At 36.2% G+C, this 110,284-nt stretch overlaps 2 protein-coding genes across 2 annotated transcripts; one reads left to right on the top strand and one right to left on the bottom strand.

The window, feature by feature from the left end:
* The first annotated feature begins 13,928 nt into the window (after nt 1-13,928).
* Nucleotides 13,929-22,852, top strand: LOC106136577 (uncharacterized). The gene is made up of 3 exons (XM_013337172.2): nt 13,929-14,082; nt 18,675-18,797; nt 22,083-22,852. Exons 1-3 carry the CDS (start codon nt 14,062-14,064, stop codon nt 22,227-22,229), a joined length of 291 nt encoding a protein of 96 aa, XP_013192626.1. The 5' UTR covers nt 13,929-14,061; the 3' UTR covers nt 22,230-22,852.
* A 10,767-nt stretch (nt 22,853-33,619) lies between these two features.
* Nucleotides 33,620-98,370, bottom strand: LOC106136576 (hemicentin-1). Its single transcript, XM_060951911.1, has 21 exons — nt 98,367-98,370; nt 95,460-95,627; nt 73,355-73,504; nt 67,041-67,198; nt 53,071-53,221; nt 51,779-51,890; nt 50,578-50,759; nt 49,445-49,627; nt 48,158-48,298; nt 47,774-47,882; nt 46,392-46,549; nt 45,363-45,421; nt 43,598-43,762; nt 42,597-42,726; nt 41,254-41,338; nt 40,314-40,519; nt 39,345-39,427; nt 37,974-38,059; nt 36,789-36,880; nt 34,769-34,903; nt 33,620-33,657 (listed from the first exon to the last, which is right to left on the bottom strand). Exons 1-21 carry the CDS (start codon nt 98,368-98,370, stop codon nt 33,620-33,622), a joined length of 2,595 nt encoding a protein of 864 aa, XP_060807894.1.
* Nucleotides 98,371-110,284: the final 11,914 nt, after the last annotated feature.

The raw sequence follows: 110,284 nt of genomic DNA, 5'->3' as shown, positions 1-110,284 counted from the left end.
TAAAGTCACTCGGTCATCATATACATGGTTTGTTATTCAACTACCGAAAAGCGTGATAGAACAAAGTGCGCAATGATTATAACTTTATTTACATTCCTTCATTATCCGAATTGACTCGACCAATGCAAGAGCTTTGCCTCCCCTGCGAACTCTATTGTTAGAGTAATGAGTATTAATGTAGAGCGCTAACATACATATAGTCACGTCTATATCCCTTACGGGGTGGACAGAGTCAATAGTCCCGAAAAGACTGAATGGCCACGTTCAGCTGCTCGGCTTAATGATGGAATTGAGATCCAAATAGTGACAGGTTGCTAGTCCATCGCCAAATAAAAAAGGATCGCAATTTCATAAGCCTATCCTTAGCCTTTTACGACATCCATGTGAAAGAGATGGAGTGGTCCTATTCTTTTTTGTATTGTTGCCGGGAACCACACGGCGCTATGTTGCAAATGAAGTAAGTTATAATCATAGAAGCAGAAGAAGCGGCGGACGGAGTGCGGCTAGGAAAAAAGTGAAGCATTGTAATGGCGGCGTTGACGCATGTGTGAGTTGACATGAAACTTGCCATTTCGTGAGATAATCTATGACTTAACTAGAGGCCGCCCGCGAATTCGTCCGCGTGGTAACCCTTTCATTACGTTACAATCAATCCCGCGGGAACTCCGGGATAAAAAGTAGCCTATGTGTTATTCTGGGTCTCCAGCTACCTACATACATTTCATCGCAATAGGTTCAGTAGTTTTTGCGTGAAAGAGTAACAAACATCCATTCTGTTATCCTGACATACTCGCAAACTTTCGCATTTATAAATATTAGTAGGATTTCCCCAAGTCGTTCTAGTTTCAAATCGCGGTTATACGGATTCCTCTTGAGTCGCGAGGGTATTTAATACCTATAAGCCTTTTCACTCATTTCGGTAATCGCTGCACCTATTTATTTATGTATATTGTTTATTTATTGTAGTTTTCATGCATATATTATGTTTATTACAATATATATAATAATACAATATATTTTGTGTACAATATACTTTGACCCCACATGAAGTTCTCTTTCATAATCAATACAACAATAAAGAATTTACAAACAAACAATAGTTGACTAGTAGATAATGCTTCTAGCATATCTATATATCATATCTAGCAAGTTAAAAATAAATAAATAATGGTAACCGACTGTCACACAATCGGTGAGTACCTACATATATATATGTAGGTACACGGCGGCCCGGCTTACTATTGTTGCTTCATTTTGCCGTACTACAGTGAATCTCCATCCGTTTTTTTTTCTACGTCTGATTATATCATACAAAAGATTGTAGTTGAACCGAAAGAAGTATGCAGGTATCGTGACAAGGGGAAAGATGTGGTCTCTGTCTACCCTTTCGGAAAAGACGCATGATTTTCTGCATGTATGTATGTAGGTACTAACTTTCACCCGTGGCTCCGCTTGCGTGAAAAGTACCTGTTTTCGGTTCGGGCTCGACCGCCTCAAAGATCTTCCGCCAGGCTAGGTGTGATGCCTGGGGAACCGCGCGACAGACGATGTTGTGTCGGAGGTTGTATGTATATAAGCTCCAATCCGTGAAATCTTTGCTTGCGCGATTTAGACTCTTCACTGATAGCGTCGCGTGACTCGTGGCGTAGAGATGTCGCCACACCATCCTGCCTGAACCCGCGTGCTCTATAAAAGTCTTACTCTATAATTCTAAAGATAACCTCTCAATTAATAAATTAATCTTCATAATTCTACCTTTGTTTACCAGAATACCAGACAGGCCATTATAAACGATTGATTATGCAGAGGTTATTGAATTAATTGTTGTTGAGAAAGGTGTCATGTCTTAAAATAAAATGTTTTTTTCAAAGGGATTGAGAATTGCCGTGTGGTTCCCGGCACCGATAGAAAAAAGAATAGGACCACTCCATCTCTTTCCCATGGGTGTCGTAAAAGGCGACCAAGGGATAGGCTTACAAACTTGGGATTCTTTTTTTAGGCGAAAGGCAAACCTGTCACTATTTGAATCTCAATTCTATCATTAAGCCAAATAGCTGAACGTGGCCTATCAGTCTCCTATAAGACTGTTGGCTCTGTCTACCCCACAAGGGATATAGACGTGACCATATGTATGTATATATGGAATATTATAATAAATACTATTGAATTAGGTACTTTTTATTACCTAAGTAAAATCTAGTAATACAAATTTAATGTTTCTTAAAAGTTATTAAATTATCAATGTGCAGAGCAGATTGTAAGAGTCAAAAAAGGGTAAGGCATGTCAACTTGAGATTCTTCTTTTGTACGAAGAAGCCTGAATAAAGAACTCTAATAAATTATGAATGTGGATAAAGCGAAAGAAGTATTCGATGATCGTTGCAAGTGAAAAGATGTAGTCTCTGCCTACCCCTCCGGGAAAGGGGCGTGATTTTATGTATGTATGTACATAACAAATTTATGTTATACGACTATATATATTACACGAGGCGCGTCCAGTTGTTAAAGCCAAAGTTGATCGCACAACAATCATGTGATCACGATAAAGCGAATTAATTATAAACCTCAGACAGATTACTCATCTTAATGAGTTTGTGAGGATTCCTCACGTCCACTTTTATCTCGAGTTATTATTATAAGCTGCATGATAAAGTATTAACAAAATGGCTTATAAACTTGGGATTCTTCTTTTAGGCGATGGGCTAGCAACCTGTCACTATTAGAATCTCAATTCTATCATAAATTCTATTCATCTATCTCTGATTGGCCTGGGTCTTGGATGTTTATCTATATACGTATTTATTTTAAAATATAGTATCGTTGAGTTAGTATCTCGTAACACAAGTTTCGAACTTACATCGAGGCTAACTCAATCTGTGTAATTTGTCCCGTATTTGTCCCGTATAAAGCCAAACAGCTAAACAGACCACGTTCAGCTGTTCTACTTCTACCCCGCAAGGGATATAGACGTGGTTATATGTATGTAGGTTTGTTAAACAAAATGTATTACCGTTTGTGGCATACTAGCTGCGCCCCGGAGTTTGCTAACATCGGAATTTTGAAACGAAAAAGTACTAGTTTATATTGTAATATACATACATAGAATCACGTCTATATCCCTTGCGGGATAGACAGAGCCAACAGTCTTGTAAAGACTGATAGGCTACGTATTATATTGTAACCCTTGTACTAAATAACATATTAATCCGTCCAGATCACCTCTCCATAGGTTATCTACTGAATAAATCTTCTTAAAATATAACATAAACATATAGGAGTCTGGAGAAGGACATAGGTATGTGTACTTTTCATCCCGGTAAAAACTATAGATCCCGTGGGATTTGCGAAAATCCTGTCTTCTTTTGAATGTGGCGCTTTATATAGGTGGCGTTTAATTCGTTGCTTTTTTAAAGATGCCGCTAAATTCACGCGGGCGAACTTGCGGATAAAGCTGGTAGATAATAAAATACAATAAGTCTTCTGGGTATTTCACGACAATAAATATAAATTTTTATCATTATCATGATAAGGATTTCGCGCTGCCAGACAGATACACTGAATATTTTGACCGAAGTACTCGTACAATCACCGTGCTGCCGTGTCGTGTGGTTCCCGGCACCAATACAAATAAGAATAGGACCACACCATCTCTTTCCCATGGATGTCGTGAAAGGCGACTAAGGGATAGGCTTACAAACTTGGGATTCTTTTTTCAGGCGATGGGCTAGCAACCTGTCACTATTTGAATCTCAATTCTATCATTAAGCCAAATAGCTGAACGTGGCCATTCAGTCTTTTCAATACTGTTGGCTCTGTCTACCCCGCAAGGGATATAGACGTGACCATATGTATGTAAGTACAATCACGGTTGTAGTTCGTGAAATTTTATCACTTATCAGTGGAAATTAAAGAGATGTGACTATAGCTATCAAGTGTTCAAATTTATTTATTACTCTATAATTTATATTTAGTGTTTGTTAGATATAAAAAAAAATTATTGACACGAAAAATATTTGTGTCAAAAAAATTCGAAATTAAAACTAAAAAAGTGTCAGGTCAAGAGCACTCTAAATCGACGATTGCATGAAGAGAGTTATGAATGTGGATGAAGCGAAAGAAGTACCTATGCAGGGATCGTGGCAAGTGGAAAGACGTAGTCTCTGCCTACCACTACGTAATTTTATGTATTTCAACGCTATATATCTATGTTTCTACAATTATATATCTATGTATATCTTTAACATACATACATAAAATCACGCCTCTTTCCCGGAGGGGTAGGCAGAGACTTCCACTTGCCACGATCTCTGCATACTTCCTTCGCTTCATCCACATTCATAAATCTCTTCATGCAAGCTCGGCGGTCGACGTCCTTAATTTAAATCTTAATGTAAATAATTAATTATTTAATTTTAATGTAAATCTTTAAACAGGTTTTAATCTATTGAAAGTTATCTACATTAGTTTGAATACTAACCGACGCTATTGCGGTGAGGTAAAACATCGTGAGGAAACTTGCACATTCAGGAGATTTAATGTGAAACCATGATCGATCCAATACGATTTAGATTCCAAAGGTTGCGGAGGTCAGATGGGAGTCGCTTCGTGTAAAAACCTGACTCACCCAATCCAGGGTCCATGGTCAAAGGCATACCCCGGGCTCCTCTCCAATGATGGGGATGCAACCGAAATTAAAAGCCCGGAGGAAGAAGTAAACTTTTAAACACGTGTATTCATTAACTGAAATTCATTTTAATGACTCACAGAGTCAATTAAACTTGGACATAGAACTTTAAATGTAGGTCAGACTATGACACTATAAATATGTTTGTTCCGCCTCACAGATTACAATATTCGTCTACACCTTGTTTTATCAAGATAATAATAATATATAATTTTTTTCATACAAGGAAAACTATAATTATCGTGGAATTTGCAAAAAGCCTGTAAGTATTTTACAGGTTTTTTGCAAATTCCACGATAAGTATTTTTATTTTATTATTTATACTTTTGTTTTTTGCCGTGTGGTTCCCGGCCCAATAGAAAAAAAAGAATAGGTCCACTTCCATCTCTTTCTCATGGATGTCGCAAAAATATAGGCTTATAAACTTGAGATTCTTTTAGGCGATGGGCTAGCAACCTGTCACTATTTAAATCTCAATTCTATCATTAAGCCAAATAGCTGAACGTGGCCATTCAGTCTTTTCAATACTGTTGGCTCTGTCTACCCCGCAAGGGATATAGACGTGATGATATGTATGTATGTATATAGTATTCTTTTGATGGTGGCGTTAAATAAGCGCGAGCGAATGTAAGGGTTAAAACCTAGTAATTAATAATCCAGATTGCTTTGCTAAATAGCAGTATAAGAAGTTCATGCAATGTCTTCTTCCTCCTGGCTTTAGTCCCGGTTGCATCCTCACCACTCTGGAGCGGAGCCCGGGGTACACCTTTGACCATGGATCCTGGATTGGGTGAGTCAGGTTTTTACACGAAGCGACTCCCGTCTGACCTCCGCAACCTTTGCAGGGGAACCTAACCCGTATTGGATCGATCATGGTTACACATCCAGTTGCCTGAATGTGCAGGTTTCCTCACGATGTTTTCCCTCACCGTAAGAGCAGTGCATGTTATGTATGTATGTAAGTACTAATAATTTCCAGTCACGCCAGACATAACTCATGTTATTTATACGTGACTCATAATTTCCTTATGCAATTTAATTAATATTCCAATTAAGTTTTACCTTCTTATTAATTAGTTAAAAAATGTCGCGCGATAATGAGGTTAGACTATGAATCCGGGTACAAACAAACAGATAACCACATGAGATTTTATGTAAATAAATTGAATTTCAAGCAGGTTGGTGTGATTAACTTAATCTGAATTACACTTAACAATCCTACTACTATTATAAAGGCGAAAGTTTGTATGGATGTATGGATGTTTGTTACTCTTTCACGCAAAAACTACTGAACCGATTACCATGAAATTTGGTATGTAGGTAGCTGAAGACCCAGAATAACACATAGGCTACTTTTTATCCCAGAGTTCCCGCGGGATTGATAGGGTTTCCATGCGGACGAAGTCGCGGGCGGCCTCTAGTATTACAATATGGAAGGAAATACATTTGTAATTGATTTTAACCAACTAGAGTCAATTTGTATTGAAGGTAAAAAATGCCATGTGGTTCCCGGCAATAATAGAAAAAAGAATAGAACCACTACATCTCTCTCCCATGGATGTCGTAAAAAGCGACTAAGGGGTAGGCTTATATACTTGGGATTCTTAGTTTAGGCGATGCTAGCAACCTGTCAATATTTGAATCTCAATTCTATCTTAAAGCAAAATAGCTGAACGTGGCCTATCAGTATTTTCAAGACTGTTGGCTCTGTCTATCTCGCAAGGGTTATAGACGTGTATGTATGTATGTATGTAAAAAATGGTAAACAATGTTAATTCTCTTAAATAAAAAAAAAATACATATATAAATTACTTTATAGCTTAAAAAAGACAAAACATATTAGTTTAATAGATAGATAATACTATAATAATGCTTTCGCGTTGCGTTACTTATAACATAATGCAACATTTTCTGTTTTTTTTAATCGACCACCGACGCTATTCTATAAAAAAATATGATGCATAATACATACATACATATGATCACGTCTATATCCCTTGCGGGTTGACAGAGCCCACATCAGCTGTAATGATGTTGCATATTTTTTTTTTACAGTTGCAAAAACATTTTTATTTGGTACCTACTTATTTAGTTATTGATTTGATGTGCCAAATAAACAGACTTTTTACATATTTCTTTTTTTACCGTCCCATTAGACTATTGACACAAAGTTACAACCAAGAATACATAAAAATTAGTTGTTTTTCCAGCTGTAATTATTACTTTATAAATTTCAGTATTTTGAAGTACAAATGTTAGCTCAGTCCACTCCGCAAAGGATATAGAGGTGATAATAATATATGTATGTATGTATGTAGTAGTGCCGTGTGGCTCCCGGCACCAATACAAAAAAGAATAGGAGCACTCTATCTCTTTCCCATGGATGTCGTAAAAGGTGACTAAGGGATAGGCTAACAATCTTGGGGTTCTTTTTTAGGCGATGGGCTAGCAACCTGTCACTATTTATATCTCAATTTATCATTAAGCCAAATAGTTGAACTTGGCCATTCAGTCTTTTCAAGACTGATGGCTCTGTCTGCCCCGCAAGGGATATAGACGTGACCATATGTAACATACATATGGTATCTTTCTTACTACATACATACATACATATGTATGTATGTAGTAAGAAAGAGGAGAATTAAATAAGGAAAATATTATGTGTCGTGCCGTGTGGTTCCCGGCATCAGTGGAAATAGGAATTGTACCACTCCATCTCTCTCCCATGGATGTCATTAAAAGGTGACTAAAGGAGGCTTTTAAACTTGGGTTTTTTAGCAGGCTAGCTACCTGTCACTATTTGAATCTCAATTCTATCATTAAGCCAAACAGCTGAACGTGGCCTATCAGTCTTTAAGACGGTTGTCTGTCTGTCTACCCCGCAAGGAATATAGACGTATGTGTGTATGTTAGATTTTGGCAGTACAAATATCAATATTATTGTCATTCACCTTTTACTACACGGAAGAAGATATTGCAGACTATAATTTGGACTTTGAATTAAGATTAACAATGATATAAATGTTTGTTTGTTTGTATGTATCCGCTAAAGTTTATATATCCGTGTTCATCAGGATGACTGGACAAAATGACCGATTATAGATCGAATGATTATTTTACCGATCATTTCATATCCATGAATTTCAATTCTATCATGAAGTCATCATCTTGTATGTGACCTTCTCATTGGAGATGATAAAGATCTCGCGAACTAATAAAACATACATATAGTCACGTCTTTGACCCTTGCGGGGTAGACAGAGCCAACAATCTTGAAAAGACTGATAGGCCACGTTAGGCTGTTTGGCTTGATGATAGAATTGAGATTCAAATAGTGACAGATCGTCAGCTCATCGCCTAAAAGAAGAATCCCAAGTTTAAAAGCCTAACCCTTAGTCGCAAAAAAAATTTTAGGACATCCATGGGAAAGAGATGGATGTCGTAAAAGGCGACTAAGGGATATTCTTATAAACTTGGGATTCTTCTTTTCGAATCTCAATTCTATCATTAAGCCAAATAAGAGCTGAACTTGGCCTATCAGTATTTTCAAGACTGTTGGCTCTGTGTACCCCGCAAGGGATATAAACGTGATGATACAATGTATGTATGTATCTATTTAAAACAAACTGCATCAGTATCCGTTATGTATTTTTAAACATCTAAGCATACTTATCAGCCATACGTTCAGACGCGGGAAGCGACTTTAATTTATACTATGTAGTGATAATTATACTTTCATACGATCACGTTCTCATCCTTTAAGGGGTAGACAGAGCCAACAGTCTTGAAAAGACTGAATGGCCACGTTCACCTGTCACTATTCAAATGCTGAACAGCTGAACGTGGCCTTTCATTTTGTTTCTGCGATTAATGAACCCTAAATTCAATTTAATATTCATATGTATATACTAATATTATAAAGCTGAAGAGTTTGTTTGTTTGAACGCGCTAATCTCAGGAACTACTGGTTCGAATTGAATTTGTGTTGAATAGATCATTCATCGAGGAAGACTTTAGGCTATATAACATTACGCTGCAACTATAAGGAGCGAAGAAATAATATAAAATGTGCAAAAAAAACGGGGAAACTTATTCAACCTTGAGGGCTTCAATAATGCCCAAAATAACAATTCCACGCGGACGAAGTCGCGGGCACAGCTAGTATTTGATAAAAAATTGACCAAGATCGTGACGGTAATTTTGTTATGACTAACTAACTAACTTAAATGTTAACGACCTGATAACGTTCAATGCAACCTTGCGACGCTTCCGGATGTTTGGGTCAAACATGCTAACTTCTAAATACGGATCAATGCTAATGTCATAAAATTGACTATTTATATACACTATTGAGAGACTAGTCACTGCCTGCGGTTTTGTCCGTGTGAAACTCGAGTACACAGCACGAAAGCAGAATCCTATCCTACTAATATTATAAATGCGAAAGTTTGTATGTCAGGATGTCAGTATGGATGTTTGTTACTCTTTCACGCAAAAACTACTGAACCGATTACGATGAAATTTGGTATGTAGGTAGCTGAAGACCCAGAATAACATAAGGTATATATACTTTTTATCCCGGAGTTGCCGCGGGATTGATTCCACGCGGACGAGGTCGCGGCGGCATCTAGTAATTAATAATAATAAATATATATGGAACAAATAACACAGATAGAGTTAGCCTCGAAGTAAGTTCGAAACTTGTGTTACTTGATACTAACTTAACGATACTATATTTACAATAAATACTTATTCGTTTCACATCATGCCCTGGCTTGGATTCGAACCCGGGACCTCCGGTGTCACAGACAAGCGCACTACCGCTGCGCCACAGAGGCCGTCATATTGACAGAAAAAGACGTCAAATTTTAAAATAAATTGATAATCAACTGATGATCCTAATTTGGATGAATAGAGATGCCGTGCAGTTTCCGCCATCTCTCCCATGGATGTCGTAAAAGACGCCTAAGGGATTTCTCTTGTAGGCGGTGAGCTAGCAACCTGTCACTATTTTAATTTCTAATCCCATCAAAAAGCCATATAAAGGATATGGCCTTTCAGTCTTTTCCAGACTGTTGGCTCTGTCTATCCCGCAAGGGACATAGACGTGGCTATATGTATGTGTGTAAAAAAAATAATTTGGATGTGTCATTTTGTCCCAATAGTCTAACAGGACAGTATAAAAAAAATACTAAAGAATTCAAAATATCTGTTAATTAATTTTTTCGCGCGTTAAGCGAAGCAGATGGTTCTCACTGATAAAGTTTTAAATTTCAATGCATTAATTACATATTTGCTATAAAATTAATTTTACGTGAAATTAATTATAAATCAACATTTATCTGAGAGTGATAAATTTTAATTTATTTGGGGCTGCGCTGGAGTTGGCCCGCCTATGATTACGTCGCTTATAGTATCTTAGCCAATCAGAGAAAGACTGATTCAACACTAGAGGCCGCCCGCGACTTCGTCCGCGTGGAATCATTCCCGCGGGGACTCCGGGATAAAAAGTAGCCTATATGTTATTCTGGGTCTTCAGCTACCTACATATCAAATTTCATCGTAATCGGTTCAGTTGTTTTTGCGTGAAAGAGTAACAAAGATCCATACTGACATACTCACAAACTTTCGCATTTATAATATTAGTAGGATTTTTACCCGTCATATTTAAGTATTTTTGTTTTTAGTTTCCTACTTTTTTTTACACAAAAGTAAATTAAGTCATTTTTGCATTGAGTCCTATGCGATAAACGTCAATACCCCTTGCGGGGTAGACAGAGCTAAAATTCTGATAGGCCACATTCAGCTGTATAGCGTTAAGATAAGATTGAAATTTAAAAAGTGATAGGTTGCTAGTCCATCGCCTAAATGAAGAATCCAAAGTTTATAAGCCCATACCTTAGTCACCTTTAACGACATCCATGGGAAAGAGACGGTGTGGCCGTACCTATTATTTTTTTCTTTCAGTGCCGGGAACCACACGGCAATAAATAAACAAAAAATCTCTTTAGTGTATCGGCGTACAAACATACAATTTATATATATTACTTAGTATATAATAATTAAATGATCAAGGATTGATAATCATTGCTTCGAGATCATTGTCGCTATTTTAGTACATATTTGCCCTTAATATTCAAAATGTATTATGATAAACACAAACATATTGATGGCCTTGCAATGATAAAAAAAAATTAAGATGGAATACATACATACATATATAGCTATACCTAATCACGTCTATATCCTTTACGGGGTAGACAGAGCCAACAGCCTTGAAAATACTGATAGGCCACATTCGGCTGTTTGGCTTAATGATAGAATTGAGTTTCATATAAAGTGACAGGTTGCAAGCCCGTCGTCTAAAAGAAAATCTCAAGTTTATTAGCCTATCCCTTAGTCGCCTTTACCACATCCATGGAAAATTAAATGGAGTGATCCTATTCTTTATTCTATTGGTGCCGGGAACCGCACGGCACGTCATTTTATTTTTGTGTTAACATATGTTATAAATGAAAAAAAAAAAATTATTAATAAAAAAAAAAGTTTTTTATTAATTAAAAAAAAAGTTTTTTATTAATTAAAAAAAAAGTTTTTTAATAATTAAAAAAAAGTTTTTTATTAATTAAAAAAAAAGTTTTTTAATTATTTAAATAAAAAATAAGTTTTTTATTCAGATGGATGTACGGTGTAGAGCATAGTAGGAATAGAAAGGGAGTGACCAGTGAGATGGCAAGTGACAGAAGTAATTGGAAAAAACTAACATACTGTGCCGACCCCGCGTAGAAAGTGGGAGAAGGTAACGACGAAGAGGAAGATTTATTTTTAACTGTAAATTTTGCTAAATAAACTTGTTAACTGAAAAAATAAATGTTATAAATGTGTGCATATGTTTGTGTCAGAGAGATGTCCTATTATTTTATATATCGGTGCCGGGAACCACACGGCACTCTATATGTATACATACATACATAAAATCACGCCTCTTTCCCGGAGGGGTAGGCAGAGACTACATCTTTCCACTTGCCACGATCTCTGCATACTTCCTTCGCTTCATGCACATTCATAACTCTCTTCATGCAAGCTCGGCGGTTTCGGGTACTTTTGACCAGTCCCTTTACCAGGACGTCCATAATTTGATCAAGATACGTTCGTCTAGGCCTTCCCACTCTGACCTTTCCCTCCACACTCTCCTTGTTATATCTGGTAAGTCAACTTGCTTTCATTCATTCAAATATTCAAATATGTATGGATGTATGTAATAAATGAAATGGGCGTGCCAATATCACGAGCACTCCATCGCGTCGCGAGTCGCAAACGGTATTTTAATTGGCGCAATCTGTATACATGGATGACCTTATACATATTTCTCACATTATGTACTGATAAAACTTATGAGTAAAGCATAATTAACTTCAGGTATTAAATTATGAGGAATTTTTGCAAATGTGCCGTGTGGTTCCCGGCACCAATAAAAAAAAGTATAGAACCAGTCAATCTAATTCTAATGAATGTCGTAAAAGGCGAGATCTAACAGTCTGGAAACTTATAAATAGTATGTAGTTATGTAAACTAACTTTAGATAACACATACATACATATAGTCACGTCTATATCCCTTGCGGGGTAGACAGAACCAACAGACTATAAAAGACTGAAAGACCACGTTCAGCTGTATGGCTTCATGATGGAATTGGGATTCAAATAGTAACAGGTTACTAGCCCATCGCTCTACAAAAGGAATCTAAGTTAATTAAAGTGCTGAAAACCATACGGCACTAACTAACTTTAGATAAATTTGATGAAAACATCATTTTGATGACAAACATGGACATTGCTTGACATCAGGTCATTTTCATGTGACAAAATAATTAATTCGCGTGTACTAATTAAAAATAATTAACGCTGTACTTTATCTCCAATCATTAGTTTAATCAATCCTCTCCTAAAATCCTCCAATCTAATGTATTTTTTAAATTAAACATCAGCAGAGGTTAAAATTATGTTGTCTTGAATTTAAAAAAAAAAATAAAAAAAAAAATTCCAAATTTTAATAAAATGATTCTATCGCTAATGAATAATAATAATGAATATATAATAATGAAATCTAATTTATTAATTTCAGAGGTAATGAAACTAATTGTATAGTAAAAAGATTTTAAATAAAAAAAAATATTTTAGTTTTATGAGGATTTCAATGTAAATTTAAATGTATCCGATGGGTAATTACTGTTACGAAATTTAGGACAATTAAAAGTGATAAAAATTATATAATAATTTATTAAATTAACGGTCCGCGTGATCGCTGTTATTTATATCATTATAATCTCCCTAAATTTATATTGCACACGTGAAAAAATTGCTAATTTCGACAATAAAGATTACAATAATCACATAATAAAGGATCTCTGATTGCCAATCAAGTAAGCCAAGGTATTACGTACAATAAATTGTACCTTGATAAAATCCGGTACGTTTTGGTCAAGGACTAAGAAGAGTACATACATACATACAATATGGTCACGTCTATATCCCTTGCGGGGTAGACAGAGCCAACAGTCTTGAAAAGACTGAATGGCCACGTTCAGCTGTTTGGCTGAATGATAGAATTGAGATTCAAATAGTGACAGGTTGCTAGCCCATTGCCTAAAAAAGAACCCCAAGTTTGAAAGCCTATCTCTTAGTCGCCCTTTGCGATATCAATGGGAAAGAGATGGAGTGGTCCTATCCTTTTTTGTATTGGTGCCGGGAACCACACGGTACTAAAGTAGACTAACAAACCAAAAATCTTTTTAAGTGAGAATTCCGCATGTTATGTGCGGCAAAACCAAAATTTTATCAAACTGATTTTCTCGTATATTTATATGTTATAGGTATTATGCTGTCGTACAATGATAAATGACTTAAAATTTTAATAGTTATTGTTAAAGTATATTATTTATAGTTTAATGTTAAGCGGGATAGGTCTGTAAGGATCGTAGCAAGTGGAAATCCATAGTCTCTGCCTATCCCAATGGGAGACAGGCGTATGTAAATAATAGCGAATCAAAGATTAGTATTACAAGATTAAGATGAGGTAAGGTAAGAGGTTAATTTTCGAAACTCTAATAAACTATAAGGAACCCCAATTAAATCACGTAAAATTTTTCAGCGTCAGACATCCTACATAATAATCACTACTTAAATTAGACATAATAATTATCACTTATGTATCATGCTACGTTAAGGTGTTCATGTGATAACATAATTATATGTTTCATTGTATATTATATATCAGTTGCCATACGGTTCATAAGACATACAGACGTCGCTATAGACGGACGGAAGGATTATTATTTAGATATATATATATTGTGTTTTTGAGGAAGTGTTGTGATAATGACATTGTTATTTTTGTCGGTGAGTTTAAATTTATTGTTTATTTTTTTTTTAAATTTATTTTTAGATTTATTTTTTTATTTTTAATGTACGTTATGTATAAGTTGTGTTATAAAGATAGTTTGTTTAGTGTGAAATGAAAACAAGAATCTAGATTATGCGCGTGTTTTGAAAACGTAATTATATTTTATGAACGACATACATAATATCCTTTCATCTCTATTTTTTTAAAATAATAACACTATCCTGTATAATATTAAATACTAATGTGAACAAAATTTCTTATTTTATTGGTAATTTAAATAAAGTTAAAATATATTGAAACCCTTTTTATAAAAAATAATAACCATTATTTAAACTTGTCAAATTGACGTTTTTTGGTTCGTTTGGTTTTCATATAATTAAAAGAGGTTTTGTTAAAAAATTAAAATATTATATAACCTTAGAAAAAAAAAACAATGAATTAGTTCATCATCGACGAAACAGTTGAAATGATTTTCGTTGAAATGTTAAACTTTACAATACCTGCTTTAAATTTCTATAATTATAATTATTAAAAATAAATCTTCTGCAACATTATAACCTAAACATGAATAATAATAAATATATTTCTTTAATTCTGCAATTATTCACATTTTCTTGTTTCCATTTCATTTTAATGAACTTTCTGAAATGGAAATAATATCTTTTATAATTTATAAAATATTTAATTTATTATTAACGTAACCATCGTTTGTTTTTATAATTATACTCGTATCTGCATTTAATCAAATATTTAAAAAAAAATCCTTAAAACTAAACTAAATAAACTGATTCAATTGTAGCTTTAACCATGTTCCAATATGGGTTAATTTCCCTTGAAAAAGTTGCAAACTGTTGGCTCTGTCTTCCCCGCAAGGGATATAGACGTGACCATATGTATATGTAAAAAAAGTTGCAATAGGTCGGTCCTTTTGATGTATGACTTCTACCACCCCGCCCACGTCTATGTGGGGGCACGCTCAGATCGAATAGAATAGAATAGAATACATTTATTTTCAAAATTGGATACAAGGCATCACTTATTGACGTCACATCACTTAAATCTAATTATAACTACTACGAAGTCCCACCGTGGATAAAATATGATGCCGAGACCTTTGATGTTTGGCATAACCCAGACCCTTCCACCAATATGGACGCATCAGCCGGAGGCCTCCAACTTCTTCCGTTGAAGGGTATTCTTGACCTTTTTTAACGAAAGGGGGAATCCATTTTCGAACCCCCCGGATTTTCACCCGTGTGGAGAGTGTGGAACTCCTGGCATTGAGTATGCCAGTCTACCGCACTAAATCCCCTCCGGCGCTGCCTTCCTGCCATTTCGAAGCATCGACTATGCATTCTACCATGATGTCTTCGGTCTTCCCGGAGCGACTATACCGAGGATCTTACTTTTATGGACGACTAGTAAGTTGCTTGCTAGTAAGGTTTACAAACTTGGGATTCTTTTTTTAGGCGATGGGTTAGCAACCTGTCGCTATTTGAATCTCTATTCTATCATTAAGCCAATAGCTGAACGTGGCCATTCAGTCTTTTCAAGACTGTTGGCTCTCTCTACCCCGCAAGGGTATAGACGTGACTTATAGGTATGTATAAGTAAGATTATGGGACACTTAATATCACTTAATAATTGTCATATCTTTTTGTTTCACAACATCGGTTTACGTCAAATAAATTACTTTAAACTGAGTTTACAGCCGCTTCCAAAGCGTCAGTGCAGAAGAAGCGGTAACAAACTGCACTGCAGCATTTTTCCCTCAACAACGTCAACTGCGTAATTACCCAAACTTAGAATAGAAACGTGGACGAGAGAATACATTGTACATACATACATATAATCACGTCTATATTCCTTGCGGGGTAGACAGAGCCAACAGTCTTGAAAAAACTAACAGGCCACATTGAGCTATTTGCCTACTATCCTGTACCTATAATATTATATTATCCTGTTTCTAACTGCAAATAATTCTCTCTTATCACTTTATTCTTGAAAGCTATTAAGTATTATTAGTCCTTTATCAACATTATAAGGTTCGATTGTTTATATTTGGCAGGCTTATCATATTGCCAAGCGACTCTTGGCCCGTGGTTGGCCTTTACGAAAAGGTAATAATCTAATTGGATCTAGAAACTGTGTTTATAAATGGCTCAGGATTGGGGCTTAACCTTTGGGTAATTAATTCATTTTACTGAGACATAGTCACGTCTATATACCCAGCGGGGCAGACAGAGCCAGTCAAACAGTCTCGAAAAGACTGAAAGGTCACGTTCAACTGTATGCCTTAATGATGGAATTGAGATTCAAATAATAACAGGCTAGCCCATTGGGTACAAAAGTAATCCTAAATTTTTAGTCTATCCCTAAGTCGTCTTTTACGACACCCATTGATAATATATCGAGTGTTTCTATTCTAAAGTTCCGGAATCCACACGGTAATAATAAAATCACGTCTTTATAACCTACCGGTTAGACAAGGTCTCAAAAAGACTGAATTCCGCCGAGCCGCGTTCAGCTTTATAGCTTTAAGAATGAAACTGAGATTCAAATAGTGACAGGTTGCAAGCCCATCGCTGAAAAAAGAAGAATCTTAAGTTTATTAACTTGTCCCTTTATTGACCTTTACAAACTGCACGGAAACTAAAGCAACCTGTAACTTTCTAAATCTCAATTCCATCATTGAGCCATACAACTGAATGTGGTTGTAGCGAAAGCGATGATTCGGCTCGACCGTCACAAAGGGAAGATCTTCCGCCAGGCTAGGTGTGATGCCTGGGGAACCGCGCGACAGACGATGTTGTGTCGGAGGTTGTATTTATGCTCCAATCCGTGAAATCTTCGTAATCGCGTTTTAGACTCTTCGCTGCTATTGGCTGAGCGCGTCAGTTTCTTCGCTGATGTGACGTGTGACGAAGAGATGTCGCCAGATGGTCTTTCAGTCTTTTCGAGCTTCTTTTTCAGCTTTTTATGACAGAATTGAGATTCAAATAGTGAGAGGTTGTTACCCCATCGCTTAACAAAAGAATCCCGAGTTTGTAAGCCTATACCTTAGTCGCCTTTACGACATCCATGGGAAAGAGATGGAGTGGTCCTATTCTCCTTTTTGAACTAGTGCCGGGAACCACACGGCACTTTTTGTCGATGACCGGTTATATAATTAAATATATTTATTAGGCAATCATAATAAGGTTACGATGTCATGTTGAGACGTTTAAAGTCATTGTACGAGTATGTTTACATTTTTCGTAACTATTACAAAATCTATTGTCTGACCCGCTGTTAAAAAAATAAACAATAACTGTTGGTAACTGTCCCAAATAAAAAGAAACACAGATAGTAATTAATTGTACGTACTTACATAGATAAATAATGCGTGATGCGTTTATCAGAAGCATCCTATTGAATTGTTTTAGTAATCTATTTTTGTTGAGATAACGAATGATTTTACTAAATCTTATCGATTTGGTAGCAAATACTGTAATTGTTTTAATCGTAAGATACTGTTGTGCCGTCTGGTTTCCGGCACTCATAGAAAGGACCACTTACCCATGGATGTTGTAAAAGACGATTAAGGGATAGGCTTGCAAACTTGGGATTCGTCTTTTGGGCGATGGGCTAGCAACCTGTCACTATTTGTACCTCAATTCCATCACTAAGCTATACTGCTGAACGTGGTCTTACAGTCCTTTCGAGACTGTTGGCTCTGTCTACTCCACAGGGGATATAGACGGGTCTATATGCACTACATAGTATAAAGAAAAGTATACATAGGGACAGACGCGGGAAACTACTTTTAAATATATTGTATATATTTTTTTAATACACTGATTGAGTTAGCGGGGTAGACAGAGCCACCAGTCTTGAAAAGGCTGAATGGCCACGTTCAGCCCTTCAGTATTTTCCAGACTGGTGGCTCTGTCTACCCCGCAAGGGATATAGACGTGACCATATGTATGTATGATTCAGTTAGCTTCGAAGTAAGTTCGAGACTTGTGTTACGCGATACTAACTCGACGATACTATATTTTAGAACAAATATTTCGTTTCTCATCATGCCCTGGCCGGGATTCGAACCCGGGACTAGGTGTCACAGACAAGCGTACTACCGCTGAGCCACAGAGGCCGTCGAATTATAATCACGAAATTATTTATTAGATTTTAACTGTTGTTAGTTTTCCTTTAAATACTGGGTAATAGAAAGCAATAACCTAACATAAAACAAAATCACGCCTTTTTCCCAGAGGGGTAGGCAGAGACTACATCTCTCCACTTGCCATGATCTCTGCATACTTCCTGCGTCTTCGTCCACATAACTCTCTCTTCATGCAAGCTCGGCGGTTTCGGGCACTCTTGACCTGACCCTTTGCCAGGACGTCCTTATTTGATCAAGATACGTTCGTCCAGCCATTCCCACTCCGACCTTTCCCTCCACACTCTCCTTGTATATCTGCTTAGTCAACCTGCTTTCATTCATCCTCTCCACATGACCGAACCATCTCAACATACCCTTTTCTATTGCTGTAACTACATCTTCTTTCACAAAATTATACCTGACCAATATATTTTTTTTTTTCAGAAACTGTCAATAGCATGCATAATCCTATGCGTGGTACTTCTCATCCGGGAATCGAATGCGCGACCCCCATGGTTGAAGCCGGGTAGCGGCGTCTTCACAGAATCAGCTGAATGTCATACAGATGTAAGTATACATATCTTAGAATTTAAAGAAGTATTTATTGATCTGTGTCGTGTGGTTCCCGGCACCAATACAAAAAGTATAGGATCACTCCGTCTCTTTCCCATGGATGTTGTAAAAAGCGAGTAAGGGATAGGCTTATAAACTTGGGATTCTTCTTTTAGGCTGTGGGCTAGCAATCTGTCGCTATTTGAAACTCAATTATATCATAAAGCCAACAGCTGAGCGTGGCAATCAGTCTTTTCCAGACTGTTGGCTCTGTCTACCCCGCAAGGGATATAGACGTGACTATATGTATGTATATATTAATTAAAAATATATATAAAAAGAAAACTATTATTTATAATTATACTTATCATTCGAAAAAAAAATATATAACAAACATCAAATAAATAAATAAAAAAACAGATTCATTACATAAAATTTAGCTAAGATTATTCCAAAATGGAGGAAAGAGATGGAGTGGTACTATTTTTTTTTCTATTGGTGCCGGGAACCACACGGCGCTTGGAATAAAGAGTTTAATTTATTATTTTTATTTAATTTTTTATTACATTCATAACTTTCTCCATGCAAACTCCTCAGTTTAATGTATTCAAACATAACACGACTCGAAGGTAAATAAAATATTTCGGATGGATATCAAAACTAAGATTATAAGTCGCTCAGGTCAACCAATTGTAAACAGCTATATTTTTATACTCAGCTTCAAAGTCCGTCACATATCATGTCCGTATCCTTGAAGGGGTAGACAGAGCCAACATTCTCGAAGTGACTGTGACTGGCCACGTTCGGCTATGCTTTGATGGAATTGAGATTAAAATAGTGACAGGTGAGGAATACCAAGTTTATAAGCCTATCCCTTAGTCGCCTTTTACAACATCCATGGGAACGAGATGGAGCGGTCTCTTTTTAATTGGTGCCGGGAACCACACTGCATACATTGTTGTGTTAAAAAAAACCCTTCAAAAAAAAAACTTCAACACAACTTTAAGTTAAAAAAAAACTCATTAACTAACCACGTTCTTCCGTAGATTATGCAGCGTCTTATCAATTCGTTATCATTAAAAAAAAATTAGAACATGATTAAATAAGTAGCCGGGATTACTGACCTCCCGACCTTTGTATTTGGTAATCAATTTTATGAGGAACTGCAAAAATCATGAACATGTCACGTCTTTGTCCCGTACGGGCTAGATACGAGCCAACAGACACGATAAGACTAAGAGGGCCACGTTCGGCTTAATGGCTCAATGATGGAATTGAGATTCAAATAGTGACAGGTTGCTAGCCCATCGCTTACAAGAAAAATTCAATTTTTATAAGCGTTTACCTTAGGCGATGGGCTAGCAACCTGTCACTATTTGAATCTCAATTCTATCTTAAACCCAAATAGCTGACTTATACGTCTTTTTCCACTGCGGACTAGACAGAGGCAAAAAGGCTTAAAAACCACGTTCAACCCGATTACGTCTTGAGGACGGGTTGCGCCTTTGACCATGATTTTTTGGATCATGGTTCAGCATTTAATTGTCTGAATGTGCAGGTTTCCTCACGATGTTTCCCCTCACCGTAAGAACACCATTCGGCAATAAAACTAGTCTTACTTAAAAAAGATTCATAAGTTATGAGCAGAGATCGGAATAGGTAGATTGAATTGGGGTCAATGAACAGAAACGTAATATATTAATATGGACATGCTTTCGGGATTGCGGGATTTGTAAATTATTAAGATTTTTTACAAGTGGGATAAAGAATATATTAGTGGTAGCTGTTTCCGCCCGACTTCGTTCACGTAAATTGTAGTCCTATGTTACCCGCGGACAATGTAGTTTACTGTAAGTGTAGGTATTGAAATGGAATCCCAGAAAAGAGGCTTATCCATGTTATGCTTTCTATGGTAATTCATGATGCAAGTACATAAAATCAATCTACCTATTCCGATCTCTGGTTATGAGTCATTATGACATGCATCAAAAGATGATGTCTTAAAAAATCAGTTATAATTTGTTTTTCTAAATCACAACTCATAAATGCGATTGGTACCGTGTGTTTTGCAGCCTTTTAGACCAGAAACAATCATTCCTATGGCTATCGTAAAGGCAGGCGAGCGACTAAGGGATAGGCTTATAAACTTAGGATTCCTCGCCTGTCACTATTTTAATCTCAATTCCATCAATCATCAAAGCATAGCCGAATGTGGCCTCACAGTCGCTTCGAGTATTTTGGCTCTGTCCACCGCTTCCAGGATAAGGACACGATATACATTTATACATACATTTAGTCACGTCTATATCTCTTGCGGGTAGACAGAGCCAACAGTCTTGAAAAGACTGATAGGCCAAGTTCAGCTGTTTGGGTTAATGATAGAATTCAAATAGTTTTAAATAAAAAATAAAATCAAATATTTTTGTGCCGTGTGGTTCCCCGCACTAATACAAAAAATAATAGGACCTTCCATCTCTTGCCCATAGCTGTCGTGAAAGGCGACTAAGGGATAGGTCAAACTTGGGATTCTTTTTTAGGCGTTGGGTAGGCAACCTGTCACTATTTGAATCTCAATGCTATCATTAAGTCAAATAGCTGAACGTGGCCTATCAGTATTTACAAGACTGTTGGCTCTGTCTACCCCGCAACGGATATAGACCTGACCATATGTATGTACGTAAGCAGTTTTACTTTAAATTTAAATGTCATTAAAAGAAATAAATCTTTCTGTCACTTTATTGTTGTTTCTTTATTATAATGTATAAATATCGTACATCCACAAACTAGTAATCTTTATGTATAACTTTTAAGGAAGTGGCAGGCCATTCCCAACACAAGTATCATTTGATTACTTACTGGGAATTACTTGCATAATTATTGTAACCAAGATTACTGCAATAAAGAATATTTTATTTTATTTATTTATTGCCGTGTGGTTCCCGGCACCAAATAGAAAAAAGAATAGGACCACTCACTCACTCTCCCATGGATGTCGTAAAAGGCGACTAAGGGATAGGCTTACAAACTTGGGATTCTGTTTTGGGCGATGGCCTAGCAACCTGTCACTATTTGAATCTCAACTCTATCATTAAGCCAAATAGCTGAACGTGGCTACTGTCATTTCAAGACTGTTGGCTCTGTCTACCCCGCAAGGGATATAGACGTGACCATATGTATGTATGTATGTATGTATGTATGTATGTATGTATGTATGTATGTATGTATGTATGTATGTATGTATGTATGTATGTATGTATGTATGTATGTTTGTATTTATTTATTTAAATCTCATCATTCCAGGACGAGCTTCTAGACCTCTGCCAGAGATGCGCCAAGCTGACCAAAGCCAAGCAAGCTCTCTCGGCATGCTGTTCCACCGACATGGAGGCCAGGAAATGGTGTTCAGACTACGTTTACTTCGGAAGAGGGCAGTTTGAAGTCTACTAAATGTTATGTCCCCGTGAAAGTACAATTACGTGTCGTTCCCGGCACGAATTGTTAAAAAAAAAGAATACGACCGCTCCTTCTGTTGCCCGTGGATGTCGTAAAAGTAGACTAAGTGATAGGTTTGTAAATTTGGGATTGTTATTATAGGCGATGGGCTAGCAACCTGTCAATGTTTGAATCTCAATTCTGTCATCAAGCCAAAAAGCTGAACGCGGTCTAAGTCTTTTCAAGACTGTTGGCTGTGTCTACCCCGCAATGAATATAGACGTGACTATATGTATGTATGTATGTAAGTACAATATGATAACGTAGAAGTATGTATAAAATCTTAGGTCACTCAGTGACAGACAACGCCTTTTCAAAACTTAAGAGCGTACGAAGCTTAGGATATCCACTTAATTATGTTGTAAGCTGAAATTAGACATGATTGTCTCACTCGGAAATCTTATGGAACGAAAATAAAACTGGATATTAGGTTTTCAACGGGCAGGCAGAAAGGCCTAATAAGGGGCTTATATTAAAATATTTTAAAAAATACGTATTGCATTAGTTGATATTTATAATGTTGCGCAATGTTGATTATACAATATATATATATATATACTGTCAATGCAATAAGCTATTAAGTTACAGCAAGTTAAATTTTGTCATTTTTTTACAAAGAAAATTAAATAGGCAGTACCTATGAAAAAATTTGTTCAAGTCGAATTTAAAGAAATAAAACTGATTTAATATCAAAAAAAAAAAAAAAAAACACGCAAACTTGAGAGAGAAGGAAGTAATTGAATTTATTGTGGAAATTTAATTAGGAAAATATTATTTATTTATTCAATTACTTATAAATGTTATTCAATGCATGTTTTACGAAGTGTTCATTGCTTGGATTGACTTGTCCAAAATAATAATTGTAATAATAAATAATGGACCAGAAAACAATATCTAATAAGTAGTAATATAATTAATTTGTAATCTCCTGTAAATTTAATTAAATGAACATCACTTAAATTATTTATATGAAGTGCCATTAATTTTAAGTAAAATAATTGTTAATGTTAAAAGTGTGGAAATATGTGATATAAATTTAACAGTATACTTTTAGACAGAGTGTGTTTTAGATTTAAGCGATTAATAGCAAATAATAATGTAAGATTAAATGCCACAAAATTAAATGATCAATTTGTAATTGTTGTATAAATGTAATTAAACTCATTGAAGTTTATGGGAATATAAAAAAAATGTGGTAAACTTAATTAAGTTATTAATGGCTGTGATAATTTAAACAATAAACGAAATTATAAATTGAACTGAAAATAAATGTAGATTTAATTAATTGATCTTGTTTTATTAAAAAGAATACCCTGAATTTTGTATTTTTTTTAATTGAAAATATTTGTTTCAAATGAAAATGCATTCTAAAAATCCATAAATTAATTTATTAACACTATTTGACAATATTATAACAAGAGGTAAGTATGTACAAAACGTTTTCTAATTTTTAACATTTTTTTTCTAAGAAATGTCAATGTTGGTATGATTTACAAAATTTGAACTAAAATAATGGCTATATTTAGGCTTAACAATTTGTTGGAAAAATTCTATTATTAAAAAAAATAATTAAAAATAACACGAATTTGCGAAATTTGCTAATACCTATTTTCTTAAATTCATTAGTGTGAAAAGGAAACTTAATTTAATAATAAATACAATAATTTGGTTTAAAATTCACATTTGTAAAATTAGTTATAATTAGGTATACACCGTCAAAATGTCAGTACGAAATGAAAACATTTTATATTGTTATGATTTTGATGTAATTAATATTCAACATTGAAAATATGGTCAAATCAATATAAATATGTTTCCATTACACATATTATGTCAGACTATTATCACATTTATAACATCAATGTTAACCAGCTAAAACAATGTTAAAAAATTAAAAAAAGGGTAAATTACATGCGATTAATTTGTTGCGGCTGTAAATTAAATAAAAATAATAAAATTAATGTCGAATTCATCGGGCATTCGAGTTTGTTTGAACACAAGAAATTTCATAGATGCAGTTAGTAATATGTAAATACTTTACTAACTTGTCTAGTCATTTGACTATAATTTACACAGGGTGTCATTTACATTAATTTACACACTGGGTTTCGCTAAAGACATTTATTTTATAGATTTTCCCGCTTGGACGGATCTTAATAAACTAGTGCTGTTGACCTACGAAGCGTTGCTGTGAATTTAAACGCGTTTTAAGACTCAAAAATCAAAATGTAAGTGATATTATAAATTATCCTTATTGCTTTAGTTCTGGTTGCATTTCATCTTTCTAGAGAATCTGAAAGTTTTTGTACGTAACGACTCCCAGTTAATGTCCAAAAATTAACCCAGTTTAAATCATAATAACACATCCAGTTGTCTTAAAGTGCAGGTTTTCAAGATGTTTTATTCTCACTGTAAGAGCTTTGATTAGAAATAAAAATAATATTATGGATAATATTTATAAATATTATAACAAATCCCGTATAAAAATTTATAATTTTTGTTTCGAACCTAACCTAACCCGACATATTAGGGTGAAGTCAAGAGCCAGACACTCGCCTTTAATATTGTGTAAGGTGAAGCCCAGATAATTCTCAAATAGTGTACAAAGTCGATTTTTGAGTCTTAAAATGGCATTAACATTATTCTCGTGTAACCAGCCACATACCCTGTTCTTGTTAAGGGGATATCATCTGATCTTTTGAATACTATTATTCAGAGTAAGAATAATCTCTTAAATTAACATTTTATGTAAATTACGGGTGACAAATTATTACAATTTTAAATAAATAAACAAATTATTGGATGTTTAGTAATTCTATATTATAATCATTATTAAAGAAAATTTTTTTCAATTAATTTGTGTTAAAATTGGTTTTCGGGAACTAATCAATATAAAGTATTAAGATAAAAGAATGACCTATGACACCTGTTGTACATTTAATGGACAAAAAGTAAGAATAAAAAATATATACGGGACAAATTACACTGATTGAGTTAGCCTCGAAATAAGTTCGAGACTCGTGTTACGAGATACTAACTCGACGATACTATATTTTAAAATAAATACTGATATAGATAAACATCCAAGACCTAGGCCAATCAGAAAAGTTCTTTTTTTCATCATGCCCTGGCCGGGATTCGAACCCGAGACCTCCGATGTTACAGACAAGCGTACTACCGCTGCGCCACAGAGGCCGTTTAAATAAAAAGGTATATAAATGAGAGAATAAAAAGGTATTTTACGTTGTAATCAAATGAAGTATTTTTCTTATTTTTTTGACGCACAACATATAACTATATTTTGTAATTTTTCTGTGTTTAATTAATATGGAGACGAAATAAATACTTTTTACTTTTTTACTATATAAATAAATACAAAACAAAAACTGTTTAATTTAAGAGATTATCCTATGAAATTGAACTATAAATATAATTATTGGCTATAAGAAATCTACGTTTTATTTACATCATTTCGAATATATAAATTTTTAAGACTGTACATGCTAATTGGGGTTTCTATAATGCAACCTGCATTTTTAATGTTAACTATTTACAATATTTCAATCAATTGTTAAGATTTGATAGAAGACTCACGAATCATGTTGAAACATCAACAATGTCATGGTTTAGCATTCATGATTTTATAACAGATCATTAAATGGGCTTTATAAAATGACTATTCATATAAAAAAATATTCGTTAAAAGTTAAATAGCACAAAATTAAGACCTTAAATAGCACATTACGGATTTCACTAGAAATATATGTTTAATAAATAAAATTAATTACGTTAGAAATGCAATTGTTAAAATTCGTTACAATAATAATTAGACCAGCCTATTTCAATGTATGCGTGTATTTTATTTCAAAGTTTTATGAATATTCCAGTTTCATCACAACATGTCATCATCGTTATGCTGTTTTTCGTAAATTTCCTGCAATTTCTGTTGTTCCTTGATTTTCTTCATCTGAGCATATATAGATGCAGCCTTATAGTTGATTGGGCCATAATCTTTTAAGTCGGCATCGGCGTAAATGAACTGGTCATCTGGTTTAAATGGCTGTAAAAAAAGTTATTTTATTAATACAAAGTAATGTAGAAAAATATTGAAAATTCACTACCTATTTCTAATCTTATTTATATGAACTTTTAACTTTCATTGTCTTAAGCAAAATCAGAATCACATTTTTTTTCTTAATTCAACTAAAGGATTAATTTTTTTTAAAAAAATTAGATGCTACAATAATAAATTGCACGTATTTCTTAATTAATAAATACGTGCAAAGTCAAAACTAAATGGTAATAATGTGGTAAGTAAAATTATCTACATATATTGAAATAAAATTGGCTACATTTACATTTAGTTAATTCATTTATACTGATTAATCGCCAATGGATATAATATAGCAATACTTTTTGTGTTAGTGCTAAAACAATATATTTAGTGTTTTATTTTGAAAATTATTCAACTATTTCCAAACTTTTGTTAATTAGGCGCCATTTGAGTATTAAAATTAATATTAAGCTGAGGTAGAAGAATAAGAAATAAGCAGTTTTAAGCAATTTTGAATTTATTTATATATTACCTTGATTTAAAAAATGTACGTGTCACTCTTGGAAAAGCGCTCCTAGAAATAATAAAAGAACACGTCACAATAGCGTTACATGCTTTTCGGTGCTTAACGGAAATGGCAAGTATGTGTATTAAATTTTTACTGTCATGCGTTTGCAGTAGAATTTTTCAAGTCGACACAATATTACCATTTATTTTCAAAATGTTAATTTTATTTTAGTAAGATAAAATTAAAATCGCAAATAAATATGACAAATTTGAATCCTATAAAATAGACAAAATTAAAAATTTTTATTCATTATTATTAGATAATTCATATAGCTTAATAATTGCCAAATCTTTTCGTTTTACAACATTGGTTGACGTCAAATAAATAACTTAAAACTAAGTTTACTGCCGCTTCCAAGTCGTCAGTGCAGAAGAAGCGGTAACAAACTGCACTGCAGCAGTATAACTAGTAAAAGATTTTGGTCAAAACCAATAACTTGATAATAAATTACTCTTAGAGGTTTATCTAATGGTTAAAATAAGGAAAAATATTAAAAAGAAAAATTACTTACCTTTCAAACATCAATCTCATTAAACTTCAGCGTGGCATAGTCGCTTCTTTGTTGACTATGTCCGCCTTTCCTATGACTACTCTGTACATTACTCTTATTACTACTGTTAGTATCTTTGTTAGTGCTATCATTACCTATAGTGTATGTATCATACAGATGCCTGTTTGAATTGACTGTATTCTTAAATTTCAAATTGTGATTCCCTAAAGCTAAATCTGCGTACACTAATTTCTTTTTTGGTCTATCTTCTTTTGCACCAAGTGTATTGAAATTTGTATTAGCGTGTTCGGGGCCTAGATTTCTGGTTGAGTTTGATATGTAATTGCCTTTAAGCAGATGCAAGTAGGATTTCCTTTCAGAATCATTGTATTCTGGTTCTGGATAATCGGGTTTCTCATAATTATCGTATACTCCGACACAAGACAACTTTTCTCTTAAACTTTCAGATTTTTTCAATCGATTCAACTTTTGACTATTTTTCTCTCGTGTTCTATTCAAAGTCTTTGTGTAATACTGTGTCTCGCCTGGTTGGTATATCAATGGGCCTATAGTATTGTTATAAGCCCTTTCTTGATCTACAGGTATTCTCTTATCTACTCTTATGGGTTGAAAGTAACAAAAACTATGGTGCTTTTGTAATGGTATTTGAAAGTTTTTCTTATTTTTGCCTTTGGAGCTAAGGTTAGTGAAATGGTTGCGTTTTTGCATGTACTGTTGCTGAAGTATGTTAGTATTCTGTAAAATGAAAAATATATTGTTAGTAAGCACATTGAACATGAAGACGAGATGAAAGATGATAAAAAATGAAACAAAAACGAAAGAAGCATTATACCTGACCGTTTTCTGTATCAGCAGTTAAATTACTCTGTACCGAATTACTACGTCTAACGACAGATTTCTTTGGTATAGGTTTTTCACTCAACTTTGGTATTTGTAAAGTTTTATTTGGTGTTATCACTTGTTTAACTGGAAGCCCCACCTTGTTGATGCCAGCTTGATCGTTCAATTGATTGACAACAGATTTCACTAACGAACTTGAGGGTAAAATCATTGAGAGATTTCTCTTAGGTGTAGCGCCTATTATATTCGGTTTCTTAAAATCTAATCCCTCATTACTTTTGATATTATCTTCATTTTCATTTTTTTCGTCAACTAAACCAGTCTTAGTTTTTCTTATAGGCACATTAAAATTATTATCATCTTTTTTAATACTATTTGATACATCTTCAGCTGATTTGGTAGGTCTCATAGGAGCATCAATCGTGTCGAAAGATTGTGTCAGTTTCGTATTTATCATTGGCATTGATAAATTCATGTACACATGATCAGATTTTGTTGGCGACGCCATTGGCGTCACTTTGGTTCTCGGAGCTGGTATTGGCCTGTTCAACGACGTAGTCGAAATATTAGTTTGTTCAATACTCTCTTCGCATACTTGAATAGAGTCAGTTAAATTTTCGAATTGTTCAACGCCACTTATATTGGATTTAACTTTCAATAATGATGGATAGTTGGCATAAATGTTATTATCATTAATAGCGTCCTCTTTATCACTATCTGAACCTACACTACCTTTAGTATTGTTATTGATTTCGTTGAAATTCTCACCATATTCCGTGTTGGGATAGAATCTTTCAATATTTCTTTTTCTAACAATTCTCATAGACTGAAACTGTGGTAGTTTTTTTATATTCCTAGTGTTCAAAGATGAAAATTTTCTCGTTTCTTCTGGAACTTCTTCGTCAATTGTCGGGAACTGTTTGAGAAAAGACGGCTGCATCGTTGGTAAGTATGGATTCAGTAATACAGTTTGATGCAGTGGATACATTTGTTGTATCGGTGATAACACCGGTATCCCGTAAGGATATTGTGATGATGAAGGCGCCATAGGATATGTTAAGGCATCAACAAAAGGCGGGCATACCACTCTTGGAGCAAATGATGGATTAGTTGTCAATTGTTTTTGTAATTGTTGAATCCCTTTGGCTGTTTTTTGATTGATTTCGACCACTCTAGGCTGTATAGCTTGTACTGGCTTCGCAAACAAAACAAAATGAATGATTAGACATGCAAAAACAAACACAAATGAGGTAAAACAAATTGAAATTAAAAAAATGAATAATAACACATGCTTGGCTAAATGAAAATGATTCAAATGTAATAAAATCTTTCTTAGCTTTGTAAATGAGTTGAATGATTTTTGCCTGATTGATTGAATAATTTATGTCAGTCAGAAGTTATTGAATGTTTTTAAAAGGTAAATTAAGATCGCAATTTTAAAAAAATGAATTGCTTATTACTATCAAGTGGACAGATATAATTATCTGTCAATTCAATTCATAATTTTTTCGTTAATACGAAGCTAAGAAATATAATAATGATTAATTAAAATTACAGAGGTTCACAACACTGAAGTTACTTAACTGACTTAGATAGTAATAATATTTTTTTTATTAATTTCGTTAATGAGACTTTCATTTAAATTTTCATTGAACTGACATCAATATTTTTAGCTGAAATTATTGCCAAAATTACTTACTTCTTTAAAACTATTTATTTTACAGCTCATGAACCTACTTACACGAAATTAATACCAATAACACTGTCGTTCATGTTCTTAAGAAATTTCTTTTTAGCAGATTGGTAAGAAGATAATTTAATAATCAGTTACGTAATTGTCAGTTGAGTAAATTCAAACACAAGCATCTCAATGTATCAATGATATTAATATTTACCTTATTAGGTGGTTGCTGTAGGCCGTGGAACGGGAGGTTTTCATATAAACCTGGGTTGTCCGCTCCAATGTTGCCGTTGGCTGGATTATCTACGCCATTCATAGGTGGGCCTGGAAGTATGAGAATTAAATAAATAAATATATACGGGACAAATTACACTGATTGAGTTAGCCTCGAAGTAAGTTCGAAACTTGTGTTACTAGATACTAACTCAACGATACTATATTTTATAATAAATACTTATATAGATAAACATCCAAGACCCAGGACAATCAGAAAAAGTTCTTTTCTCATCATGCCTTGACCGGGATTCGAACCCGGGACCTCCGGTGTCACAGACAAGCGTACTACCGCTGAGCCACAGAGACCGTCAAAAATTATTTCAACTTTTTCATAAATGACATCATTTTCTGATTGCCAGACAACCGCTGGATCTTCATCTTACATACATACAAACATAAAATCACGCCTCTTTCCCGGAGGGGTAGGCAGAGACTACCTCTTTCCACTTGCTACGATCTCTGCATATTTCCTTCGCTTCATCCACATTCATAACTCTCTTCATGCAAGCTCGGCGGTTTCGGGTACTTTTGACCTGACCCTTTACCAGGACGTCCTTAATTTGATCAAGATACGTCATCATCATTTTAAGATCTTCATCTTTGTGGTCTAGTATTAAATCGAGAGAGTGAGCTGAGCTGCAGGCGTACTCTAGTTACGCAATACCTAGACTTAACTATTTTTTTTTAGTTCAAGAATATGATAACCAAAGAAAATTATATTGTTATTCTTGTAACAATAAATAATTTAATAGTATTAATAAAAATAATGTAAAATTGATTTAAAGTTTACTCAGTCGGACTGTTTAGGGGAAAAACAATTTTTAAACTATAACTAAAGAATTTTACACGCAAATGGACATTGTAATTGACGAATTAACACGCAAGCGTATAAAAATGACATGCAACTTACTATCACCCGGTTTCTTTCGTTTTCTTGCAGTCTTCACCGGCGTTTCATCGTTAAACGGTTTAACAGTAGCACTCGTAGCTATTCTATCTGGCCTTTTGAATGATACCACTAAAAACATGCGAACATTAAACATGAAGCAAAAAATTACGTGCAAAAGCAAAATAAATGAAGCGGAAATATGAAAATGAAGCTTTGAAGTTGTGACGTGCGCGAGATACTATTAACATACAAGAATTAATTGTAAAACTGAAGTTTAATTGAAAGTGTACATCTTAATAAATGTAATAATAATAAAAAGTGTACATCTTTATAATGTAACTTAATAAAATTAAAATTTGAGATGTGTCAATTACACAAATGTTAATAATATCTCGCATGTAGAAGTTAAAGTGTGATGAAAGGTGAGTGTATGTTAAAATATTCTACCTCCTTCGGTAACAATAACGTTTGGTGTTTCGCTTTGAAAAAACGACCTAAGTCTATTTTTCGGAAGACTATAGCCTGGCTTATTCAAATTTATCAAAGACAGTGCCCTTTTATTTGTCTTATTGATTTTCTTATATTTTCCACTATCCGCATCTGAATCATTGTCACTTTTCTTTCTTAGGCCTTTAAAAATTCCAGTCACAACATTTTGCGTATGTCGTCTTGGCTTACCATTCTTTTTAGAATATTCAGTTTTAGACGGCGATTTTCCTTCTTCAGTTTTTTTGTTCCTTTCCAACAAACCTAGATTTGCATCTTCTGTCACTTCTGTATTTCGTTCAATACTTTGAAGTCTCGCTTGATTTTTGGGGCTAAGTGTATGATTTGAATTCACATGAACTAAAACCCCGGGTTTCAATGGCCACTTGCTAGGCGTGGTTACAGTTTGACCTTTGCTGCTTTCAGATTTAGGTTCAGTTTTGGGTGTCTGATTTTCGGGTTCATTTTTAGGAGTTTGATTTATTGTAGCTTCTAATTGTGACAGACTAGCTTGTAAGCTTGAATTTTCTCTAAATTTATTCATTTCTAATTGCGGACAGCTTTGGGCGTCCACCAATCGTGTTCTGTCCGACGTTTTTGGGCTAAAAGACAGATTCAATCGCGGCGACAAAGCAGGTAAAGCTTGAGATATAATTGACTGAGCTATCGATACTTCATTCAGACAGCTACCGTCGGGGCTAAACGAAACGAGAAGAAACATAACGATGTTAAGATCATGCAATGGGTTAAAAGTGGAATGTAATTTAAAAATCAATAATTTGTTGTAATTACAATTTTACGGGAACGTACAAATGTAAAATATTAAAAAGACAACTAGATTATGAAAGTACCTATTATAATTGAATACCTCATAATGAATATAGACCGAGTAAATACATAAATGAATGAACTCTATGTTATCAAATATACGATGATCAATACTGAAATCCTACATACATAAATACTTTCAAATATACATTAATATCCAAATATACTAGAAGAATGCTTTCCCAAACAACATAATCATGCAGATTATAATTATAAAAAAATTTGAAAATGACTACCAATTAAACAATATTTCTACAAATAACCACACTTCAAAATTTCAATACTTAATTTGAAAAATTAGCCAAAATATAGCGTGAAAACACACGAAAGCATTCTCCATCTATGAATAAAATATACAAATCGATATTTGTTAGTTGTATTATATACCTGAACTATTAATTGTTGTCAATCTTAACACATCTGGGGTTAGTGCCGTTAGGAACCTACAAAAAATATATATAATTATAATATTATAAACCTTTCACCCTGATGACCTTGACAATGGTGTTAAAATGTTAGGAGGTTAAGTACTATTGATGACACATGCGTCTATTCAACTATAGATCTAGTTTCTTAGTATTTTTCCAACTTAATAAAATCAGCCGTTGGTCCAAGCATTCAGCATTTATTACAGGCGAAAACTCAAACTTCACAACTTTGACCTTTCATGAATTTGACCTTGACAGGACAATAACTGGTGACCTTGAGGGTGGCATAGACAACGTGTGCCAAGAATCTGCCCGGACCAAAGGCGTTGCTGAAAATTTTTATAACTATGCTAGGTATATTTCATTCCAATTATAATTGTATGCCTTCACCGCCATTGAGTGTTATAATTTAAAAATAATATTTTCCTCTAAATAACTATTAAATAAATAATAAAAAAAATCTAAAATTTAAAGACTGAGTCCATCTATTTATGAAAAATAAAAAATTGGAATTATATTGTATTAAATGAAAAACAAAATGTACTACAGCCATCACAGCTAAAATGTAGTCATAAAAATTGCAATTGGCGTCTTTTTATTTCAAATACAATTAAATATTTTTATTAAGCCGTCAATTGCTTTTATTAATTAAAAAAATAATAAATAAAAATCTAATCATTGTCTAAATATAATTCTTGCACGACTAATCATCTCACTAAGTACCTAATCGACATAATTTGATAAATACGAATAAAAAAATTATTAAATTAATAGAAAAAGAAACTTACTTCTCTCTTTCTTCAAGTTCCACTGGGTTATTGTCTAAAATTATTTGTGTTAGTCATATTGTGTAGTGTTTAGTCGGCAGCATCCGGAAAAAAAAAATATGAAAAGATGCAAATTAGTTTAATAGAAAACATTAACATCGACTCTCACAATACCATTTTTAATGTAATTTAAGTTAATTTTTTATTTAATGATTTTAATGTATTTTTTTTAAATTAATTTAGGAAAATTTTGTCAAATATATGTTTATTAACTTATTCATAGTTAATAGTTAATAAACATATGTTTTACAAATTTTTCTTAATTAAATATAAACAATATATAATAAAGTAAATTTGTAAGAATCGATGTGCAAGTGTAAATTATTAATTAGCTTAACTGATGAAAACAAATATTGCAAGATCTATGTGAATGTACAAACAAAAAATGTGACAATAAATACGTTGTCGCAAAAATAGCTTTTTTTGATTTGTGGCTATTAGTAAAATTCAATTACGGTGCTGTTTCTAATTTAAAAAGGTCTAAGTTTCATTTCAAAACGATATTTATCATGTTATTAATTAAATAATAAATATTATAAAGCCAATGAAATTTTTTATGACATTCTAAATTAAAAAAATAAATAACGCTGCTATGAAAACATGACATTTTAAATATAAAAAAAAAAAACAAAACACAAAACGATGAACTTCCATATTACTTTTTGTAAGAAGCAAAAAGATTTGATGATTAACAAAAAGTCATATTTAAAATAAAAAAAAATGCTTCATTTAAATAACGCACGCAACGCTAAATATAATATTTCGTATTATCAAATCTTTTCTTTTCAACGTACAAACAAACATACATTTTGGTAGACTGGAAGAAATCCCAATGCGGGATAAGTCCACTATTGTACATCATTTTAATTAATATGTATATACCAGTATATTTATTGAACCCCAATTCTAAAAGTAAGCCAAACAGCTGAACGTGGCCTATCAGTATTTTCAAAACTGTTGACCCTACCCCGCAAGGGATATAGACGTGATCATATGTACATATGTACGTTTATTTTTTGTGCAACAAAAAAAAATTCCAACCAAACAAACAAACAGACAAACATATACAAAAAAAAAAAATTAAACTTAAAAATCATCATACTCACATTTGGATTTGGCCCTCATCCGCCTACATACACAAATGATGATGATGCAAAGTATGACGGTGATGACCAGGACGGCCAGCGCTATACTCCCAATGAGGATCAGCTTCTGCTGATCTCTCCACCACGGCACTCGACCTGTAAATGAATATTGAATAATCCATAATTTTTATTGCCGTGTGGATCCCGGCACCAATAAAAAATAATAGTTAAAAAAAAACTAAAAAACTACGCTTTTATTGCTAATCAAACTAAAAAATAGAAAATAAAAATTAATGACAAAGGAATTATCAAACAGTAGTAGCAAGTCGAACAATCAGTTATAGTCAATTACCTCCGATTAAAATTATAACAAAATTAAATTTATAAACAAAACAATTGAAATCTGAGTAAAAAGCGTGGGGTGCCTGATGTAGTAAATATTAAAATCATTCTATTAGCATATATTTATGACAAGAGAGTTATGAAAATGAAGTAAAATGCACCCCACGCTTTTTACTCTGATTTAAATTGTTTTGTTTATAAATTTAATTTTGTTATAATTTTAATCGGAGGTAATAAAAGCGTAGTAAAAAAAAGAATAGGACCGCTCCATCTCTTTCCCATGGATGGAAAAGGCGACTAAGGGATAGGCTTACAAACTTGGGATTCTTTTTTATGGTCACGTCTATATCCCTTGCGGGGTAGACAGAGCCAACATTCATGAAAATACTAAATGGCCACGTTCAGCTATTTGGCTTAATGTTAGAATTGAGATTCAATTAGTGACAGGCTGCTAACCCATCGCCTAAGAAGAATCCCAAATAAATAAGACTATACCTTAGTATTTCACGACATCCATTGGAAAGAGATGGAGTGGTCTTATTCTTATTTATATTGGTGCCGGGAACCACACGGCACATCTTATCTATAATATTAAATGCCTAACCCCAGTAGGTAAATTTCATTATAAACGATTATACGATTAATTTTATTTTGGACAATTAAATTTTTAGGACTTATATAAGTTCTAAAGTTTATGTAAGTTCTAAAAATCCAATATAAAATTCATTGGCATTTTCAATAGAACAATATTTGATTTACTTACTGTAACTTTCCAAGTTAGCTAGCAAAAAGAGAAATTTTATAATAGAATAGATTTATTTTCAAAATTGGATACAAGGTATCACTTATTGACGTCGCATCACTTAAATCTAATTATAACTACTACCGCTTCCAAAGCGCATGTGTAGAAGAAGCGGCGAAACAAACTATACTGCAGCATTTTCACCGGACGTCAATTTACAAATATAGATCTCTTAAATCTTATTCGTTGTCGAATGCACATTGTCTATTGAATGAATGTTAAACTAATTATTTCAATACAAGTAGGTATTAAAAACATGAATGAATGTAAAACGAATTATTTCAATACATGTATTTCGTCAAAATTTCGTTAAGAATGGCATGCAATGTCTTCCATCTTACCTAACGGTAAGTGACGATGAGTTCGACGATGTTACTTGATTATTCAAGAGCTACCCATTTTTTCTTTTGTTTTATTTAGTTATTTAGTTTACGGCCTCTGTGGCGCAGCGGTGGCGCACTTGTCTGTGTCACCGGAGGTCCCGGGTTCGAATCCCGACCAGGGCGTGATGAGAAACGAACTTTGCCTGATTGGCCTGGGTCTCGGATGTTTATCTATATAATTATTTATTCTAAAATATAGTATCGTTGAGTTAGTATCTTGTAACACAAGTCTCGAACTTACTTCGAGGCCAACTCAATCTGTGTAATTTGTCCCGTATATATCTATTTATTAATTAATTTATTCTATTGTTGAATGTTTGAGGACAGTATTTGTCTATATAAGTATTTATTATAAAATATAGTATCGTTGAGTTGGTATCTCGTAACACAAGTCTCGAACTTACTTCGAGGCCAACTCAATCTGTGTAATTTGTCCCGTATATTTATTTATTAATTAATTTATTCTACTGTTGAATGTTTGAGGACAGCATTTGTCCTGGGAATATAGACTTACCCATGACATCTCGCTCGCATTGCCTAGAAGTTCCAACAGAGTTGTTGGCGAAGCATAGATACGTCCGGTAGACTTCCACGCTGGTACTTAACCTTAAAAATGAACAGACATAATATAATAAGTGCCGTGTGGTTCCCGGCACCAATACAAAAAAGAATAGGACCACTCCATCTCTTTCCCATGGATGTCGTAAAGGGATAGGCTTACAAACTTGAGATTCTTTTTTTAGGCGATAGGCTAGCAACTTGTATACGAATCTCAATTCTATCTTAAAGCCAAATAGCTGAACGTGGCCTATCAGTCCGCTCAGGACTGTTGGCTCTGTCTACCCCGCAAGGGATATAGACGTGATTATATGTATGTATGCATAATATAATAACATACACACATACATATAATCACGTCTTTATCCCTTGCGGGGTAGACAGAGCCTATCTGCCTTCAAAAGAGTCGTAGGCCACATTCAGCTTTTTGGCTTGATAATGACAGGTTGCTAGCCCGCCTATATGAAGAATCCCAAGTTTATAAGCCTATCCCTTAGTCGCCTAATATATAATAATGTATATAGCACACTGACATGTTTTAGCGTTAAGTATTTTTTTATGTATGTGTATAGTCACGTCTATACATATCCCTTGCGGGGTAGACACAGTCAATAGTCTTGAAAACACTGAAAGGCCACGTTCAGCTGTTTGGCTTTATAATGGAATTGAGATTCAAATAGCGACAGGTTGGTAGCCCATAGCCTTCAAGATGAATGTCAAGCTTATAAGCCTAACCTTAAGTCGCCTTTAACGACATCCATGGGAAAGATATGGAGTGGTTTTTTTTCTATAGTGCCGGGAACCACACGGCACAATTTCTGGACTCAATTAATACCTACACTTAATTGGCAAATAAAATGTAGCGGGAGCGATGATTCGGCTCGACCGCCACCAAAGGGAAGATCTTCCGCCAGGCTGGTGTGACGCCTGGGGAACCGCGCGACAGACGATGTTGTGTCGGAGGTTGTATATATAGCTCCAATCCGTGAAAACTTTGCTTGCGCGATTTAGGTTTTTCGCTGTTCATAACTGATAGCCTCGCGTGATTCTATTTTTTATCTTTGTGACTTGTGGCGTATAGATTTCGCCACAAAACTAATATGAACTGAAAATCCTACCTACCTGATGAGGAAGGTCTTACCTGAGGAAACTCTGAGGGCCGTCCTGCCAGATCCTCTCATCAGTTAAGCTGTCATTGTCATTCTTCAGTTTCCATAAGAAAGATACCTGCGAATTGGAATGAATTGATTTTTATTTATTTATTTTTTTTGAAGTGTGCTAGATCGTGACCAGTGGAAAGATGTTGTCTCTGCCTACCCCGCATACATAGATACATACATATAATCACGTGCGTCTACCCCGCAAGGGATATCCTTGCGGGGTAGACAGAGCCAACAATATTTTAAACGACTGATAGGCCACGTTCAGCTGTTTGGCTTTAAGATGAATTGAGATTCGAATAGTGACAGGTTGCTAGCCCGTCGCCTAAAAGAAGAATCCCAAGTTTAAAAGCCTACCGCTTAGTCGCCTTTTAAGATATCCATGGGAGAGAGATGGAGTGGTCCTATTGTTTTTAGTATTAGTGCCGGGAACCACACGACACTCTATTAGTGTGTTGTATGTTATCCATAAGTAAAAACAATTTAATGATATTGATCTTTTTTCAAATTCCAAAGCAACATTTAAAAGTAGAGTTATTAATTGTTTCAAACCCAGCAATGATAGTTCATAGTCTTACAGCATACCTACCTAATATAATTTAATAACGCCACTTTTTCGCACTGGTCAGCGATTCGATTGCCAATGCTCTTAATACCTGTATTTTTTTCTCTCAAACTATTGTAATTAATCAACTATATGTAGGCAGTTAAAATTACTAACATAGGAAGGAAAACCTGTTATTGGCTTTAACATCCTACTACTATTATAAAGGCGAAAGTTTGTATGGATGTTTGTTACTCTTTCACGCAAAAACTACTGAACCGATTACCATGAAATTTGGTATGTAGGTAGCTGAAGACCCAGAATAACACATAGGCTACTTTTTATCCCAGAGTTCCCGCGGGATTGATAGGGTTTCCATGCGGACGAAGTCGCGGGCGGCCTCTAGTTGTTTAATATTTATGTAAATTGGAACTGTAACGCTGTTTATTTATTTATTTATTTAAACTTCATTGCACAAGATACAAATGTATAGCACAATTGGCGGACTTAATGCTAGAGGCATTATCTACCAGTCAACCATTGGGTCTTACAGAGAACTTCATGTGGCTGTTGATTTTCTTAAATCCTACTACTATTATAAAGGCGAAAGTTTGTATGGATGTTTGTTACTCTTTCACGCAAAAACTACTCAACCGATTACCATGAAATTTGGTATGTAGGTAGCTGAAGACCCAGAATAACACATAGGCTACTTTTTATCCCAGAGTTCCCGCGGGATTGATAGGGTTTCCATGCGGACGAAGTCGCGGGCGGCCTCTATAAATAAATAAAATAAAAATAAACTTACATCCTCTGGGTTTGCGTGGGCGGTGCACACCAAAACCTGGTCTCCGTCCATTTCAATCTGCTTGATGCCGCATTCTGGTACGACTGAAAGGGGAATTGTATTTTACTAGCTGTGCCCGCGACTTGGTCCGCGTGGAAATGGTATTTTGGGCATCATTATTTCTTCGCTCCTAATAGTTGCAGCGTGATGTTGTATAGCCTAAAGCCTTCCTCGATAAATAAGGTCTATTCAACACAAAAATAATTTTTAAATTCAAACCAATAGCTCCTGAGATTAGCGCGTTCAAACAAACAAACTCTTAAGCTTTATAATATTGGTATAGATAAGAAACGTCATAATGTAGTATATGTGCTATCTTTGTTGGAAACCATGTGCCGTGTGGTTCCCGGCACCAGTACAAAAAAGAATAGGAGCACTCCATCTCTTTCCCATGGCTTTTGAACTTGGCATTCTTCTTTTAGGCGATGGGCTAGCAACCTGTCACTGTTTAAAATACAATTCTACCAAGCAGTTGGCCTATCAGTATTTTCAAGACTGTCGACTCCGTCTACCCCGCAAGGGATATAGACGTGATTAAATACAAATTTTCAAATGCCAAATTTCAAATACAAATTTTCAAATTAAAATTTTCAAGTTCAAATTTTCAAATTCAAATTTTGTAATTCAAATTTTCAAATTCAAATTAGTTTTAGTATCATATTGTAATTTTAAATCTAACTAGAATTGTTTAAACTTAGTATTGCACAATTTACATTTATATACATATTAATTTGTTATAAATGTAAATATTATAATTTTTTCAGGTTACAACAACATAAAAATATTATAATTCTATTGCATGTTTGCTCACATTTTTACTTATCCACACAGAACAAAAAAATTGTTTTTGAAGAAACATTACATGTATGTTTGTATGTACGTAGATATATTTATATGCAACATGAAAATTTAAAAAATCAGTTCACTCACACAACACATCTAAGTACACGGTGGTATTAACCGACCCGTGTCTATTGTAAGCCTCGCAAAGGTAATTCCCCCCATCTTTCCTCTGCGCAGGACCCAGGAGAAGGGTGTTTGATGAAGACAGTATCAAAGAAGTGTTCCCGTGGTCTTTCCCGCTCGATTTGGTCGAATGTTCCCGTCGCCACGAGTAATTTGGCATCGGGAAGCCTCTGTAAATAAATAAATAAATATATATACGGGACAAATTACACTGATTGAGTTAGCCTCGAAGTAAGTTCGAGACTTGTGTTACGAGATACTAACTCAACGATACTACATTTTATAATAAATACTTATATATGTAGATAAACATCCAAGACGCAGACCAATCAGAAAAAGTTCTTTTCTCATCACGCCCTGGCCGGGATTCGAACCCGGTACCTCCGGTGTCACAGGCAAGCGTACTACTGCTGCGCCACAGAGGCCGTCAAATGGAAGATAACAAATTTTTGTTAAAATTAAATATGTAGGTTAGAATTTTTACTATATAATTTGATGAATTAGTGACGTGTAGTTCCCGGCACCATTAGAAAAAAGAGTAGGACCACTCCGTCTCTTTCTAATGGTTGTCGTAAAATGCGACTATGGGATAGGCTTATAAATGGGATTCTTCTTTTAGGCTTCTGTCACAATTTGAATCTCAATTCTATCATTGAGCCAAATAGCTATATAATATGTGGCCTATCAGTCTTTCCAAGACTGCTGGCTCTGTCTACCCCGCAAGCGATAGGCTTATTAATTTGGGATTCTTCGTTTAGGCAACGGGCTAGCAACCTGTCACTGTCTGAATCTCTATCATTAAGCCAAACAGCTCAATGTGGCCTATCAGTCTTTCCAAAATAGTTGGTTCTGTCTACCCCGCAAGGGATATATGTATGTATGTACATAATAATCGGAAAGTTACCTCGCTGAGCACACGACCTTGGCTGGTATTTCATTTTCGATGACCTTCACCACTTTAGGAGTTACAGTTATGTTTTCTGGTTCGTCTGCAATTTTAGAGAAATAATCGAGTTAACATTATGTATGAGTAAAACGTATGAACGAGTAAAACGTATGAATAAGTAAAATATTTGCATTTAATAAAAAAAATATGTGCCGTGTGGTTCCCGGCACAAAATAATAGGATCATTCCATATCTTTCGCATGGATTTCATTAAAGGTGACTAAGGGGTAGGCTTATAAACTTGGGATTTCTTTAAATTTAAACGTTCATGATGGAATTGAGATTCAAATAGGAACAGTTCGCTAGCCCATCGCCTAAAAGAGTAATCCCAAGTATATAATCCTTTGCCTTAGACACCTTTCACGACATCCATTTGAAAGAGATGGAGTGGCCCTATTCTTTTTTCTATTGGTGCCGGGAACCACACTATCCACTTAAATAGTTAAAAAACAGCCTCTGTCTACCCCGCGAGGGATATAGACGTGATTATATTTAATGTTGGTCGTATTCCCATTTCTATTGATGCCGGTAACCACACGGCACATACATCTAGCTTTCATTCATCCTGTCAAATTGGAAGACACATGATTCGCATCTTCAAATAGATCTGACCATTCACCGAGCACGTCAATATTGATATAAGCCGGTTCCCCGGGGTCGCCAGAAAAATATATACTATTCAAAATTACGCGAGAGATTTTCGAGGCAGATGTCCGTATCTCACTCCATAGCCCAGTGATCCAATCCACTAGCATCCCATCCGCATGACCCAGACCAAGTAAATCCCTCCCTGGCAATAGTTTGGCAGCTGTGGAGGGCTGTCCGTTGGCGTATCCCAATGGTTCATCAAGGGACAGATCTCCACAGCTGCAGCCATCTCACTTTAGAACAAAAGGTACCAAAGGGCCTCTTCATGTTGGCTTCGGCCCCGTGAACGCCTCCCAAATGACCGGGTCCCTATGGACCCGTGCACATTTTAAATATAGATAATAATATAATATATACGGGACAAATTACACTGATCGAGTTAGCCTCGAAGTGAGTTCGAGACTTGTGTTACGAGATACTAACTCAACGATACTATATTTTATAATAAATACTTATATATATATAGATAAACATCCAAGACCCAGGCCAATCAGAAAAAGTTCATTTCTCATCACGCCCTGGCCGAGATTCGAACCCGGGACCTCCGGTGTTGCAGACAAGCGTAGGTACTACCGCTGCGCCACAGAGGCCGTCAAAATACCTAGGTACTAGGTATATCTAGGTACTGAACGTTTGAGAAACTGTTAACTCACATTCAACAGCAAATTGCGTGGTGCTATTTACTGGTGGGCCGGCGTCGTTTCGTGATGACCGACATGTATAAGACGCTGTATCCGCCGTCCGGTCCAGGACGCGTCCCGGCCACGCCGACATGTTCCAGTGCTGGGGGAGAAATTGATACATATCATTACGTCTATATCCCTTGCGGGGTAGACAGAGCCAGCAGTATAGAAAAGACTGAACGGCCACGTTCAGCTGTTTGGCTTTAAGATAGAATTGAGACTCAAATAGTGACAACGTCTATATCCTTCTACACATGCGCTTTGGAAGCGGTAGTAGTTATAATTAGATTTAAGCGATGTGACGTCAATAAGTGATACCTTGTATCCAATTTTGAAAATAAATCTGTTCTATTCTATCCCTTGCGGGGTAGACAGAGCCAACAGTCTTGAAAAGACTGATAGGCCACGTTCAGCTATTTGGCTTTAAGATAGAATTGAGACTCAAATAGTGATAGGTTGCTAGCCCATCGCCTAAAAGAAGAATCCCAATTTTAAAAGCCTATCCCTTAGTCACCTTTTAAGACATTCATGGGAAAGAGATGGAGTGGTCCTATTCTTTTTTTTATTAGTGCCGGTGGAATTTGGTGAAAAGAAATTTGGTATGTAGGTAGCTGAAGACCCAGAATAACATATAGTTCCCGCGGGATTAATAGGGTTTTCATGCGGACGAAGTCGCGGGCGGCCTCTAGTAAAACATACATATGGTCACATCTATATCCCTTGCGGGGTAGACAGAGCTAACAGTCTTAAAAAGACTGATAGGCCACGTTCAGCTATTTAGCTTCATGATAGAATTGAGATTCAAATAGTGACAGGTTGCTAACGCATCGCCTAAAAAAGAATCCCAATTTTGTAAGCCTATCCCTTAGTCGCCTTTCACGACATCCACGGGAAAGAGATGGAGAGGGCCTATCCTTTTTTTTTATATTGGCGCCGGGAACCACACGGCACTAGTAAAAGCATATTCTTACCAAAGTGGATTCGGTGGCTTCAAAATCGTTTCTGTTCACTTGAGGTTCAATCTTTCTGGACTCCACGTAATATCTGTCATCGTTCTTGTCTATGACTTGGCCGTCTTTCAGCCATTCCACCGTGCATAGAGGGGCGCACTCTACAGTGCATGACAGCGATATGTTCTGAAAATCATCATCATTAAATCAACATACGACGACATTTTTAGCAATATCAGTTGACGGCCTCTGAGGCGCAGCGGTAATACACAGACAGGACAGGGTATTATGAGAAAAGAACTTTTTCTGATTGTCCTGGGTCTTGGATGTTTATTTATATAAAAGTATTTATTATAAAATATAGTATCGTTGAGTTAGTATCTCGTAACACAAGTCTCGAATTTACTTCGAGGCTAACTCAATCTGTGTAATTTGTCCCGTATTTAGATTACATACATAAAATCACGCCTCTTTCCCGGAAAGGAGAGACTACCTCTTTCAACTTGCCACGATCTCTGCGTACTTCCTTCGCTTCATTCACATTCATAACTCTCTTCATGCAAACTCGGCGGTTTCGGGTACTCTTGACCTGACCCTTTACCTTTACCCTTTAGATTATCTATACATACATACATACATATGGTCACGTCTATATCCCTTGCGGGGTAGACAGAGCCAACAGTCTTGAAAAGACTGAATGGCCACGTTCAGCTATTTGGCTTAATGATAGAATTGAGATTCAAATAGTGACAGGTTGCTAGCCCATCGCCCAAAAAGAATCCCAAGTTTGCAAGCCTATCTCTTAGTCGCCTTTTACGACATCCATGGGAAAGAGATGGAGTGGTCCTATTCTTTTTTGTATTGGTGCCGGCAACCACACGGCATCCACAGATTATCTATGTATACTAATATTATAAAGCTGAAGAGTTTGTTTGTTTGTTTGAACGCGCTAATCTCAGGAACTACTGGTTCGAATTGAAAAATTCTTTTTGCATTGAATAGACCACTTTTCGAGGAAGGCTTAAGGCTATATAACATCACGCTGCAACTATGACGAGCAAAGAAATAATGGAAAATGTGAAAGGAACGGGGAAAATTATTCATCCTTAAGGGCTTCAATGATGCCCAAAATAACTATTCCACGCGGACGAAGTCGCGTGCACAGCTAGTTTTATAATAAATACTAATATAGATAAACATTCAAGGCCCAGGCCAATCAGGGAAAGTACGTTTCTCATCATGCTCTGGCCGGGATTTGAACCCGGGACCTCCGGTGTCAATAGTGATCGTGGTCGCTTCGTGTAAAAACCTGACTCACCCAATCCAGGGTCCATGGTCGAAGGCGTACCCCGGGCTCCTCTCCAGAGTGGTGAGGATGCGACCGGGACTAAAGCCGGGAGGAAGAAGTCGATAGTGAACTATCGAATGGCAACGCTAGGTATAATTCATCATACATTCATACATATGGTCACGTCTATATCCCTTGCGGGGTAGACAGAGCCAACAGTATTGAAAAGACTGAATGGCCACATTCAGCTATTTGGCTTAATGATAGAATTGAGATTCAAATAGTGACAGGTTGCTAGCCCATCGCCTAAAAAAGAATCCCAAGTTTGTAAGTCTATCCCTTAATCGCCTTTTACGACATCCATGGGAAAGAGATGGAGTGGTCCTATTCTTTTTTGTATTGGTGCCGGGAACCACACGGCATATATAAATATACATATATACATATTTATATATATATATATATATATAATTTATCAGTATGTAATAAAATGATTACCTGAGACTTGTATAAGGCTCCGCTGTAGTGGTTCATGGCGTATTTGAAGCTCGGCGGTGCTAAAAAAAACACATACAATTTGAAAAGAATGAATGCTGTTGAACTATTTCAACTTATAAGACTTTAGTCTATACTAAAGACTGACTTTAGTCAGACATGACTTAAGTCTATACTAAAGTCTGTCATGGTAATAAAAAGAATAAAAAACTAATTTTATCATTAATGAAGTCAAAAGTGCCGTGTGGTCCCCGGCACCAATAGACAAAAGAATAGGACCACTCCACCTCTTTCCCATGGATATTGTAAAAGGCTACTAAAACTAAGCTAAGATAGGCTTATATAATTGAGATTCCTCTTTTAAGGGACGGGCTAGCAACCTGTCACTATTTGAATCTCAATTCTATTATTAAGCCAAACAGCTGATAGGGCATTTTAATCTTTTACTTGTGACTGTCGTCTCTGTCTACCTCGTGGGGGATAAAGACGTGATTATAGTTATGTTATGAATGAGAGCAGGCCAATTGAGCAGGTTAATTTTATAAGGGAAAGTTGGAAGAAGTGCTCAATTATAAGAAAGAAGAGAAGAGAGAAGACTCTCATACTACTCTTTTTTCCATCTCCCACACATTTGTCGTAATCATTTTTAAGGATTGGAATTGGAAATGTTGCTGGTCCGCCTTAAAGAGGAATCCCAATTACATAAGCCTGTCCCTTAGTCGCCTTTTGCGACATCCATGGGAAAGAGATGAAGTGGTCCTATTCTTGCTTTCTACTGGTGTCGGGAACCACACGGCACTATCTACTTAAACAGTTAAAAAACTCTACCCCGCGAGGGATATAGACGTGATCATATTTAATGTTGGTAAGTAAGTAAGTAAGTTAATGCTCTATTGTTCACTAAAGGAGTACATTACAAATAGAAACAGGTCGTATTCCTTTTTCCATTGGTGCCGGGAACCACACGGCACTTTCATCCTCTCAAATTGGAAGACACATGATTCGCATCTTCAAACTGATATGGTCTCTCACCCAGCACGTCAATGTTGACATAGGCCGGTTCCCCGGCGCCGCCGGCGTTGGTACCCCGGCAGGAGAAGTTGGTCCTGTGGTCCAGGGTCACGGGGTCGATGGTCCAGTTCTGGGAGACGATGTCGCTGACAACACGACCACCTCGCTGCCAACGGTATCTGGAATTCAAATTCAAATTTCTTTATTTTACTCTACACAAACTTAAATCAGAATAGGTATACAAAAGTTAATTATAACTATACAAAGTAAGTTTGTGAGAGACTGGAGTCTGAACTAAGCAGGGCTTGTATCACAGTACACCAGCCTCTACCCACAAAGAGTACTTATACAACTAACGAATATAAATAGAATAAACATACATATAACAGCGGAATGAATTATAGAAAATTAAACCTATTATAACAAAACAGCAAAAGGAATGTCAGTGCAGTGTTGTTTGTTCCGCCGCTTCTTGTAGTGGTAGTTTAGATTTAAGTGATGTGACGTCAATTAGTGATACCTTGTGTAAAGTTTTGAAAATAAATCTGTTCTATTCTATCTATATAATGTATTATATTCAATCCTATAAACATACATTGAATAATGTGATAGCCATATAAACTTAGAACTAGCATTCTTTCACTTTTTGAATCTCAATTCTATCATTAAGCCATACAACTTAGCGTAGCCTTTCAGTCTTTTCAAGACTGTTGGCGCTGTCTACCCCGCAGGGGATCGAGCATCGATTTGTATCAGGATACAAGTGATTATATATATGTTTGTTAAAATTCCATCGAATTCTTTTATCATTATTGGCTTGAAGTCTCATTCCCCATACATGTCCTACATACATTTCAATTTTATCATCAAGCCATACAGAACTTGGCACTGTCTACCCCATAAGGGATAAAGACGTGATTATGTATGTTAATAAAACTTTCTATATATATGTATACTCGTATAGTATACAATATCGCAAAATTAATAGTTTCATTTAGATTGTTCAAAATTAACCCTTTTCCACAACACATCCATACTTTCATTTTCTGGTTTCAAAACTTGGTTCCGTCTACGCCGCAAGGGATAAAGACGAGATTATATGTATGTATATATGTGGTTCCCGGCACCAATACTAAAAAAGAATAGGACCACTCCATCTCTTTCCCATGGATGTCGTAAAAGGCGACTAAGGGATAGGCTTACAAACTTGGGATTCTTATTTTTAGGCGATGGGCCAGCAACCTGTCACTATTTGAATCTCAATTCCATCATTAAACCAAACAGCTGAACGTGGCCATTCAGTCTTTTCAAGACTGTTGGCTCGGTCTACCCGGCAAGGGATATGGACGTGACCATATGTATGATGTATGTATGTATGTTTACAGTGTCAGGATGTTCAATACCTATGAGCCTCTGGCCGCCCTTTCTCCTTAACGCTGCAACTGAGCACTAAACTCTTCCCTTTGACCACTCTCCAGGGGGAGTACATGAGCTTTGCAGGTCCTGGTGGATCTGGAATAAGACCAAAAAATGTTATTAATTAAATCAAGGTTTAATAGGAATGATGACTAAGTCTTTAAACTCAAAAAATCAAGAACCTTACCTGTTTCATAGGTACTTAATATTAATTGAGTAAATGACCGTCGAGCTTGCTTGAAGAGAGTTATGAATGTGGATGAAACGAAGGAAGTATGCAGAGATCGTGGCAAGTGGAAAGAGGTAGTCTCTGCCTATTCCTCCGGGAAAGAGGCGTGATTTTTATGTACGTATGTATGTATTTGACTTACAATTTACAACCAGCTCCGTCTTATTACTCTCGCCCCCCCACCCCGCCTGGTTCTTCCCTTTACACGAGTAATTCCCGTGAAAACTCTTCGTCGTGTCCTGAAGGAGTAACATTGAGGGGTCCACTTCGTTGCAGAGGTTTTCTGAAACAATGAATTACATATACATACTAGCTGTCCCGGCAAACGTTGTTTTGCCATATAAATAATTTTTAAGTTATTTCTAGGTAAAAAAAATTTCAAGTGTGGACAACCCTTATCAATAAGCGGTATGAAAAATAGATGTTAGCCAATTGTCAGACCTACTGAATATGCATGCAAAATTTGGTTAAATTCGGTAAAGCCGTTTCGGAGGAGTACGGAGACAAACATTGTGACACGAGAATTTTATATATAGATATTGACGTCCATATCCCATGCGGGGTAGACAAAGCAAAGTCTTAAAAAGACTGTTGCATGGCTCAATGATAGAATTGAGATTCAAATAGTGACAGATTGCTAGCCCATCGCCTAAAAGAAGAATCTCAAGTTTATAAGCCTATCCCTTAGTCAACTCATTGGAACAATGAAGTTTGTCATACATACGTACATACATATTATCACGTTCCCATTGCTAGCGGGGTATACATAGCCAACAGTCTTGAAAAGACCAAATGTCACGTTCAGCTGTACGGCTTTATAATGGAAGTGAGATTCTATTAGTGACAGGTTACTACAAGAAGAATCCCAAGTTAATAAGCCTATCCCTTAGTCTCTTTTTACTTCATCCATGGGATATAGATGGAGTGTTCCTCTAAAGTGGTATCCTAAAGTGCGCGGGAACCACACGGCAAACAGCGGTTTTGAATTACGCCAAAAAATAATTATATGTTTCTCTTTTGGTTCACTTACTGGTTAGTTCGTAAGTATACCATCAAAAAGTCGTAAATACCGTGTGGTTCCCGGCACCAATATAAAAAAAAGAATAGGACCACTCCATCTCGTTCCCATGGATGTCGTAAAAGGCGACTAAGGGATAGGCTTATAAACTTGGGATTCTTCTTTTAGGCGATGGGCCACTATTTGAATCTCAATTCTATCATCGAGCCAAAAAGCTGAACGTTCTAAAAAAGCTGAGTCTTTTTAAGACTGTTGCCTCTGTCTACCCCGCACGGGATATAGACGTGACTATATGTATGTATATATATGTAAGTCGTAAATCGTGGTTGTTTGCATAAGCCTTTACTGTAGACAAAGAAACTTGTCAATAGATATTTGAGTTTTCTTATTCTTATTTCAAGGCATTTTTACCTCCTCCATCAGTTCCGTTGCACTCAGGCAAATGCTTCAAGATTTCTCCATCAAGGTACCATATCACCTCATCCAGGATCGCTGGGTTACCGGTCACTACTTCGCAAGTGAGGGTCACGTTTTTGTGGTCTTCTTCCAATACTGGGCTTGGAGAGCTCATGGTTAAACGAACTGAAGGTTTGACTGAAAAATAAATGAGAATAAAGTTAGTGATATTTCAAGAAAACTGTAAAATTAAAAGCTTTTCACAAAAATTCATTGGACTGAGGTGATTCAAATCAAATTAAAAAAAATAATTCATTAGTTCGCTGCCGCTTCCAAAGCTTCAGTGCAGAAGAAATGGCAACAAACTGCACTGCAGCATTTTCTTCTTGATCTTAAGCACGTACCAATTTATTTGCCTTTTAATGTTCATCCTAATGACCTTTATAATGATACCCTATTTTTACCTATTACCTTCTTATATATGTATGTGTATCTTCTTTCACATAACAAAAAATGTGAAAAACTGAGTGACAGGATAAGGAACAGCGCGATAAGGGAATGTTGTGATGTGCAAGAAGATATATACAGGAAGAGAAAAGGGAATGCTTAGACGGTTTGGTCATGTCGAGAGGATGAATGAAAGTAGGATGACTAAGCAAATATACAAAGGGAGTGTGAATAAAACTGTTGGGAAGAAAACGAAATGGGAAGGCAAAGATGGACGTACTTTGATAAAATCACAGACGTTCTGGCAAAAGGTCAGATCAAGAGTACCCGATACCGACGAGCTTGCACGAAGAGTTATGAATGTTGATGAAGAAAGAGGCTTGATTCATGTTCTGCCTATAAAGGCAAGTAACGTATTAGTTTCCACATTACCCGCATTCATGTGCCGTGTGGTTCCCGGTACCAATACAAAAAACTATAGGACTACTTCATCTCTTTCCCATGGATGTCGTAAAAGGCGACAAGGCTTACAAACTTGGGATTCTTTTTTAGGCGTTGGGTTAGCAACCTGTCAATATTTGAATCTCAATTCTATCATTAAGCCAAATAGCTGAACGTGGCCATTCAGACTTTTCAAGCCTGATACCATACCACACTCACGAAAATGAAAATGATAAATGAAACTTTAATAAAACACTCACAATGAACGTTGACATCGCTGGTCATAGAGCTGGTGGTGTTGCCAACAACGTTAGCCAATAAGCAGGTGTAATTGCCCATGTCTTCACCGGTCACGTTGAGGATGATGAGGGAATGCTGGTCCGTGGTGCCGCCTTGGTAGTGGGAAGTGTCGTTTACATTGACGACATCATCGTTGCGGTACCTGGGGTTTGAGTGAATTGAAATAAGATGTGCCGTGTGGTTCCCGGCACCAATACAAAAAAGAATAGGACCACTCCATCTCTTTTCCATGGATGACGTAAAAGGCGACTAAGGGATAGGCTTACAAACTTGTGATTCTTTTTTTAGGCGATGGGCTAGCAACCTGTCACTATTTGAATCTCAATCCTATCATTAAGCCAAATAGCTGAACGTGGCCATTCAGTCTTTTCAAGACTATTGGCTCTGTCTACCCCGCAAGGGATATAGACGTGACCATATGTATGTATGTATGTATATCAAATAGGCGACTAATGGATAGGGTTAAATACTTGGGATTCCTCTTTTAGACGATGGGCTAGCAACTTGTCTCTATTTGAATCTCTCAATTCTGTCCTTAAGCTAAACAGCCGATCGCGGCCTTTTAGTCTTTCCAAGACTGCTGGCTCCATCTACCCCGTAAGGAACATAGACGTGATTATGTATAGTGAATCTCATTTTTTGGTCAACCATCGTATTTTTGAGTTCATACATTACAAACAAAAAAAATATGAATCTTTTCTCTAGAAATAGTAAAATTATTACAACTTTTATGTTTGTTTGTTTGTTTATTGCATAGAAATTTACACAGTAATAAGAAAATAGTAGATAGTTATAAAATAAACAAATCACTTGCAATGGCGGACTTATCCCATGAATACATATATACGTTACAAATAACACAGATTTAGTTAGCCTCGAAGTAAGTTCGAGAATTGTGTTACGAGATACTAACTCAACGATACTATATTTTATAACAAATACTTATATAAATAAACATCCAAGACCCAGGCCAATCAGAAAAAGTTCTTTTCTCATCATGCCCTGGCCGGCATTCGAACCCGGGACCTCCGGTGTCACAGACAAGTGACTACCGCTGCGCCACAGAGGCCGTCACGAAAATATTACATAGTTATAAAAGAAACAAATCACATGCAATGGCGGATTTATCCCATGAAGGGATCATGTATTTAATGAACTTACCAAATAACGTGCGTGAGTGATGATGGGTTGCTCTCGTATTCGCATTTGAGAAGCAGTTTCGAACCTTCCACCACCGTCACATTCAAAGGGTCCAGTTGTATGATTGGGGGGTCTGAAACATTTTAATAATAATACCATCAATAATTACATACTTCCTACTTCATAACTAGTTATACATTCATTCATGTTTTTTGATGTAGACAATGTGCATTCGTCAATGATTTAGATTTAAGAGATCTATATTTGTATATTGACGTCCGATGAAAATGTTGCAGTGTAGTTTGTTCCGCCGCTTCTTCTACACATGCGCTTTGGAAGCGGTAGTAGTTATAATTAGATTTAAGTGATGTGACGTCAATAAGTGATACCTTGTATCCAATTTTGAAAATAAATCTATTCTATACATACATATATACATAAAATCACGCCTCTTTCCCAGAGGGGTAGGCAGAGACTACCTCTTTCCACTTGCCACGATCTCTGCATACTTCCTTCGCTTCATCCACATTCATAACTCTCTTCATGCAAGCTCGGCGGTTTCGGGTACTCTCGACCTGACCCTTTACCAGGACGTCCTTAATTTGATCAAGATACGTTCGTCTAGGTCTTCCCACTCCGACCTTTCCCTCCACACTCTCCTTGTATATAATAATTATCATCAACTTTTACACCAACCAAAAAATACAAAAAAGGATTTAAATCAAATTGATCCTTCCCATGGATGACGTAAAAGGCGACTAAGGGATACGCTTACAAACTCGAGATTCTTTTTTTAAGGCGATGGGCTAGCAACCTGTCACTATTTGAATCTCAATTCTTTCACTAAGCCGAATAGCTGAACGTGGCTTATCAGTCTTTCCAAGACTGTTGGCTCTGTCTACCCCGCAAGGAACATAGACGTGACCGTATGTATCAACTTTTACGATATCCAAATATGCCTTGTCTCATGCGCCGAAAAGTCCTCTCCAAAAAGGTGAGGATTCAACCGGGACTAAATCCAGGAGGAAAAAAGAAGGATACATAAATGTATACATATGGTCACGTCTAATCCCTTGCGGGGTAGACAGAGCCAACAGTCTGAATGGCCACGTTCAGCTATTTGGCTTAATGATAGAATTGAGATTCAAACAGTGACAGGTTGCTAGCCCATCGCCTAAAAAAGAATCCCAAGTTTATAAGCCTATCCCTTAGTCGCCTTTTACGACATCCATGGGAACGAGACGGAGTGGTCCTGTTCTCTTTTTTGTATTGGTGCCGGGAACCACACGGCACAAAAATAAAAGGATACTTACACCAAATGTCCATCTCTCTTGTTGCATGCATAGGATGGTCATTAGCATCAATGGTGACCTGATTGGAAGCTTCGCAATGGAACTTCTTGCCGTTTTCGAACCTGGTGGCTTCGAAGATCAGGTTGGAAGTGGTCTCGAAGGTTGTGTCCTGCTGTGATAATGAATGAAAGTGTGGGATAGGTTTATAAACTTAATAATCGATTTTTATCCAGAGACACAGAGCCAGTAGTCTCATACAAACTGAAAAGCCACTTTCAGTTTAAAGATGGAATTGAGATTCAAATAATGACAGGTTTCTAGCCCATCGCCTAAAAGAAAAATACAAAGTTTACGAGCCCACGACTTAGTCACCTTTTACGACATCCATGTGAAAGAGAGGGAGGCATAAATTGTAAACCGAACCAAATACTTTTGTGGCGACATCTCTACGCAACTCGCCACAACAACTTTCAATCATCGCGAAGATAAATCAAATTCCAAATCGCGATTTGGATACATCGCTGCTCAAAAAATTCAAAATTCAAAATTTTTATTCATTACTATAGGATACTATATATCGCTTAATAATTGTCAAAACGTATGGTTTAACAACATTGGTTGACGTCAAATAAATTACTTAAAAACTAAGTTTACTGCCGCTTCCAAGGCGTCAGTGCAGAAAAAGCGGTAACAAACTGCACTGCAGCATTTTCTTCAACAACGTCAACTTCACAATATTAATTAAACTTAGAATAGAATGTAGACGCGAGAATACATTGTTCAGATTTATATATTAATGAGATTTAATATTGAAAAATATAAAAAATAATGCTATTGACTGAGCGCGTCAATTTCTTCGCGATGATTCAAAGTTGTTGTAACGAGTTGCGTAGAGATGTCGCCACAAAAGTATAAACCGAACCAGGTTTACGATTTATGCCCGTGTGGTTTTAAGTACTTTAGAATAGGCACCTCCCTCGCATTCACATGGTTGTCGTAAAAGGTGTCTAAGACGTGGGCTCGTAAACTTTGGATTTTTCTTTTAGGCGATGGGCTAGAAACCTGTCACTATTTCAATCTCAATTCCATCATTAAGCTGAACGTGGCTTTTCAATTTGTATAAGACTACTGGGTTTGTCTGTCTCTGGATAAAAATCGCCTTTTACGATGTCCATGAAAAAGATATGGAGTGCGGAGTACCTATACTAAACTGCCGTGAACCACAAGGTAAAAAGTTTCTTTGTTATTGACTATAATGGCCTAACAGGTGATAGCACCCGGAATCTCCAGTGAAACATATAGTTACGTCTATATCATTTGCGGGGTAGTCTGGGCCAACAATCCTGAAGAGACTGACAGGTCACGTTCAGCTGTTTGGCTTTATGATAGAATTGAGATTCAAATAGTGACAGGTTTCTAGCCCACCGCCTAAAAGAAAAATCCAAAGTTTATAAGCCTATCCCTTAGTCGCCTTATACGACATCCGTGGGAAAGAGATGGAGTGGTCCTATTCTTTTTTGTACTGGTGCCGGGAACCACACGGCGCACACTTTCAAACAATTAACAAATTACTGACAAATGGTGAAAATTAATTACTTAATCACGTTGTTAAAGCGACCTTTAAATAAATTACATACGAGTTAACTTGGGGTACAAGTCCTCTGTTATTTTCTATGCATATTTAATTAAATAGGCATTTAAATTGCAAATACTAAGATGAGATAAAGTTAGGATGTAGTTACACTAGATGCGACATGGTTAAAACAGAATTAAAGGGGCATTATAAAGAATTGAAGGAATCACGAGAGAGGGCGCTTTTAGAGAATTTAGAAGCGAGATAATAACGAGCGACGTGCGGTTCCCGGCAAGAATGTAAAAAAGAAAATGACGTGGATGTCGTAAAAGGCGACTAATGGATAGGCTTATAAACTTGGGATTCTTTTTTTAGGCGATGGGCTAGCAACCTGTCACCATTTGGAGCTCAAGCCAAACATCTTCTTGCCGGGAACCACACGGCACGATCAATGTTTATAATGATTATATTCGTTGAATTTAATTCCATTCATAATTAGGCATATTCATATTTCCTTTAAATTTATAGTTTATTATATTTCATCTAATATATTTAAACGAGCAATTCTTGTATATATCAGGATCTCAGAAACGGCTCCAACGATTTTCATGAAAGTTACAGATTAGGGGCTTTTTGGCTCAAAGAATCGATTTATCAAGGTCAAGTTAGGTTCGAGAAAAGCTCGGTTCCCAAGATATATAAACATTTTAAAAACCGCGTTTTAAGAAACTATATCAGCGCCATCTCTCTGACGGACAAAACTTTTATTGACAAAATTTTTAAAATATTATTTTTGTTGTTTTTAATTTATGTGTATTCAAATTTAATTTCATTATTCAAATTTTTTATATGATTTAATATGGTTAACTTAATATGATATACCTGTGTTTCAAATTGTAAAGTGTGATAATTGTAATAGGTGTAAACCGTTTTTGTCACAATAAATAAATAAATATCTCTGGTAGACCGAGCAAAGCTCGGTCAACCGGATACTTGTAATAAAACGATTTATTATTATTTTTTTAAGTCACTTCCAGTAGATATCGTAAATTTTACATCCGTGTAAAACTTAAGACGAAGGCTGTGACAGTTTACAGCCTGGGGTCGCCTGTTAAATTTTATACCGTCCTCTATTGTATCACGGCTTATATAAAGAGCTGCAAGACTTAAGGCAGAGTAAGGGATAAGGAAGTTTGAGGTTATGTAACTAATGGATAGCGATCCGCGGAGTTCTCGTGCGGTTCAGCGGTTTAATTTTTAACTGAGTTAGTAAAAGTGTTTATATTTTTTATGGGTATCCATTTTTTGTTTTCTACCTACTATATGTATGTATATGTGCCGTGTGATTCCCGATACTAATACAAAAAAAATAAGACCACTCCATCTCTTTCCCATGGATGTCATAAAAGACGACTAAGGGATAGGTTTATAAACTTAATAATCTCTTTTTAGGCGACAGGCTAGCAACCTGTCACTATTTGAATCTCAATTTTATCATTAAGCCAAACAGCCGAACGAGGCCTATCATTCTTTTTAAGGCTGTTGGCTTTGTCTACCCCGCAAGGGAATTGAATTGAGTAATTTTAAGTGCATAATAAATAAATAAATCACATGATAAATAGGTACTTACCGACTGCACTTCATTCTGCTGCTCGGTACATGAAACACAAAAAAAATGGTATTAAAACTATATGCATACTTAAACTTACTTCTCAAGTAACTTACTTCGAGGCTAACTCAAACCGTGTAATATATTTATATACCCATGTATTTGATATTAGAGGCCCGCCCGCGACTTCGTCCGCGTGGAAACTCTATCAATCCCGCGGGAACTCAGGGATAAAAAGTATCCTATATGGGTCTTCAGCTACCTACATACCAAATTTCGTCGTAATCGGTTCAGTATTTTTTGCGTGAAAGAGTAACATACATCCATATTGACATACTCACAAACTTTTGTTTTTATAATATTAGTAGGATTTTATGTATGTATTTTGCAGTATGCATGTGCACTTTATCGCACCACCAACTTAAAGTTTTTCTGTTTGGTCAGCTGGTTGACTGGTAGAGAATGCCAAACGGCATTAAGTCCGCCTTTTGTACAATTTGTTTTGGCGAGTTAAGTCTTCAGAAACTCCCGCCAAATATTATTTTTTTCATTGCACACGAGAAAAAAAAACACTCAAGTCTAAAAAAATAAAAGCAAAAAAATAATGCTGTAAGCAAAAATTAGCAACATCACAAATCTAGCAAAATTTCGCGACGTCTAAGAATTAATTGGTTGAAATGTAGTGACGTACGAGCGTCGATAGAAACGTTGGCAGCGCTATCGATAAGCAGCGAAGTTATCGATATTGGCGTGATGCCATCGTGTTTTATTTCTAGACTGGAGAAGTTTTAGGTACGAAACATTTATTACGGTTAAAAATTGTGACACTATATCAAGATTCTGAGACGTTTTGTACGCTTCAAAACTGTCGGACCGATTTTTGTTTCTTTTTAAATTTTTGTACCAGTTTCTGAAATGAGATAGTTTTGTCTTGTTGTTCGATGGAAAATTTTGTTAGTTTTTCTTATACCTACGCGTTCCATTTAAAGATATTGGTTTGAATTTTTTACGGACATAATTTTTACTGATTTTTAAACTTCCGCGTTGCGTTATACTTTTTATAAATCCTACAGGTATTTACATACACATAGTTAGGCCTGCATATTACCTTATTTTTTTCCTATCCTATCATTATTTTCAAGACTGTTGGCTCTGTCGGCCCCGCAAGGGCCTTGACGTGATTATATGTTCATACATAATCACGTCTAAATCCCTTGCGGGGTAGACTGAGCCTACAGTCTTGTAAAGACTGATAGGCCACGTTCAGCTATTTGGCTTTAAGATAGGATTGAGATTATATGTGTATGTGTATATAAATATAAAAAAAAATCTTAATCATTATTTTTTATAGTTCACTTGCAAATAAACATAAGTAGTTACATCACTAGACTTTAACATGATTATTACACTACACTGAACGAGACACAGCTTTTTTCTTCTTAACGACCGTACTCTTCACTTTGCTATGTAACTTTTATTTTCCGCCGACTTCTCTCGCATCACAAGTAGTTCATTCATGAGTATCGGAAAATGCATGTTTGTAAAGTAACTTTTATAAAGTTACGTTTGATTAATTATTTTTTTTAAGTTTTCATACATTTTACATAGAAAAGAATAGGTGTAAAATAGAATAGAATAGAATAGTATATGTGCCGTGTGGTTCCCGGCACCAATATAAAAAATAATAGGACCACTCCATCTCTTTCCCATGGATGTCGTAAAAGGCGACTTAGGGATAGGCTTACAAACTTGGGATACTTTTTAGGCGATGGGCTAGCAACCTGTCACTATTTGGATCTCAATTCCATCATTAAGCCGAGCAGCTGAACGTGGCTATTCAGTCTTTACGGGACTATTCGCTCTGTCTACCCCGTAAGGGATATAGACGTGACTATATGTAAGTATGTAATAAAAATGATTAAACATGGCACGGCAATGAGATAAATTCTAATTAAAAACGGGCCTTAATTAATTACCTCAGTAATGTGGGTAAATATCTGACTCGGGTAAAATAAGGGAAGGGTTTTTCAATTCCGAACGCCATTTTGTTTTTATTTCACGTGTTACCCGACTTCAGAAAAAGAGGTGGTTTGTTTTTTACCGACTCTTTAGGTTCTATGGACTTATATAGAAAAAAAATATAACGGTCGAATTGAGAACCTCCACCTTGTACTGAAGTCGGTTAAAATAGAATCCTTATTAACTAGCTGTTACCCGCGACTACGTTCCCGAAATAAATAAAACGAATGTTTGGTATCTGTTGGTCTTATATACATACATTCATCATATTCATATGGTCACGTCTCTGTGTTGGCTCTGTCTACCCTACAAGGGATATAGACGTGACAATATGTATGTATTTATTAATGTAACTTACCTTAACTTAACCTTAGTTTTTCCAATAACACGCAAACGGACTCGCGGGCAACATTTAGCTTTTAATAATTAATTACATTAGATAACCGATTTCGACCTAATTAAACTTAATTAAACCGTATAAATTTGAGGTTTACACTGTTCCATGCTTAACAGCGTACAGGGAATTAAACGATTAATAATTTACAATGTAAGTGTTTGTAATTAACGCGTTATTTTCATTAAACGTTATATTTAGAACTCTTAACATCGTTAATCCACGTTTTACATATATAATATCATACATACACATAATCACGTCTATGTTCCTTGCGGGGTAGACAGAGCCGACAGTCTTACAAAGACTGATAGGCCACGTTCAGCTGCTTGGCTTAATGATAGAATTGAGATTCAAATAGTGATAGGTTGTTAGCCCATCGCCTAAAAAAAAGAATCCTAAATTTGTAAACCTATCTCTTTTACGACATGCATGGGAAAGAGATGGAGTGGTCCTATTCTTTTTTTGTTTTGGTGCCGGGAACCATACGGCACTAATCCTACTAATATTATAAATGCGAAAATTTGTGTGTATGTCAGAATGTCAGTATGGATGTTTGTTACTCTACCACGCAAAAACTACTAAACCGATTACGATGAAATTTGCTATGTAGATAGCTGAAGACCCAGAATAATATATAGGCTACTTTTTATCCCGGAGTTCCCGCGGGATTGATAGAGTTTCCATGCGGACGAAGTCACGGGCGGCCTCTAGTTACAAACATATATACGAAACATAATCTCGAAAACCATTATTTTTTCTAACGCGACATAAAAAACAAAGTGCCTGTGGGAAGACCTGAAATCCTTAATACCTTTATAGGTATACAGTATAATATCGTATGAACAGTCTTACGTAGTGACAGAATGAAAAATTACATCGCCCGACCCAATTCCGCTCTCCATTAGAACTACATGGATTTAGATATAATGGAACGTGCCGTGCGGATTGGATTCGGCTACCCGCAAACCATTTTATTTATTTATTTAATTAAACTTCATTGCACAAAATAAAAATGTATAGCACAATTGGCGGACTTAATACTAGAAGCATTTATCTACCAGTCAACCATTGGGTCATTTTATACATAGGTATATATATTTTTAATTAGCTGTGCCCGCGACTTCGTCCGCGTGAAATAGTTATTTTGAACATCATTGAAGGATGAATAATTTACCCCGTTTTTTTTTTTTTCACATTTTCCATTATTTCTTCGCTCATAATAGTTACAGCGTGATGTTATATAGCGTAAAGCCTTCCTCGATAAATGGTCTATTCACCACAAAAATAATTTTTCAATTCGTACTAGAAGTGCCTGAGATTAGCGCGTTCAAACAAACAAACTCTACAACTTTATAATATAAGTATAGATATCCTTAAAAAAATAAACAAATGGTTCTTAGTTTGATTTGTATGTACATATTTATGAATGTATTATTTTTATACATTTATGTATATCAAGAGAAAAAGTGAAAATAGAACTTAATACTAAGAAGAAATTTAGCACAAGGGTATTATTTATTTCTAGAGAAAGTTCTTCCAGTAGGCCCCACGACAGAAAAATGTAAATAAATGTATGTTTGTATGTATGTATGTCTTTTTGCGATTATCTTTCGCTGAACCGATTTTGAAAGGGTGTTCAGGAAATGTTTGTTACACACTTAGGAGAGGATTTTACCTACTACATAGAAAGAGGATATTGATTGAAGGCGGTACTCTTAAGCCAAGATTGTTGTCTCTGTCTACCCCGTAAGGGATAAAGATGTAATCATGTTACATATATTTCTAGGATTTAGAAAACGCGCTGTCGTAACCTGTCACATCTAGTAACAGTATAAAGGTATCTTTGTGTACTAAAATTCAATTTTCCTCTAAGGGAGGTACATTTTAATTAAAGCGATGTATGGCGGATTGATGTTAGTTAAATAATTATGTAAATAATTACACAGTCATGTGTGAAAGGCTCATTTATTTTGGGTTCAAGTAACTTTAACGATAAAAAGAAAATACAAAGTTCAAAAATATCACACTCACCGTGTGGTTCCCGGCACTAATAGAAAAAAAAGAATAGGACCACTCCATCTCTTTCACTTGTATGTTGTAAAAGGCGATTGAGGGATGGGCTAATAATTTGGGATTCTTCTTATAAGCGATGAGCTAGCAACCTGTCACTATTTGAATCTCAATTCTATCATTAAACCTATCTAACAGCTCATTGTAAGTGAATTAATAAATTCTTTATAGGTCAATAATTATATTTGAACCGAGAGTCCTTAGCGTAAATCTAGTAATTATTTACCCTCTTTTTCTTATAAAACAATGGAACTTCAACTTCATGGAAACTTATTGTCTTTACTTATTTCTTTAAAAGCACTCGCTTGATTGAATTGTCTTCGAGGAAACATTGTTCATTGCAAAACAAACTGAAGATTTTAAAACAACGAGCTCCTATTTGGATTAGAGTAGATATTTCCTATACCTATAACATGATTACATACATACATATAAACACGTTTACATCCCTTGCGGGGTAGACAAAACCAACAGTCTCGAAAAGACTGATATGCCACGTTTAGCTGTTTGGCTTAACGATACAATTGAGATTCATTAAAGTGACAGGTTGCTAGCCCATCGCCTAACTAAGAATCCCAAGTTTGTAAGCCTATCCCTTAGTCGCCATTTACGACATCCATGGGAAAGAGATGGAGTGGTCCTATTCTATTTTGTATTGGTGCCGGGAACCACACGGCATTGTATTTTGCGGTAGTCGAGTAAAAAAAGCCATCGGGAGTCCTAAAAATAAGGATAGCTACAAATGTTGAGCAAACTTGTTGCAATTATTATAATAGACGACATCTCAGATTGTGTTTTATTCTTTCGCTTCCTCTCCCGTCTACTTAACGCCTGGTCACAAGATATAAGCTTAAGCGATTTCTTTTACGTGTCGTTAAAGGCGGCTAAGGGATGGGCTCATAAACTTGGGATTCTTCTTTTAGGCGATGGCGATTCTTTACAATCACGTATACATACACGAATGGAAGGGATATCCCTTACGGGGTAGACAGAGCCAACAGCTTAGGGCCACGTTCAGCTTTTTGGCTTGATGTTGGAGTTGAGATTCAAATAGTGACAGGTTGCTAGCCCATCGCCTAAAAGAAGAATCACAAGTTTATAAGCCTACCCCTTAATCGCCTTTTACGACATCCATGGGAAAGAGAAGGAGACTGTCGGCTCTGTCAACCCCGAAAGGGATATAAACGTGACTATATGTATGTATGTAAGTGTTTTATAACTTGGACCAAACTTAATGGACTCTTTTTATGTAAGAATCAAGAAAATTGTTCATTTCATGTTTTTGTTTGTGCGCCATTAGACTGTTGTTTTATTCCTTCTTAAAAAATTACAGAAGATTTATAAGAATTGTCTGTGTGTTCATTAATTTTTTGACTGACTGATAGACTGTAATATTAACGCGTAACTCAAACCGCTGAGTCTTGAAGTCGAGAAATTTGACCATACAAGGTCTATGGGTGCACTGAGGGAGGATTTTTAAAATTCCCGCGGGAACTGAAGAATAAAGGTATCTTTTAGAGCCATTTGAGTTTTATTTAGCAGAAGTAATTCATTTTATCAAATACAAATACGAAAATTATAAATGTTAAATAAAAAAAAAGAATAGGATCCCTCCATCTCGTTCCCATGGATGTCGTAAAAGGCGACTAAGGGATAGGCTTATAAACCTGCGATTCTTCTTTTAGGCGATGGGCTAGCAAACTGTTACTATTTTGATCTCAATTCTATCGTTAAACCAAACAGCTGAACGTATGCCACGTCAGGGGTAGACAGAGCCATTAGTCTATTCAAAACTGTTACTGTGATTATACATAATATGTATGTATAGTATTACTTGCGATTTATCGGGCTATATATAATTAAATCAGATGTTTTCTTTTTATATTAAAAATTTAATTAGCGTTTTCCTTAGTTGACTAAACGACATTCATGTGAAAGCGATGGAGTCTAAAGCCCCCGGAACCACACGACACTTCTACATATTTAAATTTGAATGATATTATGATAAGTACTTCAAACATCTAAGCCAATTATCGGGCAAAAACGTTAAAGACATCTTAAGGAGTCGAAATGGCGGGAACGAAATCCTACGATTCGTCACTGTCTCGATTTTGCATAAAAATTGGTCAAGCGTGAGTCGGTGTCTTGGAGAATTCCGTAATTTTTGTAACATACATACATATGGTCACGTGTATATCCCTTGCGGGGTAGACAGAGCCACCAGTCTTGAAAAGACTGAATGGCCACGGTCTCAGCAATTTGGCTTAATGATAGTATTGAGATTCAAATAGTGACAGGTTGCTAGCCCATCGCCTAAAAAAGAATCCCAAGTTTGTAAACCCTATCTCTTAGTCGCCTTTTACAAAATCCATGGGAAAGAGATGGAGTGGTCCTATTCTTTTTTGTATTGGTGCCAGGAACCACACGGCAAGTTTTGTAAATTAGCAAGTAAATTTGCTAAAGGTCAAGTGTACCCGAAACCGACGAGCTATTATTATGAATGACGCGAAAGAAGTATGCAGAGATCGTGGAAAGTATAAGTTTCTCCGTTCACCTTTCAAGAAAAGGGCGTAATTGTATATACATACATATATAAAATCACGCCTCTTTCCCGGAGGGGTAGGCAGAGACAACCTCTTTCCACTTGCCACGATCTCTGCACACTTCCTTCGCTTCATCCACACTCATAACTCTCTTCATGCAAGTTCGGCGGTTTTGGGTACTCATGACCTGACCCTTTACCAGGACGTCCTTAATTTGATCAAGATACGTTCGTCTAGGTCTTGTAATTTTGTATAATAATAATTATCGGAGGATATATTATAAAAAATAAATAAGTATCACCAATAATCAAAGGCAGACGTTCTCAACCACTATGCCGGAAGTCGTTAATTCCCTAAGGAACCCCAAAAACTGATCCCCGAATTATTTCGTCATCTACCTAACCTCCGCCAGGAGCCCTTTTTATTCCAATCGATATTCCTTCGCGACATTTGTAAAGATTTCTTGGAAATTATTAAATTTTATCACTTCACCCCTATTTTTTAAGTTACGCTACGTTAATCTCGAGTACGGGATAGACAGAGCCAATAGTCTCGAAAATTCTGAAAGGCCACGCTCAGCTGTATAGTTTAATGATGAAATTGGTAATGAAAATATATATTTTACATAATTAATATCACGTTTTTTCCATCACTGGGTAGACTGAGCCAGAATTCGTGATGCTCGAAGACTACGTTTCTTCCTATACGGGGTAGACAGAGTCAGTTTAAGTAGTGTAAAGACTCAATAGCTAGCTTATTAATCTATAAGTATCTAACAATAATAGTGATAGGTTGTTCAATTAAACCGCTCGGCTAAACGTGGTATTTCGAGATTTATGGCCTTTGGCTGTGTCTACCCCGTAACGGAACGAAAAGTAGCCTATAAGCTTATAATAGGTAAGAAAATATTAAAATACTCGTAATGTAGATACATCAAAAGGAGAATGAAGGGATCGTGGTGAGTGGAAAGATGTAGTCTCTCCCTACCTCTCTTGGAAAGAGACGTGCACTTATGTATGTAAGCTGTCTTAAGTAATAACCCACTTAGATTTGATCACAACGTCTCGTACACAAATTTCTTAAGTCGAAAATCAGCGATTCCAAAATTCATTTCGCATTTTGTGAAATACAATTCGGAACCGCCAAAACAATGGCGAGGTTTCCATAAGAAATATAAAATTCTTTTTCCAAAAGTGACGTTTCATTTGTGGATATTATTGAATTTGACTTATTGCACGAACTGAGGCTACCTTGCGCGGGGCTAAGAGTGGGGTGGAGTGGATGTTGGAGTATTTTTTTAATTAAAAACATCGCGAGAGAGTTGATTCGTTTTTTTTTTTAATTAGAAAATTATTGGGTTATTTATGGCAGAGTGAAGTGGTAATTCCATGTTTTTTAATTATCGATAAATAATATTATTTGTCAGTCATTATCTCAATTCTATGCTTAGTTTATTGTGAATTTAAAAATAATGCTATCAAATTTGTGATTTCTAAAACAATAGACATTATTTCTGAAACATCAAAGTGAGATGTTAATATATTTTTTTTGTGTGATTTATCATAAATATCAAATAATATTTATTTATTATATTTTAAACTTTATTTTAACTTTTTTTCTATTGGTGCCGTGTGGTTCCAGGTACCAATAAACGTGGCCATTCAGTATTTTCAAGAATGTTGGCTCTGTCTACCCCGCAAGGGATATAGACGTGACATGTTCTCTGTCAGACCCAATGGTTGACTGGTAGATAATGCTTCTAGCATTCCGTCCGCCAATCGTGCTATACATTTGTATTTTGTACAATAAAGTTGAAATAAAAAAAATTTTTTTTTTTTACTTATCATTGCGTTAAATATAAATCATACAACCACTCCATCCCTTTGTCAGCTTCTGCAGGTGACGTCGCCGACCGCGCGAATTTCGTCGTCCATTCCGAATTACACTCTGCAATAGCTACATAGCTCAGCTGTATAAAACGTATAGCTTTCACTGGATAACTTTATTGGAAACTTTGCAAAATGTTCGTCAGCTATTTTTGGCAAAAAAATGACAAGTTAATTTTAACTTTTTAATGCAAATTTTCAAGCCAGTGGTTTTTCAATATTTTTGGGATTGCAAGCTCTGTTTACGGCGTAAGACATAAAGGCGTGATTATATTTCAATAAAAGTAAGTATTACAAAGGTTTTGACAAATGTCGTAACAAGCGACTACAGAAATTAGAACTGCCACTGAATGCAAAAACCATGATACACTATAGGTTAGGTTCCCCTCGCAAGGAACCTTACCAGCTTGGTTACTCATCTAATTGCCTAAATGTGCAGGTTTACTCACGATATCAGTAAAATTAGTTTTAACTAATTTATTTGACGTCAACCAATGTTGTGAAAACAAAAGATATAACAATTATCAATTGATATTTGAAATATAGCTACCTTAATGAATAAAAAAAAATCGAATTTGAATTTGAAAAAAGAACTAAAGTTGAAACAAAACAAAACGCTTTTCCTATCGGAAGTTAAACAATTACCAGTTAATTTGGAAAACTCCAATTCAAATATTTGAACAACCCAACGTTTTGTTGTTTAAGACCATTGGTTGGTATTATTTGGTTCCGCGTGGAAACTTTTTGTTGCGTGGGCCCCGATTCGAATACGCAATTGCTTTATTGGCTAAAGAATGAATGGTTTTATACTGTAACAGCGATTGATATCTTGACGGTAAAGATAATAAAAAATAATAATCTTAAAAAAATTATAAAGATTGTAAAAATTAATAATCTTTAACGTGAAGTAGTCAAGTGTGCAAGAATTTGGATGAAACAATTCGAGCAACAGTTTCAATTAAAATAAGTTAACGCCTATATATTTTTTTATATCACAGTATGTTAGCGGCTGATCAAGCTCTAAATGCGGTACAAATATCGTGATCATATAATAATCAATTAGTGATCAGGAGATTTTTCATAAAGGAAGCATCATATAATGATCATTTAATTTTTTAAAATGCTCACATTAATGTTGTGATCAGTAGGTGAAAGTTAAGTGGTATCATTTTATATTTAACCACACTACAGCTGCCGGTCGAGACCCGGACACAGAACAACACGGATTCAAACAATCTGACATTAGTTTAAAAAGTGTTAAAAAAGTGTTAAAGTGATCACATAGTAATCATACAGTGATCACATATTAATCATACAGTGATCACACAGTGATCAGTTTAATATAAAAAGTTACTCACATTGATGTTATGATCAGCAGGTGACAGTTTAGTGGTACCATTGTACCACACTATGTTGGCTGCCGGCCGCGCCCCAGACACAGTACAACTCAGAGTAAATCGATCCGACATTGGTTTAGTGATCATACAACGATCATATAATAATCATATAGTTATCATAAAGTGATCACATAGTAATCATACAGTGATCACATTGTAATCATACAGTGATCACATAGTAATCATACAGTGATCACATAGTAATCATACAGTGATCAGTTTAATATAAAAAATTACTCACATTGATGTTATGATCAGCAGGTGACAGTTTAGTGGTGCCATTGTACCATACTATGTTGGCTGCCGGCCGAGCCCCAGACGCAGTACAACTCAGAGTATATCGATCCGACATTTTTAGCGATCATACAACGATCATATAATAATCATATGGTTAACATAGAGTGATCACATAGTAATCATACAGTGATCACATGATAATCATACATTAATCACATAGTAATCATACAGTGATCAGTTTAATATAAAAAGTTACTCACATTGATGTTATGATCAGCAGGTGACAGTTTAGTGGTACCATTGTACCACACTATGTTGGCTGCCGGCCGCGCCCCAGACGCAGTACAGCTCAGGGTCAGAGTGGTACCCTGGGTAGCGTGTTCTCCGACTCCTGAGATGAAGACTTTGTTGGGTGGCACTGAAAATAAATATAATGGTTATTTATTAAATGTCTGTGACACCGGAGGTCCCGGGTTCGAATCCCGGTCAGGGCATGATGAGGAATGCACTTTCTCCGATTGGTCTGGGTCTTGGATGTTTATCTGTATAAGTATTTATTATTAAATATAGTATCGTTGGGTTAGTATCTCGTGACACAAGTTTAGAACTTACTTCGAGGCTAACTCGATCTGTGTAATTTATTTATATTAATTTCATGGGATTCCTCTTGTAGGCGATAGGCTAGCAACCTGTCACCATTTGAATCTCAATGCCATTAGTAAGCCATCGAACTGAAGGAGGCTTTGTTGTCCCGACTATAAGCTCTGTCCATCCCTTAAGAGAAAATAAATATATTTATTATCATATACGTGTATCTGCAGTGTAGTTTGTTCCGCCGCATCTTCTACACATGCGCTTTGGAAGGGGTAGTAGTTATAATTAGATTTAATTTATGTGACGGCAATAAGTGATACCTTGTATCCAATTTTGAAAATAAATCTATTCTATTCTATACAGAGTAGTTTTTGCGTTATGTTGAAAAACATGCATACAGGCTCATACTCATAAGTTTATATCTATACTAATATTATTAAGCTGAAGAGTTTGTTTGTTTGAACGCGCTAATCTCAGGAAGTACTGGTTCGAATTGACAAATTCTTTTTGCGTTGAATATACCATTTATCGAGGAAGCCTTTAGGCTATATAACATCACGCTGCAACTATAAGGAGAAAAGAAATAATGAAAAATGTGTAAAAAAAAACAGGGAAAATTTTTCATCATTGAGGGCTTCAATGACGCCCAAAATAACTAGGTATTCCATGCGGACGAAGTCGCGGGCACAGCTAGTAACTTTATATTTTCAATACGTCAAAACACAACCCCCTCTAAAGCGGTCGGTTGAACCAAATACAATCGTCTTTAATCGCTAGCCTGAAACTTTCTGCCCTTGGGGTCGATCGAAACTAAAGTCATAACATGTTATATGACCCCCTCGGATCCAGTAAGGTGCGACGTTTTTATACCCATGGGGTCAAAAGAGATTGGATTCCGTAATATAAGAGATTATTGAAAAGGTCACTTTAGTTTTGACATCTCTTAGGCAGTATTTATATAGGTATACATACATAAAATCACGTCTTTTTCTTATGCGGGGTAGACAGAGCTAAAAGTCTAACGAAAGATAAGAAAGGCCACATTTAGCTGTTTGGCTTGTTGATGGAATTAAGATTCAAATAGTGACAGGTTACTAGTGCATCGCCTAAAAGAAGAATATAAAGTTACTAAGATTGTCCCTCAATTGATATAAAAATTTGCACGGGGAGAGTTTCATGCAAAATATTATATTTTAAGCCTATCCCTTAGTCGCCTTTAACGACATCCATGGGAAAGAGATGGAGTGGTCCTTTTACTTTTTTGTATTGGTGCCGGGAACCACACGGCAATGTCCTTTCATACCGGATAAAAATATTATTAGCTGACTAACGGACGCCATATTGTTTGTGCCGTGTGGTACCCGGCATCAATAGGAAAGAATAGGACCATCTTTTTTCCATGGCTGTCGTGAAAGGCGACTAAGGGATAGGCTAATAAACTTGGGATCCTTCTTTCAGGCCAACAGTCTTTTCAAGACTGTTGGCTCTGTCTACCTCGCAAGGGATATAGAGGTAATTATATGTAGGATGTATGTATGTATTCTCGCTTTTGTGTTTGAGGGTAATTGAAAGGTACTATCTATTGCCTAAGAAAAAAAACAATGTCACAAAATCATAATTAATATAATTAGCTGCTAGAAGCGAAAAAAGCGAGTATCTAATAATAATTCTGTACAATTCACGTATTAATAAAGAAACCTTTCAGTACTCACACTCATTCGTCTTACATTAATGTCCCCTTCATAGATAGTAATTGAGAAACCAGTGTAGACGGAGAGCTTGATATATTTTTTTATTGTACAATTTTTTCGAATACATTTTTTTTTACTGTATTTCCGTCAAACAGCCTTTCTATAGAATTTACATCTATTTATTTAATGCAATCTCCAAAAGTTTGCTTAAAAATGATTTCATGTAATTCGATAAGATAGCCGTAAGCTTCAATTCAATTCTAATATAAATGGTATATCTTATTATATAAAATTCTCGTGTCACAATGTTCGTTCCCGTACTCATCCGCCTTGACCGATTCTCATGGAATAAAACACGTGCCGTGTGGTTCCCAGCACCAATAAAAAAAGTATAGGACCACTCCGTCTCATTTCCATGGATTTTGTAAAAGGCGATAATGGATAAGCTTATAAACTTGGGATTCTTCTTTTAGGCGATGGGCTAGCGACCTGTTACTATTTGAATCTCAATTCTATCATTAAGCCGAACAGCTAAACGTGGCCTATCAGTATTTGCAAGTCCGTTGGCTCTGTCTACCCCGCAAGGGATGTAGACGTGATTAAAAGAATGTATGTATGAAATAAAAAGAGACACATAAATAAATGCTGAATAAAGCCATATTTAGTCGTTAGCTCCCCGACTACGTCTCGTTCATCACACAACTAATAGAAGACAACACCCACAGCCCACCTGAATAAGCGAAAATAATAATTTCTACGTCTATATATATATGAGTGGGTACAAATTTAATTAACTAGCAATATGAATGGAAAGATAAAAAGTTTTCGTATTATTCTGATGAAAAGATCCCAAGAAAGATCTCAATTCTTTTCTTCACATTTATAATATTACTTGGAATAAATACATACATATGGTCACATCTATAAACCTTGCGGGGTAGACAGAGCCGACAGTCTTGAAAAAGACTGACAGTCCACGTTCAGCTGTTTGGCTTTATGATAGTCAAACCATCTGTTTCCCATAACTGTCGTAAAAGGCGACTAAGGGATATGCTTAAAAACTTGGGATTATTTTTTTAGGCGATGGGCTAGCAACATGTCGCTATTTGAATCTCAATTCTATCATTAAGCCTAACAGCTGAACGTGGCCTATCAGTCTTTTCAAGACGTTTTGGCTCTGTCTACCCGGGTAGTCTATGTCATTTACGGGTAAGGTATATAGACTATATGTATGTATGTATAAAATTCACACTTAATATGTATTCTTGCTACACGTCCAAAATCCCGCTCTATCTACCCCGTAAGGGATATAGACGTGACTATATGTATGTATGTATGAAATCCATTCTTCTTCTTATTCTTGCCATTATATATTTGTACCGTGTGGTTCCCGGCACCAATACAAAAAAGAATAGGACCACTCTTTCCCATGGATGTCGTAAAAGGCGAGCAACCTATCACTATTTGAATCTCAATTCTATCATTAAGCCAATAGCTGAACGTGGCCATTCAGTCTTTTCAAGCCCGTTGGCTCTGTCTACCCCGCAAGGGATATAGACGTGACCATATGTATGTATGTATGTATATATTTGCTTGTATTCTTGCTACATGCCTAACTCCCGTAAGATGTATCACTAATAATAAATAGAACATATTAATTCAGTACGGTCCTATATTTTACATATAAGGGCACATTAAGCTATCACTTAACTAACTTAGGCACTACACAGCCGGCCAATTTTGGGGGCCCACCTAATAAATTGTGAGAACGTAGATGTTAAAACTATCTTAATTGTAGAAGTGACGCTGTTTTCATTAAAATGTTTTTTTTCGTGTCTTAAAAGATACACGTATACAAAAATTATATAAATTCTACTAATATTATAAATGCGAAATTTAGTATGTCAGAATGTCAGTATGGATGTACGGCACCAATAGAAAAAAGAATAGGAACACTCTATCTCGTTCCCATGGATGTCGTAAAAGGCGATAGGCGATCAGGGATAGGCTTGTAAACTTGGAATTATTCTTTTAGGCGATGCGCTATCTTAAAGCCAAATTATTTAATTAGGTATTTAGCTTAACGTGGCCTTTGAGTCTTTTCAAGCCTGTTAGCTCTGTCTACCCCGCAAGGGACATAGACGTGATTATATGTATCTATACGTACATTTAGCTACGTGACGGATTATTAGACGATACAAAGACATAAATCTCACTTGTGATATTTTCTAAATTTCAAGGAGTTATTTTTCTATTCAATAGTTGTTTTGTGCCACATAGGGTATAGCTAATAACTGGCAAGATAGTATACGATAGGGCCGGGGGATGTCGATGCCAGTATTATCGATAAAGTTGTAGTAATGCCGTAGTTAAAACTCGGAGGACAAATAAAGTGGTTTAAAGGGTTTTGTTGAGCGATATAAATTTAAGCGAGATATAAAATAAGTCTAAATTGATCAGAATTTTGGTTTTAATAGTTCAGAAATTACATTCGGATTTTTCAGATAACATTTATTTTTGATGTAACGTTGAGAAATTTGTTATCCAGAAGATTAAAAAAAATCAATTTAATAAATCTTAAATCTTCTGAATCGGTTTTGATTAATAATTAATGACCTTAAAAATATTATAAATACTTAAGAAGGTACATCAAAATCGGACCTTTAATTAAATCAAGAATTCTGCTTATAAAATATTTACACAAATTTTGTAACGTTTTTATGCCTTGCGGAGTTGACAGAGCAAACGCATTCAAAAATACTAAATAATCAGGTTTAGTTGTTAAAAATGTGTTTATGAATAAAATTAAACAGATTGGACTAATAATGCAGACTTATTAAAGAGATAATTACTCTAACTACATCCATATATTTAAATAAATATATTTAAAGCTACGGACTAGGTCATATTGACACAATTTTTACGAGTATCTATCTAAATCAAAAAACTCTTGATTAAAAAAAAAGAATTTTATCGACATGTAACACATCACTAGTACAAGTGTTCCACATTTCACCACCTTGCAATATCGACGGTCGATAGCGGCCTACATGTACGGTGCAAATTAATTCTAGTTTCTGGGATATTTTTACATAAACTTACATTGTATATTAATTAACTGCATGATTTTCATATTGATAAAATGTAAGTAGATACTCTTCCTCATGGCTTTTAGTCCTGGTCGCATCCTCACCACTCTGGAGAGGAGCCCGGGGTATGCCTTCGACCATGGACCCTGGATTGGGTGAGTCAGGTTTTTACACGACTTATCTGACCCCCCCAACCGTTGCAGTTAAACCTGAACCATATTAGATCGACCATGGTGACACATACAGTTGTCTGAATGTGCAGGTTTCCTCGCGATGTTTTCCCTCACCTTATGAATGAACATACAAAAACCTGAACTTTAAAGATATTAAACTTTGTGTCGTTGGTCGAACGATTAAGATATTGTTAAGTAAATAAAAAAAAGTCAAATGAAAAAAAAAATGTGAAATAAAAATTAATCGCTATCGATGATTTCGCACTACATCACTATAACAATGTGCTTAACAATTTCCACACCTTGCAATATCGAGGCACGTACTCCATGCGATGAAAGCCGCCTCGCCTTTATATTTTCGCCGTACATACTATGTTGTTGTATATCGATATATTGCGCATCACTATTTTATTATTAAGTGAAGTACTAATTGTTGAAGGTATGATCATATTAGTGGGATAAATTCTAATTATATCCTTCTAATATTATAAATGCGAAAGTTTGTGAGTATGTCAGTATGGATATTTGTTACTCTTTCACGCAAAAACTACTGAACCGATTACGATAAAATTTGGTATGTAGGTAGCTGAAGACCTAGATTAACATATAGGGATTGATAGGGTTTCCATGCGGACGAAGTAGCGGGCGGCTTCTAGTATATAGGTATACATAATTATATAAATACGAAAATATATGTTTGTGTCTTTGTTTGTTGTCTCTTCACAATATCGTGTGGTTCCCGGCACCAATATGAAAAGAAAAGGACCATTCCTTCTCTTTCCCATGGATGTCGTAAAAGGCGACTATGGGATAGGCTTACAAACTTATATAGGCTTACTTACTTGGAATTCTTATTTAGGCGATGGGCTAGCAACCTGTCACTATTTGAATCTCAATTCTATCATTAAGCCGAACAGCTGAACGTGGCCATTCAGTCTTTTCAAGACTGTTCGCTCTGGCTACCCCGCAAGGGATATAGACGTGACCATATTTCAGTTCAGTTTAGGAGTTAAGCTATTCTTCTCACCTTGAACATCCAGCTGAATCTTCTTCACAATAGGCTCGTCCAGCGCTGCCGAAGACACCTCACATTTCAGCTCGCCAGCCAGCTCATCTCTTGTCACCGTTAGCGGTAGTACATGTTGGAAGGTAGACGCATTGGGAGTTGACGTACGGGCTGGAACAAGAAGTGATGAAAATTAATAAATTAATATATTATTAGTGCCGTGTGGTTCCCGGCACCAATACAAAAAAGAATAGGACCACTCCATCTCATTTCCAATGGATGTCGTACGAGGCGACTAAGGGATAGGTTTATAAACTTAGGATTCCTCTTTTAGGCGATGGGCTAGCAACCTGTCACTAATTGAATCTCAGTTCTATCATTAAGTCAAATAGCTGGCCGTGGCCATTCAGTCTTTTCAAAACTGTTGGCTCTGTCTACCCCGCAAGGGATATATATAGACGTGACCATATGTATGAATACTGAATTTTGATTTAAGTTCAAATCAAACTACAATTCATTACGAGGTTCCTGTGCCAAGCTCAAGCCAGATGTTGTCACTATTTGAATCGCAATTCTACCATTAAGCCAAATAAATTTAAATATTAAAATAAAAAAAATATATTATAAAATATTATTTTAATATTTAAATTACTTCCTTCGCTTCATCCACATTCATATTTCTCTTCATGCAAGCACGGCGGATTCGGGTACTTTTAATTGAAACTACATATATAAGTAATTTTTCAGTGCCGTGTGGTTCCCAGCATCAATATGAAAGGAATAGGATCACTCCATCTCTTTACTGTGGATGTCGTAAAAGGCGACTAAGGGGCTTATAAACTTGGGATTCCTCTTGCATTTGTATCACAATTCTATCATAAAACCATTAGCTAAACGTGGCCTATCAGTTTTATTAAGGCTGTTGGCTCTGTCTACCCCGCAAGGGAATTAAACGTGACTCTATGTTAGTATATATAACTGGACTGGACAAAAACACTCGTACACCGACGCACCAACATCACGTCTTCACGATAAATTACGATAAGATACGGGAAGACGGAATTAATTTGTTTTCCATCAGCACTAAATTTCACTTAACTCGAGTCCTTTACTTAATAGTAATAGTCTTACTCGACTGCACAGAAACAGTGGTATGTTTGTCTGTTTTTCGTGTGTGCATATAGTCATATCCTGTACGGGGTAAATAGAGCCAACAGTCTTGAAAAGACTGATGAGCCAAAATTCAGCGGCTTCGCACGGGTGCAAAATTATAAATGTTATTATACATAAAAACCTTCCTCTTGAATCACTCTACCTGTTACAAAAAACCGCATCAAAATCCGTTGCGTAATTTTACAGATTTAAGCATACAGATAAACAGACTAAAATAGCGACTTTGTTTTATACTATGTAGTGATTGAGATTCAAATAGTGACAGATTGCAAGCCCATCGCCTATAAGAAGGATCCCAAGTTTATAAGCTTACTCCTTAGTTGCCTTTTACGACATCCACGGTAAAGAGATGGAGTGGTCCCATTCCTTTCATATTGGTGCCTGGAACCACACGGCACTGATCAAACTATAATTATACATACAAAGGCACGAACTTTAGCATTTCTGAAAATAATATTTCCACTACGGCGTAATTATTTCGGAAATCTGTGTACCTCACGCGTGTAATGTGAACATAATTCATTGAACTGTGCCGCTTAGGGGTCCAATCAAAAACAGATCGGGTCAAAAATAGTTGGGGGTCAATAAGGGCCCTCTCGGTAAATTAGAAATAATGCCGGCGGTTAATGAGGGTTATAATGGTTAAGGTTGGGACACAAATGGCAGAAATGTAAATATATATATACGTACGTTCGACTTTATAACTTGCGGGGTGGACAGAGACAGTTTCGGAAACATGGAGTGTAATAACATAATGGGCAAGTGTCATGGCGACTTTTTGCTTTTGAAAATTATTTTTTTTTATTCATTATTATGGGAAATTTCAATATCTATACTAATATTATAAAGCTGAAGAGTTCGTTTGTTTGAACGCGCTAATCTCAGAAACTACTGGTTCGAATTAAAAAATTATTTTTGCGTTTTATCTATTAGGAGCGAAGAAATAATGTAAAATGTGAAAAAAAAAAACGGGGAATATTATTCACCCTTGAGAGCTTCAATGATGCCTAAAATAACTATTCCACGCGGACGGAGTCGCGAGCACAGCTTGTCACTCAATAATTGTCATTATTTTTGGTTTCACAACATTGGTTGACTACTAGAATTGAGAATCAAATAGTGATTGGCTTTAGTCGCCTTTTACGACATCCATTTTATTTATTAATTCCGAGAAAAACAAGTATATACAGTTCGTGGAAAGTGAAAAACTGCAGTCTCTGCTTGTCTCTCCGGTAAAGAAGCGTTATTTTATGTATTGATTGATTTGATATAAATATTCAAGTGTGAACTCGCCTTTATAAACTGTAACTATAGCCACAGATGGGTTTATATTGTGTGATTTTAATTAAATTAATGTCATTCAATATGGACCCATCCCTTTTCAATTTTGAACAAAGTTCTGTTAATTTCGATCCTTCAATGCTTATTTTGGTTTTGTATGTTAGAACCGTATATAATATATACCTACTGGCTGTCCCGGCAAACGTTGTTTTACCATATAAATAATTTTTAAGTAATTTCTAAAAAAAAATGTTAAGTGTGGACATTTGGACAACCCTTATCACTAAAGGGTGAAAAATAGATGTTGGCCGATTCTCAGTCCTGCTCAATAAATTTCATGAGAATCGGTCGAGCCGTTTCGGAGGAGTACGGGAACGAACATTGTGACACAAGAATTTTACATATATATAAGATTAAATACCATTAAATCGAGAGAAAGGCTATTGAAATTGGGATTCTTCTTTAAGGCGATGGGCTAGCAACCTGTCACTATTTGAATCTCAATTCTATCATTAAGCCAAACAGCTAAACGTGGCCTATCAGTCTATTTAAGACTGTTGGCTCTGTCTACCCCGCAAGGGATATAGCCGTGAGTTTATGTATGTATATAATTAACTCTTTTTGCAGGGGGAAGGCAAAGATTTTTATGTTATCCCTTAATACTCCTAAGCTTTACATTCGTAACTCTCTTCATGCAAGCTCGTCGGTTTCGGGTACTCTTGACCTGACCTTTTGCTAGAACGTCTCCGATTTGATCAAGGTACGTTCGTCTAGGCCTTCCCACTCCAACAGTCCTATTCGCGTTCCTTTTGTATTTTTGCTAAGTCAACTTGCTTTCATTCATTCTCATGTAAGTACATAACACACAATTTCTGTGCAGTCGAGTAAACTAAGGTTCTCTAGAAAGGTAAAAGATTTGCAGTCGGAGCGTGAAGTAAACCAATGACGCGAGAACACGCCATCTGGCGTCAGCGGACCGAACTTTCCTAGGAAATGAAAGAAATATTATATTTTTATTGTTTTATAGGGAAATTCCTGAGTGTATAAAATATTTTGTTGAGCCATTTGGAAAGTAAAGATATCAGTCACTTCTATTTTACTAACTACATAACTAGCTTCATACATATAGACACGTTCTTGCGGGGTAAACAGAGCTAATAGTCTTGAAAAGGCTGAAAGCCTACGTTCAGCTGTTTATGTTAGAATTGAGATTCAAATAGTTACAGGTTGATGGCTCATCGCTCAAAAAAGAATCCCAAGTTTATCCCTTAGTCGCCTTGCACGACATCCATGGGAAAGAGATGGAATGGTCCCATTCTGTTTTGTATTGGTGCCGGGAACCACACGGCACAAAGAGTCAATGAATGTATTTATTTAAATTTTGTAATGCAAAGGTTTTGGGTACCTACTCTTGACCTGACCTTTTTGAATCTTTATTAAAATTAACGTTCAAATAATTATGTGGTTGTTACACTAAAATAATTTGAATTCCGTTCCGTTAATGAATTTCTGATGAAATTTTAATGAATGATAATTATAAATTCACTTTGGTTTTCAGTTAACATTTTACGTAGAAACTGTCCACATAATTTAATTAATAAATAGTTTAATTTCAGCGGTAGTGCGATTGTCTGTGACACCGGATGTCCCGAGTTCGAATCCCGGCCAGGACATGACGAGAAAAGAACTTTCTCTGATTGGCCTGGATCTTGTATGTTTATCTATATAAGTATTTATTATAAAATATAGTATCGTTGAGTTAGTATCTCGTAACACAAGTATCGAACTTACTTCGAGGCTAACTCAATCCGTGTAATTTTTCCCGTATATTATATTTATAATTTTCTGCCGTCAATTATATTAGTAGTTATATTATCAAAAAAAAAACGATATTTCCGTAAAATTATGATTTTAAGAATTTCTGTATGTTTGTTTTCGCGTCAAAAATCTATGTCAACAACATATTAACTACCTACTAACATAAATTTAATGTAAACAAATGTATAAACACAATCGAAGCCGCGGGCAAAAGTTAAGTTTGCTATAAATGGTCTAACTAGTGTGAAATTGACCCAGTATTGACCCGTACTACGTCCAAAATTTACTATAAACTTGTACTTTCTTAATGGGTTCGGCGTATCGTAAAGACATAAGGCTAGAGCCTTGTTTAAAGCGGGTGAAACTATTTTAGTTTCATTTATTTTCACATAAAAAACTTAGTGTATACATTCAATAGTGTCAGGTTGTTAGCCCTTCGCCTGCAAGAAGAATCCCAAATGTATAAGCCTATCCCTTAGTCGCCTTTTCGTTGTTGTGTGTGGTTTCCGGCACTTTAGAATAGAAACACTCCATATCTTTCCCATGGATGCCGTAAAAGGCGATTAAGGGATACGTTTATGAACTTGACTTATACACTGTTACTCAGATTTTCACATACATACATATGTCACGTTTATATCCCTTGCGGGGTAGACAGAGCCAACAGTCTTGAAAAGACTTGGTGTATATTTATTTGAATCTCAATTCTATCATTAAGCCTATTAGCTGAACGTGGCCTATCAGTCATGTCAAGACTATTGGCTCTGTCTACCCCGCAAGGGATATAGACGGGATATATGTATGTATAACAGAGCAAATTCAAACTTGGAACACTTGAGGGATAAACTAGCAATCTGTCACAATCTTAATTCCTTCATTAATACATCGAGCCAAATGAGACCTTCGAGATTTCAATGATTTATTTGCCAAAAAAAAACTGTGCCGTGTGGTTCCCGGCACCAATAAAAAATTATAGAACCACTCCACCTCGCACCCATGGATGTCGTAAAAGGCGACTAAGGAATAGTCTTATAAACTTGCGATTGATTTTCTGGATGTCAGTAAGACCGCAGCTCAATTTTCAAATAACAACGCCTTACAATTTTGGGATTTGTAAATTGGCCATGTAATGTAAGAGTAAGTGTACTTGCCCTTTGTAAGGGCCTTGTTAACAGACTCTAAACTTAAGATCAATTTAAGTTTGTAATATTAGACTGTCTTTAAACCCTTAGGACAGTATTGATCTTTAAGCGGGCCCATAGAAGCGGTGGATGCAATAGGGTAACTGGACTCATAATTAATTTCATATTGAAAAATATTGCGCCGTGTGGTTCCCGGCACCAATACAAAAAAGAATAGGACCACTCCACCTTTTTCCCATGGATGTCGTGAAAGGCGACTAAGGGATAGGCTTGTAAACTTGGGATTCTTCTTTTAGGCGATGGGCTAGCAACCTGTCACTATTTGCATCTCAATTCTATCTTAAAGCCAAATAGCTGAACGTGGCCTATCAGTCTTTTCAAGACTGTTACCTCTGCCTACCCCGTAAGGGGTATAGACATGATTATATGAATGTATGTATTAGTTGGGATTATTATGTAATCTATTTTTTAAAACTAAACTGCTGATATTCCTTCATAATCTGGTACGCATCAGAACATTACGTCTTCAATGGTTGGACAAACAGACGATCTTTTGGACAATGGATATTCGGATGGCCGTCGTTTCGGGGCGTCGCGCGCCGTTGGGTTGGATGGTTTTATGCAACGTCGCAGCAGGATTTCTTAATATTTATAAGAACCAACACAAAATTTTTTCGATGACATCCTTATTTTTAAGGAATCGTTTACTGTTCCTGTAGATGAATAATAATCGTAATTTTTTACTTAATTAGATTACTGATAGTTTCTTTAGAAATAAGTAGTGCCCTTGTATTAAATTTCTCTTTGGTTTAAGTTCTATTTTTACTTTTTCGTTGATGTACATAAATATATAAATAAATAAAATACACAATTCAAACAAAAAGCAGATGATGAAGAAAAGGGAAAGATTTCATAAAATAAATAGTTAATTTTATAAAATTTTATGAATAGATGATAGCGGTGGATCTTTGAGGCGGAGACAAAAAGCCATACAATTTACAAATAAATCGCTATTTCAGTGGTAACCAAAATAATTTTTGGCCTGATGTACATACATACATACAGTTTTATCCCTTGCGGGGTGGACAGAGCCAACAGTCTTGGAACTATTAAAAGGCCGCGTTCAGCTCTATAGCTTTAAGATGGAAATTCAATTGGTGACAGGTTGCTAGTCTATCGGTTACAAATAAATAAATCAATAAACTACTACCGCCGAACCTGCCGTGTGGTTCCCGGCACCAAATAGAAAAAAAGAATAGGAGCACTCCATCACTCTCCCATGGACGTCGTAAAAGGCGACTGAGGGATAGGCTTACAAACTTGGGATTCTTTTTTGGGCGATGGGCTAGCAACCTGACACTATTTGAATCTCAACTCTATCATTAAGCCAAATAGCTGAACTGTTGGCTCTGTCTACCCCGCAAGGGATATAGACGTGACCATATGTATGTATGTATGTATAAACTACTACTACTATCTTTTATTTAACTATTACTGCAGTAATTTCAAACTGTTTTTCGTCATGGTGCAATCTCGAATAACCCCCACCCCGGGGACCCAAACAAAAAGTCACGGGACCCTTTTTTGCCGATCCGTTAGAGAACTCTTTTAAGTAGTAAGTTTGCGATTGGAAAATCTGATTGAACGACAACCTTTTATTTTTTGATCCTCTCACTAATGGACCCGTTTAAGTACCTTTTGATGTTAAACAATGTGAGTTTAAATTAATTATGTATGATCACTCTATTTCGTCGTGTAATGATGGAATAGAGTCATTGTCATTTGTTTATAGTTCGTGTATTGTCAATGATAGAACCACTAGAAAGCATTTTCGTAGATATTAAAAAAGATGGCGTCAATTATAACCTTAAATTTTTTTTATCTGATGATGCACAAGTTCAAATAATACATACATAAGATCACGCCTCTTTCCCGGAGGGGTAGGCAGAGACTACATCTTTCCACTCGCCACGATCTCTGCATACTTCCTTCGCTTTATCCACATTCATAACTCTCTTCATGCAAGCTCGGCGGTTTCGGGTACTCTTGACCTGACCCTTTACCAGGACGTCCTTAATATAATTCAGACAATTTACACAGATTGAGGTAGAACTAAGGTAAGTTTGAGACTTGTTTAATGGGATACTAACTCTACGATGCTTATAAGTGCCGTGTGGTTCCCGGCACCAATAAAAGAAAAGAATAGAAGTACTCCATCTCATCCCCATGGATTTCGTCAAAGGCGACTGAGGGATGTACTACTAAACTTGTAATTCTTCTTTTGGGCGATGGGCTGGCGACCTGTCACTATTTGAATCTCAATTCTATCATTAAGCGAAACAGCTTAACGTGGCCTATCAGTGTTTTCAAGACTGTGAGCTCTGTCTACCCCGCAAGGGATATAGACGTGACCATATGTATGTATTTCGTTTAATTATTAATTTAAGAAGTTTCTACCTTCAGGCGGGCAAAGCCACTGGTGTTATCTTGTGTATGTATGTATGTATGTTTGTCTCCCAGTAACTGTAGTAATAGTTTACTTGAACACAAGCGAAACTAGATTAGAACTAACACGCCATATGTAATTGACTTGCATCGGACCGCGGCTTTGTCTAAATTCTGTCCTTAATAGAAGTGTTGGGTCAATTCATAAGCGGTAGCGGCGGCCGGAGCTGTTCTGAACATTTTAGTATATATACGTTAGTGCCGTGTGGTTTTAGGCACCAATAAAAAAAATGCGACTACTCCATCTCTTTCCCATGGATGTCGTAAAAGGCGACTAAAGGATAGCCCATCGCCTAGAAGAAGAATCCCAACTTTATATATAGGGCACTTTTATCCAGGTAAAGACTATTCTATGGGGAACTTCATCCCGGTAAAGACTTTAGTTCCCTTGGGATTACCGCAATACCTGTATTATCTTGCAGCTGATTTAAAAGTCGCGCGATTTGGCGCTAAATGCGCGCTTGTTGGTGTCGCTTTATTCGCGCGGGCGGAGCCGCGTGTAAAAGCTAGTTTTTCTACAAAATGTTGATACTACTTTGAAGTAATGTAGATTAGTTTGAATACTAACCGATGCTCTTACGATGAGGGAAAACATCGTGAAGAAACCTGCACAAAAAATAATCTTCTTTAGCTTCCTGGTTTGTGTGCTATTTGATGCATCTTCAAGCCAGGTTGCTAGTAGTGTTTTTGTAATGTGATGACGCAAATGGTTTAATCCAATACGGGTTAGGTTCCCCTGCAAAGGTTGCGGAGGTCAGACGGTAGTCGCTTCGTGTACAAACCTGACTCACCCAATCCAGGGCCCATGGTCAAGGGCATACCCCGGGCTTCTCTCCAGAGTAGTGAGGATGCAACCGGGACTAAAGCCGGGAGGAAGAAGAGTTGATACTCCTTTGACTTGTACCATACGCAATGCACTGAAGTCCCCAAGATTTCAGGAGTGCTGAAAACTTGGCGCGGTATATTGCGGACATTGCACAGTTATTAGTGCACCACAAGTTCTGGATTTATACACTCTGTGCCGTGTGGTTCCCGGCAATTTAGAATAGGATTATATCGTTCCCGTTGATTGTTGTGCCGTGTGGTTCCCGGCACCTATAGAAAAAAAGAATAGGATCACTCCATCTCTCTCCGGATGTCGTAAAAGGCGACTTAGGGATAGGCTTACAGACTTGGGATTCTTCCGTGTGGTTCCCGGCACCAATAGAAAAAGAATAGGATCACTCCATCTCTCTCCGGATGTCGTAAAAGGCGACTAAGGGATAGGCTTACAGACTTGGGATTCTTTTTTTAGGCGATGGGTTAGCAGCCTGTCACTGTTTGAATCTCAATTCTATCATGAAGCTGAACGTGGCCATTCAGTCTTTTCAAGAACACACGTCACAATTTATCCAAATTAAATCCTATGTAGGTACCTAATGCCAAGTATCGTTGAAATTGATTTTGGTGAATTTGAGTAAATTTAATAACCTTCCAATAACACGCAAACGGAGTTGCGGGCAACAGGTAGTAGATAAATGTTTCTTGATTACATACATATGGTCACGTCTATATCCCTTGCGGGGTAGACAGAGCCGACAGTCTTAAAAAGACTGAATGGAAACGTTCAGCTATTTGGCTTAATGATAGAATTGAGATTCAAATAGTGACAGGCTGCCAACCCATCGCCTTAAAAAAGAATCACAAGTCTGTAAGCCTATCCTTTAGTCGCCTTTTACGACATCCATGGGAAAGAGACGGAGTGGTCCTGTTCTTTTTTGTATCGGTGCCGGGAACCACACGGCACAATTTATCCAAATTAAATCCAATGTAATGTCAAATTTTGTTGAAATTGATTTTGGTGAATTTGAGTTAATTTAATAACCTTCTTATTTCCAAGAACACGCAAACGGAGTTGCGGGCAACAGCTAGTAGATAAATGTTTCTTTGTTTTCGTAGAAAAAACATTTCTACTGGACACAGTACTACACTCAAGCCGTGTAATCCGGTTTTTAATTAGTTCGCTCCAGTATCACAACTTTCACGAAGTTTTTACAGAGTTTTCTAATGCAATTTAGTTTTTTAACTAGTGCGTCGTTTAATTAGTTATATCAATTGTGACGCTTCCATGATTTTAGCGAAGAAAATACAGAAAGCAAATTGCAAAAGTGCAAAGATGTAGTCTCTGCCTACCACTCCGGGAAAGATAAGTGTCATGAGTATGAACTTTAAGTTATGCTATACACTGTAGAAAAAGCGAAATAATTATGCAAGGATCGTGGCAAGTGGAAAGTTATAGACTCTGTCTACCCCTCCGGGAAAGATAAGTGTCATGAGTATGAACTTTAAGTTATGCTATACACTGTAGAAAAAGCGAAAGAATTATGCAAGGATCTGGGCAAGTGAAAAGTTGTAGACTCTGCCTACCCCTCCGGGAAAGATAAGTGTCATGAGTATGAACTTTAAGATATGCTATACACTGTAGAAAAAGCGAAAGAATTATGCGAGGATCTGGGCAAGTGGAATGTTCTAGTCTCTGCCTACCCCTCCGGGAATAAGGCATCATGGATGATCTTAATTAATATCAAAAGCTCTTCATTCCCTCCCGTTCACATCCTTACCACCCTGGAGAGCCTTCGACCATGGATCCTGGATTGGGTGAGTCAGGTTTTTACACGAAGCGACTCCCATCTAACCTCCGCAACCTTTGCAGGGGAACCTAACCCGTATTGGATCGATCATGGTCACACATCCAGTTGCCTGAACGTGCAGGTTTCCTCACGACGTTTTCCCCTCATTGGTTAGTACACACATACATACATGGTCACGTCTATATCCCTTGCGGGGTAGACAGAGGCAAAAGTTTTGAAAAGACTGAATGGCCACGTTCAGCTATTTGGCTTAACGATAGAATTGAGATTCAACTAGTGACAGGTTGCTGGCCCATCGCCTAAAAAAGAATCCCAAGTTTGTAAGCATATCCCTTAGTCGCCTTTTACGACATCCATGGGAAAGAGATGGAGTGGTCCTATTCTTTTTTGTATTGGTGCCGGGAACCACACGGCATTGGTTAGTATTCAAACTAATGTACGTAACACCGAGAGCTGTTCATTTCTACAACGCTACATTCTCTCAGCGCGGCCATCACAGTTTCATTTAGAATTTTAATTAAACTCAGCGACGCTCAGTTCAGAGTTTCGGATTTGTTTTAAACGTGTTGAAATGTAGTCGTTAAAAATATTAATGTATTTGCATTTAAGCGTACCGAATACATACATACATCGTGACACGTCTTTATCCCTTGCGGGGCAGACAGAGCCGAACTGACAGGCCACGTTGAGAATTAAGATGTAATTGAGATTTAAATAGTGACAGGTTGCTAACTCATCGCACAAGTTTTAAGCCAAGTTTAAGAGCCTATCTCTTTGTCGCCTTTTACGACATCCACGGGAAAGAGATGGAGTGGTTCTATTTTAATGTGCCGAGACCCATACAACACCAAGCCCCAGTAGGTACTTAATAGGCAATTTTATGTCTATTTTTTATTCTATCCATCTCGTTACTTTTACGGTCACGGTAAGAGATGCAGATAGATATATGATGGATCACATATAATATGTGTGATGATATACAGAATGACATTTAAAACAACTGCATCCTTTTAAACATAGACTATACCCATGCTTCTGAGCTGTTTGAGCCTATTTTTATATAAATTAAACGTCATCATTTTCGCACTTAAAAAACCCTCAAAAACTACGTCACACGCTTTATTAAAGACCAATACTACAAAAAGAAATTAAAACTAAATATGTAAATAAATGTCTGAAAAATAAATTATTTATCTAGTATCAAGATCAAGTAAAGTACAGAGTTGTCGAGATCGCTCAGCTGAATGAATTGTGTCGTTGACCTCTGAATCTTACGCGTCGCTTTTCCGCCGGCCGGGGTGATATGACGTATTTAGGATCGTGGATTTTGATACTTTTATTTTTTTTCGTACTTTCTGAAATATGAACCGATATTTTTCTTTTAACGTTTTTAAATATCCTTTACACTTAACAGTTAAATTTATGCAGTTGAATTAAAAGTCACCCTGTATACCTATGTGATGATATATGACATAGATCACTATGTTTCTTCTTCGCCACCAGACCAAAATCTATCTAGCCGAACGTGGTCCATCAGTCTTTTCAAGACTGTTGGCTCTGTCTACCCCTCAAGGGATATAGACGTGATTATATGTATGAATTTATATAAATTAAAAGAATAGAACCACTCCATCTCTTTCTCATGGATGTCGTAAAAGGCGACTAAGGGATAGGCTAATAAACTTGGGATTCTTCTTGTAGGCGATGGACTGGCAACCTGTCACTATTTGAATCTCAATTCCATTACAAAGCCGTACCTACAGCTGAATGTGGCCTTTCATTCTTTTCAAGACTTGGCTCTGTCTACCCCGCAAGGGATATAGACGTGACTATATGTAAGTTAAATATAAATTTATAAAAATGAGCAGCTAATAGAGTCTCAAAATGTCAATTAGTTAACAAGACGACATCAAGTTAGCCGAGTTTCAAACTGAATTCAGTTCAAATGAATGAAAATTTATTACTTCTGATAGCTGTAAATAAATGTTTTTGATAAATTCGTTTAGACATTTTTTGACGGCACATATTTATTACTAGCCGTTGCCCGCGACTTAGTCTGCGTTTTTTTTGTTATTCCAATGTCTAATTACAGGCAAAATCTCACGCAAAATTCATTCAGATGTTTTTGCGTGACAGAGTAACAAACACATTCATATTCTACACACTTTCGCCTTTATAATGAAAGGTAGAATTATCTAAGCATACCTTTTTGTTTTTTTTTACAAAACTAATTTTTTAATTACAAATTGTGGATTATAAATAAATACGGGACAAATTACACAGATTGAGTTAGCCTCGAAGTAAGTTCGAGACTTGTGTTACGAGATACTAACTCAACGATACTATATTTTATAATAAAAACTTATATAGATAAACATCCAAGACCCAGGCCGATCGGAGAAAGTTCGTTTCTCATCATGCCCTGGCCGGGATTCGAACCCGGGACCTCCGGTGACACAGACAAGCGCACTACCGCTGCGGCACAGAGAGATTAAGCGTAAGAAATATGCAGGGAATGATGTGGTCTCTGCCTACCCCTCCTGGAAAGAGGCGTCATTTTATGTATGTTTGTAAACTAATATTAGCACTTGAGTTTTCCCTATGGATTTATAACAGCCCTTAGTCCACTCTTACGGAAAAATATTCAATGGAAGTCTCACGGATCACTGACTTAGATTAACTAATATTAAATTAGCGTCGAAAAACTTTTACATAAATTACTGAAGTGAATTATTATTCAGCGGATTTAAAAAGTTACATTCTTTTTGTGAAACGTCGAGTTGAGTTTTGCAGACTTAATTTTTGTAAGATTTTGTGATTATTTTCACGAGTAAGAACTGATCGCTAAGAAAATTTTAATTTGTTTAATCGAATGAATAAATCGGAGTATTTATGGCTTTTAAGAAATTGAAATCACTTCGCTACATTATATTAAATATATGTACATACTAATCATGTGCCGTGTGGTTCCAGGGCCGAATAAAAAAAAAATAGGGCAACCCCATCATCCCATGGATGTCGTAAAAGGCGACTAAGGGATATGCTTATATATGTATGTATGGTATTCTTCTTTTAGGCGATGGGCTAGCAACCTGTCTCAATTCTATCATTAAGCTAAACAGCTGAACTTGGCCTTTCAGTCTTTTCAAGAATGTTGGCTAAGTCTACCCCGCAAGGGAAAAAGACGTGATTATATGCATGTATGTATGTATGTACTACTTTCATATTGCAAAATTATTATTTATGAGGACTTTAAGTCTTTTCAAGACTATTGGCTCTGTCTACCCTGCAAGGCATATACCTACATGTACTCGTAATTATATGTATGTTTGTATGTAAAAATATATTTTTCTAAACCAAGCTTAAGCAACTCAATCAAGTTGAAAACTCAAATGAATTAAAAACAAGAAATAGAAGAAACAATCCGACTGTCCGTTGAGTTTAATTAAAATTAATTAAAATTCTTAATTAAATCACAAATGTTCTGGGATACTTCCGCAACTATGTCGTGACAGAGAAGGGTGTGATTCCATTGTTCCAAAGTCAGATGGTATATTAATCTATCTATCTTTATAAATACTTACTATACTCTCAAACTTGGGAATCTTTTTTTAGGCGATGGGCTAGCAACCTGTCACTATTTGAATCTCAATTATATCATTAAGCCAAATAGCTGAGCGTGGCCTATCAGTCTTTTCAAGACTGTTGGCTTTGTCTACTCCACAAGGGATATATACGTGATCATATGTATGTATGTACATTATAAATCCTGTTTTACGTAATTTAAAAAAAAAATATCCTTGTGGAATATAAAGAAAGTATTAGTTTTTCAAAAACTTTTGAAATAATGATTTTCTCACTGATACAGTGATTTTGAAATACACCCGTATTTAAAAAGTTACAAAGTTTAACATGCTAAAATTATTATGATTTTTTTTATGTGAAGAAATATTTTTTTTCAAAATTTTTGAAATACATCTTTTTTAAACGGTTGTTGGTCTAAATAACGAATTTCAGTCGCAACACAACCTGTTATTTTTTTACATACATATAATCACGTCTATAAAGGATTCTCTTGCTGGGTAGACAGAGCCAACAGTCTCGAAAAAGCAAAGGCCACGTTCACCTGTACAGCTTAATGATAGAATTGAGATTCGACTAAAGACAGGTTGCTAGCCCATCGCCTGAAAGAGGAATCCCAAGTATACAGCCTATCCCTTGGTCGCCTTTTACGACATCCATGGAAAAGTGGAGACTGTGGAAAAATACCTTTAATCTTATGCGATTTTAATTGCAATAAGTTTTGGAATGCTCGCGAAACAACTAAGGAGTTTTCGACACACCTGTACTTGTGAGAGTTATTGTGGAGTCTGCCAAAATGTCTTCAAAGGCGGTGAAGACTTTATCACTCGAGTGTACAATTAATTTGTTGGATGTGTTCAAGGGTCACTTTAAATTTTGAGTGCGTCAAATGAGAGAAAATATGAGATGCATACACGTTTATATCCCTAGCGGGGTAGTCAGGGCCGACAGTTTACAAAAGACTGAGAGGCGACGTTCAGCTATTTGGCTTAATGCTAGAATTGAGTTTCAAATAGTGACAGGTTGCTAGCCAACCTAAAAGAGACATCCATAGGAACGAGACGGAGTGGTCCTATGCTTTTTTTTATGATATATTTATACTATATTTTCAAATCCTTCATATTTAAAAACATGACACGAACAGACAAGCAGATGGTACAAAGAATTGATCGCGCAAAAACAAAGAATTATTTCACTTGGAACGTAAATAACAAAAAAATGAAATTTTTCAACATGACACCGGTCGAAATGTAGGCTTGAATATTTTTAAAAATACATACATTGTAGCGCGAGCGATGATTCGGCTCGACCGCCACCAAAGGGAAGATCTTCCGCCAGGCTAGGTGTGATGCCTGGGGAACCGCGCGACAGACGATGTTGTGTCGGAGATTGTATTTATGCTTCAATCCACCTAATCTTTGAAATCGCGATTTAGATTCTGCGCTGCTATTGGTTGAGCGCGTCAATTCCATCGCGATGATTGACAGTAGTTGTTTGATTGGATGTTGTGACGAGTGGCGTAGAGATGTCGCCACATACATCCTTATCAACCTTATTTACAGTGCCGTGTGGTTCCCGGTAATTGAGAATAGGACTCAAGGCCACTTCATCTCTATTATGTATAAATAAATAAATAAAATAAACATATACGGGACAAACTACACAGATTGAGTTAGCCTCGAAGTAAGTTCGAAACTTGTGTTACAAGATACTAACTCAACGATACTATAATTTATAATAAATACTTATATAGATAAACATCCACGACCCAGGCCAATCAGAGAAAGTTCGTCGCTCATCATGCCCTGACCGGGATTCGAACCCGGGACCTCCGGTGTCACAGACAAGCGTATTTACCGCAGCGCCACAGAGGCCGTCAAAAAAGTTTGTGTGTATGAATGCAAAGAATTAAAAGTAAACCGTAGTAACCTCACGTCCAATCAAATATCAAGCGAAAAATTCAAACGAAATATTTTTTTGGTGTATCGCTTTCTATGTGCTTTGCGAAATAGAAAAATGACGAATGGATACCATATTTATACATACATATGGTCACGTCTATATCCCTTGCGGGGTAGACAGAGCCAACAGTCTTGAAAAGATTGAATGGCCACGTTCAGCTATTTGGCTTAATGATAGAATTGAGATTCAAATAGAGACAGGTTGCTAGCCCATCGCCTAAAAGAGGAATCCCAAGTTTATAAGCCTATCCCTTAGTCGCCTTTTACGATATCCATGGGATAGATAGATCTTATCTATATCTTAGTATGAATTGAGTTCTGTGGACAGTACAATGGTCTGTTTCTTCAGGAGGTGTAGGCAGAGACTGCATCATTGTTATACCAATATCCCTACGCTTTTTATATAATTACTACCTGTGCCCGCGACTTCGTCCGCGTGGAATAGTTATTTTGGGCGTCATTGAAGCCCTCAAGAATGAATGAAATCCCTTAGTCACCTTTTACGACATCCATGAGAAATGAAATGGAGTTGTCCTATTCTTTTTTATATTGGTGCCGGGAACCACACGGCGTTGCCGCTTTATAAATGTATCAAAGTAAAATGAAGATATCGATTTACAAACGAGTGTGGAGCCGCGGCGGACGCTAGTTTATTACACAACCAAGCTTCAAAGCCCCCAATAATCTCGGAAGCTAAAAGCTCGGCCTGAATTTAAAAGCTCGGATACAGGGTGTTTATCAAAATGCAGATTCCGCCAATACCTTTGTCCGGCAAAGTTTTTCGGGAGCTTTTTCACTGAACTTTGCCTTTGAAAGTTTTATTAGCTTTTTTCTTATTTTTTTTTATGAAAGCTCCAAAGATTCGCGTGAAAATGGGACCAATCAATAATGGACTTGTCTGACTTGAGCTTTTGTGAAGATACTTTTTGCTATGTAAAAATTATGTTAATTGTGAGCTTTTGTGAAGTTTTTTCGGAAATTAAATTAGTATTTTCAAAGTGGCGGTAACTCATCGCAAAATATTACATACATATATACATCTATACTAATATTATATAGCTGAAGAGTTTATCTTTATTACATCACTCTGCAAACTACTAGGAGCGAAGAATTAATGGAAAATGTGAAAAAAAGTGGAAATTATTCATCCTTGAGGGCAATGATGCCCAAAGTAATCAGTCGCAACAGATATTATATCATATACATAATAAAAATGAGTTTTATGAACACAAGGTTTAAGATTAACTCTTACTTATGTAACTCGTTTATGAAACTCATTTTTAAAAGAAATATTTTTCAAGAAATTTCAACATTCACATACTTCATAATGGTGATACTAGCGGAGCTTATTTGCATATACTTTCAAAGCTTAAAGACACGGCATTCTTCATAAAATTGAACTATGCACATTCCTTAGGTCTTTAATACAGACGAGTATGAGCAATTTAATTTAATCAGCTGTTATTCAAATTAAGATTTCATTGACAAAGAATATATACTAAGCTTTTATTTTGATTTGGGCCAAAGTGACCACTAACTAACTAATTGGATCTTACACAACAGGTTAAACCTATAACCGCTTGTTTCTTTAAAAATTCTAACCCATTCCCTCACAAATCGCAATAAAATTTCTTATCATGTCCAATACCAAAGTCGTTAGCGGAAATTGTATAAAATAAATCCGATATCAGCGGAAGCCTGGGCTGCCATTTCGTATTCATAAGTGTAATTTTAGATATAGCAGGAACGGCCAGAGAATATATTACATACATACATACATACATATGGTCACGTCTATATCCCTTGCGGGGTAGACAGAGCCAACAGTCTTGAAAAGACTGAATGGCCACGTTCAGCTATTTGGCTTAATGATAGAACCGAGATTCAAATAGTGACAGGTTGCTAGCCCATCGCCTAAAAGAGAATTCCTAAGTTTATAAGCCTATCCCTTAGTCGCCTTTTACGACATCCATGGGAAAGAGATGGAGTGGTCCTATTCTTTTTTGTAATAGTGCCGGGAACCACACGGCACAGAGAATAGAAGAATAGAAGAGAATATATTATTTGAAAATAAATCGACTAATAATCAAATGTATAGTCCTGTCACCTGGGATTCGTACCTACTTACTTCTTACTTTTCACCTATAAAAATGGGATTCTTCTTTTAGGCGATAGGCTAGCAACCTGTCACTATTTGAATCTCAATTCTATCAATACGTGCCGTGTGGTTCCCGGCACCATTACAAAAAAGAATAGGACCACTCCATCTCTTTCCCATGGATTTCGTAAAAGGCGACTAAAAGAAAGGCTTATAAACTTGGGATTCCTCTTTTAGACGATGGGCTAGCAACCTGTCACTATTTGAATCTCAATTCTATAATTAAGGCAAATAGCTGAACGTGGCCATTCAGTCTTTTCAATTCTGTTGGCTCTGTCTACCCCGCAAGGGATATAGATGTGACCATGTGTATGTATGTATACAATGGTCTGAGATTTACATACAATTTCCACAGGCGTTACCTGCCAGCATTAGTATTCTAAGTTAGCGGCAAAGCGACATGTTACAATAGACGCGAATTCCGGAATTGTGCCAAGATTTCTAAGTGATACTTCTCCCTTATATAGCTTTTACGTGTGGTGGTGTGCTTGGGAGAATATTGATTGATCTTTCTATCTTATTAATTTTATAATCGCGAAAGTTTTGTCTGAATGTATGTCGTAAAAGGCGATTAAGGGATAGGCTTACGAACTTGGGATTCCACTTGTAGGTGGTTACACCATTATTAAGCCGTACAGCTGAACGTGGCCTTTCAGTCTCTTACAGACTGATGATTCTGTCTACCCCGCAAGGGGTATAGACGTGATTACATGTATGTATGTATTCTGTAAGAATAAGTGGGTGGGTGTTTGTAATTCTTTCAATAAAAATCTACTGAATGAATTTTCATAAATTTTGGTACAAGTGTATAGGGTATATTCTATATAATCGGGACGTTTCATCAAATAACATCTTCATCCATTACGGGGCAGACAGAACCTACAGTCTTAAAAAGACCAAAAGGCAACATTGAGCTGTATGGCTTTATAAAGGTATTAAAATTCAAATAGTGACAGGTTGCTATCCCATGAATGTGGATGAAGCGAAGGAAGTATGCAGTGATCGTGGCAAGTGGAAAGAGGTAGTCTCTGCTTACCCCTCCGGGAAAGAGGCGTGATTTTATGTACGTATGAATGTTGCTAGCCCATCTAGCCTACAAGAAGAATCCCAAGTTTATTGGCCAAGTAGTCGCCTTTTACGACATCCATTGGAAAGTGATGGAGTAGTCCTGTTCTTCAGTGCCTTCAGTCGCCTTGGAAGCGGCAGTAAACTTAGTTTTAAGTAATTTATTTGACGTCAACCAATGTTGTTAAACCATACCTTTTGACAATTATCAAGCGATATGAAGTATCCTATAATAATGAATAAAAATTTTGAATTTGAATTTTTGAAGTGCCTTTTCATCTATACTAATATTATAAAGCTGAAGAGTTTGTTTGTTTGAACGCGCTAATCTCAGGAACTACTGGTGCGAATTGAAAAATTATTTTTGTGTTGAATACACCATTTATCGAGGAAGGCTTTAGGCTGTATAACATCACGCTGCAACTAGAAGGAGCAAAGAAATAATGGAAAAATGATGCCCAAAATAACTATTCCACGCGGATGAAGTCGCGGGCACAGCTAGTCAGAGCTAAACAGGTGAGCAAATGAAAGGTCATTAATTCAAAATGACAAAATCCACACGATTGTTATCTGTGAAAACAAAAAAAAAATTACTGCGAATTTCCCGCTGACCTACGGGGAACCCGCTCGACATTCGGGACACGCGCCCAAAATATATTCAGAATCGAATTCAGAAGCACACAAAGTGGAAAAAATAAAAACGATGCAGATGTGGCGCTCTGTAATAAAACTTAATTTTGAAGTTACTGAACGTTATCTTTTTTAAAAATAAATCTTTTATATAAAACTAGCGACCCGCCCCGGCATCGCACGGGTGCAAAATTATAAATGTTATTATACATAAAAACCTTCCTCTTGAATCACTCTACCTGTTACAAGAAACCGCATCAAAATCCGTTGCGTAATTTTAAAGATTTAAGCATACAGACAACAGACTAAAATAGCGACTTTGTTTTATACTATGTAGTGATTCTCGTGTCACAATGTTCGTTCACGTATTCCTTTAAAACGGCTTGACCGATTGTAATGAAATTTTGTGAGCATATTGACTAGGTCTGAGAATCGGCCAACATCTATTTTTCATGCACCTTAGTGATAAGGGTTGTCCACCCTTAACATTTTGTTTTTTAACTATAAATTACTTCAACTTGTTTTTGTACCTATGGTGCCGTGACAATTTATTTAAAAAAATATGTATGTATTTTTTTGTGTACTCTCGCTTTTTCCAACCGGAACAGTAAGCGTTTGTTTTGTTTCGAGAATACTTAAATCTGGTTTAAGGCGGTTTTAACCAGTTTGAACTCGCTTTTGTTAACAGGCTATTGAATTTTCCGATTTATTTAACGCGCGTTTTTCATTTTTTGTTTTTGCGTTCAAAAGTTATGTTCAATGCAAATTTGTGAAGATGGGCGTTATTTCCGGCACTATATTTTTTCCCATGGTTATCGTAAAAGGCGATTAAGGTAACTTTCATGCTGGTATGTGTACCAGTACATCTTTTACCGTCAAGTCAGACTATCACAGATAATTAATGTATGAAAGAAAGTGCCGTGTGGTTCCCGGCACCAATTGAATAAAGCAAACACCATTCTCACATTTTACCCACGGATATCGTACAAGGCGATTAAGGGAAAGGCAACATGTACTTGGGATTCCTTTTGTAGACGATGGGCTAGCAACCTGTCACTGTTTAAATCTCAAGAAGGAGAAGAACAAGCGTTAAGGAGTGGTGCTATTCTTTTTTTTATTGGTGCCGGGAACCACACGGCACTTATATATAACAGTTCCCTGCTGAAAGTTAGGACAATTGAACCGAATCCCGCTCGAATTCTACAGTTAAATTGAATGGTATAATTATGTTGGATATCCATATTATCATAGCGTATGGACCTCTCTAAAGCATAATTTTCAAGTAAATTCCAGTATGTAACATTTATGCGAATTGATGTGAGATAGAATAGTATTTTTAACCGCCTTCAAAAGAAAAGGTGGTTTTGAGTGTTACCTGTATGTATGTATCTTCCTCCTGGTTTAAGTCCCGGTTGCATCCTCACTTTTTTTGGGCGATGGGCTAGCAACCTGTCACTATTTGAATCTTAACTCTATCATTAAGCCAAATAACTGAACGTGGCCATTCAGTCTTTTCAATTCTGTTGGCTCTGTCTACCCCGCAAGGGATATAGACGTGACCATATGTATGTATGTATGTATCTTCCTCCTGATGTAAGTCCCGGTTGCATCCTCAATATTCTGCAGGGGAGCCCGGAATGAGCTCTTGACCATGGATCCTGGATTGGGTGAGTCAGGTTTTTACACGAAGCGACTCCCGTCTGACCTCCGCAACCTTTGCAGGGGAACCTAACCCGTATTGGATCACATGGTTACACATCCAGTTGCCTGAATGTGCAGATATCCTCACATCCCTAAAGCATCGGTTGGTATTCAAACTAATGTACATAACTTCGAAAATAGTCATTTGTACACGGCCGGGGTGGGATTCGAACCTTTATGCGTGTACATATAAGTTTAAAAAAATTGTTCCTTATAAGTTTAGTTGGCTCTGTCTACCCCGCAAGGGATATGGACGTGACCATATGTATGTATTGTATGTATATTATAATTTTTTTATGCAAATGTGTTTTGTGGGCAAATGAAATAGATATTATACCTAAGTCTTCTTAATTTAATTGTCGGAAGATTAGCGGTGATGGGTTACCTGCTATTTGATACAGGTAACCCAGTAACATCCTGTCCAGTCAGGTATGTAAGTTACAGGTATGTATGTATGTATGTATTAAGAAGAAAACTCACCATCCAACCTCGGTTCCCCATTAAAATACCACACCACCTTAGGTTGTGGCTTCCCCTCGGTAACAGTACAGCTGATGTCCACTTTAGTCCTCTCCAGAAGAGGCCCCAGGGTCTCCCCGTCTTCCAAGGTCTGATCTCCAGCAGTCACGGTGACTGACTTCGGTTTTACTGTGAACAAGAATTTTGGTATATATAAGAAATAAATAAATGAATTTTGCACGGGACAAATTGCACAGATTGAGTTAGCCTCGAAGTGAGATCGAGACTTGTGTTACGAGATACTAACTCAACGATACTACCTATATTTTATAATAAATACTTATATAGATATACATCCAAGACCCAGGCCAAAAAAAAGTTCGTTTCTCATCATGCCCTGGCCGGGATTCGAACCAAATTAAACGACAATAAACCATTTCATACCTAAGTTTTTTTTTATCATCATCAACTTGGTGATTTTATCGTAGGTATTTCTTCCTGATGGTGCCGTGTGGTTCCCAGCATTTTAGAATAGGACCACTCCATATCCTTCACATAGCCGTCTTAAAAGGCGACTAAAGGATACGCTTATAAGCTTGGGAATTCTTGTTTTAGTCGATAGGCCAGTAATCTGTCACTATTTGTATCTCAATTCTATCATTAAGCCAAACAGCTGAACGTGGCCTATCAGTCTTTTTAAGACTGTTGGCTCGGTCCACCCCGAAAATGATATATTAATTTATTTTTTTAAAACTTTATTGCACAAAAAATGTCCAAAATGCGGGCTTAATGTCGTTTGGTGGTGCGATAAAGTTCACATGCATACTGAATATTACATACATTACAAAAAATGCACAAATACATACTACAAGATACATAAAACACATTATAAATACATAAAATATCTCAAATTATGATGGAGTCATCATAATTTGATATTTTATGTATTTATAATTATTGATCTGATATAAACGTAATTAAATGTACATATGTGTATGTATGAATCTTGAAAATCAAAACAGACAATTATAGTATGTATGTATGTAGACCTAAATAGCAAGAGCCAGGAACCTTACTTCCTTAAAAACTCGAATCCCTCATTTATCAAGATCGGTAAAACCTCACGAAAACCCGCACAAATCTTCGCGTAAAATCTCCACATCAAGAGGCGACGTTTTGTACAGTCAGCCAGATAAAACTGTTAACATTTTCTTAATTTAATTGCATAAAATTTAAATTGTGACACAATTTTAATAGCTTATTTTTCTACATTTGTAGAGTGAATGACGTAATAAGTTTATGATTATTTGAGAGTTTCCCTGTCTACGCTGTAAGGAATAAAGACGTGATTATATGTATGTATGTACGTGGTTATTTATTGTTCACAAAACAAGTCTTGGACTTACTTCGACGCTAACTCAATCTATGAAATTTGTCCTGTTTATTAATATGAAATATATTTCATTTTGATTTATTTAGTGCAGTGAGGTTCCCGGCAGCAATAAAAAAAATACGACTACTCCATTTCTTTTCCATTGGTTTCGTAAGAGGCGACTAAGGGATACGCGTTAAAATCCTTTGCGGGGTAGACAGACAGAGCCAATGTTGGCTTCATATCGGAATTGTGATTTAAATAGTGACAGACTAGCCCATCGAATATAAGAAGAAACTTTAGTGAATTATTCACGCATCATAGTCGCCTTTTACCACGGGATAAGATTGAGTGGTCCTATTCTTAAATTCTGAGAACCACGCGGCACCAAAAAATACCGGAAAAATAGATGATTGATAATTAATTGTGAAATGCGGCTGACTGTACAAACGCATCAAGTAATTAATTTAAAACACGCGCTACTGGCTTTAATTAACTCTTGCATTAGATACTTATCGTTGTTCTGACGGCTAGTGCGGGGGTGAATAAGTTTTCAATTCTATCGATAAATACTTAATTTATAATAATGTCTACTTATTATCCTGATGGTAGACCTTACCTCGGTAAAGGATGAAGACGTGTTATGGCAATGTGCATAATAAAAAAAGTTGAATAATGAATGAAAACAACGAAAATGATTTTTTGGTTAATTAAAAAGTTAATTTATTACATCAAAAAACATTGTAATACGATTCAAAACGCCCGAGAGAAAATAAAGGTACGTTACGCGTTATAAATATGTTGAATAATGTTTCAAATAATTTATATTACGTAGTGTTTAAATAATTTATATAACGTAGTCTTTCACATTTAAAAATCGAACGTCAAAAACGAAACTATTTCCACTGAAATTAATACGTCGATGCCAAACTGGAACCAATGAACGATCGTTATTTGAAATAGGAATCTAAAATAAAGTTGCAATGTTAAATATCGAGTCCATTTTTATTTCCCTTCTCCGTATTTTATAAATATTTTACGTGAAACATTGACCAAAAAATATGTGAAGATTGTAAAGAATTTTTTAGGGTTCTGTTGCCAAAAGGCAAATAAATAAATAAATATTTTCTTCCTACATACATACATACATATGGTCACGTCTATATCCTTTGCGGGGTAGACAGAGCCAACAGTCTTGAAAAGACTGAATGGCCACGTTCAGCTGTTCGGCTTAATGATAGAATTGAGATTCAAATAGTGACAGGTTGCTAGCCCATCGCCTAAATAAGAATTCCAAGTTTGTAAGCCTATCCCTTAGTCGCCTTTTACGACATCCAGGGAAAGAGATGGAGTGGTCCTATTCTTTTTTGTATTGGTGCCGGGAACCGCACGGCATATTTTCTTCCTTCTGGCTTTAATTCCGGTTGCATCGACACCACTCTGGAGAGGAGCTCGGGGTATGCCTTTGACCATGGACTCTGGATTGGGGGAGTCAGGTTTTTACCCGACTTTACGACTCCCATCTCACCTCCACAAACTTTGCAGGAGAACCTTACCCATATTGGATCGATCATGGTTACACATCCAGTTGCCTGAATGTGCAGGTTACCTCACGATGTTTTCCGTCACCGTAAGAATGATCAATTAGTATTGGTTAGCATTCAAACTAATGTAACTTTGAAAATAAATAGATAAATATATACGGGACAGATAACACAAATTGAGTTAGCCCTTCAGTTAGTTCGAGACTTTGGGATATTACACAATTTCTAATTAATACTTAAATAGATAAACATCCAAGAAAAAAATATTTTTCCATCATGACTTGAGCGGGAATCGAACCGGGGACCTTTTGGTTTAGAGACGAGAATCTGATAACTGGTAAAGGGTCAGGTCAAAAGTACCCGAAACCGCCGAGCTTGTATGAAGAGAGTTATGAATGTGGATGAAGCGAATGAAGTATGCAGAGATCGTGGCAAGTGGAAAGAGGTAGTCTCTGCCTAGACCTTGCGGAAAGAGGCGTGATTTTATGTATGTATGTATGTATCTGATAACTGCGCCAAACAGAAAAAAAGACGGAACCAATAATGTTTTTAAATGTCCGCCATTACAACAAATATTTAATGAAGTAAAAATTTGAAAAAGTGTTAATAAAAACTGTCGGATGCTTATTATTTTAGTAAAAAAAATTGATGCAATGTATTGATGGATAGATTTATAACCGCCTTCAAAAAAAGGCGGTTCTCAGTTTGTCCGCGATTTTATCGCGTTTCACTGAACCGATTTTGATACGGTTTTCAAGCAAGTTTTTATTACACTTAGGAAAAGGTTTTTACTTAACCGGCTTCACAAAAGGAAGATATTGAATGAAGGCGGTTCTCTTTTTACAAATTTTGTTAATTTTATTGAGTACCAAACAGTATTTTGATGATACCGTACGGTGAAGACAGAGCCAACGGTCTTGAAAAAACTGGAAGGCATTAGCTGGATGGCAAAATCAGAAAATGTCAGGTTTTAAGCGCATCGCCTTAAAGAAGAATCCAAATTATGCTTTTCTTTCTAAGATTTTTACTATTCCTTTCCATTCGGTAAACAACATATTTTGTAAATGTAAAGTCTATTGAAAATAACATCAATGGCTCTGATACAATCTATCAATTTGTCATAAGGAGAGGTGATCGGAAAGAATATTAGAATTATGAGAAATGAAATATGAGATACGAGAATTAAATATCATTTTGGTATCTTTGGTTAAGTGGTTGGTAGAACGTAGTTTCTATTTATAAATATGTGGTAAAGTATTATAACTGAGAAAGGTTTGATTTTATATTTAATTATTTTGTTAATTATATTATGTTAAAGTTATTAGGCAAAATAAAGGGTAATAAATATGGATTAGTTCTTGTAGGCGATGGGCTAGCAACCTGTCACTATTTGAATCTCAATTCTATCATTAAGCCAAATAGCTGAACGTGGCCATTCAGTCTTTTCAAGACTGTTGGCCCTGTCTATCCCGCAAGGGATATAGACGTGACCATATATATGTATGTATGTATATGTAGGCGACGTCGAATGTCTTATACTTAAGGCTAAAAATTTTATTAATATTTTAAAGGCGACTATGGGAAAGTCTTATGAACTTGGGATTCCTCATGTAGGCGAAAAGCTAGCAACCTGTCACTATTTGAATCTCAATTCTATAATTAAGCCTATCGGCTTTCGAGACTGGCTGGCTCTGTCTACACGGGAGACGTGACTATATGAATGAATGAATGAGTCCCAAAAAAATATGAGAGAGAGTTTATTTCCTTTTCAATCATCCCTTCAACAATCACCTTGTATATCTACTCCTCTCAACACGACCCAAATATCGAACAACAATATATCGATAAATAAATAAACCGACGCACATCACTAGACATTTCTATCGAACCCTCGTAATAAACTAAACGGAACAATGGCGGGCTTATTTTTCCAGTGAGGCGAGCAAACGGTATTTAAGTTGATAAAATAAATGCTGGCATAATGAGAAACCTTTGCTTTATAGATGAGAAAAAAAAAGAAAAATAGAGGGTAATTTGTGAAAAAACATGGCGCTACTTGATTGAGTTACAAATATTTGGTTCTTCCACGGTATATAAATATACTATAGATAATGATACCGTGCCGTGTGGTTCCCGGCACCAGCGGCATTCCAGCGGCGTTTTCGCGGGAAAGGAAAATGATGGGATATCTTTCTCTATGCATACATATATACATACATAATAATATAATCATGACTATTTCCCTTGTGGTGTAGACAGAGCCAACAAGTCTTAAAAAGACTGATAGGCCACGTTTAGATTTTTAATTGAGATTCAAATAGCGACAGGTTGCTAGCCCATCGCCTAAAAGAAGAATCCCAAGTTTATAAGCCTACCCCTTAGTAGCCTTTCACGACATATATAGCGAAAAAGAAGAAGTAGTCCTAACCTTTTTTTTTATTGGTGCCGAGAACCACACGGCACATTACAGTCTACATTGAAAAAAAGCAGCTGACACCACACTATGGTTTTTCTCCGAAACTATTGCATTCGCATAGAAAACCTATCAATCCCGCGAGAACTCAGGGATAAAAAGTAGCCTGTATGTTATTCTGGGTCTTCAGCTACCCACAAACCAAATTTCATCGTAATCGGTTCAGTAGTTTTTGCGTGTAAGAGTAACAAACATCTATACTGACATTCTGACATACAAACTTTCGCGTTTATAATATTAGTAGGTTAAATAATAAAGCCGGTTTACACCAACTACTGAACATAAGTTGTAGTGAATACTCTTTTGAGACTAGTTTAAGCTGAAGCTTAATTAAATTGAGCTGTATGCAAGCTGGAACAGAACTTGTGGCAATAACAAGCTTTGGGAACTCTGCAATACATTGTGGCCACGAAATATGCGTTACTTATTTATTTATTTACGGTTTTTTTTTCTTTTTTTAACACAATCATATATTTTAAACATTAAACACTTTACAACTTTGTTCTCTACAATTAATCTGAAATAGGTATTCATTCTAAAATAAGTCATCACACACTTTACTTCTATATACATATATATATATATATAATAGTCAGTTTATTTATTTAAACGTATATTGTATAAAAACAAATGTATAGCAATAAGCAATTCGCGGACTTAATGATATTCCGAAAGTTCTTAATGTAATTTTATTGACGAGTTTGTGTAAAATAACACAAGTCTAGAAATTTCATTAGGCTTGCTTAATCTGGATAATTCACGTATAGATTTATAGTTGTTATTTGTGTAAATATATTGTAAAGTTTAAATTATTCATATATGTATCAAAAAGTCAGGTCAAAAGTACCCGAAACCGCCGAGCTTGTACGAAGAGAGTTATGAATGTGGATGAAGCGAAGGAAGTATGCAGAGATCGTGGCAAGTGGAAAGAGGTAGTCTGTGCCTACCCCTCCGGGAAAGAGGCGTGATTTTATGTATGTATGTATCACACCTACAGTCCGCTATCCGACCAAGTTAACTCCGATGCAATTAACACCCGCAGATCTCGTGGCCCAAAAACTTCTTCATCTATGGGACATGCTTTGACCACGTATTATGTTAGTTATGATTTACAGCTTATGCAAGCTGTTTCCCTGGTTTATTGACTATGAGCATACATACATAAAATCACGCCTCTTTCCCGGAGGGGTAGGCAGAGACTACTTCTTTCCATTTGCCACGATCTCTGCATACTTCCTTCGCTTCATAATTCATAACTCTCTTCATGCAAGCTCGCCGTTTTTGGGTACTTTTGACCTGACCCTTTTATTCACATCATGCATTTTAACTGAATTTTAAGAAATTCAATGATTTTTTTTAAGGAGTGTATGTGGTTTCCTTCACAGTTTCTCAAAATCTAACTATATAAAAATAAACTCTTAAGAAATGTAAGTGTATGCATAAACTTGGCAACCTACTTACTAAAGATTTATCTGTTTGACCCGCTGCAGTTGTCGGAACATGCACTCCATCTTGAATTTTATGTCTGCCAAAATATTATATAAAAAATGTCTACAATTCCTTGGCTTATTTATTTATGTACACATAAAATTATATACAGTACCGTTTGGTTCCCGGCACCAGTACAAAAAAGAAAAGGACCACTCTATCTCTTTCCTATGGATGTCGTAAAAGGCGACTAAGGGATAGGATACTTATAGGGATACTTGGGATTCTTTTTTTAGGCGATGGGCTAGCAACCTGTCACTATTTGACTCTAAATTCCATCATAAAGCCAAACAGCTGAACGTGGCCTATCAGTCTTTTCAAGACTGTTGGCACTGTCTAACCCGCAAGGGATATAGACGTGATTATATGTATGTATGTATTGCTGTCAATCATGCTGTTCTCAACACAACGTGTAACATACAACAATCAAAATGAAAATTAATTCGCCGTCAACGCCATGACACACCTCAGTCAAAATATCTCATAAGAGGTACCAACATGACGACCGTCACGGCTGCCAACTGTCAGTTTCGGAGGCAATTTTCGCGCGCTGTCATCGCAATATAGTTTGAATTTGGAATGTGTACTTAATAATATAACTGTTATTTCGTGAATATTGTGTGTTGCTTTCCGTTGTTTTGAATGACATTTAAAAAAAACAATGTAACGTTCAGTCCAGCCAGTACGATTATTTTAAAAATATTAAAAATTAAACCGTTCGAGAGTGAGACGGGGCCGAGGAACGTTAAAAATGACAGCGGCCACAAAAATAAAATGCACAGAGAATAAATATTAACTGTTTCTTTATTTAATTTTGTAAAAAAAAAACAAGAGCTCGGATACATGTTTGGCTTGTTGTCAGTTTTCCATATTCAAAATAAACAGTCGATATTATTGAGGATATTTTTTTTTAAATACACACGGCATTGTAAGTTAAGTCAGGGGCATGGTAGAGTGGTTAAGGTGCCCGACCAGAGATTGAAAAGTTGGATTCGAATCCCACTGTTACTAAATATTAATGAGGAAAGTAATATGTTATCTCGCCATACTCCACATCAAGAAAGTTCACAATAATCAAGTATGTAAAAAACGTCTAGGATATTCAAATAGTGACAGGTTGCTAGCTTTTCGCCTACATGAGGAATTCCAAGTTTATAAGACTTTCCCAATTGTCGCCTTTATAATATTAATAAATTTATTAGCCTTAAGTATAAGACATTCCCCTAAAAAAAAATTGATAAAATATCGTTTTTAATCAAAGAAAAATTGCGTAATAACGTAGTCGTAAAGAGAATGCGTCGTAATGTTCACAAAATTAGGTTGAAAATTTATTACCTCTTTTATGAGGCGGCGTTAAATTTATAATTATTTTTAGTGCCTTTGTGTTCTGGTGGTACTTATTCGTACCACCGATTCTGTTCCACTTTTAAGGAAGAAAATCAAAAAGTTTATTATAAATACTAGAGGCCGCCCGCGACTTCGTCCGCATGGAAACCCGAACAATACCGGGGGAACTCCGAGATAAAGTAGCCTATATGTTATTCTGGGTCTTCAGCTACATACATACCAAATTTCATCGTAATCGGTTCAGTAGTTTTTGCGTGAAAGAGTAACAAACATCCATACTGACATCCTGACATACAAACTTTCGCATTTATAATATTAGTGGGATGTACATACTCAAAAAATGTATTGTAATTACATCAAAAGTGCCGTGTGGTTTCGGGCACTTTTGAATAGAACCATTTCATATCCTTTTTTACCTGTACATTTTTTTGTGGCAAGTGGAAAGAGGTAGTCTCTGCCTACCCCTCCGGGAAAGAGGCGTGATTTTATGTATGTATGTATGTATGTTTTACCTGTATTCTTTTGAAGGTGGCGCTAATGAATCATCTAAATTCGCGCGTGTAGATAGCGCTAAATGCGCGCGGGCGAAGCTAGTTAAAACTATAAAAATTAATATTACAAAACGCGAAAAACGTAACTCCGCCGATTCAAAGATTATAAAATTCAGTTCCATACAATTTCAACATTCGAAACTTTTAAATGAAAAAAACTGAGATATAGGTACCCTCGCAAACAATTTCAAACCATTTTGTATTCAGACAAGGAAGTTCCCTGCGAATTTTCACTTTAAAACTCTGTAACATAAAGTGTATTTTTCTTTGATTGGCTATTTGCCTGAAATATTCCTGCGTCGAAGCATGATTTAGTATCAAAGTTGGTATGTAAAGGAGATACCGTGGCAGTACGAATGTTCTGTCTGTCAAAATATATGTTTTATGGCCGTCTCGAATTTTGTTTTGAAGTTTGTAATTCAAATTGTATATTTATATTGCTCTTGCGACGTTTCCTCTAGCGCATAATCAGTTGTTCGCTTTTTAAATATGCATACTTTTACATGCTGTTATGTAAACGTGTGCCGTGTGGTTCCCAGCGCCAAAAAATGAATAGGACTTCATCGCTTTCCTTCCGGATACAATTCTTGTTATAAAAACTGTTATTTCAGTCTCTTTAATTGTGAAATCTCTTTAAATAAAACTGCATAACCTACATACACGTCTACATCCCTTGTGGGGTAGACAGAGCCAACAGTCTTGAAAAGACTGATAGGCCACGTTCAGCTATTCGGCTTAAAGAGAGAATTGAGATTCAAATAGTGACAGGTTGCTAGCCCATCGCCTAAAAGAAGAATCTCAAGTTTATAAGCCTATCCCTAAAACTGCGCATACAAATAGTATTGAAAAGACTGACAGTCCACATTCAGCTGTTTGGCTTCATGATAGAATTGAGATTCAAATAGTGACAGGTTGCTAGCCCATCGTTTATAACAAGAATGCCAAGTTTATAAGCCTATAACGACATCCATGGGAAATGAGATGGAGTGGTCCTATTCTTTTTTTATGTTGGCGCCGGGAACCACACGGCACACATACATATACATACATACATATAATCACGTCTATATCCCTTGCGGGGTAGACAGAGCCAACAGTCTTGTAAAGAATTATAGGCCACGTTCAGCTATTTGGCTTTAAGATAGAATTGAAATTCAAATAGTGACAGGTTGCTAGCCGGTCGCCTAAAAAAGAATCCCAAGTATGTAAGCCTTTACCTTAGTCGCATTTTACGACATCCATGTGAAAGAGATGGAGTTGTCCCATTCTTTTTTGTACTAGTGCCGGGAACCACACGACGTGTATACATATATATATAATACGCACCACATAAACCACGCATACATATAATGGCGATAATACATCAAATGACAATCCCAACCGCTTTGTCTGTCTGTTCCACTCGAAAATCCCAAATCTTCGAACTGTGAACATTAGCATAAATTAGCGGCATGTGTCCGTAACGGTACTAATTACGGACGGGACTGACTTCGGATGCTGCTTAGATCACAGAAAAATGAGATATGGATTGATATCAATGATTCAATCTGCAAAGTTTGATAAAATAATACATACATACGGTCACGTCTATATCCCGTACGGGGTAGACAGAGCCAAAAGTTGCAAAAAAAAAAAGACTAAATGGCCACGCTCAGCTATTCGGCTTAATGATATAATTGAGATTCAAATAGTGACAGGTTGCTAGCCCATCGCCCTAAAATAAGAATGCCAAGTTTATGAGCCTATACCTTAGTCGCCTTTTAAGACATCCAGGGGATAGAAATGAAGTGGTCCTATTCTTTTTTTTATTGGTGCCACACAGCACATTAATAATCCGTACATACATTAATAATCTGTGGCTTTTCAGAATTGAAATAAAAAAAAAAACTGCAATTTTTGAGATACCCCGCAACTTTTAAACACATGAACATTATGTATATCTAAACCACATTTCACTATTTCCCTGATCCAAGGAGAGCTAACAAAAATTATTGTCGCTTTCCTCTTGTCCCTTAACAGGTGGATTTTAAGGCTTTATTAATATTCAACATTGCAATAAAAGTTATATTGTTTTAACACATAATTTCGGAGTACTTAAAACACCACATCAAGAGGCGACATTTTGTACAGTCAGCCATGTTGAACCATTAAAATTTTCCTAACTTAATTGAACTAAAAATTTAAAATGGAGACACAATGAAAAATTGTGTTCCGTGTGGTTAACGGCACCAATACAAAAAGAAAAAGGACCACTCCATCTCTTTCCCATGGGTGTCGTAAAAGGCGACTAAGGGGTAGGCTTACAAACTTGGGATTCTTTTTTTAGGCAATGGGCTAGCAACCTGTCACTATTTAAATCTCGTTCATCACTATTTACCTAAGTCTTTTCAAGACTGTTGGCTCTGCCTTCCCCGCAAGGAATATAGACGTGATTATATGTATGTATGTATGTACATATATATATTTGAGTCCCCTTATCAACTGAGCTTGCATGAAGAGAGTTTAAAATATGCATAAATACAAATTGCCGTGTGGTACCCGGCACCAATACAAAAAATAGGACCACTCGATCCCATTTCCATGGATGTCGTAGAGGGCGACTAAGGTACTATGGTAATAAAATTGGGTTTCTTCTTTAAGGCGACGAGCTTGCAACCTGTCACTTTATATGAATCTCAATTATATAATTAAGCCAAATAGTTGAACGTGGCCTTCGAGTCTTATGACTAATGGCTCTGTCTACCACGTGAGGTAACAAGACTTGTTCTTTATAAGTATTTAATCGCATTGGCTACTTACATTGCATTTATATTCTCTAACAATTTACAAAACACATCTTTCAAACATCTACCGCATTGGAATTCGAGGTTTTTACGCCTTCAATAATTAAATAGCAAAAACATACCAAATTCAGGCATTTAATCACAAAACGACTTACGTATTTCATTCAGATACATTTAAAATTCAACTTTATCTACATACTCAAAAGATAAAATTCCCTATGAAATTCTCAAACACGGGCTCCTAATTCTTGAAAAGCATTTGATTCTCATCTGTATTCGTTTATAAATAAATATGAATTTCACTTGATAAATCCGGTTTGAACCGGATTATGCCGGATCGTAATTACGCCTTTCTAATTAATTAGGCATTAACGCATACGTTTCGCTAATTTCGTATGTGGTTTTATGAGAATTAAGAGGTACTTAATATAATACCCGTATATATATAAAATTCTCGTGTCACAATGTTCGTTACCGTACTCCTCCGAAACGGCTTGACCGATTCTCATGAAATTTTGTGAGCATATTGAGTAGGTCTGAATACCCCATAGTGATAAGGGTTGTTCACACTTACCATTTTTTTAACTAGTAATAACTTAAAAAATATTATTTAAGGGATAACCTTATAAAATTTTAAGCCTATCCCTTAGTCGCCTTTCACGATATCCATGGCAAAGAGACTTGACAATTTCCTTTTTATTCTGATCATACTTTTTTTTTCTCATAACTTCATTCCCTTTTCTAAGTGTCAAAATTGCACAACTTACTTTATACAACTTTTTATTAAATCCAATTGTTTCAGGCTGACATTGTGAGTTGTTATAGGAATATTTGACGTCTGACGTCAAGTAATTTTGGCGGTACTCAAGTTTTCAGCGAGGAATTAAGTGCCGTGTGGTTCCCGGCACCAATACAAAAAAGAATAGGATCACTCCATCTCTTTCCCATGGATGTTGTAAATGGCGACTAAGGGGTAGGCTTATAAACTTGGGATTCTTCTTTTAGGCGAGGCAAGCAAACTGTCACTATGTGAATCTCAATTCCATCATACAGAACTTGGCCTTTCAATATTTTCAAGACTGTTGGCTCTGTCTATTCCGTAACGGATAAAGACGTGATACTAAGAAGGAATAAAACCTCTTCCCAATCAGGAAATAGTACTTTATATCCCGATAAAGCCGCGTCTACACGCTAGTCTGTCACTATACAAACTATCAAAGGAAATTTCTAGAAACAAGCTCGTATTTATAAACATTTGTGTTTATTTTACCATATTGGCATCAGCCTGTATTCAAATACTATGTTATCTCTCGTTCGCAGTCACACCCTGTATATATTTATACATATAGTGAACTATGGATTAACATTATTTTCTGACGGAAATGACAATATGTGTATTTGGTTTTTTTATTCACGTGAATCAGTGCCGATATATTATTGTGTGGTGCCTCGCAGTGTATGTTTGTATGTTTGTGTGTCTGTCGGAAAAGTAGAATCTTGATTGGAGGAGGTTTTCTTTTTACTATAGTTATTCGCATAGTAGTTAAAGCTTAATAGACTATTGGCTCTGCATACCCCTGAAGGGAACTTCACACACGACATACATAGTTAATATAGTGTCTTCTTCTTCCACATGTGCCGTGTGGTTCCCGGCAGTACCGTGTGGTGACCGGCACCAATTAAAAAAAAAAAACAATAGAGCCACTCCTTCTCTTTACCAAGGATGTCGTAAAAGGCGACTAAGGGATAGGCTTATAAACTTGGGATTCTTCGTTTAGGCGATTGGCTAGTAACCTGTCACTATTTGAATCTCAATTCTATCATTAAGCCATACAGCTGAACGTGGCCTTTCAAAATTTTCAAGATTATTTACTCTGCCTACCCCGCTAGGGATATAGATGTGAATATAATGTATGTATGTAAAGTTTATAATATATATGTGTTCGTTCGTTATAACATTCCAGTTCATTTTCCAACGGTTTCCAACTAGTTCGGAATTCAATAAATAGTAAGCCGAGGAAAGTTTGAGGGCTCCGTGACGTCACGTCCTGTTTCCGGAGTTCATTCTTTGTGGGGTAGATAGTAAAATAATATGCCAGAGAAAAGCGTCAATGGTCGAATCGGTAAGATGCCCGGCTAAAATGCGTGTGGCGCAGAAAGGCACAGGTTCGAATTCCACCCCGGCCATGTACCAATGACTATTTTCAAAGTTATGTACATTAGTTTGAATACTAACTGATGCTCTTACGGTGAGGGATAATATCGTGAGGAAACCTGCACATTCAGGCAATTGGATGTGTAACCATGGATCCAATACGGGTAAGGTTTATCTGCAAGGGTTGCGGAGATCAAACGGGACTCACCCAATCCAGGATCCATGGTCAAAGGCATAACTCCTCCTCCATTCTCATCATTCTCAAGAAGAGACCAGGGTATGCCTTCGTCCATAGATCTTGGATTGGGTGAGTCAGGTTTTACAGGGTTAGACCTTTGCAGTTAAACCGTATTTGTATTTAATCGATCATGGTTACACATCCAGTTGCCTGAATGTGCAGGTTACCTCACGATGTTTCCCCTCACTACGAATGGAAGGGATATGCAGTGACTATGACAAGTGAAAAAAAATAAATGCTCCTTTATATAATTTTGTATACATGAATAAATAAATTGATGGCAATTATCAATTGTTGTTCCCGGCACCATTATAAAAACGAATAGGACCACTCCATCTCTTTCCCATGGATGTCGTAAAAGGCGATTAAGGGATAGGCTTACAAACTTGGGATTCTTCTTTTAGGCGACAGGCTAGCAACCTGTCACTGTTTGAATCTCAATTCTATCATTAAGCTAAATAGCTGAATGTGGCCATTCAGTCCTTTCAAGACTGTTGGCTCTGTCTACCCCACAAGGGATATAGACGTGACCATATGTATGTATGTATTAATAAATGTTATGTTAGTTCATTTGCAGTTTGTACGCACCTTAACCGCGCCCTCAATATTATAAATTCAACTTTATTTTAACTAAACCCCTAAGTATCAGTAAATCTTGTCTTTGGAGCATCGCCACGACTCAGTGTTAACGCTAGAGGCGGCGCCTTCGATGTTTATCGATACATTTGTCACTAGTGATGTATAACTTGTCGATAAAAATGTCCGACTCGAAGTTATAGTAGTTGAGGTTTCTTTTGGCTTCGTCGTTTTATTGTGTCTTAAGGTAAGGAAACATTGCCGTAATTTGGCTAAGGCGTGGTCGTAAATGTGTCATGGAATGTAACCTTTTAAAAAG

This window comes from Amyelois transitella, chromosome 27 (genome assembly GCF_032362555.1).
Source record: "Amyelois transitella isolate CPQ chromosome 27, ilAmyTran1.1, whole genome shotgun sequence".
NCBI classification, from domain to species: domain Eukaryota; kingdom Metazoa; phylum Arthropoda; class Insecta; order Lepidoptera; family Pyralidae; genus Amyelois; species Amyelois transitella.
The sequence above is the reverse complement of the archived record's forward strand: the minus strand, read 5'-3'. Positions and strand labels throughout refer to the sequence as shown.

What these genes read in the sequence shown, in the direction of transcription:
- LOC106136576 (XM_060951911.1), bottom strand. An exon ending in AAGGTCGTGTGCTCAGCGAG is followed by an intron (nt 40,520 to 41,253) that starts GTAACTTTCCGA and finishes ATTTATTTACAG; the next exon opens with AGGCTTCCCGATGCCAAATT. An exon ending in GGCCCTCAGAGTTTCCTCAG is followed by an intron (nt 36,881 to 37,973) that starts GTAAGACCTTCC and finishes TTCATTTTTAAG; the next exon opens with GTTAAGTACCAGCGTGGAAG.
- LOC106136577 (XM_013337172.2), top strand. Translation starts at nt 14,062, where the DNA reads ATGACATTGTTATTTTTGTCG. An exon ending in TGACATTGTTATTTTTGTCG is followed by an intron (nt 14,083 to 18,674) that starts GTGAGTTTAAAT and finishes TTTTTTTTTCAG; the next exon opens with AAACTGTCAATAGCATGCAT. An exon ending in CAGCTGAATGTCATACAGAT is followed by an intron (nt 18,798 to 22,082) that starts GTAAGTATACAT and finishes TCATCATTCCAG; the next exon opens with GACGAGCTTCTAGACCTCTG.